Below are 131,629 nucleotides of genomic sequence, written 5' to 3'. Positions count from 1 at the left end.
TATCCATTCATTAGACAGTAAATTTGATGTTGCTACACCTGTCACATGTAAAGAACATGCAAATGTTATGATCAGTATTCTTGCGATTCATGGACTTATGGGTGAAAGTAGTGGCATTGATACTAATGAGGAGAGATGGAGGGAGAATTCAGTTTAACCAATATTTATGACAGTTTTCCATTAATTTGGGGTTCATTTTTATAGAAAGCAATACATTTTTATACTTAGCAGATGCCGTTGTAGGTCTAGTGGTAGCTGAAATTACGTGAAAAAACAGGTCAGATATATTTTGTTATACGTTTTAAAAAATCTACCACAAATACATTCCCATTCATCATTCAAAAACTCTTGTATACAAACCAAGCTTAACCTATAGCATGTTGTTACCAGTGTGACCATTTTTCACTGTAAAATTGCAAATGACAAGAATCAATTTTCTTGTAATCTTGCAATATTGTGCTTTCCTATATTGTATCCATTTTTTTGTTTATCTCTTCTTAAGTATTTATTCTAAGCAACAATGCAATACTGTTATTTCTTTTAATTATTTTCAGTTCCTTGCATAACCTCCAAGACATTGAATGCCATTGTTTGCTTATGATTCTGAAAAATAGAAAAAGACTCCATTGTTCAATATAATTGGACATATATTATTCCTATAATATGTGAAAGAGGAGTTATGTGACTTAATGTGCATTAATGTTTTATCGGTTGTCCCATCTTTATGTTTATTAACCTATGAAAGCAATAAAGACAATGTGAATTAAGCCACGTTTGGATGTGAATTATCCACGTTCACATGATGTGAAAGCCGTTCTCACCTGCTGTAACCGTCTGCTGGCCATTTTGGCTTCACATCAGTGTTTCCTATATTGCAACGGCTTTTTTGCAAGAAATCACAGCGTTTTATACACAAAACATTATTGTCATATTTTTGATATGGCTGAACACAATTAAAGTATGGGGCCAAAAAAGTAGCAGCTAACACGGATGATGACTTTGTATCAATGTCTGTGCTGAATGATCTTATGGGAGAACAAAATAACTTCTACGAGGAATTGTTAGAACAACAAGAAAGGTCTGACAAGTCATTAATTCAGATGATATTGGACTCAACTAATCTCAGTAAGGACGTTCATGAAAAATATATATATATGAAATATATGAAAAAAAAAGAATATGAAAAATAGCCACAGTCACAGTCAGAAATAAATTATCTAAAAACAGCATTCCAGTTAAATGCAATTAAATCAAGTTTTATTGTAAGTTAACATTATCCTGTCTAAAATTCATTAGAGGCAAGGTTTCACAAATAATCCTGGAAATCTGTCTTTTGGGGAAATACATTTTGGGGCGGTGACTCAGGCGGTGGTCGAAGTGCCCCTGAGCAAGACACCTAACCCCCAAATGTTCCTGACAAGCTGGTTGGTGCCTTGCATGGCAGCCAATCACCTTTGGTGTGTGAGTGTGTTTATGAATGGGTGAATGAGATAGGGTAAATTGTACAGAACTTTGGATAAAGGTGCGATATAAATGCCAACCATTTATATTTTTTTGTGAAATATATGAGAATTTGGGCGGCACGGATGGTGCAGTGGGTAGCACTGCCGCCTCACAGCAAGGAGGTCCTGGGTTCGAATCCCCGTCGGCCGGGGCCTCTCTGTGCGGAGTTTGCATGTTCTCCCCGTGTCTGCGCGGGTTTCCTCCGGGTACTCTGGTTTCCTCCCACAGTCCAAAGACATGCACATTAGGCTGATTGGAGAGTCTAAATTGCCCATAGGTATGAGTGTGTGAGTGAATGGTGTGTGTGCCCTGTGATGGACTGGCGACCTGTCCAGGGTGTATTCCTGCCTTTCGCCCAATGTATGCTGGGATAGGCTCCAGCCCCCCTGCGACCCTGTTCAGGATAAGCGGGTTCAGATAATGGATGGATGGATGGATGGATATGAGAATTTGTTGATTTCACTGAATCATTAATAAACCACACTACTTTACACATGTTGGAAAATAAACCGTAAGTCAATAACTATTATTTTATAGTTATTTTTGTGCACATTTATCCGAATCAGATGACACCAGTGGCGGCCATTTACCTGTGTGGGGCGCCATACACGTGTGCATACAGACACACAGACACACACCAGTGCTCAACTCTTCTATAATTACAAAGGAAAGACAAAGCAATGCCAATATTACAATAAATGATAATAGTCGTATATAGTCAACAATATTAACCATGGAGGCTTAATGAAGTATATCGGGTTCATATAAAATGCCTAATTGACACCTGATGTTGGTAGTATGTAATACAAATGCTTCCACGGAAAAAAAATTGCTTTAACTTCATATGACTCTCTCTTTAAACCTAAGGGATTTCACGGTGCAAAGAATTGTCTTAAATAAAAGCTTATCTACAACTCTGACCAAGAAATCTAATATATTGGACAACAAAACATAGATGTATGTCAATACACCAACAAACAAGGAATCACAAACCATTGTGAATTGTTCTCATTCCCAACACATTTTTCACAAGAACAGCTTAGTAAAACACAAAGAAGAATGTCATTATGTTGTAGCGGGCTAACACAGTGCTACTGCATAGTACAATGACTGCATAATTCACATACTGTCATTGTTCATGTTAATTATCTCGTAGAGAGCCTGTACCTTTAACTCACAAGGTTGTAAGTTAAGGCATCCCCCTGCACCTATTTTATAGCAACTCATAATAAGGAAAATGGAAGTTATAAATATAAGTGACAATGCATCACCACTGATAGGTATAGTACTCAATTCTTGTATTGAGTTTGATTCCTGTCTTTGGAATACACATTTCTGTTTCCCACCTCAGATAACAGCCTGAAAAAGGTTATTCAAAGCCATTCCTAATAGCGGGATTAAGATGCAACTGAATCCAGAGTGCATTGCCTGTATCTGTGACAACTGCTGTTCCTGTAAATAAACATAATTTTGTAGTGAAAAAGACTCCTTTTTTCTTACACCTTATCATGACATAAATAAACATGAAACATGAAGCAGTCTACCACGTCGGTCAAATATACATACTGATAAAATCATTTTCATTTAAAATATTTGTGTTATGTATTTGCATGTTATGTTGCTGTTACATTCCCAAGCACTAGACGGCAAGTTGCTATGTCTGTATTGTAGGGAAAATTCACAGAGCAGGAGACCCCCCCCAAAAAGTACAAATCAAAATCAGGCTCTGCACTAATGAACAAGCTGGTTCCTTCAACGCTCTCGAAAATGTATGCTAAGAGTGTATCAATATATATGTATACACAACATATAATCAATATATCATATGTATGCTGTTTTTATTAAATTGAATGAACCTAGAACCTTTTTATAAACAAGCTTATGAAAACGCAAGAAACCACAGTGTACACAGTGTACAAGAGAGCAAAGACTGCAAGATTAAAGAATTACGTTTAGTCACTTAGAAGAAAGTAGTGATTAGATGTGTAGTAATATATATTCCATGATTTCTTTGATGATTAATGTATATCTTCTATGATGTCACTGCTGTTCAGTTTATCTATACTTTCTGTGACTTACTTTTATTTTTCATTGATGTCTATCATATAATTTCTATGATTTTGATTTGACTGGTGCTCAGTACATCTGTATAGTCTTTATGACTTTTTACTGATGAATATTGTTGTTAGAAATGCATAGGTGACCCACATGTAATCCAAAGTTAAGTAAAATGATTAATATGAGGTGGAAATCACCAAAACTGATCTATAGGTCGTAGAAAGTTCTGGAAAACACTATATAGTGAATAGCACCGTGTTTCATATGTTTTTCATGTTAAAGATTTAAGTTTATTAGAAGACACAGTCTATAGCACAAGATGTATGTAAAAAGATCCTTCTTTGTTTTGGGAATCGAGGGGGAAATTCGCCACAATGGTTTCAGGACTGAAAAGTAAATATCTGCAACATAGCCAAGTCATATGATGGTTTTTAAGAAAGCTATTGGTTGTACTGAGATAAGGATTGTGCATAAAAAGAGAGTTTTGTCTATTATTCAAGGTTGGAAATCTAAGGATTTGAACTGGCTATTGTGCACGTGTGCTCCAATAAAGTCAAATTTTCTGCAGACTTTGCTGTCGTGGGATCTTTTCACTTCCTGGACTTGTTTTACAACTGATTGGAGATTGGACCTTGAGAGCTTCTGTTTCCTAGCAACAACATTTGGGGGCTCGTCCGGGATACGAAAGAAGATTTGCTGAAACTTCCGGTGCCTGGAAGACTGGGGAGGAGGATACTAGTTCCTTGAATGCCGTACAACCAATCAGAAGGTGAGAGTATTTAACTATTCATATTCCGAACTAGGGGATGCCCTTCTGACCTCTTCTCCCTGGCGCTGGAAGCAAAAAATCATCTCGTATAACTAACCTGGCAACTAATGCCGGAAATTGAAGGGGGAGATAGCGGCAAACAATCTCTGCAGAAAATGCGCGCAGCGAGCTATGAGTGAATTCATTGTGATATGGTGTTATAAAATTGTGTCGGATATATGTTTGAAGCAGAACTTGTGTTTAGTCTGAAGATGCATTGACAATTACGTATAGCGAACAGTGGTTGAATTCATAAAGTGTGTTGGCGAAATGTTTGTTTAGCAGAACTTGTATTAAGTCTAAAAATTATATCGATATGGTGAATTGAAGTTATATTGTTGCTACTAACAGTGTTAAGTTGTTAAATGTCATAGAGCGTCAGAGACTTGGAAGGAAAGAAGCCCAAGAAGGGCCTCCTGCAAGAATCTCTGATAAAAAGTGTGTCGTCTAAAGGTATGATGCCTAGAATGCCTGTGCTTTGAGCAGATTTTGTAAGAGAAAATACTGGTATGCTGTGCTGAGGCCTAGAATGTTGGTACTTTGAGCAAATATAACGGTGTATTGAGACAACTGAGTTAAAAATTTTAAAAATAATTTTTTACATATACAATCATAAAAGAAAGGTGTAGAAAGCAATAAAAATAGAATAAGGTAAATAAATAAAAATAATAAATATATATATATATATATAAATATATATATCTAAATACCATAAAAGTGAATATATACATAATAAAATAGATAATTATAAGGACCACATATAATAATGGATGAGGGAAAGAAAACAGCAGGAGGTGGAAGAGAGAGTACAAGAGCTTAAAAAGGAATATGAAGAGGCGGAAAATATGAAAACATTGATTTTAAAAAAATGGGAAGAGTATGATAGCTACCACAGTAAGTTAGTGAAAACAGCAAATGAGATAAGGAGCACTGAGGGAAAAAAGAGAGCAGGTAAAGGTCGTCAATCAACTGAGCAGGGGCAGGAAAATTATGAATGGGAGAAACTCCCATATAAAACATGGGAGGCATTGGAGTGGGCGGGGCCAAAAAATACCAAAGACACAAAATCTCAGGATAAGTATAAATCAAGCCTAACAAAAGGCGCAGCAAATAGAAAATCAATCGGTCAAGTAAAATATAATGAGGATGAGCGGGTCATCCAAACAGAGGGAAGTGGCAGTGAGTACAGTAGTGGTGAGTTAGGGGAAGAAGAGGGAGGCCTTGGGAGGGAAGATTGCGGAGAAGGGGGGTCAAAACAGGAAGTAAAATCAGCACACATACAGGGGGATATAGCTGGGCGATACACTAGTAGAACAAGAACAATACAGAAGCCCAGGCGGTATCGTGAGGAGGAGGAAACCCCCACCATGGTGGGGCCATTATTGGTTAGAGATAATATACCCCGATACATTCCCTGGTCCACCCAGGACATGCAAAATATAATAACAAATCTCCCTGAGTTGCAGAATGGAGCGAGCCACTGGATCAGGGTGCTGGAGGAGGAGACAACGGGCCGGATCCTGGCGGTGGGGGACCTGAAGGCTCTCCTGGGGAAGGTCGTGGGGATGGAAACAATGCTGGACATATTCGAGCAGGCCGGCTTTGTCAGAGACCAAGTGCAAACCCCCGCAGTGGATGGGGGGCCATTTGATAACGTGCGGGGGACTGTCTGGACTGCACTACGAGCGCTGTATCCTGCGCGACCTGATATCACAACCTTAACGGGACCACCATTAAAGAGTGATGAACTGCCGGCAACGTACATTCACCTGCAGTTGCGTAGGTGGAGGCAGATAACTGAACGGAATATACAATTGGACCCCATAATGACTACCCTCTTCCGTAAAGCCATACGGGAGGGGATGCCTTCAGAAGTGGGGCGCCGCCTCGATGAGGTGGTGGGACTGAACACCATGACCCACAGAGAGTTTGTGGAGCATGTGGTACACGCTGTAGAGAGACAGCGGAAAGAGGGGAAAAAGCTGGAGGATCAAGCTAAAGACATCCAAAGAAAACTGCTGCAGTTGCAGCTGGAGGAACTTAAAGCCAAAGAAAAAAAGACCAGAGAGGCAAAAGAGCTGGAAAAAGAGAAAGAGGCAAAAAAAGTGGCTTCTGTGAAAATACAGAACATGGACAATGGTTTCTTTGACATTGAGGCACCCCTCACACCTGAACCATGGAGTAGCCCGATGGCACCCCCGTCAACGGTGGTCTACAACTTCTCCGGCATCCCTCATCCAGTGGCCATGCAAGGTAATATGCAAGGGGGGGGGGGGGGGGGGGGGCACAAATGGGTGGGAACCAAATGAAGGGAGGGCCAGGGAATGATGGGCAGCCCAATCAGTGGAGAGGTCAGCAGAATCAGAACAGTAACATGTCGAATAGAAATTGGAACCAACCAGGTTTCCCTAACCAGCAGAGACGAGGTCCCATAGTATGTTATGGATGTGGTCAGGAGGGCCACATAAGAAGACAGTGCCCAAACACACAAAACTCAAGCCCAGCTAATCAGGGGAACTGGGCCCCCAGTCAGCCCCAGCAACTGCAGGGCTATCCCAACTTGGCTCCACCCCCTCAGGTGCAAGCCCCATATTACAGTCAGCCCCAGCAACTGCAGGGCTATCCCAACTTGGCTCCGCCTCCTCAAGTGCAAACCCCATATCAGGCCAGGGGGCCTGTAAATTACCGAGGTTCCCACTAGGGGTGCCCAGAGAACCCAGGCAGAGTAGGACAACATGTACTGATAACAACGGGTTCAGAACAAGAACCTATGATAAATGTACAAATCGGAGGAAAAGTTGTCCCTATGATGATAGATACTGGTGCAACATGCACTTGCATTTAGAAAGAATATGCCTCACATCTGCCACTGTCGGGGGAAAGGTCCTTACACACCGGACGCGATGCGAATTTGCGAGACTATTTTTTTTACAAAAGATTCGCCTAAGTTTCAGAACGAAAAAAACATGGATTCAACTTCATCCAGTGATGACGATGTGGTCCTCTACCTCCTCACTCGACAGAAGAAGAGGAGATTTTGGGTACATCCTGTATTACAAAGTCGAGAAAGAGAAGGAGAGTTCCATTGCCTCATAGAGGAGCTGAAGCTCTACATTTTTACATTTACATTTTAGTCATTTGGCAGACGCTTTTAATCCAAAGCGACTTACAAGTGCATAGGTTCTACCATAAGTCAGAGCATCACATCCAGAAACTAGCAAAATACACAGGAAATGCTGTTCTAAACATAGTTGTCATCAGAAGTGCATTTTTTTTATTTATTTTTTTATTTATTTTTTGGGGGGGGGGTGTTATTAGACAAGGATAGGGATATCAGAAAGGAGGGGCAGGGGAAATCAGGAGGGAGGACTAAGGTAGAGTTTGAAAAGGTGGGTTTTGAGTCTGCGTCGAAATAGGGGGAGGGATTCTGCTGTTCTGACAGTGGTAGGCAAGTCATTCCACCACTGAGGAACCAGAACGGAAAACAGGCGTGAACGTGCAGCTCGACCGCCAGGTGCACATAGAGAGGGAACCGTAAGGCGACCAGAGCTGGCAGACCGGAGTGGTCTAGCTGGGGAGTAGGGAGTGATCAGGGATTGTATGTAAGGTGGGGCAGTCCCCTTAGCAGCCTGAAATGCCAACACTAGGGCCTTGAAACGGATGCGTGTGGCAATGGGAAGCCAGTGGAGGCCAATGAGAAGCGGGGTGACATGAGCCGACCTGGGCTGACTGGTGATCAGGCGGGCTGCAGCATTCTGGACCAGCTGGAGGGGCTTGATGGCACACGCTGGGAGACCGGCTAGGAGGGAGTTGCAGTAATCCAGGCGGGAAATGACGAGCGCCTGGACTAGGAGCTGGGTGGCTTTCTCAGTCAGGAGATGACGGATACGGCGTATATTATACAGAAAGAACCTGCAGGTTCTGGCAGTGGAGGATACTTGTGGAGCCAGGGTGAGGCAGTTATCAAGAGTCACCCCAAGATTCTTTGCCGTACGGGAGGAGGAAACTACAAAGTCCTCAACAGTCAATGAGAGGTCGATTGACGGAGAGGACTTAGCAGGGATGTAGAGAAGCTCAGTTTTGGCAAGGTTGAGCTTCAGGTGATGGGAAGTCATCCACGCAGAGATATCAGCCAAGCAGGCAGAGATCCGTGTGGTGATTTGGGTGTCGGGGGGGAAGGAAATGAAGAGTTGGGTGTCATCAGCGTAAGAATGATAAGAAAAGCCGTGGGAAGAGATAACAGAACCAAGAGACATGGTGTATAGCGAGAAGAGGAGAGGCCCAAGAACCGAGCCCTGCGGGACTCCAGTTCGTAGAGGTTGAGGGTCGGAGACTGCACCCCTCCAAGTCACTTGGTAGGAGCGACCAGAGAGGTAGGAGGAAAACCAAGCGAGTGCAGAACCTGTGACACCCATCCCAGACAGCGATGAGAGCAGAATCTCATGGTTGACTGTATCGAAGGCGGCTGACAGGTCGAGGAAGATGAGGACAGAGGAGAGGGATTTTGCTTTAGCAGAGTGGAGTGCCTCAGTGACCGCGAGCAGGGCGGTTTCAGTGGAGTGGCCACTCTTGAAGCCAGACTGGTTGGGATCATGGAGATTGTTCTGGAGAAAATAAGTGGACAGTTGGGAGCAGACCGCCCGTTCCAGAGTTTTAGCGAGAAAGGGAAGAAGAGAGACAGGCCGGTAGTTGTTCAGGGCAGAGGGGTCAAGAGTAGGTTTTTTGAGGAGGGGAGTGACTCTGGCCCTCTTCAGGGAAGAGGGCATGGTGCCGGAAGAGAGGGAGGTGTTGATTAGAGAGGAGAGAAAAGGGAGAATGTCATCAGATATAGATTGTAGGAGGGGAGAGGGGATGGGGTCAAGAGGACAGGTGGTTGGGCGGTGGGAAGTAAGGAGTTTCAGTGTGTCGGCGTCAGAGAGGGGAGAAAAGGAGGTTAGGGAGTTGGGGAGGGTAGGAGGGTCAGCAGGGGTGGAGGGTTGGGAGAAGGAATTGCGAATAGCATCGACCTTCTTTTCAAAGAAGGAGACAAAGTCATCAGGTGTGAGTGATGAGGGGGGTGGGGGGGGAGGGGGGGCCAGAAGAGAGGAGAAAGTTGAAAACAGTTTGCGGGGATTAGAGGCGGCAGCGTTAATTTTCGAGTGAAAGAAGGAAGATTTAGCTAGAGAGACAGAGGAATGGAAAGATGATAAGAGGGCATGGAAGGAAGCTATATCACTGGGGAGACAGGACCTTTTCCATTTTCTCTCCGCCGCCCGCAGTTCGGTTCGGACAGCTCGTAGAGCATCAGAAAGCCAAGGACTGGGGGGGGAGGCCCGAGCTAGTTTGGTGGTGAGGGGACACAGAGAATCAAAGGAAGATGAGAGGGAGGACATGAGAGTTGTAGCCGCATCATCGGGAGACAGTCGAGAGAAAGACTCCGCAGATGGTAGGGAGGAGAGGATTGTAGATGAGAGGGTGGAGGAAGACAGGTGGCGTAGGTTCCGTCGACAGGTGACAGTGGACGGTGGGAGAGATGGATGGGTGTTAGAGGAGAGTGGAAGAGAGAAAGAGATGAAGGAGTGGTCAGATATATGGAGTGGTGTTACAGAGAGGTTGGTTGTTGTGCAGCTCCTTGTGAAGATGAGGTCAAGAAGGTTGCCTGCTTTGTGGGTGGGAGGGGAAAGAGTGAGGGTAAGGTCAAAAGAAGAGAGGAGGGAGAGAAAGGTAGACTGGGTGGATTCTGAGTTGAGGTTGAAGTCACCCAGGAGGATCAGGGGGGTGTCATTGACAGGTGAGGAGCTGAGGAGGATGTCCATCTCATCCAAAAAGTTCCCCAGAGGACCCGGGGGGCGATAAACAACAATAACAAACAGTTTGCACGGCAGAGTAACAGAAATGAAACCACATGAAATTCAAAAGAGGAGAAGGAGAGGGATGAGGAGAAGACACTAGATCTCCATGAGGATGAGATTAGGAGACCTGTGCCACCTCCTCTGCCAGAGGATCTGGGTGTGTGGGAAAAAGAGAAGGCAGAGGAAAGGGCAGCCGGGGTGGCCGTGTTCTCTGGTGAGAGCCACGTTTCAGTTAAAGCAAGAAAGTCAAGGTTGAGGTGGGAGGCATAGGCAGATATGAAGTCTGCTTTCTGGACGGCGGACTGGCAGTTCCAGAGGCCACCAGCCACACAGAGATCAATACCAGGGGATCTGGGAGGAAAGATGAGGTTAGAGATATTCTGCCCATGTTGGCGGGAGGCGAACCTCCTACCTGACTGGGACCTGGGGAGAGGAGAGAGGACAGGGATGGGAAGGAAACACATGGAGGGAACTAGGGAGGACAAGGGGAATACTACACAGTGGAATGAGGGGAGGCAGCAAAAACAAAATCAAACATCAGGCTCTCGGACAGCCTGGATGGACACCCGTAGATAGACACCCTCGACTTTGTACACTGTGGCACCCCTGCTACTGCATGTTGCGCCACGTGGGTGGAGAACCCTGGAGGGGCCCGTGCAGGTCAACCGCGCAGACGTCACGCATTGGGAGAGGTGTGCGAAGGAGTATATCTGCCTAAAGAGGTGGTCGGGAGATCAGCACCTTGGAGAGAGATCCCTCTACCTGCAGTCCAGGACCCCGGACAGCACACGTGGGTGAGCAGAGTGGAAAATCACTGATTCAGCTGCAGCCTCTTTTCCTAATGAGCAGGGAAGGGGATTTAAGGCGCGGTCGAGGCTGCAGCCAGGTTCAGTCGGTGCCATTCCTGAGCGTGTGAGAGCGTGGAAAGCAGAGAGAGGAAGGACCTGCAACGCCCTGCCATACTGACCCTGAAGGAGACCCCACCTTTACGGACGGCCACACCAAAGACCTGGAACGGACGCCGGTCACGTGAGCCAGAGAGAATCCCTTCCTATTTACCCCCTGTCTTTGTGTTTCCCGCCAGCCCTGACGCGGCCGAAGAGGGGAGGAGGGAGGAGCCCTGGAAAATACCCCGGTCTGGGAAGAACCTTCGTTTATTTTTTGCCTAAACGGCCCCTTTTATTTCCCCCCTTTTTCCCCTACCCTTGCCCTGAGGGGGGGCGCTATCCCCGATACCCCGACAAAAAAAAACAGGAAAAAATAAAAAGAAATATTTTTTCTGACATCTGCGATCTCCTGTGTTGGTTTCTAGCTGTGCCCACCCTCGGCACCTCAGGATCCACCCCGAGGCACCACAACACCTGCGACTTCGCACGCCGAGGCAAGTAGCCGAGGCTGCCGCACACAGCTGCCGCTGGTGCGCTACACAACTGCTTAAATAACACTGACGCTGAATACAGAAAATGCAACCAACCCACTGCAGAACAATAATGCACACTGAAGTGAGTTCAGGTGTGCCAGTAATAATAGCCTGAGCAGGGTGCAAAGTATTGGCTCCTCCTACAACAAAAGCTGTGGCCTGCCAGCCAGTAAAACAATAGCCTAACTTAATAGCCTAGCTTACCTGAGAGAAACAAACACCTAACCCAGTTTCACTGAATCTAAATAAACACCACTTGTAATAGCTAACAAACAAACAAGTACACAACAGAACACTATAATGACAACTAAACTGAATTTAGAATCAGCAAGCAAACAAATAATACTTAACTAATTCAGGAGAAAATGCAACCAACCCACTGCAGAACAATAATGCACAGCCACCACACGGCCGGTTCCGGACATATTTTCGGATGTCGGTGGGACAGTTTGAGGTCCTTCTGGGGATGCTAGCGCCGCATATGACGAGGCAAAGCACCAACTACCGGGATCCTATCGACCCAGAGCAGCATCTGGCAGTCTGTCTGAGGTAAGTTGTTGTAGCCGAGCCTAAGCTACTATAGGTTCAGCTTCAGGTTAATTTAGTACCGTAAGTAAATTTGGTTTGTAGTGAACAAGTCATCCATCCTCCTGACACACTCCAGGGACGACACAGACAGCAGATAAACATAGCAAAAAACAAGAAATGTTGCCTCCATATCATCTATATAAAGTTCCTATTTAACCGATGGCCGCTGGAACAAAGCTGTTTTTATAGTGCTTTGTTCTGGGACAATAAACCTAAGCCGGAATTCACTGTACAAAGGGTGGGAAATGAGCCAGCTGTCCGTGTATAGTGTACGTTTTGAATACTGAATTAAAATATGGGCATGATAGAGTATGTCTACACTGCCACCTACTGGACTATTATAGCAGTCTAGCAGCAGACTGTGAGCCACATAATGTCAAATTATATACCACAAGAATGTAAACAATGTCAACAGAATGTAACAAAGCACACCATTTCTTATGAGTGATTGCACCAGGACATGAGGGCAATTTCAAAACAATGTTGGCATGCCTGCTTCTATACTGCAATCATAACATCTATGTCTACCTCTATATATAGAATGAGATTATAATTATTTATTTTTATTATTGACAGCGCAGTCAAAAATTATTTCAATTACTTCAAAACATCATAACCTAGGGTGGCACGGATGGTGCAGTGGGTAGCACTGCCGCCTCACAGCAAGGAGGTCCTGGGTTCAAATCCCCGTCGGCCGGGGCCTTTCTGTGCGGAGTTTGCATGTTCTCCCCGTGTCTGCGTGGGTTTCCTCCGGGTACTCTGGTTTCCTCCCACAGTCCAAAGACATGCATGTTAGGCTGATTGGAGAGTCTAAATTGCCCGTAGGTGTGAGTGTGTGAGTGAATGGTGTGTGTGCCCTGTGATGGACTGGCGACCCGTCCAGGGTGTATTCCTGCCTTTCGCCCAATGTATGCTGGGATAGGCTCCAGCCCCCCTGCGACCCTGTTCAGGATAAGCGGGTTCAGATAATGGATGGATGGATGGACATCATAACCTAATGGCACAAATGTGGATCAAATTGTTTTCCCTTCTCCCACCTCCCCCAGATTCCTCAGCACTGGGGATTCCTACATTACAATCGCCTGCAGTTTTCGTCTTGGTGTGTCAACCGTGGCCAATGTGGTGAAGGACACCTGTGATATCATCTGGGACAAAATGAGGGAAACCCACATGCCAGTCCCAACTGAGGAGCTCTGGAAGAACACCGCCAGGAGGTTCCAGGAGAAATGGAATTTCCCAAATTGCATCGGTGCACTTGATGGCAAGCACATTACGATTCAGGCTCCAGCTAATTCTGGCTCCCGTTTTTATAATTATAAGGGCACCTTCTCCGTAGTCCTCCTCGCTCTAGTGGATGCTGACTACCGGTTCCTGGCTGTTGACGTGGGAGGTTCCGGCAGCAACAGCGATGGAGGCATCTTCGCCAACTCCTCTCTGGGACAGGCCCTTCAAGCTGGTACCCTGAATGTACCAGCACCATGCCCACTCCCGTCAGCACCTGAACTGGGACCGCTGCCTTTTGTCATAGTGGCAGATGAGGCTTTCCCGCTGAAAATCTCCTCCGTCCCTATCCTGGGAAACGCCTGCCTACTGAGCAACAGGTTTTCAACTACCGCCTCTCCAGAGCCCGACGCATTGTAGAGAATGTGTTTGGCATTCTCAGCCAGTGCTGGAGAGTGTACCAACGCCGGCTGCAAGTCTCTCCTGACACAGCTGACAGTGTCATCAAAGCAACCTGCATCCTGACCAATTACCTCCGTGGTGCAGATGGGGACCACAGTGCTCATGTTGAGGATGACGGTGCTGATGATGTGGGCGGCAGCATGCTGGGTGCCATTAGGAGTCGAGGGAACAAAGCTTCTGCTGAGGCACTGAAGGTGCGGGATACGTTCCGCCCGTATTTCACCTCACCTGCTGGCCAAGTCCCATGGCAATATGACCATGTGCGTCGTGGTCTCCCTTAAGTGCTCCACTATGCACTTTTCCTTCCTTCCTTTCCATCTCTCCTCCTTCTCTTCTGCTCTCCTCCCTCGCTCCTTTTCAGCCGCTTCACCTTTAATCTCTCTGTTTTCTCAGGAGCGACACTTCCTCCTCTTCCACATCCCTGCCTCCGAACAAGCGGGGCTGTAACCCCAGACACACACACACACACACTATGCTCTTTTCAATAAATAAATCAATGTACAATAAATATACCCTTGTCTTGTTACATTATTGTTCATAGTATTGATCAAATATCTAGGTTTCAAAGGCATGGAATATGTAAGCTCAGCAGGTAAAAAATGACAAAAGGAGAAACAGTTACCTCAATGTTGCAGTGAAAGTAAAACATACTGGACAGGTAAATAATGTCATTTCGTTATATACTTTATTATTATATATTTATTTTATTACATGCACAAACATCACAGCTGTACATAATGAATCAACAGGTGGCGGCTGTGAATAGTATGGTCCAAGCTCTGCCTCATGGACCATCTCCTGGAACCTAATCTTGAGCCATGACTGCCTCTCTACAGGCAGGCGTCTCATGGCTGGAGCCAGGTTCATGAAGAACATGTGTATATCATCTCTCTCCTCATGCTCCCTGGCACGCTGCTCCACCCTTGCCTCTTTCCTCTCCAAATACTGCTCTATGAAATCTGTGCTCTTCCTTTTGGATTTCTTAGTAGACTGTGGAGCAGCGTGACAGGGAGCTGCAGTAGCAGTCATCCCCCCCTCACTCTCCTCTGACTGCTCTTGCCCTGCCTCCTCCTGCTCCTCGTCCTGCTCTGGGAGGTCCAGATTGCTGTATACCCTGTCAAATAATAAAAGTCATCCCATGTCAAATGAATGGACTCCCCCTACACCAATGTCCCTTATGAGATGTTATGCCCTATAGTAATATGTTATTTGTTAACTGGTTATCCACTCAATTGTCCTCCTTTTCCCTTGACTGTAGACCACAGCATAAACGTAGACCATAGCTACCTCCTGAAAGCTGTTGACTTCTCAAGGAAAGACATGGCTTCCATGTATTTCCACTTCCTCTTTTGCTTCCCTGCCTGGCCACTGGTTGTGTCTTTCTCCTCTCTTTTCTTCCGGATATATGTGTCCCTGAGGTTCTTCCATAGTTTCTTAGCATCTTCAACTAAAATCATCAACGGTATGTTAAATACGATATCAAAACATACCATGTCAGCCATCAAAAGTCAAATAATACCTGAAATACGACACAGGAGCACTCATATAAAGCCTATGTGTGCTCCAATATGTATGCTCCATTGTCTTATGTTACTTTGGTTAGTCTATTGCAGTGTCCGGGTAAAAAGCTACACACGGTGCCTCCCGTATTTTGACATTACGTTAGCCAAACCTGCTGACACTTTATCTTGCTACCAACTCTACTTCCAAAAGTAAACTACATAAGCTTACAATCCTGATAGCTGAGTTGTTCGGCGATGCTGCTCCACACGTTGTCCTTAACGTCATTATCTTTGTACTGTTGATGTTCCTTATCATATAACACGGGGTTTTGAGACACACAAACAATTAACTGGTCCGCCATTTTCTATTTTTATATGGTTTTGTAAACTAATCTGGAATCACTTGTGGCACTCTTTGCTGTACCGTGCGTAGTGTACATTGTCGTAACGTCGTTCCACGCAATGTGATTGGTTGATGCGTTTATTCGCAGCGCGAAACTTCAGAAGTTTCGCTCCTGGATGCGAAAAAAAACCCGTAGTTTTTTCGCGGCGAAATATTCGCGTCCGGTGTGTAAGGACTCATAGGAAACCAGCAGTTCTAAAAAATATTTTTTCGTGCGAATTATTCGCGCGAAAAATACGCGTCCGGTGTGTAAGGACCTGAAGTCATTCAAACAGTAGGGTTCTCAGGGAAAATTATGTTAAGCCCGACCACAAAACCGGTAACAATAAAAATCGGTACAAAAGAAGCTAAATTAGGGGTGGTGGTGTGTAAAAATTCCCCCGTAAGCCTTCTAGGACGAGATGCAATTTTTGCTTTAGGACTAAACTTAAATTGTGAGGGAGGGGGAATGGATTTAACAGGAATGTACTATATGGAAAGGGAAAACCACCCCATGACAAATGTATATGAGATAGGGGAGATTGAAACACAGGTAAACGACCACATATGGAACACTTGGAAACCATACGTTGAAGCCCAGATCCCGAATGCAACGGAGCCAGAGAAGGGTTTACATTGTACAATGAGAGTCGATCCCACACAGAGCTTAGAGCTAGAAAAGGAGTAGAATGAAGATAAAAGGAAGAGAGAATTTTTAGTGACAACTGCACTCCTGATAGGGCAGGAAGGAGCTGCTTTAAAAGTGTGCGAGACCTTATGGATTGAGAAATGATTTCAAGAGCAAAATGCAGCCAACATGCAAACACATAGCATTGAAAGTCAACCCAGGGTACCAGGCTAAGGACTTAGGTCCCATGGTTAAGAGAGCAGAATACCTCGACTTTAGGCCGACAGACAATCCCTTAATTTGGTGCACCGAAGATTGTGCAATCATCAAAATTATGGTAAGTACCTCAATGTGGGGAAAGCCCCAGTTGGTGAGGGTACCGGGGGAAGAGGGTACAACACGGGAAGAATCAGGGGGGGATCTGAATTTAGAGGAGCTTTTGGGCCAATTGCCAGCTCAGTTGTGGTCACAGCATGATACTGATGTGGGTAAAGTAAAATCAGCAAACCCGGTCGAAGTGTATTTAAAACCAGGATGTACCGGTCCTTTTACAGCACAATATCCTCTAAAAGAGGACGCCGTGGAGGGAGTGAGGACAACAATAGCAGGCCTGCTAAAATCCGGAGTACTCAGAACCACGTGTAGTCCGTGTAATACACCGATACTGCCAATGCGAAAAGCAGATGGGGAAAAATGGAGATTGGTACAGGACCTGAGAGCAGTTAACGATGTAGTGCAAGATATGACTGCAGTGGTACCTAACCCTCATACTTTACTAACCAACGTTCCTCACACCGCAAAATGGTTTACCGTGATAGACCTGTGTTCTGCCTTTTTCAGCATTCCATTGGCTGTACAAAGTCAAGAGCTGTTTGCCTTCACATTTGAGAATCAGCAGTATACCTACAACAGAATGCCACAGGGGTACAAACATGCACCACATGTATTTAACCAAGTGTTGAAAAATGATTTGCAAGGATTGAATATTGAAAGTGTGGTTTTGCAATATGTTGATATATCAGAGCATACTCTGAAAAAACGCAACCATTGAGAAAAATAATGAAAGAGGCAGGCCAAGAAAAATTGTCAAACAGATTAACATGGGATGCAGAGGCAGAGACTGCCTTTAATTGTATTAAGCAAGAATTAATGCAAGCACCTGCACTGGCGACACCTGATTATAAAAACCCATTTGACCTATATGTAACAACAAAAAGGGGATATATGACAGCGGTACTAATGCAAACAACACATGTGGGTAAAAGAAAACAAGCCGTGGCATATTACAGTGCAAAGTTGGATGGTGTTGCTTCTGCTTATCCTCCATGTTACCAGGATCTGGCAGGCATCTGGGAAGCCTATCAAAAAGCAGTTTCAGTCACCATGGGGTACCCGGTAAGAATATATATGTATCACAAAGTTGTAGAAATGTTAGACCAGGCGAAATTTGTGTTGACACCTGCCCGAATACACAAGTATCAAATGTTAGCTTTTTCAGACATCACGTTTGTCAAGTGTGATACAGTAAATCCAGCAGAATATGTCCCACTCCCAGGTGATGGGATACCTCATGAATGTGTCCTGGAGAGCAAAGAATTCATGAAATTACGAGAAGATCTAAAAACAGAACCACTGCAACAGGAGGGTAAAAGAATCGTGTTTGTGGACGGTTCAAGTTACTTAGATCACAGAGGAATACATTCGGGTTATGCAGTGGTTGAAAAGCGAGGTGCCAAGTGGGTGACCTTAGAAGCTGAGAGATGTCAACAACCCTGCTCAGCACAGCTGGCTGAGCTTAAGGCCCTAACCCGAGCATGTGAATTAATGGCAGGGCAAGACGCAGACATATATACTGACTCTGCGTATGCTCATGGGGTGTGCCATTTCTTTGGAGCAGTGTGGAAAGCCCAAGGTTTTCAAAAAACGAATGGCACTGATATACAGCATAAGGAACAGATTTTGGAGTTAATATTGGCAATGTTGAAACCAAAGCAGTTGGCAATAGTCAAATGTCAAGCTCACAAAAAGGGAAACAATTTTGTGATAACGGGCAATAACAATGCTGATGAGGCAGCAAGGCAAGCCTCAGGAAGTAAAGTTTCATTAGTTGCACCGACAATGATATTACATTCACAACCATCGCTAGCCGATATAAGGGAAGCACAACTGGAGGCGAATAATATGGAAAAAACAGACTGGCGAGGGGCTATGCAAGGCACGGATGGGTTATGGCGAAATGTGGAGGGATTGCTTGTGGTTCCGGTACCGCTACTAACCCAACTAATCAGTGAAGCGCATGGCCATGATCATTGTGCACGGGGACAGGTATTGAGGAATATTAAAAAGCAGGGATTGTGGTCACCTTACTTACAAAATCGAATTGATTATCAGTTGAGGTTGTGTGAAATATGTGCTCAAAATAACATACGGAAGCCATTTACAGCGCCAATTGGCCACATGCCAACACCAGAAGGGCCCTTTAAACACCTAATGATGGACTATGTAGACATGATACACAAGGTAAGAGGTAAGAGATACCTATTTGTAGTCATAGATCGGTTTAGCCGATGGGTGGAAGCCATTCCCTCCAAGAACCAAGGGTCAGGAACTGTGGTAAAATTTCTGGTGAATGAAGTAATACCAAGGTTTGGCATACCAGTGACAATAAGTTCGGACAATGGTCCTGCATTCATAGGACATGTATTGAGACAAGTTGCACAGACTTTAAAAATAAAGCAAAGGTATGGGTGTGTATACCATCCACAGTCACAGGGCATGGTGGAGAGAGTAAACGGGATTCTTAAAGCTAAGATTAGCAAAATATGTCACGATACTCACATGAATTGGGTAGATGCCCTACCTCTGGCATTAATGTGTTACAGGAGCCAGGAAAGCAGAATCACCCACCTTAGCCCTCATGAGATGATCATGGGTAGGAGAATGCCATCACCCCAATTAAGTGGGCAGTCAGAAGGCCCTCCTTTAGAGGAAATGGAGTTGGGCCTTCGACAGTATATGCATCAACTCTCTGCCATTCACCAAATTATATTTGAGCAGGAACAATCCAGAGAACCAGAACCAGCTGCAGAGGACTATCCAGTGCGCCCCGGGGACTGGGTGTACATCAGACGATTTCGACGAAAGTGGAACGACGTGCGACGAGAAGGTCCCTATCGAGTGACTCGAACTTCCCCAACTGCTCTCCAAGTCGCAGGTAGCCTTTATTGGTACCATTTGAATCACTGCACAAGGGCGCTAGATAGGGGAGTAGAAGAAGCGGAGGATAATCTCGAGGAAGAAGATGACCCGGGAGAGGGACCTAGTCAACTACCTCCTTTTCATATTAGTCCTCCAGAACAGCCTGAGGGGAGTGAGACTGATTACTTTGGGGAACTTGAGTTTGGGGAGCCTGAATCTGACGAGCCTGCACAAGATATGGCAGAAATGGGAGACGTTATTGATGAATTATTGGGCGGAGATGGTACAGAGGAACGAGACGCTGAGAGGAGATATAGTGGGGACCGCGGCAACATTGAAACAACTGATTTCTCATGTTTGGACTGGGACTAATGAAACAGGCTGGTTGGGGGCTGACAATGAGACGGTGGCTAAATTAATACAGGAAACTTTGGAGGAAATTAGGGTAATGCATGTTGAAGAGGAAAGGGAGAAGGATAAGGATTACCATAATAGAGAAACTGAAATTTATATAATGGCATCCCAAAACACACACCCAGAAGAAGGGGAAAACATTCAGTCTAAGACCATGGATGGTGCTATTATTGTAGGGATAGTATTGATAGTTTGTGCAATAATAGTAGTAGCACCCCTAGGAATAGCAGCAGGAATAAAATTTGCAAGACCAAAAGAGAAGGGAATTGAAATGACCATTATGATAATGTTGATAGTAGTAACCTTAATGATAGCAGGCACTTATTTGATTTTAAGTGGAATGAGTAATCAAAATAAACTTAAAGATGAAATTGGTAAACGTAAGCATAATACCTCTGAGATAACTGATAGAACTAAACGAGGGGTAAAGCTTAAAACAGCCAACACCCCATTGTGGGTACGGACGCAGTCAAATAGATGGTGGAAATGGGCTAACTACACTGCAAGAGTACACACCCCTGAATCATGCATGATTTGCGCAGAAGCAGAGCCAGTACTAACTCTAAGCCCAAACCCGAACAGCTATGTAAAATGTATGTATGAAAAACAGGCCAAAAGGGAAAGAAATAAGAGCATGTCAAATTATAAGTGTCCCATCCAATGTATAGAAGAATTGGGATCAAGTATAAAACAGGACGACAAAACTAGAGCGTGCAGAAAGTACAATCTAGTGCAAAGTATAGAGAAGAAAAAATTACAATTAACAGACGGGTCCTATGAATGTTATGAGGTCACCAATGGTAGAGTACAGGTAGGCACATTCCCAGGTGAATGTCAGATTAGATGGACATGTAATGGGACCAAGGAGCAGGGCCACCCTCAGTTAAATTACACTAATTTGCCATGGTTACTACAAGATACTGAAAATGCCATTATAAATTATACGCAAAATATAAACTCCACAGTGATAACGACTCCCAAATGCCAGAATATAATTAATGCAGATAAAAGGGTGGCTAATATGTTCTGGATGTGTGGGGAAGATATATATAGTCGCTTACCAATAGGTTGGATGGGAACATGTGCTCGCGTAATGCTGGCTCATTCAGTTGCAATTGGATACCCGGCCCAAGAAGGTCCAACCTCGAGTGGGCGCCAGAGAAGAAGTGATGAGGCTGAGTCAGAGATAACTATAGATGTAATTGGCCAACCAAGGGGGATCCCTAATCAATTTAAGGCCAGGAATGAGATATTAGCAGGATTTGAATCTATCATTCAATGGATAACTGTAAACAAAAATGTGGAGTGGATAAACTACATATACTATAATCAGCAAAGGTTTATGAACCACACCGACATGGCATTGTCAGCCCTAGGAGAACAGTTAGCGGCAACTAGGAAAATGGTTAGTCAAAATCGCTGGGTCTTGGACTGGATGCTGGCCGAAAAGGGGGGTGTCTGTGTAATGTTTGGAAAAGACTGCTGTACTTTTATCCCCAATAACACCTCCCCAGAAGGGACGTTTACACATGCAATGGACAGATTGAAGGCCCTAAAACATGAGGTGAACGAGAATGCTGGATATAGCCATGTTGTGGGAGACTGGCTGGAGCAGGCTATTGGACAGTGGGGAAGTTGGCTGGCCAAAATAGGTCTTGTAGTGGGGATAGCACTGGTGGTGGTGGTGCTGGTGGTGCTATCTTGTGTTCTCCCTCTTTTGAGATCTTCTTTCCACAGTGCTATAGGTATCCATCTGGTGTCATACAGGGGCAGTATCGCAGAGACCTGGCGCCAGACGTGCGAGTCCTGGTATCAGAGGCCGCAAGCACAATCCAGGGAGACGGAGGGAGCAGAGAGGGTGCCAACAGCTCCAGCAGTGCCCCCGCAAAACCAGTACGAGAACACCAAGCCGGTGCACCTGACAGAGGGAGGAACAACATCACCAACAGTGCCCCAGTCGAACCAGTACGAGATCTGCAAACCAGGGTACCCGCAGCGTGTGCCGATTGCATCCTTCGGGTGGCAGACGTATCCAGAGGCCACTGGATACTACGACGATTTTTACTGTTACGAATAACGTGTTAACCAATTTAATAGAAGTTTGTGATAATTTTAAGAGTGGGTTAATTAGAGTAATACATGCTGCTTTTTGATATGGCTATGGCCAGTAAGATTGTGCGAGATGCACTACGACAGAAAGCGTTGGAGGAACCTTGGGAGCAGCGTTACATTGAGGAGTCAAATGCATTTGGATGTTGCTATGGTAGCAAGGGATGTGCAGGAGCCCAATTTAGTATACATGGGGTGGGACATACCCGGCGTTGCCTGACACTGCGAATGACGGCAGCCAAGGCCAAGGTGGCGGCTGCCTTACCCTTCCCAGGTCAAACAGGTCAATGGATGATGCCAACCTTTTGGTTACTGTCCTACTATGATGGGCCCAATAATATACAACCAATCTGGGTTCATGTGAAAAAGCTTACGATACCCTGGTACACAGTGAAGAATGAACCGACAACGCAAACTGATATCATAATGTCAAGAATTCACTTCGTCTGCGAAGCTGAACTTGACATTCAGAAAGCACTGGCCCCACACGCTAGCTTCATTGCAACCATCAGAGAAGAATTCTGGTAATGTGGCAGGGGAGTAAAGTCCTCTGGTCCAGTAACCCCCTGGCATATCAAGTGTATTTAGACACACTGGGCCAACTGAGTAACTCCTGTCCAAGGCCCCCTCCCTGTGCGCTGGGCCCTGATTGTCCCGTTTGTCTGAGTCCTGCTGAAAGCATGGAGAGCATCCCGATGCCTCCCGACCCTGTGCAGAGACAGGCTACAGCTGCACCAGAGGGCAGGCAAGAGAGCCCGGTAGTCCCTATGCAGGTTGTGCATCCTATGCCTGCCCTGACGGCAGAAAGTGAAGCACCAGGGAACCCTCCGGACTCCACTGAGACTCCTGCCCCAAACCCCTACCCCTTCTCCCCTCAATCCCCTGATTCACTCGGAGCGCTCCTGAGTCCTCCCTCAAACCCCTACCTCTTCTCCCCCCAATCCCCTGAACCGATTGAGTCAGACAATGATTACACACCCACAGTGCCCTGAAAGGGGGGATATGTAGGGAAAATTCACAGAGCAGGAGACCCCCCCCCAAAAAGTACAAATCAAAATCAGGCTCTGCACTAATGAACAAGCTGGTTCCTTCAACGCTCTCGAAAATGTATGCTAAGAGTGTATCAATATATATGTATACACAACATATAATCAATATATCATATGTATGCTGTTTTTATTAAATTGAATGAACCTAGAACCTTTTTATAACCAAGCTTATGAAAACGCAAGAAACCACAGTGTACACTGTCGAAAAGAGAGCAAAGACTGCAAGATTAAAGAATTACGTTTAGTCACTTAGAAGAAAGTAGTGATTAGATGTGTAGTAATATATATTCCATGATTTCTTTGATGATTAATGTATATCTTCTATGATGTCACTGCTGTTCAGTTTATCTATACTTTCTATGACTTACTTTTATTTTTCATTGATGTCTATCATATAATTTCTATGATTTTGATTTGACTGGTGCTCAGTACATCTGTATACTCTTTATATATCTGTATAATCTTTTTACTGATGAATATTGTTGTTAGAAATGCATAGGTGACCCACATGTAATCCAAAGTTAAGTAAAATGATTAATATGAGGTGGAAATCACCAAAACTGATCTATAGGTCGTAGAAAGTTCTGGAAAACACTATATAGTGAATAGCACCGTGTTTCATATGTTTTTCATGTTAAAGATTTAAGTTTATTAGAAGACACAGCCTATAGCACAAGATGTATGTAAAAAGATCCTTCTTTGTTTTGGGAATCGAGGGGGAAATTCGCCACAATGGTTTCAGGACTGAAAAGTAAATATCTGCAACATAGCCAAGTCATATGATGGTTTTTAAGAAAGCTATTGGTTGTACTGAGATAAGGATTGTGCATAAAAAGAGAGTTTTGTCTATTATTCAAGGTTGGAAATCTGAGGATTTGAACTGGCTATTGTGCACGTGTGCTCCAATAAAGTCAAATTTTCTGCATACTTTGCTGTCGTGGGATCTTTTCACTTCCTGGACTTGTTTGGATTGGATTGATTGGAGATTGGACCTTGAGAGCTTCTGTTTCCTAGCAACGACAGTATGTGCGGTTGCTCACCCCAAGTAAAGCCATCTTCTAGCAACATACTCCAAGTGTCCAACCGTGTTATTAACTAGCTCCCCGGTAGGTATTTACAACCAGGCTATATATATAATATTATATTCGTTTTGTGTATTTCCATTATTTGCTAATAAACCAAAGAAGACCGATTCCTTTGAGGTCCTAACACTCATTACAGATATTTGATATTTGAATGCTTTGCAATAAATAATGAGACTAAGCATTTATGATTCAGTGATTTTGTACAGGCGTTGATAAAAACCACCTTCAACTGCACAAAGAGCATGACTCTCTTAGAGGTCATTTTCTTTTGATCTCTTAATAATTTAAACCAAAATGTTTTTAGTTGATTGGTTATATTACACAAAGTGGTTCAAGAGAATAAGTTTAGGTTCTTGACAACATTTCAGGAAAATAATTAATAAAAAATTAATAATGAATATCATGAAGGCATAGTGTAGGGAAGAATACATTTCCTGCTTCAATGTTCTCACCTAACACCTGAACCATACTGAATTAACAAGGGGGGGGTTAGGAACAAAGCCCAGCACCACCAGGGAGGAAGCCAGGGTGGTAGATGGGTGTGAAACAAGAGATTACTGTTTGCTTTGGTGACAATGACCATTTGGTTTCCTTCCACATCACACACACATGAAACACTGCCCATATCGTTTCCGTCCTCACATCACTACATAATAATGTGTATTCGTTTGCCTGTTACCTAATCAGGGACAGGTACCTGCATTTTATTTCAGCATTTTACTGGGCATAAAAGCTCCTTCCCACATAAGCTCCTTCCCACATAAGATGATTTTGTGATTGAACTGCCTTAATTTTACCTGATATGCTTCATACTGTAATTAAGACTATTTTTGCTGTATTAATAAATTGTTAAATTGATCTGGGCTGCATTTCCCGAAGCCTTCTTAAAGCTACGTCATTCATAAGTTATACCTTAAGCTCTACCTTAACGTTTCAGCGTGTTTCCCGAAACGTTCTTAGCTAAGTATACCTTCTGTAAGTGGTACTTTCGTAAGGTTGGTCTGGACCACACTTGGCTAAACCTTATCCATGTTGTCAGCTCACTCCACTAGTGGCCACCGCTATTACGACCACAAGCCTCTGAAATCAGCTGTTGCTCTTAGTTCCATCTCAGTATGTTAAGCAATGTGTACACCAATAATTTTACAGTTGTAGTTGGCTAATAATATTACTAAAATACCACATTACAAAGGATGCATGTTGCACTTTATTGAACATGTTGCCTAATTGCCTTTTAAATAATTTTTATAAACTCTCTCAATGGGCTGGAGCGATGTTTAACCATAGTTCTTTCTTAGTTTTGTTGGACACCGTAGTCCTAAAACTGGAAAATAATGTTTCTTTATTCAGCACCACGTCCACTAACAATATCTCAATTTTGTTTACTGTGAAGCTGTGGGACTGCTTTTTTCCACCATAGCTTATGTTGTTTTCGTGTTGGTGTGTTTTGCTTGTTGGTGCGCTTTTATTTAAAACGTCAGCTATTCAGAGAAAATAGTGAATTACACCAGTAATGTGATGGTGCTTCTGGCAAATCAAACCTGATTACAAAGTCATTCAAGGCACCATGACAAAGATATTAAAATAATGTAAATAAAACATGAAATGCCGAAGAAGGCGTATTGCTAGGTCACGTAGCGGGACGAGGTATGATACCACAGTGTGATATCACAAACCGTATATTATTTGGTGATAATTATATATACGGTTGTATAATTTCTTTTGTAAGTTTTTCATTCTTTGAATAAGTTCCCAGCAGTCGTGATGAATGCAATATTTTTAAGTATTCCTGCAGTGTTTTATTCATAAAGAACACTACTTTCTCTCATAACGCAGTCAAGCAGTCGCTGCATGGAGTGAATAATTGATCTTAGAGCAAGTCAATGGGCCTAGTAACGTCACACGTAGAAGCTAGCTTAAGTAAAAAAAACTGTGCAGCAACAGCACAAACATACACTTAAACAAAGGGACTGAAACTAATCTATAAACCTGTACAAAAAAAGGCATTTTACAATATTCCAATGTTCAAAGTTGGGGGGGCGGGGGCTATGAAGAACTGTAACTGTGTGTGTGTGTGTGTGTGTGTGTGCGCATGTGTGTGCGTTATTTCCCTCTCTCAGCTGACCATCTTTGTTTCTCCTTTTCATAAAAGGCAGTGGTCACTCCAGGTCATCTCCCTTGCCATGCCTTGTGCTTGGTATTGGGAAAATACCTTAGCTGGGCAGTATATAGCCTATACTTGCCAGGCATACCAAGGAAGCCTGCATGAATATGTGGGCTATCTGGGCCTTGTTTCAGTTCTTTGTGGCAGAACCTGCATAAACACCCTGTGAGGCTCTGGTCCTCTTTAATTTATTTTCTTGGACTTTTGTTGCCTCAATCTCTCTCAGGAAAAATGGTGTTGACACAAACTCAAAACTCATTTTGGGGTTTGCAAGATCCTCTCACCCTGCTCTGTCCACTTTGAAAAAAAAAATGAATGGAGGACCCATCATTTTCATAATGCGATTTAGGCTGGCTACATGTGAGGCATGTTTTGGTCCTCTTCTTTTGTGGTGGCTGTTGTTGCTGCTTTGGCAAGATGGTGAGAACCATGTTCTCCACAGCAGCTTCAGTCAGAGGCACAGATTGGTGGGTTGATAGTTGCGGGGTGCAGTGTCACCACTGGTATGCTGACTGAACTATCTGACATCAGACACTGCCATAGCTGCTCTGTTTCAGGCAGTGGTCTGAGCTGTGAGTGAGAGATTCACTTGTATCTCAGGCAAACTCGGGGCACTCTGTCTTCACAGTGTGTGGTGGCGCAGGCTTTTGTATCAGAGGAGGTGTTCTCATATGCACTCCCTGCAGATCCGCTGTATGCAGTGGAACAAGTCCAACTTCACAACAATGTGTTTGTTGAACTTGATGTTTGATGCACATTTGTTTGCACAATTGCCATTTGTGGCCGCTGCAGTTGTACCATCAGTGGTGTTCATCTGGCTTGGGATCCTGTATCCTGAATGCTGCACAAGAGTCCCTGATGGAAAAGAAATATAGAAAAAATAGGATATATGAAATAGGTATTGTGACCCTATAGAGCAGGCACACTTTTCATATATTGAAATAAAATGTCAGCACTGAAAGATATTTAATTTCATACCTGTCCATCCACTGGTAGCTGGCTTTTTGTTCTCCAGCAGTGCTGTATCTCTGTGCCAGTCCTTCATATAGCGGCTCCAGTGATGCCTCGCTCTCAATTGGACCATCACCCAGGAGAGGATCATCCTGTTCTCATTCATCACTGCATATGAGGAGGAGGAGATTAATATCTCCCTCTTGCCTCTGGAGTTTGTGTAGTAGGCAGTCTGTGAGGTAGAATCCTGATAAGGACACACCACACCATCCATGTGCACAGCTGTAGCCACCAAAGGGAGCAGCTTACCCCCCCTAATAAAGCCGGCGATGGTCTGATGCCCATGAACTCCGGCCTCGCCATCTTTGACATTTTCCACACTGTGGAGGTAGGCGAGGTGTGCCTGCTCATATTTCAGGTGTAGCATCGCCATGACTAGGTTTGCTATATCACCTGGAGACTTCCCAGTCCGTCTCAGCTCATGCATGATGGATTTGCATATAGCCTTTTTATAAGTGAGAGTGGCTCGGAATGGTTTCAGCTTCCAAATAAAAAAAGGATGGAGCTGGAAATGAAGTCTTATGAGCTCTGACTGCTGCTGTGAACAGTTCCAGTGAAGGAGCATAGCTTGGAGGGAGTGGAGGCGGAGGGGTAGAAGTTATTGCTGGCTGTATTACTGCTACAAAACACAAAGTATGGGGTTACTGACTTGAAACACAAAATTAACAAAGTATCTAAGAGCTGACACAATAAACTCTACAATCACTTTAGTTCTGTTTACGGAGAGAGGCTCACCTACATCCAGTTGTGTCTCTTGCTCATGTCTGGCAGGGGCTGGTGAATGCAAATAAGGACATATTGTCATGAGGGCTCATACAGGATAACAACATTAATATCAATATGACTGGTATTCAGTTATATTTACCACATAAGGGAGGAGAAGGAGCAGGTAATGTTGTGTCAGCAGAGACTTTGAGACAAAGGGTCATCAGTCAAACAATTGTAGTATAATTTCAACAATTGCAGTATATTCTCACAACGGAAGTAAGAAATAAAAAGTAAATACAATGAATGATCTTAATGGAGTATTTACTGTTGGGTAAGATTCAATGCCATACTTTGCACAACTGCTTCAGTTGGCTCCAAGAACACACACAAGTTCCACTGGGACTGGAATGGGGGTCTTCACTGGTGCTGAATTTACATTAGTGCCTTCTGTTCTTGACAAAGTGGCTGTGATTTTTGGAGGCTGAACTTGGTGCAGGAGAAGCTATTCAGGCAAAAATAAATATATTAGTTTATTATATGTTAGTATCTAATTTCAGCATAAACAACTAAAATGTGCACATGATGTAATGGCTATGAATATATTTACCACGCAAGGAAGAGGCATGCACATATACAGGACTGTCCCTGAACACTGTTGATGTGGAACTGCTCAGCACTGAAGGAAAAAGTCATATTGGAAAGAGTCAAGCTCACCATGATACCATTTATATACCTTTTTGTAAAGGCTGTATTTCAGAGATTAAAATTGAAACTCACCAATCCATTAAAATATGTTTGACACAGCAAGGTTCTTTCTTAATAGAACACGACAGGAAAATAAATAACACAGCCAGAACACGGCCAAAAAAAACAAGCCATAATGGTAATAGAATATTTGTTATAAAAGAATAGCCTCGTCATTACCAACAGGGGAGAACCTCTGCCTGTAGACTTAGTTGGTGCTCTGGTGACTCCAGCTGGTGCTGAACCTGAAGAAATAGACAAGACTTTGCTCAGAAGATATGCAAATCATAATTGTTCATGAGAAATAACCATATTTGATAGTTAAAAAATAGTTTGTACAAAACTCCTCATGGTCATCCATGACTGTTACAATAATGAAAAATTATATTACGCTTGTATCTTGGGCACCATTTGTCCATGTATTGAATGTGAGTGTATGATAACTTACAATTTGTAGTCCTGACTAGAGGGGGCTGGTGCCATAGCCACGTCCTGTTATTGTTGCAGCAGCAGGAATTGTTGCAGCTTGTGCATCTGGGTTCCAGGACCACATTTCCTTGCCAGGATAAAATAAGCATAGCCATCAGCCCTGCTTTCCCACACTTCTTTCCAGGTGCTGTTGGCCCACTGCCTGAAACCAACCAGGTGACAGTCGCAGGTGGTGCCTGTTTCACAGGTGACAGTCACAGGTGGTGCCCGTTTCTTTCCTTCATATACCAACAGGTCCTGGATTTCCTGGAAGCTGTGGGCATATTCCAGGAAAGACAATAGGCTGTTTTTTCTGTGCCCCTCTGCTGTAAAAATGCCAGCCTTGGTCTCTATGTCCACTCTTCTGCTTAAATATATTGTATACCTGACATCATTTTCTAAAAGCCACTTGAAGCTCTTGCCCTTATACTTTCCAAACAGTGTAGTCCCCTCCTCTGTGGAAGACTGCAGCATCCACATTCTGTCTAACCACCTCTTCTTTGATTGGCGCTGACCTGTCTTGCAAGGAGGGGTTATTTTGAATCACTCTTGCTGCTTCAGAAGGATCCTACCTTAAAAAGCCCAGGGCCCCCCCTTCTAAAACAAGCCTTCCTTGGGATGAAAGGACCTGTTGTCTGGGCCATCTGTACAAAAAAAGAAAAAAATGAGTACAGTAAATAATGACTTGGTATTAGCCGAACCTCGTATAGCAATACTTTTCATTGTATGATATGTTTGAAATCTTTGAAGCTGATTGCCAAGTTGTTACTAAGCAGTTGCAAGGATGATTTCTAAGAGGTTGCAACATGTCCATAGCAGCCAATAAAATAGGTGAGTTGAGGTACTATTTGAATAATGCCAGGCAATTGGTGCAATGAAAGTGTATCATTCTGCTAGAGCAACAGAAAGCTGCAGTTCAGCTGCCTGTGGGCAGAAGGCATTGTGACGTCAACATTCAGTCATTTATTCCAATGGGATTTTTTCCCCCTGAGGAAAATGTTTTTTTTTTCTCTCCAAATTTGGTAGCCAATTGTACCCCATCTAATCCAATTAGAGTTAGTGTTAGATACACCGTCCCTCGGTGGCCCGAAAGAGAGCAACACGCCTTCTTCAAGCCGTCTCGTCTCATGCTCGTAACCGTGATTCCGAGGCGCCCAAGGTGTTTCTGGTGCGGCGATCAGCTAACCCTGCCAAGTCCCTCCCTCTGGAGCAGCGAGCCAACTATGCCATTCCACGTGAGCCGGCCAAACTTTGCTTTTGGCAGGACCGGGAATCAAACCCAGGTGCTCGGTGTGCAACTGCAGCAAACTGCAACCGCAAGTCCACTGCATCTTATTGCACCACTGCGGCTCCCTGAAAATGAAATATGTTTAAAAGGAAGCTATACATAGTATGGATACCAAAAGTCAGAGCATAGACCACACGAGCTGAACCTGTGAATGTGTGATATGTATATGTACTATGACATCTGTAGGATGAAACAGGTGTACCAAAAGTGCCACTAATAATAATAATAATAATAATAATAATAACAGTAATAATAATAATGAGTTAGGTTAACTAGCTACCCCATCGTAGTAATCTCACTTCGTAGTAACGTTACATCCACAGCTGCTGTGAACAGTGTCCCGAGATACCATAAAAGTGCACGCGACTAATTATTCCCACTACTACTACCTAGCTACCAAATTCCCAATTCTTAAATGTTGTGACACTGTATCTTTCCATTTGCTCATCGCAAAGGTTAACAATAAATTACATTAACAATAAATAAACATTATGTTAATATCAGAGGAGGTAATTTACCTTAGTGAGGATGAAAAGTGGCGATCCTGATGATTTAAGTGCCAATCGATCGATTCCACCCTGGGTGTGTCAAAGTGTGCCTGAGCAAGACACCTAACCCCCAAATGCTCCTGACGAGCTGGTTGGTGCCTTGCATGACAGCCAATTGGCATTTGTGTGTATGAATGGGTGAATGAGAAGCATCAATTGTACAGCGCTTTGGATAAAGGTGCCAACCATTTACCATTAAAAGACAACTGGTACATGTCACATTCAACCACCATGTTAGTCCTTTAATCTGGGCTGGTGTAGGTTTTTAACAGTGCAATTTTCAATCACTATGGTAACAGGATATACAGTTTGAAAGTGTTAAAACGCTAAAGCGTCAGACCTTGATGCAGGCATCAAATATAATGAATATTTCTGAGGAAGACAGTGAAAACACCTTTGGCTCCACAATAGAGGGCAATTCATACTTTTAACAGGACAGGAGTCGGAGCAAATACTGATGTACTACAGAAAATCTTATCAGAAATACAGAAAAAGATATATCTTGATGAAAATGAAATAATTTAAATTAAACTAATAAAAAACCTATCGAGCAATATAAAACAAGTCTAAAAGGATTAATCTGTGTAATACAATCTGTCCCATATAAATAATGTTTCACATAAGTGTAGGGTCCTCGCACGGGCCACCAAATAAGGTAGGGATTTTACTCTCTACGAAACCGGAGCACAAATTAATGTTATGTAGCATTATAACTGCAAAAAGTAATCAGTCTCATAAAATTACTGTTATCAGAAATATCTAATCACAAATTTAGTATTTTAATTAATAATTAAAATAACCAATATTAATGATTAAACATACTGATAACCTGAAGGTTGGAAGTTCTTCGAAAGACTGCTTTAACTCGGCTCTCATGTCTATGTGACGGCAAAACAGACACCGGGTTTAATAAAATATATTTATTAATTACAAACACAGAACAGATAAACTAACAGGAAGTTAGTAGGGTAAGTTAGTAGGGTGCGTGTGTCCCTTGAACAAAGGAAAGTTAGTTATTGTTAGCTGTGAGAAGACTACTTGCGTAGTTTACTCTATATATGCGCAAAAGACGGCGAATCAATTCACATACATATACAAATATATATATATATATATATATAGCTAACAAAATACATTCCAATGGTAAGACAGCAAATATGGAAACACAGATTCTGAGACGGGTGCGTGGGGGTTGGACCCAAAATGCACGACTCAGAAACAATAGTAAGATAAAGTCCCGTTAGGGCTTTATTCGGGACGAGTCCCAGGAGCGTAGTCAATACAAACAAAGTCCATACACGAAGATCCAGCCAAACAAATACAAAACGAACAAAAAGCACGGTGCCGAGGGAAGAGGCAATCTCGTAGTCGGTAGGCGTGCGGGGAGGTCCGGTAGCAGGAAAGCAGTCAGCGGGGCAGATGAACAGGCGGACGGCAGGCAGAGGCGTAGTCGTGGGCGAAGCGGGAGTCGAAACCATGAAACAATCAGCGGGGCAAAAGTACATAAACGGTAGGCGGGGACGTAGTCGAAAAACAAAACGAAGGTCACAAAACAGAAATCAATGGTCGATGGTCAGTAACAGGCGTGGATCGTAACGTGTAATCAAGACAGTAAGTAATGCTCAAGAGTTGCGTGAAAAGACAGAGGCAGACAATAGTAAGAGCGTAGCAAGGAAATGGAAAACAGGTGCGATGGATGACAAGTTTAACAAGGAGATTAGTAATCGTTAGTAATAAACCTATCCTGCCCTAGCATTAGTAAATTAGTAAATGACATGCACGAGAAACATAAGGTAACATGAACACATGATTAGTCTTGTTAGTTTCTACCCAATCCTGATCTAGCGTTAGTAGTTTTAGTAAATAGACAAATAGAACATTAGGGGAGTGAAGGACAGAACGAGAGAGAGAGAGAGAGAGAGAGAGAGAAGGCGGAACGCAAGGTTTGCGGAAAAACATGTAAAAGTGTATGCATAACAACGACCAGTTAACTTAACAATAAACATGCATCGAAACATAACACAAAGCGGAACTAAGACGACAATCACTCAACATAACCAGGTAATATAATCGTACGAAAACATAACTAGACAAGACAAGAAAATAAATCGTAACGAGACATAACTAAACATGACAAGAAAATAAATCGTAACGAAACATAACTAAACAACATGACGAACCTAGACAACATAATACATGATAAAACACTACGTGACTAAGACAACATGAATAAACATAAATCAACATAAAACATGGTGAGACAGACCTGAAACGTGACAGGACCCCCCCCTTAACGACCGCCTCCTGGCGGTCCTTGGAATTTATCAGGGTGGTCACGATGGAAGTCTCTGATGAGCGATTTGTCCAGAATGAGACTGGGAGCGACCCAGGAACGCTCCTCAGGGCCATAGCCCTCCCAGTCAACCAAGTATTGCACACCACGGCCCCTCTTACGAATGCTCAAGAGTTTGTTAACAGTAAAAGCAGGGTGGTTGTCAATAATGCGGGGGGGAGGTGGTGGGGGATCCGGGGGACATATGGGGTGAGAGGATACAGGCTTAATACAGGAAACGTGGAATGTGGGGTGAATTTTAAGTGAAGCAGGGAGTGACAGTTTAACAGAGGATGGGTTGATGATTTTGTGGATCTTAAAGGGACCAATAAAGCGGGGTTGCAGTTTGTGGGAAGTGGCTTGGAGGGGAATGTCCTTAGTGGACAGCCAGACGGAGTCACCTGGTTTGTAGGCCGGGGCTGGAGTGCGGTGGCGATCAGCAAAACGCCGATTACGGTCTGCCGTGCTTAGAAGCGCGGCCTTGGCATCCCTCCAAACCTTGGCGCACCGTTTCATGTGGATGGCGAGGGAGGGAACAGCGATCTCGGCTTCTTGGTCAGGGAACAGTGGAGGTTGGTAGCCCAGGGAGACCTCAAAAGGTGATTTTCCGGTGGCAGCGCAGGGTAAGGTGTTGTGTGCGTATTCCACCCAGGTAAGCATCTTGCTCCAGCCGGCTGGATTCTTTGCCGATACGCAGCGTAGAGCGGCCCCCAGATCCTGATTGGCCCTCTCCGTTTGGCCATTGGACTGAGGGTGGTAGCCCGAAGAGAGGCTAGCTGTGGCCCCGAGGGCCACGCAGAATGCCTTCCAAACTTGGGAGATGAATTGGGGGCCGCGGTCAGAAACGATGTCCGAGGGAAGTCCGTGAATGCGGAATACTTCTCTCACCAGAACCTCTGCGGTCTCTTGGGCGGTGGGCAATCCAGCCAGGGGGATGAAGTGTGCCGCTTTGCTGAATCGGTCCACCACAGTGAGGATGGTGGTGTTACCTTCGGAAGGGGGAAGTCCGGTAACAAAGTCCACGCCGATGTGGCTCCAGGGTCGGCTGGGCACAGGCAGAGGTTGGAGTAAGCCAGCAGGGGCTTGGTGGGAGGCCTTGCTTCTGGCACAGGTGGTACAGGCCTTGATGAAGCGTCTGGTGTCGGGGATCATGGTACTCCACCAGAATTTCCGCTTCAGCACCGCCAAGGTGCGGGTAAAGCCGGGATGGCAGGAAAGGAGGGATGAATGGGCCCATTGCAGCACCTGTGTCCGAGCGGCTGAGGGGACGTATAGGCGTAATCCGGGGTTGGACCTGGGATCGGGCTCTTCCCGTAGAGCCCTCTGGATTACCGCCTCGATCTTCCATGTGACGGATCCGATGGTGCAGGAGGTAGGAAGGATGTTTTCGGGGATCTCACGCTCAGAACAGGTGTTGAATTGACGGGACAGGGCATCGGGCTTAACGTTCTTCGAACCTGGACGGTAGGTGAGAGAGAAGTTGAACCTCCCGAAGAACAGAGCCCATCTTGCCTGTCGAGAATTCAGCCTTTTGGCTGTCTGGAGGTATGCCAGGTTCTTGTGGTCAGTCCAAACGATGAACGGCTTCTCGGCCCCCTCCAGCCAATGTCTCCACTCCTCCAGCGCCAGTTTGACTGCCAGCAGCTCACGGTTTCCAACGTCGTAGTTCCTCTCCGCCGGGGACAGCTTCTTGGAGAAGAAGGCGCAGGGGTGTAGTCGGTTGTCAGCGGCCGCCACCTGAGAGAGCACTGCTCCCACCCCTGTGTCGGAAGCGTCCGTCTCGACCACAAACTGGCGGGTGGGGTCGGGGTGTACCAGGATGGGAGCGGAAGCGAACAGTCTCTTGACCTTGGTGAAGGCCGTCTCAGCTTCGGGGCTCCACCGGAATGGCACCGCTGGGGACGTGAGCTTGGTTAGGGGAGAGACCACTTGACTATAGGAACGGATGAACCTACGGTAGAAATTGGCGAATCCCAAGAAGCGCTGGAGTTGCTTGCGTGAGGTGGGTGTGGGCCAGTCGGTGACCGCCAGAATCTTCTTGGGATCCGCCCTGATCTGTCCCCTCTCCAGGATAAACCCAAGGAACTCAACTGTGTCGGAGTGGAAGACGCACTTCTCTGCCTTGACAAACAATTTGTTCTCTAGAAGCCTTTGTAGAACTTGCCTGACGTGGTTTTCATGATCCTTGGCATTAGTGGAGTAGATCAAGATGTCATCCAGGTAGACGAACACATGGCGACCCAACAAGTCCCGAAGAACGTCATTCACCAGGGCCTGGAACACAGCAGGAGCATTGGTGAGGCCGAATGGCATGACCAGGTATTTAAAGTGTCCGAGAGAGGTATTGAAGGCGGTCTTCCATTCATCGCCCTCGCGGATCCGGACCAGGTGGTACGCGTTGCGAAGATCCAGCTTGGTGAAGATGGTGGCCTCGTGAAGTGGGTGGAACACGGAGTCCATCAGGGGCAGAGGATACTTGTTCCTCACCGTGATGTTGTTCAGCTCCCTGTAGTCGATGCACGGGCGTAGGGAGCCATCCTTCTTCTGGACGAAGAAGAATCCCGCACCGACGGGAGAGGAAGAAGGGCGAATTAGTCCGTTAGCCAGGCAGTCACGGATGTATGTCTCCATAGCCTCCCTTTCAGGTCTGGAGACGTTGTAAAGGCGACTTGAGGGAAGTGACGAACCAGGAAGGAGCTCGATGGCGCAGTCGTAGGGTCGATGAGGCGGCAGAGACTGAGCTTGAATCTTGGAGAATACTGCGCCCAGGTCATGGTAAGGTGTGGGAACCCTTTCCAGGGAGGGCTTGGGAGTCTGTGGTGGAGCTGGTGCTCCCTCAGCTGGTGGTGGAGCGGAACGCAAGCAGGACAGATGACATCTAGAATCCCAGGCTTGAACTTGATTGGAACTCCAGTTGATCGTGGGGTTGTGTTTCTGGAGCCAGGGTAATCCCAAGATGAGTTGGTCATTGGGGGACTGGATGACGCGGAACTGGATCATCTCTCGATGGTTCCCAGAAATGACCAGTTGACAGGGAATGGTAATGTACGTCATGCGGCAGAAAGTCCTTCCATCCAGCGACCGCGCATTCTCAGGGTGGGGTAGAGGGAGGGTGGGAATGTTCAGTTCGGACACCAACACTTCGTCGATGAGATTGGCGTCCGCTCCAGAATCCACCAACGCGTTAATCCGGGTTGTTCTGTCGGGAAGAATCAACAGCGTGGTGAGCGTGGGACGATGGTTCTCTCTGTCAACACCCTCATGCCTGTCGACTGCTCTCACCTCTACTGGTCGCCTGGTCCTGAAGGAGCACCGAGCCTGGGTGTGACCCGGCCTCCCACAGTAGAAACACGAACCGGTGGTTCTGCGGCGTGCTCGTTCCTCGGTCGAGACCCTGGTACCGGCCCGGGACCGGTCCATGGGTTCTGGTCCCTCCAACTGCAGCTCCTCACGTTGAGGACTTGGGCCCTGCCTGGGGTACGGGTTGCCGGGAAGGATCGGTCTCTCCGACCGGCGTTGTCTGGCGCGGTTGTCCAGGCGGATTGTGGTGCGCACGAGTTGGTCGAGCTGGGTGATGGGGTCCAGTCGCGCCAACTCGTCCTGGAGCGTCTCGCTCAGGCTGGCCAGGAAGAGATTCGCCAAGGCTGCATCGTTCCAACTAGTAGCTGCTGCGAGGGTGCGGAAGTCGATGGAGTGGTCTGCCGCGGTCTTCCGTCCCTGGCGCAGAGCAATCAGTCTCTGGGATGGCTCCTGGTCACTGGATGCGTGTTGGAACACCTTACGAATCTCGTCGGCGAAGGCTGGGTAACGGGGAGGGAAAGATCCCCCGGACCACACCGCCGTAGCCCAATCCAACGCCCTCCCCTTGAGTAGTCCCATCACATAGCCAATCCGACGGTCGTCGCTGTTGTAGGTCTGGGGCTGTTGTCTGAATACAAACTCGCACTGGAGTAGGAACGCCTTGCACCTCTCAGGTTCTCCACCGAACCTCTCCGGGGGGGGTTGTTGGGGCTCCCGGAATTGCCAGGCTCCCGAGGGGTTGACCGCCGGGGAAGTGGGTGGGTGGGTGGGTTCCTCCCGTGGTTGTGGCAGGACCGCAACGGCGAGCCTCCTCATCTCTGCACACAGTTCACAAATCTCTAGGTGAAGCTCGGAGATTCCTTGTGAATGCTGCCGGACGATGGCTCCTTGTTCCTGGAGGGCGTGGAACATGGCAGTTGAGTCAGCAGGGTCCATGGTGGCGAAATTGTTCTGAGACGGGTGCGTGGGGGTTGGACCCAAAATGCACGACTCAGAAACAATAGTAAGATAAAGTCCCGTTAGGGCTTTATTCGGGACGAGTCCCAGGAGCGTAGTCAATACAAACAAAGTCCATACACGAAGATCCAGCCAAACAAATACAAAACGAACAAAAAGCACGGTGCCGAGGGAAGAGGCAATCTCGTAGTCGGTAGGCGTGCGGGGATGTCCGGTAGCAGGAGAGCAGTCAGCGGGGCAGATGAACAGGCGGACGGCAGGCAGAGGCGTAGTCGTGGGCGAAGCGGGAGTCGAAACCATGAAACAATCAGCGGGGCAAAAGTACATAAACGGTAGGCGGGGACGTAGTCGAAAAACAAAACGAAGGTCACAAAACAGAAATCAATGGTCGATGGTCAGTAACAGGCGTGGATCGTAACGTGTAATCAAGACAGTAAGTAATGCTCAAGAGTTGCGTGAAAAGACAGAGGCAGACAATAGTAAGAGCGTAGCAAGGAAATGGAAAACAGGTGCGATGGATGACAAGTTTAACAAGGAGATTAGTAATCGTTAGTAATAAACCTATCCTGCCCTAGCATTAGTAAATTAGTAAATGACATGCACGAGAAACATAAGGTAACATGAACACATGATTAGTCTTGTTAGTTTCTACCCAATCCTGATCTAGCGTTAGTAGTTTTAGTAAATAGACAAATAGAACATTAGGGGAGTGAAGGACAGAACGAGAGAGAGAGAGAGAGAGAGAGAAGGCGGAACGCAAGGTTTGCGGAAAAACATGTAAAAGTGTATGCATAACAACGACCAGTTAACTTAACAATAAACATGCATCGAAACATAACACAAAGCGGAACTAAGACGACAATCACTCAACATAACCAGGTAATATAATCGTACGAAAACATAACTAGACAAGACAAGAAAATAAATCGTAACGAGACATAACTAAACATGACAAGAAAATAAATCGTAACGAAACATAACTAAACAACATGACGAACCTAGACAACATAATACATGATAAAACACTACGTGACTAAGACAACATGAATAAACATAAATCAACATAAAACATGGTGAGACAGACCTGAAACGTGACAGATTCACAAAAACAGTTAAGACTAAACTAAACACTGGCTATGCCTGAATGTTGGTTGTCTTACTGAGTCCATAGGCATTGGATCCAAAAGACGTGCTGTCCTTATAGGAGCCGCGATGGTGCTGTGAATGATGTCCTGGAGAGGTGCACAGAGCTGGGATGTTCCCGTGGGCTGCGCGTTGTTGTCTGGTCCGTTCGGTTCTGGAAAGATGTGTCCGCTGGTTCTTTTTCCGTGTGTAAAAGTTGGTTGCTGTTGTTCGTTGGTGAGCTTTGCAGGCGTAAACTGATGTAGCGTTCCGCCTACACCAGTTTCCACTCGCTATAGGCCACTAAGTTACCGCGAGGTAACTGGGTGTGTCCGTAGGCCTGGTAGAGTGCTGTGCAGCATTCAGCCTCTGTCCGAGTCTCGGAGCAGATGAGCTGAAGCGAATGGCCAAAAAGGGTGCATCGAAAAGAAGGAATGGGAAGAAGGGAGAAGAAAAGGAGAAGAGAAGAAAAAAGGGATCCCGAGAACATGTCTTGCTCTTATACGGGAAAGTTTATTGCTCCCGCCATTACGGTATTAGCTGAACCAAGCTAGACGTCATGCGGGGTGGACGTCGCGGAATTGTCCTGTGGGATTGTGGGAAATGTGGATCCTAAGGAAGGAATTAGGCTTTGGCATGAATTAATGAATTCATTAATCTAATCCTTAAGGGAGTGGGGTCAAAGGACCAAATGCGACCGAGTTGGGTTCTAAAAGATACCCACAAGATGACCACTAATATTTTTCTGGGGGGCATCCCTAGAGACAAGGCATACACCACAGAGGAGGAAGGGAAAAAACAATAACTCCCCAGCAATAAATAACTCCCCAGCAATTAGGCAACCGATAAAATAACCTTTCAAAACCTTTTATCTGACTTGAGCACGGAAATAACAAACGGCAGGGAAACTCAACCTCACACCCTACTGATTACGGCAGAAGTAAATGATGAGGTAAGTAATGACTAGGTAGGCGAACAATGCCCGGGGGAACACTATGCTGGCTCCCAACTGCGCTATAGTCTACCTAGGACCGGGAACGGCAAAGTGATAAAGACAAACACAACATCCCGTCTCGAAACACCCCAAGCAAAGCTACTAGCCCTAATACTAGCATACACGAGAAACATCAATAGTATAATTCAACTGACAAAACAGGATTAGATATACAAACAGCGACTGGGTTCTCAGACACTGACCCCTCAGATATCAGCAGTTCGCAAGCTCTTCACTGAGAGGGGTGACAACACCAACGACCGTGTATTTAGAACTAAATGCATAAAATATTAAAAACATGCAGTACGAAAAATCATTAAAATCATTAATACTCTAATTTCCCTGACGAAACAGGATTATGGCTGCAACTAATGATTATTTTGTTGTCAATTAATCTGTCGATTGTTTTATTGATTAGTCGATTCACCTAAACCAGAGTTCGACAACCCATAGCTCAGGAGACGCATGCGGCTCTTCAGCCCCTCTGCAGTGGCTCCCTCTAGCTTTGACAAAAAATAACATGGAAATAAATAACAGTAATTTTTTTTTTGTCAATCTTTCAGTCATCTTGGAGTTCAAGGTGATACTGTGAACTGAAAAAATATATTTTTTAAATATCTTGTCAACTGAAACATGCGGCACATCCTACTACGTCTACGGCCCGGCACCTTTCTCTGCAGTTGGCTAATCTTCAGTTTCCGACCCCCGCCCTCAATAAGCTAACCATGGCTAAATCCAAAAAAGAAAAGAGAGATTAATTCTGCGTGGACAGATTAATTTGCTTTCACTGCCAACAATGCTGGCTTAACTGTATGCTTGATCGGTGGCGAGAAATTTGCAAACAACAAAAAATGTAATGTTGAAAGACATTTCCAGAACAAGCATACAGCATTTGCTGAAAAGTACCAAGCAGGAGATGAGCGAATAAGAGCGATTTCACAAACATCACAAGTCAGCAAATTGAGGACATCAATTCAGCTCCATACTGAATCAGCTGTGATGAGTGAAGTGATGTAAACAATATTGAGCAGACAGCGCTGCTATGCAGATATGAGAACTCCGATGGGCCGCAGGAAGAAATCATTGAGTTGATACCGCTAAAAGGTGAAACACGGGGGAAGGACATTTGTGAGGCTGTTGTGAATTATTTAAAAGCTAAAGAAATAAACACCACCCACATGGTGTCAGTGGCTACTGATGGGGCACCTAGTATGAGAGGAGCACAGAAGGGGTTTGTCACTTTACTTCAGAAGTCACTGGATCGAAGGCTACTGATGTTTCACTGCATCTTGCACAAGAAGCACTGTACGCTCAAACATTTCCCCCCGAATGTATGAAGGTGATGAACCTTGTTATTCAGATAGTGAACAAAATAATGGCAAAAGGGTTAAATCACCGATAATTCTGTTCATTGCCAGATGAAGTCGCCAGCACATATTCAGATTTCCTGCTGCGTAACAAAGTCCGGTGGTTGTCCAGGGGAGAGGTGCTGAAACGGTTTGGAGCTTGTCTGGAACACGTGAAAACCTTCCTGGAAAGCAAAGGCCTCACCTATCCCGAACTGGAAGATCCAGATTGGCTGGAAAAGTTGCACTTCATGGTGGATATGACAAGTCACTTAAACATGCTGAACAAAAGTCTTCAGGGAAAGGGAAGCACGGCCCTGCAGATGCTGGAGGATGTTTTGGCGTCTGAGCGCCAATCTGGATCTTCCAGTTTGGCATAGGTGAGGCCTTTGCTTTCCAGGTAACAGTGCTTGCCAGAGATGTACAGAGAGGTACGCTTTTTCACATCCCCTCCCTCAAAGAAGTTCAAAGAAGAATATAATCACATAAATTGTGAATATTTACAACTTGCGATCATCGTTATGCAAACTGCATTTGGGAAAAGATTCAGCAAATTCAGAAAAAAAAAAAACACATTATCCTTCCCTGTCACACCCCTGGACAACCCATCGACCCATCTCTGCTGAACATGTCCGCATTCACAGGGGTAAGTCCCCCCGATCTTGAAATTGAACTGCCCGACATAGATGATAAAGACTTATGGGTGTCCAAGTTCAAAAGCCTGACAGCTGATCTCGAAGATGTCGCCCATAAGAAGGCTATTCTTGCTCAAAAGCACAAATGGAGCGATACTGAAAACCTTCCCAAACCCGATGTTGTGTCTAGGAAACGACAGAGTCCAAATCTTCAATTTGTCGAAAAACATCTTCGCGAGGGAAAAGACGACACCACGGCAGCAAGATCTTCAGGAAAATCAGACTTTATTAGCACACGTGCATAAAGCCAGAACAGTTCTCCAGAACTGAACCCCGACTGTCATTTGTACACCCATTTTATACACAGTTACTCCACCTACAACTCCTCCTCAAACCTCATTCTGGCAAATCACCCACACTGTTCTTATCGTAACTCCTCCCAAAGCTCCTCCCACAACGTCATTGTGGCAAATCACCAACGGTCCTTATGCTCTGCCAACTCTGTACAAAGTTCAGGGTGTTCTGCCAACTACGAACAAAGTTCAGGACTCCTCCTGTCCTCACTTCACCCCGCACCTGCTCTTGGCAAACTACCAGACCTCATAAAGTTCTGGATGCCCCCCCTCTAACACACACGTCATCCATACACGTCACTCTGTATCTTTCGCTTTTATAAGACGAACTAAGAAGCAGTAATCATTGAAAATATACAGACATACTAAACATTTCATTAATATTCACTTCTAATATACTTTTCTAATATACAGACATACTAAACATTTGATTAATTATTCTCTTCTAAGGGAGTAAATGTACGTTTCATTCTTTGCATTCTTTGCTCTCATTTCAACAGTTTTCACTGTGGTTTCTTGCGTTTTCATAAGCTCAGCTATAATTAATGTTCTAGGTTCATTTGATTTGATAACGAGCAGCGTACATGGGATATAGTGATTATAAGTCACTTGCATATAGATACACTTCTGGCATAAAACATCGAGAGTCCCAGAGAAATCAGCTGTACAGTCATATCTCGCTCTGCCGTGTCCTTGACAGTTCGAGACGCCTCCCCCCCAGCTGGCTGGCTCACTGTGTAATTCTAGCACAATTTAGCAGTTAATCAGTTTGAAACTATACAGGGTACATATCATACTTTAATATGGATATATTGATACACTTTTAGCATATCGTTGAGAGTTTTGGAGGAACCAGCCTGCTCACTAAGGTGGAGTCTGATTTTGACTTGTGATTGTTTATCATGCTTTTAAGAGGGAGATCTTTTGTTCTGTGAATTTTCCCCTACACCGACACTTGTGTTTAAAATATGGAATGCCATTCCCGACACTTATATGAACATGAAAATGCATTTGGAGTCCTGTCCATCTTTGGATCAACATACTTACGTGAGCAGGCTTTCTTAAGCTGTTACGTTCGGTCAGAGACCCAAGCACTGACCAAAGGATAATCAGAAACGTGGTTTATTGAGTCCAGAGTCAAAGCCAGTAGGTCCAACACACAACAGTTCCAAATCGAGTTGCCAAAAGAATAGTGATAAACAGTCCAAGATCAAAACCAAAAATCAGAAGTGCGACAGTACAAAAAGGAAACAGGAAGTTGAAAATACAAAATGAATGTCAAAAACCAAAACTAAAAAAAAAAAAAAAAAGGGCAAACATTCAGACACAGAATAATCTAATAATAATAAAAATAATAGTAATCTATAAATAAACAGAAGACCAGATAAGATGAAAAATAATAAATTACAAGAATTAAACAGATAAACTAACAGACTCAGGAACATAACACAAGCATGAACTACATAAACTGAAGGTTGGGCAAAAGTGTGTCTCAGGACTCTCATACAAAACAGGCTTACTAGGAATCAGCAACTGCAATGATGATCAACGTTCTGACAATGGTTACATTACATTACATTCATGGCATTTGGCTGACGCTCTTATCCAGAACGATGTACTGTTGATTAGACTAAGCAGGAGACAATCCGCCCCTGGGCCCAACGGCTGTGCAGATCTTATTCTGGCTACACCAGAGATTGAACCACCGACCTTGCGGGTCCCAGTCATGTACCTTAACCACTATGCTACAGGCCGCCCAGAAGAGGATGACAGCACACAGAAATGGACTTTAAGCTATTAAGTTGGAGCTATATGTTTAATTTATTCCAAAGTAGGCTACTTTTTGTTTTATTCATTTTCCACGAATATGGAGAGGACTCAAATAGGCCTGCATAGTTCACTTGGTCCAGCTGCGCCTGCCCATTCAGAAATGGTTAGTATTGCGTGCTCGCATTCCTCATGCGCCTCTCCTCGGTGTTGCTGGCCTTGGTGCTGCTTCTCCTCGCCGGGCTCTCTCCAAAGTGCTGACCTATTAAATACGAGATCGGGAAATAAACGTTGTTAATTACTTTCCCTAGCTCTTGGCGTCGGCGCACGGGTCGTTCCACTCCCGTGGTGTACCGATCCCTGATCGGGCCGCCACAATAGTATAACTATATATAAAACTTTATCAGCGGTGTTATCTTCATTTTAAGGGTCAAATATGTTTTGCTGCTCCAGACAAATTTTATTTTGTGGGAGAGGGGGCAAAAATGGCTCTTTGATAGTAAAGGTTGCTGACCCCTGATCTAAACTATTAATTTGCTGGGGGGTACAATGAGTTCAATATGCAGTTGAACATTTCAAAATGTATTGACATGTTTTTGAAACATGGGTAGTTGCCTCTGACACCACCAGCTGAAGACCCAGAGTTGACCGTCTATGAACTCAAATCATCCACAAGGATTTGTTTTTTACTCTGAGGAAGTGTGAGAAAAAAGTAACAGTGTCAGAATTAGTTTGCAGTTGCACTTGTATTTCTTGTTTAGAACAGTACTTCATCTGTATTTTACTAGTTATGGATGTGATGCTTTAACTTGCGGAAGAACCTATGCACTTGTAAATTGCTTTGGATTAAAAGCGTCTGCCAAATGACTAAAATGTAAATGTAAAGATGTAAATGTATTCACCAGATGTTCACCTAGGCTCATCTGACTATGCAGGAGACTTATAAATGCGGCAATTAAAGCTCCTACTGCACCAAGGGTTATTCAAAACAGACCCCTGGACAGTCGATGAGTCCCGCAAGGCTTTTCAATTAGAGGGGCGGTCTCCAATGACCATGCATTTAGTCCTGGTGAAAATGAGACAGGTGCGTTGGGGGTTGGACCCAAAATGCACAACTCAGACAAGAGTCCCGTCAGGGGTTTATTCAGGGAATGTCCAGTGAGCGTAGTCGAAAAACAAGCAAAGTTCATACTCATAAAAATCCAGCCAAAACCAAAGTACAGTGCCGAGGGAGAAGGCAGTCTCGAAATCGGTAAACCATGCAAAAAGTCCAGTAATGCAGTCGGACGGCAGGCAGGCTCGGAGTCGAAGGCAGTGCAAGAGTCAAGACTGAAGTCCGCTCCGCAGGGCAAAAGCACAAAGACAGGCAAAGTTTGAGGTACAGGCAGGCAATGGTCAACAAAACAGAATTCAATAACAACGGTCAATAAACAGGCCTGGTTGACAATGGCTTGGAAAACCTCTCAAAAGTGCACCGAAAACTGGGGGCAACAATTTTGCAAAGACATGACATGGAAGTGAGCTATATATGCAGGTGTAGACAGGTGCAGACAATTAGCTTGAGAGCAGCATGCAAATGGAAATCAGGTTTGGAGGATTGACAAGTTAACAAGATAATTAGTAATCGTTAGTAATAAACCTATCCTGCCCTAGCTTTAGTAAATTAGTAAATGACGTGCACAAGAAACATAAGGTAACATGAACACATGGTTAGAATGTTACCCAATCCTGATCTAAAGTTACTAGATTAGTTAGTAGATTAGTACGAAGACAAGGGAAATTGAAACAATTAGGGAAGCGTGAGTAACAGAAAGGGAGAGAAAGCAAAAAAGTGATGCTAAACAATGAACAGAACAACATAACATGAAACAACATAAATCGTGACATAATAAGTTTGCAAACTGTGACATGAATAAACTACATAATGTGACATGACAATAAAATAACTAAGACAATGACTAAACATGAAACATGACGTGACAAGCATGAAATGTGACAGAAAACCCACACTAATAGCAAACATAGAGTAATACTGACACAACTACAATATGTTTCTCGGCTCCACCACCAGTGCAGGAGACCTAAGAGGAAGCGAGATAAATACACAAACAGCCACAGATCTCCTGTATAGAACTCCGGCCCTGCACGAAGAAGGAATAAGAATAAGAATCTCCTGCATGATTCTTATGTGGAAGAAATCTAAATACACAATCCGCCATGGAGATCTTCCAACACAGATCCCCAGACCATCGGGGGTGTGCAAGACTCGAAAAGGATGTTACCTCTGACAGTGGTGTTTTGAGCCTTAGTGCTATACACACACAACAACAAACATAAACAATGACAATGAAAACAATGAGTATGGAAAGTGACCAAAAGAAACACCTCGCTATAACAAAGTAAACACAATGTGGCTGTCAAACTTAGAAACAGCACGCCACAGGAAATGGACACACAAGTGCCAAGAATAACTTCCACATACAGATCAGGGAAACATTGACTTATCCCTTACGCTTGATCAAAGCTGAAAAGAGTCTAAACCAGCCTTACAGAGGGCCTCAGTACTCCTAGTTCCACACTAACTTGACCTAATGCTCGTTCTTCCCAACAGGTAGCTTTCATCCAATGTGGAAATGAGAGCAAGTGTACAAAAAAGGGTGCAATAAACACAAAGCCCCAAAGTGAAAGTGTGACAGACTGTCCTCACTACCCTAAGGTATCGAAAGGTTACTGCGGGTCCAGCTCCCATACCCTCTCGCCACAATAGGTAAATGAGAACCATCAGTCACAAACCTCACATAATGCACACATGCATTGTCAGTGAAGTGTTTATGAATTGTCTGTTTTTTGCTTTAATTCTGCAAACTATTCTGCTCCTGTGTTTATGATAAGTTCCATTGAACAGTTTTTGTCCACTGTGAGGGAGTATGAGCATGGTAGACAGGCCAGTAGTCTGTCTTGTCCAGATGGACAGGGCCTGGTGGCATGGGGGCAAGTCTCTTTTACATTTCTTTCCTCAACACTCAGTGAAGGCCTTCCCCCTTGCTGCAAACCTTTTGTTGATTGCAGAAGGTTTTCCTCCTCAGTTGTAAATTCCAATAAGCTGAGTTGTTCTTTCTTTGCGATGCTTCAACCAGAATCCCTTCTATAGAGCAGCTATGCTTCCACCATTGTGACATCCATCATATGGAATAAAAGTTGGTGGTACCACTTCTTCGACCTTACTTACACTCCACCCATGCTTCTGTTGAATATGAATATAACATTTGGATGTTCAAATTGAACCATTTCTTTGCGCTTCTTGCCCTTTGAACCATAGCAGGTGGGTTGGCTGCAGTACATGCGCTCAACAGGGTCACTGAATGATTGTACATGATACCATTGCAGTCAGCAAGTACAAATCTCTTGTATCCCAAACATTTTGGTTTCTGCGGGACTGTTTCAGCTTGCTTTTGCATTACATTACATTACATTATTGGCATTTGGCAGACGCTCTTATCCAGAGCGACGTACAACAAAGTGCATACCCATAACCAGGGATAAGTTCGCTGAAAGACCCTAGAGGGAAGTACAATTTCAACTGCTACCTGTACAACAAAGATAAGGACAAGGGCCATTTTATTTTATTTATTTATTAATTTTTTTGAACAAACAAACAAACAAACAGAGCAAAAGTGACCAAAGTTAAGTATCCAAACACTGCTTACCTAGCCAACTAAAAATACCGATACACAAAGCAAGTCACAGAGACAACAATTAAGGTTCACAGGGAGGTAGGGAGGGATGGGGAGAGGTGCTGCTTGAAGAGGTGTGTCTTCAGCTTGCGCTTGAAGGTGGGGAGAGATTCTATAGTTCTGACCTCAACGGGGAGTTCGTTCCACCACCGTGGAGCCAGAACAGACAGTAGACGTGAGCGTGAGGTGGAGGTTCTGAGAGGGGGAGGTGTCAAGCGGCCTGTGGAGGCTGAACGAAGAGGTCTGGCAGGGGTGTAGGGTCTGATGATTTTTTGTAGATAAGCTGGGGAAGACCCTTTAACTGCTTGGAAGGCTAGCACCAATGTTTTGAATTTGATGCGAGCCATGACAGGCAGCCAGTGGAGGGAAGTAAGCAGGGGGGTGACGTGTGAGTATTTGGGAAGGTTGAAGACCAGACGAACTGCTGCATTCTGGATGAGTTGGAGGGGTCTGATGGCGGACGCTGGGAGGCCAGCCAAGAGGGAATTGCAGTAGTCCAGGCGGGACAGAACCATCGCTTGGACCAGGAGCTGGGTCGAGTAGGGGGTGAGAAAGGGGCGGATTCTCCGTATGTTGTATAGGAAGAACCTGCAAGACCGGGTCACCGCCGCAATGTTCTCGGAAAGGGACAGTCTGCTGTCCATCACCACGCCGAAGTTCCTTGCACTGGGTGACGGCGTGAGTGTGGTATCCCCGAGGGAAATGGAGAGATCCAGATGGGGAGAGGTATTAGCAGGGATGAATATCATTTCAGTTTTACCTGGGTTGAGCTTTAGATGGTGGTTGTCCATCCAGCTCTGGATGTCCCTCAGGCAAGCAGAGATACGGGCTGAAACCTGCGTATCAGATGGCGGGAACGAGACGAAGAGTTGGGTATCGTCCACGTAGCAGTGGTAGGATAGCCCATGTGCAGTGATCACAGGGCCAAGGGAGCGAGTGTAAAGAGAAAAAAGAAGCGGGCCAAGGACTGAGCCTTGGGGAACTCAGCCCAGGCAACCTGGAAGGAGCGACCAGAGAGGTAGGACTCAATCCAGTCCAGGGCTGTGCCACAGATGCCCGTTGCTGACAGGGCAGACAGGAGGATGGAGTGATCCACAGTGTCGAAGGCAGCAGAGAGATCTAGAAGAATCAGGACAGAGGAGAGGGAGGCTGCTCGTGCGGCATGGAGTGACTCACTGACGGAGAGGAGCGCAGTCTCTGTCGAGTGGCCCGATCTGAAGCCAGACTGATGGGGGTCTAGCAGGCTGTTGTTAGAAAAGAAGGAAGAAAGTTGAGTAGAAGCAGCTCGTTCTATAGTTTTAGAAAGGAAAGGAAGAAGAGATACCGGGCGGTAGTTCTGGATGATGGAGGGATCCAGGGTAGGCTTTTTTAGCAGCGGAGTGATGTAGGCCCTCTTGGAGGATGCCGGAAAACAGCCGGAAGACAGGGAGGAGTTGACAAGGGAGGTGACAAATGGGAGAATGTCAGGTGTGATAGATTGGAGAAGAGAAGAGGGGATAGGGTCAAGGGCACAGGTTGTAGGGCGGTGGCAGAGCAGGAGTTGAGAAACATCAGAGTCTGTAAGGGGGGAGAAAGTGGAAAAGGAAGGGATGGGCCTAGAGGGGGGGAAGGGCACAGTGAGGGGGGCGGTGGTTGTAAAGGATCTGCGGATGACTGTGACCTTCTCATTGAAGAAATCAGCAAAGTCATCAGCAGCGAAGGAGGACTGAGGAGGAGGAGGCGGTGCGTTGAGGAGAGAGGAGAAAATAGAGAAAAGTTTCCGGGGGTTAGAAGCGGAGTTCTGAATTTGTGTTTGATAGTATTTTGCTTTGGCGGCAGTGACATCGGAACAGAATGCCGCCAGGAGAGACTGGTAAGTCATGAGGTCTGAAGCGTCTCTGGATTTCCCCCACTTCCTTTCCGCTGCGCGGAGGCTGGCCCTGGAGGTACGGAGGGTGTCAGATATCCAAGGACTGGGAGGGGATGTGCGAGGTGGCTTTGAGACAGGGGGACAGAGAGAGTCAAAGGCGGAGGAGAGAGATGAAAGGAGGGTGGCAGATGCAGAGTCAGCGGGGAGTTTGGAGAAGGATTCGAGAGGGGGGAGTGAGGCGGTGACGGTGCTGGCAAAGGAAGAGGGTGAGAGGGAGCGGAGGTTACGGCGGGCTGAGGAAGTGTGGGTGGGAGGAGGGGGAGGAGGATGGGGAGGAAGAGGGAGGGAGAATGAGATGAAGTGGTGATCGGATGTATGCAGAGGGGTAACCGTGAAATCGGAGCATGAGCAGTTCCTCACAAAGACAAGGTCTAGGACATTGCCCGCCTTGTGGGTTGGAGGAGAGTGTTGCAGGGAGAGGCCGAAGGAGTGGATTAGCGGTAGGAAGGCAGCAGACTGGGAGGCTTCTAGGTGGATGTTGAAGTCTCCAAGGAGAATCAGTGGGGTGCCATCCTCAGGGAAGGAGCTGAGAAGGGTGTCTAGCTCATCAAGGAAGTTTCCCAGGGGCCCTGGAGGATGGTAGAAAACTGCAATGAAAAGGTTAGTAGGGTAGGATACTGCAACAGAATGGAATTCAAAAGTGGATATGGACAGGTCAGAGAGGGGGAGAACAGAGAATTTCCACGAGGGGGAAATTAAAAGACCAGTACCACCGCCACGGCCGGAAGGCCGGGGAGTGTGCGAGAAGGAGAAGGAGGATGAGAGGGCAGCAGGAGTGGCGGTGTTTGCCTTTGAAGGGGACAATTTGTTCATCAAGGGATAGCACCTCATCCATTGGGACAGCATTGAAGTTCTCCTGAAGAGATTTCAGCACAGGCCATATTTTGAATAGCTTGTCATGCCTGGGTTGGCCAAATGGAATCTGGTCATCTTTGTTGTTCAGATGTACAGTCACCGAGAACTCTATTAGGAACATTTTTACTTTATTACACCTAATTATTCATGCGATCATCTAATCAGCCAATTGTGTGGCAGCAGTGCAATGCATACAACCATGTAGATACAGGTCAGGAGCGTCAGTTAATGTTCACATCAACCATCAAAATGGGGAAAAAATGTGATCTATGACTGCCTGTGGAATGATTGTTGGTGGTAGACAGGGTGGTTTGAGTATCTCAGAAACTGCTGATTTCCTGGGATTTTCACACAGACTAGTCTCTAGAGTTTGCAAAGAATGGTGCACAAGACACACACAAAAAAAAACAGTGAGCAGCAGTTCTCCAGTCAGAAACACCTTGTTAATGAGAGACGAAAGAGAATGGCCAGGTGGTCACAGGAAGGTGACAGTAACGCAAATAACCACACTTTACAAAAGTGGTATGCAGAAGAGCATCTCTGAACACACAAGGCATCATAACTCTAAGTGGATAGGTTACAGCAGTAGAAGTCTAATAAATACCTAATATCGCTGAATGGTCTCCCAGAAATTCACTCCCATTGTATTTGCAATGCAATCAAACTGGTGAGGTGGGGAGGCGAGCCCGAGCGACGTGGCTCAGGCAGTAAGAGCAGTCGTCTGGCAGTCGGAGGGTTGCCAGTTCGATCCCCTGCCCGGGCTGTGTCGAATGTCCCTTAGCAAGACACCTAACCCCCAAATGCTCCTGACGAGCTGGTTGGCGCCTTGCATGGCAGCCAATCGCCGTCGGTGTGTGAGTGTGTGTATGAATGGGTGAATGAGAAGCATCAATTGTACAGCGCTTTGGATGAAGGCGCTATATAAATGCCAACCATTTACCATTTACATACATGTCTGTGGTAGGCCAAACACCGACATAGTATATTGGGATATGCCAAAGATTCACTCGATCTTCTTGGAGGTAACATTTAGTGGCTTATTTATGTCACACTGAGTTGCTCTATGTAACTATGTTTTCAATGGCATCTGGGTTTCAAAAGGTTGTTGAAGTATTCTACAGGTTGTTTGACCTCTCTAGCTTCAGGGAGGCTGGTCTTCCATTGGGTAACAGAGGGTATACTTTTTTTCATGTCAGGATCTTAGCCTTTGCAAATTAAGGTTAGTTAATGACCTGTTCATCATCCTCATTTACTTCTTCATTTGCCTCTGCTTGATCTGGAGATATCAATACATTGATTATAGTAATGATTAAAATGCATATCAAAATGTACATTCATTATATAGTGCAAGTACTCTCCAAGGAATCGGCACCTTAACGTGGTGGAGGGGTTTGTGTGTCCCGGTGATCCTGGGAGCTATGTTGTCGAGGGCATTAGCATTAGCCCCCAGTAGGGTCTCCCAAGGCAAATTGGTCCCGGGGGAGGGGCCAGACTAAGAGCGATTCAAAGACTCCATGACACGGCCTCACAGATACCCAGCGACCTCACCCGGAAAAGGGAAACCGGGGCCCCCTTCTGGAGCCAGACCCGGGAGGGGAGCCTGTCGGCGAGCGTCTGGTGACCGGGCCTTATCCCACGGGGCCCGGCCGGGCACAGCCTGAACTGGTAACATGGGGTCACTGCCCTGTGGGCTCACCACCTGCAGGGGTCAGCATCAGAGTCGGGTGCTTTGCCCAACGGGCAGTAGGCGAAGACGGGGATCCGGGCGTGCTGATCCTCGGCTGGTTCTGGGGACATGGAACAACCACGTGTCGCTCGGGGGAAAGCTCTGACTGTCGTTCGGCAGTTCAGAGTATCCGGCCTTCTTGGAGTCACCGGGCAGCATCCTGGAAAGGGTGCTGCCTGGAAACTCCATACTTCTGCTGCGTGACTTCAACGCTCACATGGGCAAAGATGGAGAAACCTGGAAGGGGGTGATTGGGAGGAATGGCCTGCCTGATCTTAACCCAAGCAGTGTCTTGTTATTGGATTTCTGTGCTGGTCATGGATTGTCCATAACGAACACCATGTTCGAGCATAGGGTAGCTCATAAGTGTACTTGGTACCAGAGCACCTTAGGCCAAAGATCGATGATCGATGAAGCTCCTCAGTGGCAAGTCACCAGGTGTGAATGAGATTCGCCCTGAGATGCTGAAGGCTCTGGGCATTGTTGGGCTGTCTTGGCTGACATGCCTCTTCACTGTCGCATGGAGGTCAGGGACAGTACCTGCAGAGTGGCAGACCGGGGTGGTGGTCCCCATTTTCAAGAAGGGGGACCCGGGGTGTGCTCCAATTATCGAGGTATCACACTCCTCAGCCTCCCCGGGAAAGTTTACTCTGGGGTGCTGGAAAGGAGGCTCCGACCGACGGTTGAACCTCGGATTCAGGAGGAGTAATGTGGCTTCCTTCCTGGTTGTGAAACAGTGGACCAGCTCTTTACCTTGGCGGGGTTGCTGGCGGGGTCATGGGAGTTTGCCCATCCAGTCCACATGTGCTTTGTGGATTTGGAGAAGGCTTTCGACCGTGTCCCCTGGGGAACCCTGTGGGGGGTACTGTGGGAGTATGGGGTACTGAGCCGTTGTTACGAGCCATCCGGTCCCTGTATAACCAAAGTGAGAGCTGTGTCCGCATCCTCGGTACAAAGCCAAGCATGTTTCCAGTGGGTGTGGGACTCCGCCAAGGTTGCCCCTTGTCACCGGTCCTTTTTGTGATATTCATGGACAAGATTTCAAGGCGCAGCCGAGGTGAGGAGAGTGTCCGGTTTGGTGACCTCAGAATTGCGTCTCTGCTTTTTGCCGTCAACGTGGTTCTGCTGGCTTCATTTGACTGTGACCTTCAGCACGCACTGGAGCAGTTTGCAGCCAAGTGTGAAGCGGCAGGGATGAGAGTCAGCACCTCCAAGTCCAAGGCCATTGTTCTCTGCCGGAAAACGGTGGATTGCTCCCTCCGGGTTGGGAACGAGTCATTGCCCCAAGTGAAGGAGTTCAAGTATCTCGGGGTCTTGTTCACGAGTGAGGGTAGAAGGGAGCGTGAGATTGACAGGCGGATCGGTGCAGCGTCAGCAGTAATGCGGGCATTGCACGGGACCGATGTGGTGAAGAGGGAGCTGAGCCGGAAGGCTCATTACTTGCCTCCCTAACTGGAACCCTAGCTCATACTTCCTTTTGGTTGTCCTTAGTTTTAATTTGTCGTACATATTGATTTATCATGCTCTGTACAGCTTCTCCAATTTGGCTATACAGTCATCTAATCTATATTTGTCATCATTAAGGTAAATATTTCACATTTCTGAAAATTTTGACTCACATATGGAAGTTGCATTATGGGTAGTTGTGTCTGCAATGTCCAAAGCAGAATGCATAATGTCTGACCAAATGGGAATCACAGGGAGAAAACCTTTAACCCTCAATTGCATGGTGTTTCATTTCAGGGTAAAATACTGTTTTTCACACACCTTTCCTAAGAGGGTGTGAGTAAAGGTAACCAATAGTGTACTTATAAATAATATTTTATCATCTGTTTATTGATTTAGCTATTGAGTCTCACCCATTCATGGTATAGATTAAACCCAAGAACTATGTTTAAAGTGAGAGATAATGTCATAATGGTTGGCAAAAGCTGAAAAAGACAGGAAATTCAACCTGTCTTTCTAGAAATTAATCAACTCTTTAAGTCCTGTGTTCCTCTGAAAAGAATCTATTTGGTTGAATCCTCAGCAGCCTGTTCAATGGTACATGTTGTTTGAAGTAGACCACCATAGTTATAGTACCCATAGCAGGTATTAATGCATTGTGTGTTGGAAGCCTTGTCAGTGCATTATTGTTTGGGCATGTCACAGTGTGTTTTCCCTGTTAAAATAAAGTTTAAATCAATTTTGATTGGGAAATAAGCAGCATAATCACTGCTAGAAGCAGCAAATACATCCGTCTCCAGTGAGGCAAAAATGGCAAAATACTCCTCACATCCCTGACCCTGGATCAGTTTTTCAGGCATATGCATAGATGGAGCAAAGATAAGTATGTTTAAGTAATGTGTGTGTATGTATTTTTTCATATAATATAATACTGTGGTTTCTTTTCCTCTCACCGGGATATTCAAAAACATGCTCCTAAAATCTAACTGTAGTTGTCCCGTATGTCTTATTTATAAAATATATGCAGTGTAACAAAATTATACAGAACAGAAGGAAGTTTTGAAACCCAAAATTCAGAGAGCTCATACGTCAAGCATGTGAGAACAGGACCATAATCAAATCTGTGGTTTCTTCATGGAATGTGTTTCAGTAGAATGTAAACAGGTCCCATGTTATGAACATAGTGTGATTATCAATGGCAGCGGTGTGGCAACATTGGGGTGGGAATAGTGTCGGTGGCGTGAGGGCCTTTTTTTGCTTGAGCCCCTTCCACCCAAAATGTGCACTTGTAAAGGTGTCCTGTAAGGCCATCTCAATTGTTCCACCTTCAATGTATACCACATTTGTAAAGGTTTCCAGTTACAAAGAGATTAGAATGACTGAGACTTGTTAGTTGGCTGGGCCAGTGCGGTGGCCAGTCATTTTAGCATGGTGGCCATGGCCCCCCCAGGCCACCCCTTGGGGACGCGTTTGCATCTGCCTCACAGTTTGACATTTTGTGCATTCTGAGATGCTTTTCTGCTTAGCACAATTGTACAGAGTGGTTATCTGAGTTACAAGTTCGAACCAGTCTGGCAATTCTCTGTTGACCTCTCTCATCAACAATGTGTTTCTGTCTGCAGGACTGCCGCTCACTGGATGTTTTTTGTTTTTTGCACTATTCTGAGGAAACACTAGAGACTGAAAATCCCAGGAGATCAGCAGTTACAGAAATACTCAAACCAGCCCGACTGGCACCAACAATCATGCCACAGTCGGACTCACCAAGATCACATTTTCTCCCGTTCTGATGGTTGATGTGAACATTAACTGAAGCTCCAGACCCATATCTGCATGATTTTATGCATTGCACTTCTGTTACACGATTGGCTAATTACATAATCACATGAATAAGTAGGTGTAAAGTGGATACAATTTTTTTAATATGAAAATACTAGGTAATTACGTCGCCTATAAAACATTTAATTCTTCAGTTTTGAATAAACATCCGTTTAATCTCGAAATCCATTCGTTTATTCTCGAAATCCTTCGTTAATACTTATTTGCACATCATTTCACGCGTTTTAATATACTACTTTTATTTTGACATATCCGTGGACATTTCTCCGCGAAATTGTGGGCTAGCTTCACACTGCTGCGATGATCACACCAGGTTTTCTACTCATTCATTGGTTACTGTCCGCTGAGCCCATGACTGTGTGGCCAATAATCAGCGTCAGTCGAACTGACGTTGTCTTTTGAGTGAAGAGGATTTTGTTATGAGATCTAGCACGGGCTTCCTCATACAACGTGATGTCGTTTGAATGAAAAAATACAGATCTGTTGCTTATAAAGAATTCTGCTGTAGGTAACTATAACTAGAAGACAGTCTAATAGTCGGAGCAAAATAAACGGAAGCATGGACATTCTTAAATCACTTGGTCATCCAGAGGAAATATTAAACCTTTTCAGATTTAAAATGGGCGGCTGTCGTTCTGTCATGCCCAAATTGGACTATGTAAGTAGGTCTACGATGAAATGCTTTCTGTATTTTCCACAGAGATCTCTCTTAGAATTCTGGTTTCTGAAATGGGGTAGTGTAAAGGTAGTTATAGGAATCATGTTTATTAATCGTGTGTTTCTACAACACATATGCAGTCATTTTCTGTATAGTTTTTGTATTCATCGTGAAGTGTAACGGCGAAATTGCAAAGAACTTGGGCTAGCTAGTTTTCGTAGGCTAGTTACTTTGGCAACTACGTTGTGCGTGACAGAAGTGTCGCGGTAACGTTGTGTTGCAGCTTGTGTTAGCTAGAACACAATACGATTATATTTTGTCGTTCTTTTTCATCGCAAAATGGTAGGCTATATGTTTGCAATTCTATTCTTATTTGTGTATATTTTACAAAGACATTTATTACAAATAAATTAAATTTAAATACACATAAAGGTTCTAGAATACGCATCTATATAATTTCATGGATTTACGTTATATAATGAGCTTTGTGGGTTCAGTCTAGGAAACTACGTTGTGCGCATGTTTGACTAGTTGATCCCCGAGTGCTGCTTTTAAATACCTAGCCTGTTTGACAACACATATGTTACAACATTTTCGAGAGACATGGCAAGTTGCGTTTATATTATTTTTTTGATCACGAATACCCACCTTCATCAGCCTGCACATTTAAATTGCGTTCAGAAAGTTTGGTTATTTCCATACCATATAGGTAAAGCTTATGAATGCGTTAACATTAAATAAAGAACGTGGAATAACATTTTCCACAATGGAATTTTGTTTTAACCGTTAGCGTTCAGTGCGGGCTTTGCATAGTGTTGAAGGAACTGCATTACTGTTCACCATCACCGGCTGTAGGTTCATGACATCTCGAAAGTCGGTAGTTTCCCGCTTCTAAGTAGGAAATGTCCTATTGAACGGCTATAAATGTTGTCATTCCGGAGTACCCCGAGTTTGCGAGATGAGCACAAACGCGTCACAGCTAAACAAAGTATCAAAGCTGAACATGCGTTTTGGGGTGACATACCATCCATTGTTCCGAGCATGCACGAACGTCATACAAGTGTCACGAATTACACCATTTATCCGAGTAACCATCCGACACGAGCAGAGAACGCAGCTTAAGGATCCTACGATAGTGGACAACGTCATGGATAGCGGCCTTTACGTAGTTTGCGCTCATAGAGCATATCCAGTATCATTCAGTTCAGTGGATGCGCTCCATATGGTTTCATGACAGGAAAGCACGCCGCTAACCTGACGTATACCTGAAGTATGCCTGTACCGCGTACAGTATGTCTGTGATGTGAGGGCAAAGCAATTGAGCTACCCATGAAAGTTAACGAAGAATATCAGAGATGTTTTAATCAAATGTTCTTACATTAAACTCGTCAATATGTAAAATTGTTTTGAGTGTACTTCTTGCTGATCAAATATGGTGACACAACTGAAATCTCAGGTGTCTTTCTTAATATGCTTGGCTAACTTTGCAGAAATTAATAGTAGGGGTAAAGGCAAAACAAAATAAGAAAACACATTTTTAACTTTTTATAATTTAATCAATATCAGATCGTATTTTGAAGAACTAAAATAATGTGATTGAAGACCATGATTAATTAATTGGATCAGGTGTCTTAGAGCTGGGCAAAAACAAAAATGTGCACACACATGCTGATGTGTGTGCACAGTTTTGTTTTTGCCCAGCTCTAAGACACCTGATCCAATTAATTAATCAGGGCCTTTTCACATATGATTGGGTATCCCTTGTTTCCCTAAGCTAGTTTGTTACCTGTGGACAGTAAGTCATTTGGATAAGAAACCCCATATCAATAAAATGAACATTTATTGTTCTAATAACATCAGTGGCATTCAATAATTATTAAAAACAGTAGTATTTCTGTCAATGAACATGTCGAAAATGGGATGCACACTATGGATTTTCACTATGAACAAATCAGTTTTAATAGGCCTATATTACAATAAAATTTGAAATTCCAACATGTAAATTATGACATGTGGACATGTAAACGCAAAAACGAACTTATAAAAATAACATCTGGCAGACGACCCCCTCGTTAGACCAACCAGAGTTTCCCCAGGACTCAATTTGGGAGCCGTTTTGTCTTCGACCCACAAGAGGGTGCTATTGTACCGTGTAAAATGGCGGACCAGGGATTGATATTCGCCCAGGATCTCGTAGTTTCTCGCAGTGGTTACCGGGGGTATTGCAGTTTATTAAACCTCTGCCAAATACTATTTTGGACAATACATTTTAAAATGTATTCACACCGAGCAAATTACTGTCAAGTGACCGTTTATTTGTGATAGCGCAGAAGAAGATTTTTTTCCGATTCCTATTCGTCCATTCCAGAAAACTGTTTATGTTTGGCACCAGTGCGCATGCTCTGGTGTCAAAAAACCCCAAACGAGTCAAGCCAAGCATGGCAGCCTCCATTAATAGGCTTCATGCGCCATTGAGCAGCTCTCATAGGAATCTATGAAAGCGGTAAGCGGAAGCTGTCTCCAGGTCTTATATATCTCGCTGGTGTCAGATCACCCCAGTTTACCCCGTAAAGTGTAGATAAAGTTCAGTGGTTAAGGGGGTGGCTGGAGAATGGAAAGTAGGCGAGGCCAAAAGGTTGTTTTCAACTCGCATGTGTGACATGCACAACGAGCGAACAGCGTTAGCACATACATCCCAACTTTTATAAATGACAGGATAAAAAAAAACATTTAGTAGTTTTGCCTGTGGATAGGGTCTCCACATGGCCGGACCTTGTTGCAAGAGTACGGTGTACTTTTTAGTGTTGAAACGCAGTCTCTCCGTCCCTCCCCGAAGCTCCGTAACTACTGTGCGACCTACGCTGTCCATCGGAAGGCTGAGCGAGCGGGGTGTCCAGGAAGGGTGTTGGGCCGCTCGTCCGAATGCACTCAGAACGGCTGGTTCTTACCGACACCCCGTTTTTCTGTGTTTCTCCTGTCAGGAATCCATGAGCGAGAGTCTGCGAACATGTTATGTTTATTTGAATCAGACAAGCCGGAGTTTCGCAGCTGTAATTCAGGCACTGGACGGACAGTTACGGTAAGCTAGCCTACGTTAGCGTTTTCTGTATTGCCTTGTTTAATTGTTTTTGTAATAACAGCTGGAATTAACAAAGCAAGTTACGTGTAATATGAATTCCAGGCAACGTTAGATTCTGTTGCGAAGTTTTTATTTATATATAGTGCTAGTAACAGCAAGTCACACATTTGAAGGGTCCAGTCGTTTTGAGTGTAATATAGATACTTTTATCGTTGACCTTGAATTAACATTATTATAACCTACAATGGGTGTGACGTCGTGTAGTCATTGTAACACATTGACTTTAAAAGTCAAAGGTCGTGTATGGATACGCAAAATAAAGTATTTGTATGTTGTTGCTGAACTTGATGTATGACCTCACTACAGGTCCATACACCAAACTTATACTTTATGAGCTTACCTAAATGATAACAGCCAGGTTACGGAAAAGCAGCAGTTTTCAAGCACAAATAATTACTCGTGAAATCTCCGTGAATTATCTGATCCGTGAATTATCTGATCTTCAAATAATTATTATTTGTGGAAAAAAGAACAGAAGGAAGAAGGACTGTGAATGGTAACCCAAAATATGTGACCTGGTCTTGTTTTTCAGATGCTCTTTATTAGATGCTCTAATATTGATTTTTAATGATTTGATATGACATTAAACTCACAAAGACATTTTATAATGGCCTCCCATTGATCCTCTGTTTCAGTCATGCAGTGTGTATTTTCTACCTGGTCCTGCGGGCTCTAGACACAGTGGAGGATGACATGAGCATACCATTGCAGAAGAAGGTGCCCTTGCTGCACAACTTCCACAACTTCTTGTATGATCCAGAGTGGAACTTCACAGAGAGTCAGGAGAAGGACCGGCAAGTGCTGGAGGACTTCCCCACGGTCAGTGACCCATAGCCACAGACCAAGACTGCATTTGGGATTTAAAACTGAAATGGTGTTTTGTTGTATGTCCAGTTGCAGAGCGCTGCTATTATGGTTGATGAACTGGTGATTGTGTACAGCAGGCATCATCAAATCCTTGAAGGATGAGAACTGCTGTTTTCCACCCTCCCTTTACCTGGGAGTCAGGTGTGAAGACATTCTGGCCAGTCAGTAGCAAACAGTAGCTGAGAAGTTTCTTGGGGTCTGAATAAAAAAACCCAGCAGATCCTGTGGCTCTCCAGAAACAGGATTGAATTTCACTGGTTTACAGTGTAATACCAATTCTGAAAACATTATACATCTTCTGTTAGTGACCACAGAATATCACCCCCTGGCAAACCCACAGAATAAAAGAAAATGTTACAGAACACAGTTTTTGCTCAAGGCAAATTATCTGAATGCCCTTTTGTTCAACTCTTTTGCTGACAGCAATGTTGGATTGTGCATGACGAGTGTTTTGTCTCTGCAAAAGGTTACTTGCATGAACTGCTTGCTTCTGATGCATATCATAACAGACATCTAATTTTAGTGATCAAATGCTTAATCCCTTCACGCAAGCCCCTGTGGCCATGGCACTGGTGCCATGAGACAGCTCAACTCAGACATTCAGTGCTCATGTAATGAAACTAAGAAAGAAAGTGACAAACCATGCGTTCCACTTTCACTACTAAGTGAAACACAAAAATTAAATACAAGCAGTGAAAATACAGCAGTGAATAACGCTGCTTTAAATAATGTCATTAATTCTTGTGCAATTATACCACATCATTCTTCGATCAATATCTGCAAATAAGTTTGGAATATAAACAAGCTTACCATGTGGTGATGTCCTGTTCAAGATTGAGTGGTTATTGAGTGCTGAACAATCTTAAAAAATAAACTTTTAAATGTTAAGTAGGGATAGGTATTTAGATCGGCCATGCATTGCACCATGATAAAAAATTCTGTTCATTCTGTTTGATTGCAAAGTCATTTACCTAGTTGTGGACAGTATAACCTTTCTGACAGCCTATAGAATATACAATTGTAACATTAGAACTGAAACTACGGGCTTAACCCCCAGTTTCAGTAGTCATCTAACATTACACACTAATGCACAGGCATACAGTGCACTTTGGAAGTATTTGGACAGTGTCACATTTGTTGTTGTTTTAACTCTGCTCCAGCACACTGAATTTGAACCAAAACAATGACTATGAAGCAAACATTTTGCTTTAATTTGATGGCTTTTTACATCCATGTTGGGTAAACGGTGTAGAAATTGTAGCCATTTTTATACATCGTCCCCCCAATTTTAGGGGACCAAAAGTAATTGGACAGTTGGCTTCTCAACTGTCGCGTCCTTAGTGGAGGTATTAGATAGCTTTCGGTGTCTAGTCTTGATTCTAGGCTTTTGATTGCCTTTGGAATCCGTTATTGGAGTCACTGCCAGTCAAGGAAGCAACTATGTGCAGAGTCAAAAGAACATACATTAATTGTTACTGTCCAAATACTTTGGGACTGCACTGTCTATGAATTGTTTAAGACCTTTTATCAACACATCATGTGTTACCCATGGTCATTTTCTACATGCCTTTTTTAAATTGATGGCCATGTTGTTTCTTTCCTCTATAAAAAAGCCACTGAAAGATCAGTTTTCTTCATACCAAAAGTGCCTATTTATCATCCTTTATATAATTGTGTATCTGGCTTCTAAACCGTACTGGGTATAGTTACAATCCTACTACTGCAGTTGCATTAATAAAATTGAGGGTTTGAGTGTTTATTCAAGTACATTCAAATGACATAGCCAAATATTGATTGGAATTTTGGATTGATTGGATTCTAAATGCTTGTGGAGTACTATAAGGGTTAACACTCATTTATGTAAAAATATTGGTGTTGCATACAGCAATCAGTATTATATTGTCTATCCTAATTGAAGTGGGAAGATTCTACATAAATCATCAATTAAAGGAGCACTGTGTAGGCCTTTTTAAAATCACCGCCGGCATAGCCGTTTCCTAAATATGGGGCAAAACTTATAGGAAACACAGGCTGGAGATTCAAGCCTAACACGTCCAGTGACTTTAAGTCTCAAACATTGTTGGCCTGTATATTTTATTTAGTTATAGTTAGCATAAAACTAGACTGTAGGGATAACTGTTGTTAGTTGTGGTGAAATGCATATTGTGTGGATGTAGTATTTTCCGCAGTGGAGGCACCACACTATTTATTAATTTGCTATTCACGACTGAGTAGGCTAACCGCTCATGATTTCCTGGTGTATTTACTACATAATGCTTACTATTTACACTCTAGCCTAAATCAGAAACACTTCCTACTGGTAGATAGGAAGACCAGCCCAACTCATCCCCAACTGCTGGGAACCCAGGGTCCTGTTAAATACCACTGAACATTGTACCCCAGTTTCACATCAGATATAAAAGCAAGCACATCCTAGGTACTGCTTACTTGACTACAGGTCAAAGCCCACGGTTGTCACGAGGGGGTTGCATAAGAAATCCTGCATTGTAGGCATATGCCTTTAATGGTTGATTTGGATAAAGAAACGCACATTGAGAAACTTCTTTATTTCCTCTTTCATATTCCTCATATATTCTTTCTTTTCTTCTTCCTCATTCTTAGTCCTTTCTTCCTTGTTCCACTTTCTTGTTGCCACATGCATGTGATTGATCACAGCAAAGTGTTCTGACTCACCACACTGCATACTTCAAACACAGTGCGGACTGATGCTTTTATAGAAGGAGGTTTTTCATTTAATCAACATTCCCTGCCACTTCACATCAGTATTTTGATTCATTCCTTCTTATTCAGTGCATACCTTGCATCTGAGACACAGAAAATGTATTCAGACACTCACTTTTTTCTGTCACAGATTTCCACTGAGTTCCGGAATCTGGGCCAGGAATATCAGGAGGTGATATCCGATATCTGCCACCGCATGGGAGTGGGAATGGCGGAGTTCCTAGAAAAGAAAGTAGGGTCAATGAAGGAGTGGGACAAGGTAATGGATGCATTCATTAATTTAGCCTGTTAAAGCTGACACCCATTTGGATGGTAAACTGTCAGCCTTAAACTTAGCCTGCTGTAGCACACTGCTTTACACAAGTTGGAAAATAAAGCTCATGTCAATGATAGTATTCTTTTTATGTTTACAATATTTTTGTGTATATTTATGTGCCAAAATTCTGGACCTTGCTGTATATTGAGTGTGAACACATTTCCTTAAAATGGACTTTGTGGTTGTGCGGTGTGATCTCCAGATGCCCGATAACTTGGAAACCCGATGAATATTCTTCAGTTTGTTGTTTTTTGTGTTCTCCACAGCTGTGTTTTTTCATTGTTCTGATGAGCGTGTGGTCTTATTATGTGGTTCACAGTACTGCCACTATGTGGCTGGGCTGGTGGGCATTGGACTGTCCCGGCTGTTTTCGGCCTCCCAGCTGGAGGACCCTGAGGTCGGGCAGGACCACGAGTTGGCCAACTCCATGGGCCTCTTTCTGCAAAAGACCAATATTATCCGAGACTACCTGGAAGACCAACGGGATGGACGGGCCTTCTGGCCAAAGGAGGTATGTCTCACAACCCAAATGTTGCAGAATGTGCCCAAATACTGCTCTAATAATCCAAATTCCTTACTTATTCCTCCTAAACATTCCACTAAAATATGTTTCTGAAAACATTTGAGGTGAGAAATAAGCATATGCCACATGTCTTAATTGAAATATGCCACATTCAGAATGAAGTCTTATTCGGGGTATTCAATCAGAAAATACTGTTTGCATGACATTACCTGTATTTTATTGGGAATATTGTCTCTGAATAATACTGGAATATGACGTGCATGTAAACGTAGCCTAGTCATTGTCACTGATTTGAAAATATTTGTTATGCTCCGAATGGGGACTGGTTCATTGTTCTGAACTGTTTTGCTTTTGATGGGCTTAAAGCTTACAGTTAAGTCTGGCATGCGATTATGGAATCTTATTAATCCTGAATGGTTTGCTACATGATGTCCATGCTTTAGGCTTGGAACCAGTTTGCTAACCACCTGGAAGATTTTGCGAAGCCACAGCACCTAGACTCCGCCCTCGCCTGCCTGAACCTGCTTGTGACCGATGCCCTCCATCATGTTCCAGACGTCATCAGCTACCTGACGCACCTCCGCAACCAGAGCGTCTTCAATTTCTGTGCCATCCCTCAGGTAACGGTTTTCTTCCAATTTGCCAACTTGTTAGTTGCATTGCTAATCTGCCCTAATAATCACTACCAACATATACAAATGTACAAATTAGCTAAGTCAAAATAAATCTGGAGGATTGCTTGCAGCATTATTTCTCTCTGCAGAATATTTTTTTGTAATGTTGCATTTTGTTTCCCCCTGTGTAGGTAATGGCGATAGCCACACTGTCTGCATGCTACAACAACCCGCAGGTTTTCCAAGGAGTGGTGAAGATCCGGAAGGGCCAAGCTGTAACACTCATGATGCAGGCGACCAACATTGGTGCTGTACGGACCATCATCTCTCAGTACAGCCAGGAGGTGGGTGTGAGCCACAATTATTGTGGTTGTTCTTAGAGTTGCAGTAGCTGGATGAATATTAGTATTATTGGCCTTTGTGTAATTGTTGAATCTGGTACTGGTAGTAAAATTGATGTTAATGTATAAATATCAGATTGCATATGGTCCTTCCCACTGCTGGATCTTTGCAACTGCTGGACTGCTTAGACTTCTTTTTTAGACTTCTACCTACAGTCATTCCACGGGCAGTCACTTAGATCACATTTTTCCCCATTCTGATGGTTGATGTAAACATTAACTGAAGCTCCTGACCTGTATCTACATGATTGTATGCATTGCACTGCTGCCACACAATTGGCTGATTAGATAATCGCACAAATAAGTAGGTGTAATAAAGTAAATAAAATGCTTGGTGAGTGTATATGATTGATTATATATTTTATTGATCCTGCTTAATCCCGTTTAATTTAAAAATTAAACAGGATTTCTCCAACTACATCATTAGAAGTAATTTATTCAACTTTCAGGAGCACTGTCTTATAAAGCATATTGTACTCTGTAATTGGGTATTTGTATTGTCCTTTACAGGCATACCAGTTTAAATTTCTGTGCTTCCTGAAGGTTTTCACTGGTATTTACTGTTGTCCTGTAATAATTTCACATTAGCCTCCTTTTAATACACTGCATTAAGTTTAACTGTCTGGAGACATTCTTTTATGTATTTTTTTTTTTTTTTTACTCATTTTTTATTCTGCAGCTTTGTATATTTGAATAGCACTTTGAACATAATGCATTAAGTGACTTATAAACATAGTTCTGTTATTGTTCATTATTATTCCATTCAATTCTATTATTATTTACTTCTTCAGATTCTACAGAAGGTGTCCCTCACAGACCCATCTCGGGACAAGACGCTGCTGATCCTGCATCTCATCCGTGAAAAGACTCAGTCTCAGGACATGCTCCTGTCCCGTGCGCACCACCTGTCACCTATCTACCTGTCCGCTGCCATGCTGCTAGCTGCCCTGAGCTGGCAGTATCTGAGCGCCACAACTGGGCAAGCTGCCGGTACTGCGGACATGCAGGGCCACTAGAGGGTGCCAGGAAACCCACAGACTAAAGGTGCTCATAAACCAAATACGGCAACCGCACAGGGTGACGCATCGTACCCCGAAATTCAATTTAATGGGTGGTAATGTGGGTGGGTTCCGTCTGATAGATGGCTCCATGAGATCAATACGAAGAGGGACATCTACCACAGAACACTGTCGGCATCTGATTGGATAGCAGTACTTTCATTTGGTTTGGTAAAAAGGAAAAATATGGCGGACTGTTAACTTTATAACTTTTACTTGTTCCTCCTAAACAGTCCACTAAATATGTTTCTGAAAACATTTGAGTTGAGAAATAAGCAATACAGTTGAAGAATCTTGATATTTTATTTCAAACACCGAGGTTGAAAGTTTGATCCTAGTTTTGTGAGCCCGGTGAGCTGTGCTGGACACGATTGATTTGCATGGGCAGACACTATATGCAAAAGTCACTATATCACTATACAGGTCAAACATACACAGCACTCGCCGGACTATGAACATCACGTACCGCAAGGCTCTCCATAGACAATGAATGGAATGTGTTGCGTGCTGAATTTGGTTTGTGAGCACCTTAAGAGGGTCCTCAGGAAACTGCCGCCTGTGAAGCTCTCTGCTTCATCAGTCTGAAAGCTGTTTTGTGATTTCATTGCACAGTGGGAATGGAAACAGAAGTGGGCATTGGTTGCATTCAAAGGTAGTGAGCATTGTGCACACATTTTTTCACAGCCTGCAACAGAGTGTAGTATTGACAAGTTTTGTATGATTGGTTGACTGAGAACATGTGTTCATTTGTAATTACCTAATTTCCTTCACTGAATAATTGGTAAATTATTCAATGTCATTCAGTGTGTCTGTGACTTCTATACTGGACATATGTGATACCTGGTGTATATAACAACCTATTCTGGAATGAAATGACATGCAGTTTTCTTGAAAGCACAATAGGCATAAATGCTTGGAAGCTCATGGAAGGCATGGCAGCCATTCTCAGAAATTAATGCGCCACCTTGGGAAGAAAGCATAAAACTGCTTTAATATGCTTTAATATAAGCAAGTCAATATCAGCTTGATTATGGTGTCAGATTGAGGGACTTGTGGTGAATAGCAGTTTGCAATTGTCTCCTTTGCTTTCGCTAATAGTCTTCCTTCCTCACTTAATACAAATAAGCCCTTCATCATTTTCTGGTAAAATCTATTATTAGCACTGCTATGTCGTACAGTGAAAGGCTCCATATCTGGGAATATGAGAAGGCAAAGCCCAGGAGAATAATTTGGTTGTTTGCACCAAACATTTATAAATCGGCCTTTGAAAGGGCTATTGTACAGTACTTGATGCATAGAATGTCTGGCTAAGCATGTACCTGGGAGTTACTTTTTTTAAATGTGTAGCAAGTCCTTCCAGAAAATATAAAATAAAAAAAGTAGAGAAATACATGTTCAAGACAAGATAAGAAATTATCAACTGATCATGTCCCTGCCCTTGGTGTCCTTTAAATGTTGAAATCCATAGATAAGAGAAAAACGGCTTCCTGTATCAGGGTCTCTTTCTTTTTCTGTAGCAGGTGTTTATCAGGATGCTCTTTGAGTGTTTCAGTAGCATTACCCTTGTACATTATTTAATGATGCTCTTTTAATTAAATTCTTTAAAATGCTCTGACACTATACCAAGCTGTATGCACTGTCTGCATCATACACAGATTTGTGAATTTTAATGTGGTTATAACGCCAGCATTTTTATTCATAAAGGCTCAAATGTTTCAGAGAAGCCATCCATATCTTTTAAAGGCTATTAAGGACCTCAGTGAAAACAAAACACACACACACACACACACACACACAAAAAAAACATTTATGAATAACCTTCCACATACATGACTCATGCAGTGGTGATGGGAAGTGTTATACACTGATGTGTATGACACTTCTCATGCAAGAGAGCCGAAAAATCACAGGTAGTTAAATGTTAATTAAACATGAACAGCACATTTTGCTTGACAATATTACTAGGATAGCGGATTAATATAGACTGAAATGGTTCCTGTGCTTGCTGGTGGTAAACCAAAAAAAGACAGTCACTGCCCCATTTGCTGATCTAAGCTGGATGATCTTGCCACATTTCATATAATTCTTGATAATTGTTCCTTTTTCTGTACACATGTTCAATTCACAGCTCAGCTGCCCTGTCTGGAGGGGGTGTAAAAACCTTGATTTTATGGAGACCTATTTAATTAGCCAAACAATCAGGTGTAGGAAATTCCATTCCTACAGTCTGTGTATACAGGTTTTCTTTGTCACCATTTACCCAGGCCAAATTAACTCATTTACACTGGTTTAACCAGATATTTAACAACAAACATATGTCTTATGGTGGGACACATGGACAGTATTTAGCTGTCATGCATTTATCAAGGAATGCAGCTAAATATTACTAAATGATTGGGCTAATTAGGGCTGTCCTCTTAACTAATTCCTCAATGTGGTCTGCATTCATCAGGGATATCAAACTCCAGTCCTTGAGGGTTGGAGTGTCTACAGATATTTGTGGTTTCCTTTCCATCAGCAGCCAATTAAGGCCGTAATGTGTGTGTGGACTATTTAGGCAATGAAAGGCCTAAATTCATTGGTGCTGAAGAGCACCAAAAACCAGCAGACACTGCGGCCCTCCAGGAGTTTGATACTGCTGTCCTATATGATACACAAATTCTAGTTTTAACAACAACAAAAAAGTATGAATACACACATTGCCACAATATAAGCAAGAAAATCCAAATATACCCACTACTTAGTTGGAAAACTGGTTTGAAACTGCTTTGTGGCCGCTTTAGAAAATATCTGCCTACCCAGTGCTATCACGTGAGAGTCATCAGGACAGTACACACATGATTAGTCATGTGACCTGTGGTTTATGTAGAGAATCGAAAGGCGCTGTGACACTGTTTGGAAAGTACTATAAAACCAGCCGAAGAAGGCGCACAATAATTCCGTCTACCTGGGACGTGTCGAGTCTACAGAGGGGAATCGGTGGTCAACGCGGCAGTCCCAGAGTATATGTTTAAGGTACCGTGATTGAAGATGAACCTTCTGGTTAGGAAGATTGCTTGAACGTTATCTGATATAGCCAAGTTAACCAAACGTGTCATTGAATGCTAGGAGTGGCTCATTTGCTGAAATCAAGTTGGATTAGCTAGCCTAAGCAAGTTTTGCTAGTCTTAACTAAATCGAAACCGTTCAGTTGGCTGGCTAGCTATGTTTTTACTTTCCACCTGCTTTGCTATCGTTTTGACGATTTATTTAAGGAGCCTATGGCTGATTCGTTTAGTTGGTGTTTGAAAACGAGCCACTAACCATGAAATTCGGAGTGTGGTTGGTTCAACGGTGTTCGTGTTAACGAAACGTAACCTAAAGTCTGTAGTTTAACTTGATGACTTGTGGCATATTGCGCGACTATACTGTCCTAACTTAAGTTGTAGAAAAGCTGTAACGTTAGTTACTTTATGAAAAAGTAAGGGTTGGGTTATTTCGAAGTGAATGATTTTTTCCATCTTTCCTAACGCCGGTAGCTGATCAATTCATGCAAGTCATCGTCTGGTGTTTGGCATCTCTTAACCGTTCGTTGGGGGTGTGCATTGGAAACTGCTTCGACATGCTAATGTTATACTGTATGTAGAGAATACTATTGAATTATATTTCGGTCTTGAATGTCGGTCAACTTCCTCGTGACTGGCTTGCGCAATGCATGGAACTTAGTGATGGGAATTGTCGAATCTAGATCAGCTTAGTGAGCCGCGTCTTGTGGCTTCGTTCAAAAGATTGTTTCATTTGGCTCACTCTTTAGTTCAATTGTACTTCCGGAAAGCACACGAGTCTCATATTAGTTCCTAAGTTCTTCGTTCGCAGCATTTAGCTGTATTTGTTCGCAGCGTAAACACGGTGGCTTGCTAGCCTAAATAATGCATCAGCTGTGAATAGCATTGATAAACGTTTGACCTTCCGCAGCTTCATTTCAGGTTTCGTAGAAAATGTAGGCTGCGACTTTGCTAGGCGTATTTAAGATGATACAATTACATTGTATATAATGTGAAATTGGCTTTCTAAAGCCTGTAGTTCCAGTCTGCAGGGGCGGACACGCCTACATAAACGTCAATCGCTCTAGGCTGAACCCCCAGATTTGGAAAGTTTCTATGGGTTTCCATTGAAAATGAAGTTGTCGTTTACCAGTCTAAATGAGCACAATGTGGCTATAATTTTAATATACGACTATTTTCAAAATTGACTTCATTACCAGGAAGCCCGTGGCTAACAGCTAATGGCGTTAGCCTATACAATTCATTTTTCATGGTTATGGATCATGATGTCATTGACGTGAGATTTCATAAGATCGAAGACTGTGCCTGGGAGTAATATCCTCGGGCTATAGAGTTGGATCAATTTACTATGTAACCGCGTAAGGAGTCCTGCTCCGTTTATTTTTGCGATTAAAGCGCTTTGCGGACTGTTCATTAAAATACAAAAATGACTTGTCTACGATGGTTCCCTATTCAGGACAATGGCATGCGCTGTTCTCGGAACGTTCCGTCTACATGACTGGCGCGTTACCGACTGTGTAAGTAGCTTCTGGACAGTCACAACGTTTCTGTCTTTGGTTAAGGAGATGGAGTGGGCCGGTCTCAGTGCATGGGGAGGGAGCCGAACAAATTAGACTTGGGGGTCAAAAAAGATGGATTCGTTCAAACTGATTTATTTGTTTTGGATTAATTGGTTAATTATTTTTTATTCTTTGATGGTATGATTCTTAGGGGGGCGATGTTGTGGCATGAAGAGGGTTATTTTGCCAACCATAGCATGGAGCAGCACTTTGAATTAAGTTGAAACTATTTTTTGAAGCTGCATTTTCACTTCCGGTTTCCTTGTCAGTGACTGAATTAGATTCTGCTTATTGTGGCCAGTTCAGCAGAAAGCATAGGCACTTCTCAAATTGTCAGGTGCTGTCTAAAATGGTGGTGACAAGTGAGGTAGGTGAGGGGGGGTTGTACACTGGAAGCAGATGACACTAAAAACTGAAGTTCATTGATATGGCAAATGGTGTTCCAAAGATTCTTTAGACGACAGTAACGGAATGGAATGTTGCAAAATGGGCAGACTGCTGACATGAACCCCCAAATGGTGAGCACATGAGGAGTGGGTGGCCCCTCAGTGGCCAGAAAGTGTTCAGTGGGGAATCTCAGGAAATCTGTATTGAAAATGCAAGTGGACTTTAAAAAGGCAAGTGTGATATTAAGACGTTTCAGTGTGCTTGTGTAACGGGGCTTGCTTGTTTCAGAGTCATCTGTGAATATGCTGGTGGACTGCTCGTAGAAAAACGCTTCGGGTATGACAAAATGCCTGTTTCACTTCTGCTGTGTATAAGCAACGCATCTGGTGGAATTCAGGTGTTGCATTAGCCTCAGTTCATTACGTCGATAGATTTCAAAATGAAGATTAAATGTCTCCAAGCTGCATATGGGGCTAAACATTGCCCGTGACCTGAGGGAATTAATTTCTCACCAACTGTTATGTTTCAGTTAAGTACTAAAAGTTCAAGGGAATGTCCTGTTAGATGTGTATGTGTGCAATAAATGCATGCTATGAGTAATTGTTATAGTAATAGTATGATTTTTGCCATGCACAAGCAGCCCTAATATGGATCTGTCTCAGTACATTGGTCACTAGTATTGTGTGTCCACCATGGTGACGACAGGGCCGTTGTGTAACTTCAGTCTTGATTTGACCTGCAGCTAGCAACCAGGAACAGTTCACGCACTGAACAGAGTGCCGGGCATCTAGCCTGTAATGGTCATTATGTAATGCATTTCCTGTTTAAATATTTATTGTTTAGTCATCATGAAATAGTTTGACTGTGCTAGTCCAGACGAGACGTGGGCTAATGCGCCATTTTGCTTTCCTTCATTACTACCTTACAGTATGTTTACATTAATGTCGCTAAATGACAATCTTACTACTTGTATTCATTAAATGGCTACCAAAATAATTGTATACCCTGATTCATAAAAGCAGAATCTAGGCTACTCTCTGCTGCCAGTATTGAACTTAACTGAGTTTTATATTCGCGTATCGGTTCCCAAATTAGTTGGCTAGCTTGTTTAAAAAAAAAAAAAAATAAAAAAAAAAAATACAGAATGTGTGTGTGCCTGTTTTCCGCAACTTGTATTTTATGGTAAAAAAATGGCCACTCAAGTGTAGTGAGGTTAGCTCAGCTACTTCGCCATGGCTTGGAGCAGATTACCACAACAACACTCCCTGATGTAACTCTCAATCAAAATAACATTGCTCTTGGCAAGATGCAATTTTGTCTAGCTGACCGGTAACTCATTCATTTGGCAATTCTTTGGATGAACAAGAGGCTTGGGTTCAAATCCCACCTTGGACTCTGGCAAATCTAACTTGTTACGCAAGCATCATCTTTATCAGCAGGTGAAACTTTAATTTTATTAGGCTTTATTAAAACTGCCACAGTACAGTGGATTTGTTGGGATTGTACTGTGTTGGTCATAATCATGTGAAATTGGCAAATTCATTAGAATGCCCTATCCAGTGCAAATGTTGTGTTCAAAGTTGCTTGGATGGAGTAATCTGCTCAATGAAGGTAATGGGTCACATTCGCGATGAGGTAAACTACTAGTTGTAAGGGATTGCTTGGCCAGCTTCTGCCATCTCCTCGTCAACAGTAAATGCTGCCGTTACACTTTTTTGCAGCAGTGTTGTGCTGTTTTGGTCTACAACTTTGTCTACGTTTCTGTTAAAAGCGTAGCTTAGCTGTATTGGGAACACCCTGGTCCAATTCGTTTTCTGCGTCATGAATATCTGAGCAGTCTAGGGTAAGTGGAAACCTGAACGTGCTTTATTCAGTAATGCATTTCTCTGCCTTGATCAATTTAAATAAGCTTGGGACATTGACTGCGGGCTTTCTAAGACCAGTAAAATGTAGACTCCAATCGGACGGGTGCCTCTTGGTGCATCTCGCTCAGCGCTACTCGATTCCTGTGGGCCGCAGTGTCTGCAGGTATTTGCGCCTACCATGCACTACACCTGATTTCACCAATTGACTTCAGGTGGTGTAGCACACGGTTGGTGCGAATGCCTGCAGACACTGGCATTTTGGTTCTCTTGCTTGGGGTGGTCCTGAATTCTCACCATAGCCTTGTCATGAGGTTTATTAATTTTATATAATGGTGTATTCTGTTTTAAATTGAAGGTTTGTGTTGGGCATAATCCCTTCCCTTTTGATATGGGTGAATGTAGGTTCATTATCTGACTCATTTTGGCTTTGTCTTCCAGAATGTGCCGGTTTGCCTTGCTCTGCATGCTCTCGGCCCTGTCAGTCAGTTGGGCCAGACCACGCCTCTCTCCCCTGTCCCATGAAATGGTCAACTATATCAACAAGATCAATACCACATGGACGGTAAGTCTGCAGCAACCTATCCCCCCCCCCCCCCCCCCATCTGCCGTATGTTCCTTCCCAGTGCACTTGTGCAGCTCTTTGCTAATCTCGCAAAGCTTGTGGAACATTAGTCAAGCGGAATGGCAGGTCTACACTCAGGCTTTCCAGTATAATTCAAAACCTACTGTAGCAGTAGTATCCTGTGTAAGATTTCTGGTCTGCCTGCTGTTTTGTCCTGCTTGCACTGCATAGGTTTTGCACATGAGCCATTGTTTATAGACCAACCTATGGCAAAATGGTGCTGTCACTTAGGCAAATGTCTCTTTTTTTTATTTTTATTTTTATTTTTTATCAGTGTTTGCATGTAGTGCTGTGGCCAATTGCTAGTTTGCTCTTCACCCCCAATTTGCATTATGCATGAAGTCTGCATTTAACAGGCTCTTATCTAGAGCAACTTGCACAGATTCTATTTTCAGTCCCCTTACAGCTGGATACATTTAATTTTTAAACTGATATTTCACGTCAATATACAAAGGGATGCATTTTGAGCCTGCCCCAATGTATTTGTGGCATTAATTCTAGCAACATCCACTCTCTCTGTGGACTAGCAGCATCACCGTTCCTCCTGGTTGTCTGGCTCATTCGCTCCCATTCATTTGTTAACTTACCAGATGAGTAATTTTAAACTAAACTAACTAGGGAGGATAATAGAGCGATAAGGGAATGAAAAGGGTCTCCCTTTATCACTGAATAGAAACTGCTACTGCGTAGAAATTTGCGTGTACTGTATTGCAGGTTTGAAATTATTTAGAATTTCACTGCATAGGTTAATGGCATTCCTTAGGATTCTAGGTTTTCCACCAGCATAATGTAGATGCAATGTCAGCTCCTGATTTATTTCATTAAAAAATTAGTATATTAATAAAGCAACATGCAACATGATTCTAATTTCAACACTAACTTCCCTGCTGGAAAACCTAGCTTGAGCAGTTTTCTTCTCATTGGCCTCCACTGGCTTCCTATTGCCGCACGCATCCGTTTCAAGGCCCTAGTGTTGGCATTTCAGGCTGCTAAGGGGACTGCCCCACCTTACATACAATCCCTGATCACTCCCTACTCCCCCGCTAGACTACTCCGGTCTGCCAGCTCTGGTCGCCTTATGGTTCCCTCTCTACGTGCACCTGGCGGTCGAGCTGCACGTTCACGCCTGTTTTCCGTTCTGGTTCCTCAGTAGTGGAATGACTTGCCTACCACGGTCAGAACAGCAGAATCCCTCCCCCTATTTCGACGCAGACTCAAAACCCACCTTTTCAAACTCTACCTTAGTCCTCCCTCCTGATTTCCCCTGCCCCTACTTTCTGATATCCCTATTCTTGTCTAACCCCTCCCCCCCCCCCCCCCCCCCCAAAAAAAAATAAAAAAATAAAAATGCACTTATGATAACTGTTTAGAACAGCATTTCATGTGTATTTTGCTAGTTTCTGGATGTGATGCTTTGACTTATGGTAGAACCTATGCACTTGTAAATCGCTTTGGATTAAAAGCGTCTGCCAAATGACTAAAATGTAAAATGTTTTGCAACTGCTGTTAGCTGGTTGGCCAGTTAAACCAGCTCCATACTCAACATGGTTTGACCAGCTCAAGATGTTTTGAAATGGCTGGCATTTCACATTTGTCATAGCTTGAGTTTTACACCAGGGTTTTTTTACAAAGTTGCAAATTCAGATTAAGCCTAGTCCTCGATAGGGGTGTTAAACGTTTAGACGTTTAACCAAAGCTGAGTTGTAAATGTTTACAACCTATCATTTTCTGAAGCTGAAAAGGTCTCTATCAAACCCACATTCACGTCCAGGTGTATTGTGGTTTACATTCTAAGCTTGCAGTCGACAAGCTAGTTCTAGCAATCGTTGGCCATTTTCAGGGGGTTAAGAATGCAAAGACTGCAGGGAATTTAATGCTACAAATTTTAATCTGTGGCTGTTGGTTCACTCGTCTATGGCGTTTGATTCATATAGGATCTGTGTTTATTCAGTGACGCGCAAATTCAACCTACCGTCAAACTGGACGTAGCCTTCCTGAAGCCTGAATCTGCATTTAAAATAAATGACGTAAAAAAAAATCATTGGACAAATGTTGCTCGCAATATTACTAAGTAGGCAAGCTGAAAATCACGATGGCTATAATTGCTTGGAAGCACTATTAATCCAACAATTTTCGAACTTGAGACTGCTTATTGATGCGATCATGATCCACCTTTTATTTTTATTTTTAAAAATTTGTTCTATCTAATGTTGGCCAGAGCTTTGTCCTTAGACCTGTAGCCTGTCATTATCAGTTGGATTGAAAGCAAATATTCCCTGCTTTCAGTGAAAAATGGACCACGTTCATCTCACCACTACAATTGCCCTGCGTCATATAAAATCAAATGCATTGGTAAAGTTTACAGTTGCATACAAATATGAAATTGTTTCTCCTGTCTTGGCATAAAAAAATCTGTAGATCAATCACCTATGGTAAAATGGAATCGGTGTTCTGATTCAGGCAAATCTCGCATGACCATGGAATTGAGTGCACAACCCTGTCTAACAAAGTTTTCAACTGCAGCAGATTTGCGCATTTAATGCCAATCGAGTCATTAAGACTCATGATGACCAACATGCCTGGACATGCTGTAAGATGCAGGGATTTAACCAGACTGCCAAATTAGTTTTACATGTACCTAGTAGGGGTGTTAGAAAAAATCAATTCACCTCAATATCGCGATACTTCGTGCCGTGATTTTAAATCGATCCTCTAAAGTGCAATATCGATATTTTATTAATTAAAAAAAAAAAAAAAAAAAATTTCATAATATTTAATGTGGCCGCTACTGATGGCATTTCGGTTAGCCATTAGACTATGCTTTTTTAAGATCTCGCGAGCGCACAGGCCTCGTCGTGACTGTTTGAAACTCATGCGTTTCGCCATTTGGTTGCTGAAACTATGCTATGGCTGAAGCTCAGCAAATCAAACCGGCTCCCGCAGCATTCAGTTTGTTTTTGCATCACTGTGTTTTATGCTATGGATTTTTCTGAAAGTAGGCCAGATTTTTTCTGATGGAAAATAGGGATGGAAAATCGCAATATCGCCTTGCCTACAGTATCGCAATATATCGCAATATTGTATCGTCACCCCTATATCGGGATACGTATCGTATCGCCAGCTTCATGCCAATACACACCCCTAGTACCTAGTGTAGTGCAACCTCCGTTACAGCAATTGGGCTGACAATGTTATTTAAATTGAACTAAGAAGGCGCAAAATAAAGTTTGAAAATGCAATTGTGTTTGTCAGTGCTGCAGTTTAAATAAATAAAATGTATATACGACCCCTAGCAATCGTAAGCAGTATCAGTTGCACGGTACGGATTTGTCACATCCCTGCTCCTTGACTAAATTCAATTGGAGGTTCTCCATACAAAGATGCATTTAGTCCATGATTAAGCTTAATCTCTTATCCAGCCCTGAGTTTGTCATTGACCCTCGTCTTATTGCAGGCCTCTGGTAATGTTTACTTTGTCACATGGTCTTTCTTTCCTGTAGGCTGGACACAACTTCCATGATGTTGACTACAGCTATGTGAAGCGGCTATGTGGGACTCTGCTGAAGGGACCCACACTCCCAGTCATGTGAGTCTCCCCTTTGTGCAGCACTTGTAGTGTTAGCATTGCTTATGTTAAGGATTGGAGCCATTTTAATCTAACGTTAAAAGGGAATGGTGTCTTTTGGACAGTCGTGGTCTTTGGCTGATTTTGCGTGGAGGTTGTATGGTCACAATCTGGCTCCTGCTCCCCCTGCAAAATGAGTTTTATTTTATTGGTTTCACAAACTTGTCTTGGGACTGGCACTGCAAATTTGCTAATGTGAAACTTTACTGTCTCCAGGGTTCAGTATGCTGGAGATGTCAATCTGCCTGATAACTTTGACCCGAGGGAGCAGTGGCCCAACTGCCCCACCATCAAGGAGGTCCGGGACCAGGGCTCCTGCGGCTCCTGCTGGGTACGGCTTGAACTCCTGCTGCTAGGGGCTGGGAGCCTGACCTGGGGGACCTGGGTTCAGTCCTCTTGCTCTATTGCATATTGTAGCTTGACCGCATGCCTTTGCAGTGTTCTGGAGAGGCTAGGCTCAAACTGTATTTACAAAAGTGTCCCAAATTACCTGAATTCACCCTCCTTTTTGAAGGATTGTGGTGCAAAAGTATGCTGGGTACAATGCAATCTTGTACTTTGAATGTCCTTCATGATGGGCTTTCCATAAATTACATTCCTTTCCTATTACTAGAACCATGTGCATGCTATTGAGCAGACTAGATGGGTGTTTATGAATGTCCTACAGGAATATTAAGGAAACTTAACTTGAATGTAAATGTAATGGCTCCTTACTGTATTGTTTGGGGTGGGGGTGGGGGGCCTTTGGCATAGCCAAGTAATTAGTGACTTAAGTGCTTGTTCCCCTTCCCATGCTGTGTTGCTGACTTGATACTGTTTGGGCAGGCTTTTGGTGCAGCAGAGGCCATCTCTGACCGCCTGTGCGTCCACAGCAGCGGTAAGGTCAGTGTGGAGATCTCCGCTGAGGACCTGCTGACCTGCTGCTCTGACTGTGGCATGGGGTGAGCTTTGTCTTTTAGTCATGTATAGACCTCTACAATGCTGCAGGTGTCCTTGTCCCTCCCAGGTCCCCAGTCCTCTGGTGTTTGGATTGTGTGCTGCTCTTGCATTGGCTTCCTCAAAATGAAGCAGCCATTTGTAAAGGCCGTCTTGAAGAACTGCCCATACGGGGAAAAAAAATAAATAAATAATAATAATGCTGTTTATCCACAAAATGAAGATGTTAAAGTTCTGAAATTGGCTTCAGTCAATCTTGCAGACTGATGTCTTGTGAGCTTAAATTGGTGTACAAAAGAAACTTTTAAACGAATTGCTGCTTGCAAACAAATAAATGAGGTTGTAAGTTATAGGCCGAGGTTAGTTAATGGGTTAGTTCATGTCCAGTCTAGTAGATATTAGATTTTGGCATGCAAGAATTGCGGTAAATTTATTTTGCCTAATTGTATGGTCAGGTTTCGGAAGGCTGCTTGAGCAATCATGTTAATTCCGACTTTGCTTACTGTTCATTTAAAAAAGAAAGTGTGTGTGTGTGTGTCCCTGGGTATGCACTTTGTCGTACGTCGCTCTGGATAAGAGCGTCTGCCAAATGCCAATAATGTAATGTAATATACATATATACACACACAATTCTAATATTATTGCTCGTTTGATCTAAACCACTGTTTGTATTCATGTTTAGTCACTGTTTGTTTTCCTTAAAGCACTCTCCTTTAAATGTAATGTCAGGAAGGGCTCGCCATTTTTGCAGTAAGATTTGATAATTGCATAGTTTATCATTAATCTCCCCCATCACCAGTACGAAGGCTATAGCAAGTAGGCCTACTGAAGCCAGAGTAAAAGAGGAAGTCGGACACATTGCTAGTACCAATGCATGGTACATGAGCCCTTCGTTGTAAAGCATTTTCATTGTCTTCATTGTTTTCATTCATGTTGCATTGGTCAAGTTCCAGTGAGAATGTACCTCCCACTACAGCACCCCCAATTAATGTTCCCATGGCCCTGATTATGTTACCCTTGCATGCGAAGTCTACTTGTCAGTCTCTAAATGCAGGTTAAAATGATAGTTTGAGTGTATACTATTATCCTACCCTGATCGCTCATTCGGTATGTGACAAATCATTAGTTTTTGTAAACCATTACCATCCCAAAGACAACTTTCAATTCCCTGCAGTGTTTGCATTCTTGGCCCCCAATCTGCAAGCTACTGTAGCTTGTAGATTGCGGTTTACATTATAAACTACCAATCTGCCTGGTGGTGAACATGTATTTATTAAACTCTGCTTACCATTTCAGCTTTAGAAATGATACGTTAGCAATTAATTTTTGTAAACGTCACGTTCACACACAGATTGCCTAGATGTGCAAGCCTTTAATGTTTAAGATGCACATAACACCAGTGACAGTGATTGTGCATTCTTTAGAGTGAATGTATAAAAATTGAAATGCAGCATCCTGTCATTTGTGGATTGAGTTGAAGGCTACGTTCTGCGTGCCAAATGAATTGCATTTCGAGACTTATCTTGTTAGTTGGTGGGACTGGAAACCAATGTGGTATGCTGCTTTTGTCCATCCGTTTCATGGTTTTATGTGTTGTGCTCTTCTGCATATCACTGTTGTAAAGCATGGTTATTGGTTATTTGTTACTTGCACCTTCCTGTCCGCTTGAACCAGTTTAGTCCTCTAACCTCATTAACAAGGCGATTTCACAGACCTTAACATGGTTGCTTCTCTAGGTGCAATGGAGGATACCCCGCTGCTGCCTGGGAGTACTGGACCAGCCAGGGACTGGTGTCTGGTGGGCTGTATGACTCTCATATTGGTAAGTGCTTTCTACACACCACATGAGGACTGAAATAATGCCTTGTGGCCATTTAAATGTAATTCTCTAGTGTTGGGCAATGTTTGACTTTACAGCTGGTGTGGTCCTGGGTTCATGACCATTTTCTGGGCTGCCACCCATGCACACACTCCCTTTTGTCCCCTAAACCATGTGATTTACTTGTTGTCCGTATCCTTGTGGGGGACTGCATTGGTACTGGGTTTGCGCAATGCATCAAAGTCTGTTACTTTAGCCTTGCGCCTCTGTGGCTCGCATGATTTTGGGTTCTAGTTCAGTGGTTTCCGATTAGGTAATTAACATTGCTGACCTGTAACTTCCTTTCAGGCTGTCCTGTTACTAAAGCCATTTGCTGTACTAGAATATTGGCGTTTCTAAAACTTAGAGTATGGAATAACCTTATGCTACTGAATGTGGCCTATTTTATGCAAAGATTATCCCTGGTGACAAAGTTCAGCAGTTTGATTCAAGATGAAATTGTTTTACATCATTCATGTTCCGCTCCTGAGCCAGGCCCACCAAACATTAGAAATTAGGTTTTCAAAATAAGTGATTGAGTCAACTTAAGATGTCAAACTTGTTCACAACATTATCTAAAATAGACCATTTGGAGAAGTTTTGGCACACCAAAATGACACTGCCCCATCTTGGGAAAACACTTGCAGAATATCACTGCCTTTAGATATCTACGGAACCTGCATTTTTAGAATTGTCTTCCTTAATCCTTTTTGTGCTGAACATTTTTGGTTTTAGGGTGCCGGCCATATTCTATTGCTCCATGTGAACATCATGTGAATGGGACACGCCCACCCTGCACTGGTGAAGGTGGTGACACACCCAAATGTGTGCCTCAGTGTGAGGATGGGTACACCCCTTCCTACAAGCAGGACAAACACTATGGTGAGTGGCTGCACTTGGACAGGGGTGAAAGCTCTGCATACAATAAGCAGATTTACTGTTTTCTGAGCTCCATTGTATTTGAGATTAAACAATGAATCTTCCTGGATCCCATAATTGGTGCTAGTTGGCTCTGAAATGCTAATCTGCTTTTTTTTTTTTTTTTTTTTTTTTTTTTTCTCCTGCAGGAAAGCGTTCCTACCGTGTTCCCTCTGAACAGCGGCAGATAATGGCTGAACTGTACAAGAACGGCCCGGCAGAGGCTGCCTTCACTGTCTATGATGACTTCCTGTTGTACAAGACTGGTGAGCTTGCATAAGTGTTAAACCATTGGGAAGGTTCTTGTATTGCCTTATGTTTACCACACACACAAGACCCAGGGAGGTCTCAAGCAGGCATCTAAGGGGCGAGGGGTCTATACATAAACAATTTTTTATTTTTTATATATTTTTTTCTCTCTGCAGGTGTCTATCAACATGTCACTGGATCACCCCTAGGTGGCCATGCCATCAAAATCCTGGGCTGGGGGGAGGAAAATGGTACCCCCTACTGGCTGGCTACTAACTCCTGGAACACTGACTGGGGTGACAATGGTAAGCATTGGTTCCTTCTGATGGCCAGCTAATTTTGTTTTATTTTATTGCAAATTCATCAACTTTGGGGTGGGCCACAGAAGAATACAGACAATGGGGTAATGATGCACAAAACGAATGTGTCAGTGCAGTGAGAATTTGAGTGGCCTGTCCTTTACATCCTTTAATTTCAGGCTTCTTCAAAATCCTGCGTGGGGAAGACCACTGTGGCATTGAGTCAGAGATTGTCGCAGGAATCCCCAAGAACTAAAGAATCTTCAAAGTGGTTCTCTCTGCCTCTGTAAACCTCGCTTTTATCGAGAGGGACATTTGATCACTTGATGCCCTGCATTCTAAAACTAGTATCGGACTTCCATAGCTGAGCTATGTGCTGACCACTTCCTGCTGCTAGATCACTTCTGAATATTGGGTTTAATATTGCAGCTTATTTAGATTTTATAAGAGTGTTAGATTGGGGCTACTCGCATGTCCTTGAGTGAAATGGAGGGGTACTTCTGACTGTAGCAAGCTCTGGGCATACCTTGAGAGCTGTACATTCAGTCAAAATTGACTACAAAGGAGCTCCCCTGAGCCCACCCCCCCCCCCCCCCCCCCCCAGTCATGCCATGACCACAATCGCCAAGCCAGTAGCTTACATTTTAGAACAATTTACTACTAGAGATCTGTTTTTAAAATGTTTTCTTTACTTGTGTAGTTTTCTTATTGCGGATGACATTGTACTGTTTGGTTTTTTTCCAAAGGTGAAATAATAAATTGAAATTAAGTCATTTCTATATTAAATGTGCTTTTCTGCCTTGCCATGATCTGCTCAAATACCTTGACAAAAAGCTGATCAGTAAAATAAACCCCTAAATGTGAAGCCTTTTGTAAAATCTGCTCTGTCCATGCAAATTCCATACCTCGTGCTCAAAATGGTTAGTTTCCCTTTCTTCTGGTTTCAAAAGCCCAGTTTGTGTGTGGTCAGTATAGCCTACTGTGTTCATTTATTTTTATGCGCAAAATCTACAGTAACCTCTTAGTAAATGATGGCAGCAATATAGAACTACCCAGTGGCTACATTCATTGTAATATATTGACCAAGTTCTGATATTATGGCACAGGGAAATGAACTAGAATGGAAACCGACTGAAATGTTAATAAAATATGGTCTGATTAATATGTGAATCTTATAGGAAATGCCACAAATGCACTTTTGTAGACCTGAAACTTTGAGCTTTGTGAACTGAAAATAAGGCCGATTGCTGAACTGAAGTTGGTAATGGTTTTGTGTAAGCTAGTAGTTAAGATTAATTTGGAACAGCCAAAATCAATTAACTCCTCAAATTTAATTTGGTGTGGTTGGACATTGCCATGGTTATTGGAGGAGGGGGGATTTTAGAATTTGTACAGTCTTGTAAAGCTGAGGAGCTGACTGCAACTGCTAATGTAATAGGGGGGTCAGATGCATTTGTTATACTGGTAAACGCTATGCTAGTGCATTCAATCATAGATTGCAACAGTGACAACTTTAAGCATTAAATTATCTGCCCATATGGTTCTGCAACCACAAAATTACAAGGCTCTGTATCGTCAGTAAATGATCAACACTGCTTCTTTATTTCTTTTTTTTGTTTTTATAAAGCCTTTAGAACCAGAAGGTAAGATTTGTGTACCAAACAGGACGAAGATGACGTTTGCCAGTATACTGGCAATTACTCCATTTACCAGGAACATTGATAACTTTCTTTATGCTCCTATTCTCCAAATAGTACCTTTCAAATCTGACAAACGCGACAGAGCCTGCCGTCGTTCCGTAGCGTTCTAAAATGTTCGCCGAACAGGTGACTAGTGTGCTGCACAACACTGTATGTTTTGTCTTAAGTTTTCACTCTAGCTAACCAATTATATGATGAGCAAGCAACTTATCTGTCTATGAAACAAACTGCCTATATAACTTAATATATGATGGTGTACCACAAATGATGCAACTGCAACTTAGTTTGAACACGTAAAGAGATCAAAGGAATGTGTAGCTGCCCAAATTGCACTCCAGACAACATTACATTACATGGCATTTAGCAGACGCTAATTAAAACACAAGAACAAGTGCAAAGAGGACCTGAGAGGACAGTATAGTTCCGAGTCCTAGTGTAAACATGCAGAAAATCAGAACCCGTTAAGAGTACAATCAACTTTCAAACTAGCATACCACAATTGCAGCTAGAATACAAAAAATACCTATACAAGTAATATCTATACATAAGTGCCATTACAGTCTAAGGTTAATCATGGTGGTGAGTTGGGGAGGGAAAGGTGTAGCCTGAAGAGATGGGTCTTCAGTCTGCGCTTGAAGGAGGTCAGAGACTCTGCCGTTCTGACATCCACCGGGAGGTCATTCCACCACCGTGGGACCAGGACAGACAGCAGTCGTGAGCGTGAGGTGCAGGTGTGGCGAGGAGGAGGCGCCAGACGGCACGAAGTGGCAGAACGGAGCGGTCTTGTTGGTGTATAAGTCTTGATAAGGGATTGAATATATACAGGGGCTGATTGTTTAACTGCCTGGTATGCGAGCACCAAAGTTTTAAATTTGATGCGAGCCATTGTAGGGGAAAATTCACAGAACGAAAGATCTCCCTCCTAAAAGCATGATAACCAATCACAAGTCAAAATCAGACTCCGCCTTAGTGAGCAGGCTGGTTCCTCCAAAACTCTCGACGATGTGTGCTAAAAGTTTATCAATATATCTGTATTAAAGTATGATATGTACCCTGTATAGTTTCAAACTGATTAACTGCTAAATTGTGCTCGGATTACACGGTGAGCCCAGCCAGCTGGCGGGGGGCCCCGTCTTGAACTGTGTAGACCAAACTGTCAAGGACACGGGCAGAGCAAGATATGACTATACAGCTGATTTCTCCGGGACTCTCGATGTTTTATGCCAGGAGTGTATCTATTTGACCTAGAACATTAATTATAGCTGAGCTTATGAAAACGCAAGAAACCACAGTGAAAACTGTTGAAATGAGAGCAAAGAATGCTACGTACATTTATTCCCTTAGAAGAGAATAATTAATCAAATGTTTAGTATGTCTGTATATTAGAAAAGTATATTAGAAGTGAATATTAATGAAATGTTTAGTTTGTCTGTATATTTTCAATGATTACTGCTGCTTAGTTTGTCTTATAAAAGCGAAAGATACAGACTGACGTGTATGGATGACGTGTTAGAGGGAGGGCATCCAGAACTTTATGAGGTCTGGTAGTTTGCCAAGAGCAGGTGCGGGGTGAAGTGAGGACACGTAGTTGGCAGAATGCCCTGAACTTTGTACAGAGTTGGCAGAGCATAAGGACCGTTGGCAATTTGCCACAATGACATTGTGGGAGGAGCGTTGGGAGGAGTTACGATAAGAAAAGTGTGGGTGATTTGCCAGAATGAGGTTTGAGGAGGAGTTGTAGGTGGAGTAACTGTGTATAAAATGGGTGTACAAATGCCAGTCGGGGTTCAGTTCTGGAGAGCTGATCCGGCTTTATGCATGTCTGCTAATAAAGTCTGATTTTCCTGAAGATCTTGCTGCCTGGTGTCGTCTTTTCCCTCGCGAAGATGTTTTTCGACAAATTGAAGATTTGGACTCTGTCGTTTCCTAGACACGACACCATAACAGGCAGCCAGTGGAGGTTGCGGAGCAGGGGGGTGACATGTGAATGTCTGGGAACATTGAATACCAGACAGGCTGCAGCATTCTGGATCAGTTGTAGAAGCTGTAGAAGCTATCATTGAAACTCTGTATAGTATTGCTTATTATCCAAGCGAAGACTACGTATCTAGTTATAAAACAATACCAGTTCGCTATCGGTAGCAGCAAGCAAATTAGCCATAGTTAGCTTGACAAATTTACGAATATCCACCTGAGACACAACGCTTGTGCAACAATGCTCGCAACGCTCGCTACTATGTTCGTAATGCCTCCGGTGGATATTTGTAAATTTGTTGAGCTAACTATGGCTAATTTGCTTGTTGCTACCGATAGCGAACTGGTATTGTTTTATAACTAGATACGTAGAATTTTAATATCTTAATATTCCCCAAGAAGTAGCTAATTAAGTGGCTACTTCTCCCCACAGGGAGGCGACGAATTCAGCTGGCCAGGATATCACACACCTGCTGTTATTGCGCATCTGCTGGTTGATCAAACCTCATCAATTAGGCCTGTAGAGCTGTAGGCTACATGAGGTATCATCTTCTATTTCAGGTCTGTGCAAATCCAACTTTGGGGCAGTGCTGACATTACTTGCCTTTGGGCACACGTACTGATTTGCACACTCCAGAATCAATAACAGAGATTGAGATGAGCAGTGCAGTCTGACATGACTGGGCATACCAAATTGGGGAGAAAAATTGGTAAGAGACAAGCACATTTTTTTCTCAAGTTAATGGTTTAATAGCAAACATTTCAAGAAAAGCACAACATTTACATCACAACGGTAGGAGACTATAGCTAATTCTGGTTTCCAACTGAATTAAATATTGACTGAAAACTGCTTGTGTCAAAAATATAGTGTACTGAAAATAAAAACAACAGTTGCTTCATTTAGAAAAATGCTGGTATATCCTGTAAATCACAAAACTGCATTAAAATGATGTCCTGCCCGCATTTCTTTATTCTTGCTGACATTATATCAAGGTACATAAATATCAAGGTCATATTCCATATGGAATAAATCTAACACTCATCACTACCAAGTGAGCCGGAAGAACATAGACTTTTTTCTTCATCTGAAATGTTGGAGATTAGGCGCGTTCCCCACGGATGCGGCGAGCCAGCTGGATGTCTTTTGGCATTATGGTGACACGTTTGGCATGGATGGCGCACAGGTTGGTGTCTTCAAATAAGCCTACCAAGTATGCCTCGCTGGCCTCCTACAGCACAGAATGTTTTATAGAAAAATAACATCAAAGAACATTCACATTCATAATTCCATGCTCTCTGTACTGTAAAGCGTCATAATAAGAAAATATGATTGGTCAGTGCACGTGACTTTGGTTGAGCTCTCCATCCTCCTGTCTTAAAACATAATGCACTTTTTTTCCCATTTTTTGGAACCGATGAAAAGGTATAGTCAGGGCTGGAAAATACGGTTGCCTGATCGCCTGAGGGTAGTGGTGTAGACGAATGGTGAGTAAAAAAAAAAAAAAAAAAAAAGAGAGCACTAGCCCGTTGGGGGAGTGGCAATTACAAACGGACTACAAACTGCAAAACATGCTAAATTTGCTTATTCATCTCTCATGTTTCCAACTGTTTCTTTTTCATGGCTAATTCAGTCAACCCAATTCGTCTGTTGACATTCTGGGATAAAGATAATTTTCAGTATCAAAAAGCGAGTTCACAATTTAGCCAGACTTGTTTCCGTGGCAAAAGAGATGGAGAACATGGATATAAGCCACACGATGAAATCACACAAAAACAGAAATGAATGCGCCATTTGTAAGAACGTCTCCAGAAACATTATTGTAAAAAGAGCGTTTAGAAAGGGGTGTGTTTCCAGAGACCGACAAGATCCCCTGACTGCTTGAACCTGGATGACGCCAATTGGTGTCATAAGGCACTCTCCATCGCACAACACTCTATTTCTGAGCCTTGGACCGTTTTATTTGCTTTTTTGTTATGCAGCGAGTGGAGACTTTGAAAATAAAACCTGAGTTGCATTTGAAAACCACATTTCGCGAAATGTCATGCGCCACCGGAGTATAAAACTCAGATTATACTACATTAAATTAAATTATTGGCGGACGCTCTTATCCACAGCGACGTACAGTTGATTAGACTAAGCAGGAGACAATCCTCCCCTGGAGCAATGCAGGGTTGAGGGCATTGCTCAAGGGCCCAACGGCTGTGCGGATCTTATTGTGGCTACACCGGGATTAGAACCACCGACCTTGTATGTCCCAGTCTTTTACCTTAACCACTACGCTACATGCCGCCCCCTGATGCCTCTGTATTATCAATAAGAAAGGCACTTCAAGCCATATTTCATTCCATTAACAGAGATTATGTTTCTGGAAGTGAAAGTAAATGCATTATTTCTGCAGATCTCCATATATTGGATGCAATTGCAGGACAACGTGAATGTGACAAGAATATCGCGATTCAAATAGGTTACATTTGTTTTCACTGTTTTTGTAATAAAATGTGAAAGAAGTTTAATTGGGATATAGGCCTAAGTAAGTTTATTTTTTCATGCTCAGGTTGACATTACTGTGGAATTGCCCAAATACTAATGTATACTAATATATTAATTCAGGTCCATTAATTGACATTTTTGTCAAATACCCAACCCATCAACAAGTCACAGAGTTTTTGGTGAGGTGTAACAGTCTCAGTCTGCATATTGAAAATGTTTCATTACGCAGGCAAAATAAATGTTTTATGAAAGCCTAACAAACTATACACTTTTGGAAACTATCAATGTTGGAAATGTTATTAGCTAAAATGCTTCTCAGTCGTTACTTCAATACCATACCAATCTAGGATCTAGGTTCTAGGTTCAGCTGAAGTAATACTGTATATATAATATATATTTTTATTTTTTATTTTCCCCCCCAAAGTTACCAGCGCAGTGGTAAAGAATATACCACCATAGCACAATGGACTGGTGAACTGTAAAGACAGACACAGACATGGAGGGAATCATTTGCCTCCAGTAATTAATTGAAAATTGCAAAACGGTAAAGAAGTACCAATAATTCTGGAGCTCACTGTATTTGCCTCTGCAGGAAAGATCTCTCAATTAAACATTTGTATACTTGCCTGCAGGGCCCCTATGGCAGCCCCCTGGAACCGTAGGTCAGTCTTGAAGTCCTGGGCAATCTCACGCACCAGGCGCTGGAATGGAAGCTTGCGGATCAGCAGCTCAGTGGACTTTTGGTAGCGCCTGATCTCACGCAGGGCCACTGTACCAGGTCTGTGGGAGGATAGGAATGGAACCACAACATTACTGGTAGCTTTCAGGAACATTAAACAAGCACTGTAATCAGATACATTTATTTTATCACAGTATCTCATAGAACTTCAGCATTTTTCACCATTTGTAAACAATCCTGACTCTGGACATGACAATTTGGGGGTCATTGTCCTTTGTCAGATTGTCCTTTGTCACAGTTTTTGAGTGTTCTCTCATTCACACATTGCCAGTGTTATTAATAACAAAACTATATAATTATAGATTTTGGTAAGAATTCTCATTGCCTAGTTTGAAGACAAGAAAATAATATGCACCTGTAGCGATGGGGTTTCTTCACCCCGCCTGTGGAGGGAGCACTCTTGCGGGCAGCTTTAGTAGCCAACTGCTTCCTTGGTGCCTTCCCACCAGTGGACTTGCGGGCAGTCTGCTTTGTACGTGCCATGACCTTCTACACTGGGGACACCGCATGGAAATAAAAGCATTTTTTTAAATTAGAGGATATTCATTCACTTTATTCAGATGATGGGAAACAGAGGGTTACAGGCAGAGATGGAACCACTGTACAGAAAGTCCTATGGCACGGAATTAAACCTTCAGCCACAGGGGGGCGATTTATATGAGTTTAGAGTCTGCCTCCTTCTGGGTCTACTGATTCTGTATTACATGAGCAAAAATTGAATTTAATGTCTTCATCTGCAAAGCACATGCTCCATACAGTTTTATAAGTGATTTACACATCTTAAAAAAATACTTTTATATATACAATTATACATAAATTGATTTCTTCATGTTGTTTTACGCAGTTGCAGAGATTTGTGGCTTTTCTAACTGTCAGGGGTGGGAATTTGTGTTGAACTGCCGGTTGTATAACTGCCAAGTTGACTGAGGAGACTTCAGGTGAGTTTTATGAATTAATTGTGCTTCACATTAACATGGGATTCACACACATCCCAGACCTAAACTGGGGAACAGATTCAACTGCCAAGTTGACTGAGGAGACTTCAGGTGAGTTTTATGAATTAATTGTGCTTCACATTAACATGGGATTCACACACATCCCAGACCTAAACTGGGGAACAGATTCACTGTAGGGTTCATGGGAGAGGCCGTTCATGTTGCATAATCATTTCGTAAACTTTGCTATCTTTTGCCAAACTCAATAATAAAAATGCAAAGGACCATTTAACCAAACTAAAATCCATCTGTAGATGACCACAAAGTAAAATTCAAATGTAATTTGAGATTCAAACAATATATGAAGGACAAGCCAACTCATTGGGGTTTTAAGTTACGGGTTATTACTGCACTGCGATGGACTGGCGACCTGTCCAGGGTGTATTCCTGCCTTTCGCCCATGTATGCTGGGATAGGCTCCAGCCCCCCTGCGACCCTGTTCAGGATAAGCAGGTTCAGATAATGGATGGATGGATGGATGGGTTATTACTGCATCTGATTCAGGTTTTGGACTTAAATGTTTACATGGGAAGTCATAACATAATATAATTAGGAGAACAGACCACAGCCCAGCAATTCTCGCCTTTTCCTACCACTAAACAGTACCTCATGCTGTAGTTTATCTAAAAGCTAGAAAAAAGCTACAAATACTTCCTAATGTCTGTGTGGAATTTAATAAATTACATGTATGCCCCCTTCTTCTGCTAACTGAACTCAACATGAAGAATCTCCTGTAGTTCACTTTGTTAATCCCTTTAATCAAATCAAGTCTCCTTTTACTAAAGTTGAAGAGATTAGGCACCTTGAATCTAGTATGTGCGTACGAGCCTTTCAACACTGACCCTTTTGAACACTCAAGAGTTGTTCTGGTAGAAATAATTGCAAGCTATATAGGAGCGAGACCGCAAACTAAGGGGGCACTTCTGTCATCAGTTCCATAAATATATGCAGACCTCAGCCCATAGAATGGGGATGATGGCATGATACACAAGAGGCTTATTTGTTTAAACAACATATTCAGAATGAGCATCATCAAGGTAATGTTTTGGCATATTTAACTCAGAATGTCATTCGGCAATTTAGTGTTATGGAACAAGAACCTGTGGTATATTGTGGATATTGTAGATTGGACATTTAAACAGCTGATTCATATCCACAGACGATCGCAGGTGAATCAGATTCTCCGATTCATAACGTGCATCAGTAACGTTAGCTAATGTTGCTATCAGCATAGCCTACCGTTAATTCATACACTGGCTGCCACTGAGGCTTGATCTTGATATTGATAAACTTGTCATCACAAAAGCTTAAATGTATGATGAAGAATATTTGTTTTATATTGAATATCATTACATAAATACTGAGACAGCTAAGCAGTTTGGTGTTTATCAGGGCTGCCAACTTTGGTCAACTGGCTGGAGTGATATTTGTATGACATGGGCATCTTTAGAATGAATTACTGGAACCCTTGATAAAAATGAAGAAGCAAGATTATATTTAGTAAACAACACTAATACTAAGTAATATTTATTTTTGAAAACGACAATTATTGGCAACCCTGGTTTAATATGTGGTGACAGGAGATGACATATTTAAAGGGGCATTAAGGCCAAAGAGAGGGGCAACAACATAAGTTTCACCACATGCAGTAGTGTGTAATTCCAATGGAGGAAAGAAGGGTGAAACTGATGTAGGACTAGATGCCATGCATTTTTACATATGGCAGGTGGTCTTTATTTTTTCTTTAAATATGAAAAATGATGCAGGTCCTGGATAATCTGGATAGACATGATCATAAACACCAGTGCGTACCAAGATATTTAAATAACAAAACAATGCCATCTTCAAGCGCAGACTGAAGACGCACCTCTTCAAGCTGCACCTCTCCCTGTCCCTCCCTACTGCCCTGTAAACCTTAATTGTTGTCTTTACCTGTGATATTTACTTGTGCCTTAGGAGGTTTTGTTTGGCTAGGTAAGCATTGTTTGGCTTGGTAAGTGGTTTGTTCATACATTTGCGTGTTGCGGTATAATTTAAAAATAAAATAAAATAAAAATAAAAAATAAAAAATCCAGATGATCAAATAGGCCCTGGTCCTTATCTTTGGTGTGCAGGTAGCAGTTGGAATTGTACTTCCCTCTAGGGTCTTTCAGCTCACTTATCCCTGGTTATGGGTATGCACTTTGCACTTTGTTGTACGTCGCTCTGGATAAGAGCGTCTGCCAAATGCCATTAATGTAATGTAATGTAAAACAGTTGTAAACTGAAAACTGTGAGCATATAAAAAAGTAGGTTTATCAAACAAGCATATTTCACCTGGAAAAAGTGTTTCATGGCAGGATGATTTAAGCACAATTGGACTCCAAGACGGACAGAAATTTGTGACTGTTTAAGGAGAAAGTTATCCAGCTATAACCAACAATATCAGGGATTGACATTTGCAATGAAGATTGTAAATAGTATTTACATTGTATTTGATGTGTTCTAATGTTGTAATATAGTATATTTTAGGGATGCAACGGTACAGTGGGCCCACAGATTGGCTTTTGGGCCAGTAACGGTACGGGTTCAGTATCTTTATATTTAGGAAAAAAATAAAAACACATCACCCTTTAAACAATTAACTCTTTATTTTGCCTATGAACAAATAAAACTTTCCATTTGAAAAATGGCAGTATGACTGACTAGGCCTGGTTTGTGTCTCTGCTCTATGAAATCAAGGGGAGAAAAACATTAAAATTAAGTGCTTCTTAGCTTTGACAACCTTTGCTTTGCCTTCTCTATTTTTAATAAACAGGGTACATATTTCTATAGGCAATATTAAATGTAAAATTAACAAAGTGCAAAATCAAATTGGTAGCCAATATGAGATATCTATTCCTTTATGTCGAGGTTCTTGTGTAAAAAGTTGAGCATGTCAACATTCTCTGAAGCAAGACAAGAAAGGCTTGCACTGACAATGTACCCTGCTGTAGAGAAAACTCAGGCACTGCAAGTTTATCAACATGGGGGAACTTTTAATTGGTTTGTTTTCCAACACACAAAAGGTCAGCATTCACATGAAGGCAATCTGCTGCCTTGCCTCCTCAGTAATTATGGAAAAGGGCTTGGTCTACTCCTCTGCTTTGAAAAGCAACACTGGTTGGTCTGGTTGGGCTTGGTCCGCCCCCCAAACAACTCTGACATGGCAGTCTTCTTTTGAGAAGGGGATAATGAGGATGGATTTTCGTCCTCTATGGATGGCCCTGCTTGCACTGCAAGACAAAATGGCAAGCATGAAAAACAATACAATACAACAAAACAAAACAATATCATGAAAAATCATTTCAAAATAGATAAAATTATCTAAAATAGACTCTAGCACAGCAGGCTTCATCTAGGAAAGGTGAAGCTTAAACCTTGGATCAAGAGCTGTAGCTCTGTGAAGGTAATTTAGAAGATCCGGGTCTGTGTATCACTCTCTCCAAGTCCAGAGCGATGGCTACCTTGGCCTTCCTGATTTTAGAGTCATTGTCTTGTTTCATGACATTATTTTCAAGGGGTAGAGTAGCTGAATGAGTTCTTCTGTCAGCTTCAGTTCACTGTCAGTCAGCATGGCTATGGCTATGTCTTCGTCTGACTTCTTCACAGCCTTGTCCATAGCAGAGAATTCTGTCCCACATAATGTTCCAGCATGTCATGTATGGTATTACAACGGGTTGCGACATCATGGATTAATTTGTGCTTTAGTATATATAGCATCTCTTGCCTGACTGTCAAAACTTGGTGAGCGGTGGTGCTTTTATGAAAGAAAAGTCCAGAGTCGGTAACCACCAAATAGAGCCGTAAACCTTTGGCTATGAATACTCCCACTGCATTTGTTATTTGTTTTTCTGAACTTGTCACAAATTGGAAGGCAACAGTGAACGATTGTTGTGCTCTCGCCAACAAGTGGACTCTCCTTGCTCCACCTGCAAGGGATATAGTGGGGTGTTGGCTACATAAATGAGTCATCACGTTAGAAGTGTTTCCACTTCCACAGTGGCAAGGCAATGTTGCAGACTGTACTTTGTTTGTTTACGGTCTTCTTACCCTCGTCATCGTATTGGTATTTGCTGAATCCAAAAAGTTCCTGCACAGCGGATTTGAAAGTCGGCCATGCCTCTTCAAATTTGCTTCTGTCTCGTTGAAGCTGAGAGAATATTTGTTTTTAGTTTCCCCTCTCTTCTCCAGCTTGTATTTGCATACAGAGCGCTGATAGGCTCCAGGGAAATTCTGATAGGCTGCAGAGATGTTCTGTATATCTGAATGTACAATGTGCATGTAGTCTGCTGCACAATAAGCAAGTTTAGCTAATTATAGGAAAATTACAGGCATATTGTAATACTATGGTACCGTAGGGGGCGTACTGAATGGTTCAGCAACATACCATGTACCGTCGCATCCCTAATATACAGTATATATACCCCGATCAGCCACAACATTAAAACCACCTAGCTAATATTGTGTAGGTCCCTCTCGTGCCGCCAAAACAGCTCTGACCTGTCGAGGCATGGACTCCACAAGACCTCTGAGTGTGTCATGTGGTATCTGGCATGAAGATGTTAGCAGCAGGTCCCTTTAGGATTGGACTTGTTTATCCAGCACATCCCAGATGCTCGATCGAATTGAGATCCAAGAACTCTTTGTCTTGTTCCTCAAACCATTCCTGAACATTTTTTGCAGTGTGGCAGGGCGGATTATCCTGCTGAAAGAGCCCACTGCCATCATGGAATACCATTGCCCTGAAGGGGTGCACTTGGTCTGCAACAATTTTTAGGCAGGAGGAACATGTCAAAGTAACATCCACATGAATGCCAAGACCCAAGGTTTCCCAGTAGAACATTGCCCAGAGCATCACATTGCCTCTTGCCTTCTTCCCATAGTGCATCCTGGTGCCATCTCTTCCCCAGATAAACAACACACCCAGCCATCCACATATAAAAGAAAAAGTGATTCATCAGAAGAGGCCACCTTCTTTCATTGCTCCATGGTCTGGTTCTGACAGTCACATGCTTTAGGCAGTGGACAGGTGTCAGGATGGGTATTCTGACTGGTCTGCGGCTACGCAGCCCCATACACAGCAAGCTGTGATGCACTGTGTGTTCTGACACCTTTCTATCATAGCCAGCCTTAACTTTTTCAGCAATTTGTGCTACATTAGCTCTTCTGTGGGATTCGGACCAGAGGGACTAGTCGTCTTCCTCAGGCGCATCAATGAACCTTGGGCGCCCATGAGCCTGTCACCAGTTGTCCTTCTTTGGACCACTTTTGGCAGGTACTAACCTGATTACCGGGAACACCCCACAAGACCTGCCATTTTGGAGATTGTCTAGCCATCACAATTTGGCCCTTGCCAAAGCCACTCAGATCCTTATGCTAGACTTTTTCCTGCTTTCAACACATCAACTTCAAGAACTGACTCTTCACTTGCTGCCTAATATATCCCACCTCTTGCCATTGTAACAAGATGATCAATGTTATTCACTTCACCTGTTAAATGCTGTGGCTGATCGGTGTATATATACAGTACTGTGCAAGTGTAGGGGAAAATTCACAAAACAAAAGATCTCCCTCCTAAAAGCATGATAAACAATCACAAGTCAAAATCAGACTCCACCTTAGTGAGCAGGCTGGTTCCTCCAAAACTCTTCGAGGATTTGTGCTAAAAGTGTATCAATATATACATATTAAAGTATGATATGTACCCTGTATAGTTTCAAACTGATTAACTGCTAAAGTGTGCTAGAATTACACCGCAGCCAGCTGGCGGGGGGGGGGGGGGGCTGTCTTGAACTGTGTAGACCAAACTGTCAAGGACACGGGCAGAGCAAGATATGACTGTACAGCTGATTTCTCCGGGACTCTTGATGTTTTATGCCAGAAGTGTATCTATTTGACCTAGAACATTAATTATAGCTGAGCTTATGAAACCGCAAGAAACCACAGTGAAAACTGTTGAAATGAGAGCAAAGAATGCTACGTTCATTTACTCCCTTAGAAGAGAATAATTAATCAAATGTTCAGTATGTCTGTATATTAGAAAAGTATATTAGAAGTGAATATTAATGAAATGTTTAGTTTGTCTGTATATTTTCAATGATTACTGCTGCTTAGTTCGTCTTATAAAAGCGAAAAATACAGAGTGACGTGTATGGATGACGTGTTAGAGGGAGGGCATCCAGAACATTATGAGGTCTGGTAGTTTGCCAAGAGCAGGTTCGGGGTGAAGTGAGGACAGGGGGAGTCCTGAACTTTGTTCGTAGTTGGCAGAACGCCCTGAACTTTGTACAGAGTTGGCAGAGCATAAGGACTGTTGGCAATTTGCCACAATGACGTTGTGGGAGGAGTTGTAGGTGGAGTAACTGTGTATAAAATGGGTGTAAAAATGACAGTCGGGGTTCAGTTCTGGAGAACTGTTCCGGCTTTATGCGCTGCTGCTAATAAAGTCAGATTTTCCTGAAGATCTTGCTGCCGTGGTGTCGTCTTTTCCCTCGTGAAGATGTTTTTTCGACAAATTGAAGATTTGGACTCTGTCATTTCCTAGACACGACACAAGTACTAGGCAGGTGTGAAAAAATGCTGTAAAGTAAGAATGCTTTCAAAAATAGAAATGTTAATAGTTTATTTTTATCAATTAACAAAATGCAAAGTGAGTGAACAGAAGAAAAATGTATCAATCAAATCAATATTTGCCTTCAAACCAGCACCAACTCTTCTAGGTACACTTGCACAAAGTCAGGGATTTTGTAGGCCAATAGTCAGGTGTGTGATTAACCAATTATACCAAACAGGAGCTAATAATCATCAATTTAATATGTAGGTTGGAACACAATCATTAACTGAAACAGGAACAGCTGTGTAGGAGGGTTAAAACTAGGTGAGGAACACCCACACTCTGCTTCCAAGGTGAGGTTGCTGAAGACAGTTTAATGTCAGAAGTCATACACCATGGCAAGACTGAGCACAGCAACAAGACACGAGGTAGTTATACTGCATCAGCATAGTTTCTCCCAGGCAGAAATTGCAAGGCAGGCAGGGGTTTCCGGATGTGTTGTCCAAGCTCTGTAGAAGAAGCATGAAGAAACGGGCAACATTGAGGACTGTAGATGCAGTGGTCGGCCAAGGAAACTTAGTGCAGCAGATGCTTACTCCCCTTTGCAATCGGAAGATGTCCAGCAGTGCCATCAGCTCAGAATTGGCAGAAACCAGTGGGACCCAGTTACCCCCATCTACTGTGAGGAGAAATCTGGTCAGAAGTGGTCTTCATGGAAGAATTGCGGCCAAAAAGCCATAGCCACTCAACTATGCACAAAAACACAGGAACTGGGTTGCAGAAAAATGGCAGCAGGTTCTCTGGACTGATGAGTCACGCCTGTGCTGTGTCAAAATGTCCCTGACCCTAACCCCTAAATGCTCCTGATAAGCTGGTTGGTGCCTTGCAAGGCAGCCAATCGGCGTTGGTGTGCGAGTGTGTGTATGAATGAGTGAACAAGAAGCATCAATTGTACAGCCCTTTGATAAAAGCGCTATGTAAACCATTTACCATGAGGGTGATAGTAATGATGTGCGGTGACTTTGACATTGTAGTAGTACAAAGGCCTGCTTTTACTACTGCTTTTAACAATATTGAAATTAGACAACGGCGCCCCCTACAAGTATTTTACACAATGCTCTAGGACGTACATCATCAGCATTGGGTACAATACTCCCTCACTGTTGTAGTGCACTGTGTTGCATTAACTGTAATGAAGAGCTGCTGATCGTAAACATGATTGTGATATTCATGTGTTTTATGACTTTGAGAGGATGATGGTGTACATGTTGCTAACTTTATATGTTGTATAGATTGTAAAGGGAAGCATTGGACTGAAGCGACAGTCATGCGGTGGCCTTTTTCAAAAGGTTCCCATACACCAAACATTATAGCGCAAGGCAGCAAACTGCTTTGTGTCACTGACGAAGCATTTGACCAACGATACATAGATTCCCTCGGCATTCTTACTATGAAGCTGAGTGCCGTGCCATGCCATCTGCATTAGGTTTTCAAAATGCCAAAAAGGGCTACTCTCCATACTTTTGGAACAGTCGCTAAGAGAGATGTTCACAAGTCATCAAATGCAAGTCCAAATCAAGTCTCAAATCTCTGAGCTAGAGTCCGAGTCAAGTCTCAAGTCTCTGAGCTAGAGTCCGAGTCAAGTCTCAAGTCTCCAGAAAGGTGCAGCCTAAACAACAGTATGACATATTTTGTATATGACATCAAGTGAGTGACAACTGAAGAAGCAGTACTATCAGGGGCAAGCAAAAAGATAGTGGCCATTTCATTTATTTATTCATGGATAATCTCCAATTAAATTTAGTCTAGGATGAGGCTTAATCAGCGTCTGCGACTCAAGAATTATAATTATATTTGTAGACTAAGTTACAAAGTGCTGAAATTTGAATCACATTACAATATTGGTTCATTAATATACTCTTACTTTTTCATTTTTAAATGAAAGGTAACTGTTAAGCATATACTTTAATCATTAAGATATTGGTTAGATATTGTTTTTGCAAGAAATCGGGAGCTATGATTTTGGGACTACATCTACATTATGCCATAGGAAAACCGTGAATCCTAAGGAATGCCATTGCACTACTGCATAGTAAAATTAGAAATCTTATGGTTCTCCAGCTTGCATAGCTTTTCAAGATCAACCATTTGAAGTTCAAGCCAACATCCCTACAACTTGGCAGTCAACAAAATAATAAAATATGCACTTCTGTTATGCTGATTAAACGGTGACACAAACATTATACTGAGTCTGAAACACGTCATTTGGCCAACACAACAATTTTACCAAGTTACATTAACGCAACAGTGAACAGCGGTGGGATCAGCTCCGGTGCAGGTAAACTGACTTACCTTTCCTTATGAGTTTTCAAATGTCTGTTGAAATTTGACATGGTTGCTCCCGCATGTTTTATTTTAATTCATTTTGTTTGGCTCGATGAGCCTGAATTATTTCAAATCAAAGGCCACAACATGCGGAACTTAGCGAGCTATGCTGCAAGAAATACAGCGTAGGGTGTCGCTATGGTGCTATGCTGCTTATGGTCATATCTTTTTTTTTTTACTTTTATTTAATTTTCTAACTTTATTTTGGGCCATCTTAGCAAAAAATGTCAACATTGTAAGTGAGATAATAGCCTAATTGCCAAATTAAAGATGTACATTCACATTGACATTGTGCAGTGTAACCTCACAGTTGCAGAAAGCTGTAGTTAAATCCCTGTGGTTTACATCCAGGCATGCTGGTCAATTGTGTGTAATTTTTTAAAATCGGTTAAAATGATAATTCTTCATGTTTTCATCCCTGTTCCCTATGGCATCTGCCTGATAAACTTGATTGGCATTAAATCTGTAAATATGCTGCTGTTAAGAACTTTGGTCACGCAATATTTGCCTGATATAATATGCTAACAGCGGGCCTATTTTACCATAGGTGGCTAATGATTTAACTTTTACGCCAATACAGGTCCCTTTATCTCTGAGATGAATGGCTGTAGAAAGATCTGGCATTGTACTCTTTGGCGTTTCTAACACACACAATTGGACTGTAATCACTAATATCCTGTGCAAAAATGCCACAGGCTGAATATTCATGTGGCCTATAAGTCAAAATGACTAATTAATAATAATAATAATAATAATAATAATAATAATAATAATAATAATAAATAACAATTAATGTAGATTTAGAGGGTTTTTTTATATTGTCCTGTGGGTTTGGAGATGAACTGAGAAAGATTTAATTCACTGCATAGATATTTTCGTCCAACTGAGGGAGGCCGATGCTATTCAAACTATTTTAATCATGTACATTTTAACACTGAGAGACAGAATATCACAAAATAATCCACAATAACAACATCATATAAATTTAATATCACATTTTCACATGAAATAAGTATTTGATCCATAGAAACAATAGGACTTAATACTTGGTGGAGAGACCTTTGTTGGCAAGCACAGAGCACAGAGGTCAGATGTTTGTTGTAGTTTTTCACCAGGTTTGCAACAGATCTTGGGAGGGATTTTGGTCCACTCCTCTTTGCAGATCCTCTCTAAATCCTTAAGGTTCCGAGGCTGTCGCTTGGCAACTCGAAGCTTCAGCTCCCTCCACAGATTTTCAATGGGATTTAGGTGTGGAGACTGGCTAGGCCACTCCAGGACCTTAATATGCTTCTTTTTGAGCCACTCCTTTGTTGCCTTGCCCGTATGTTTTGGGTCATTGTCATGTTGGAAGATCCATCCACGACCCATTTTCAGTGCTCTCACTGAGGGAAGGAGGTTGTCACCCAAAATTTCCTGGTACATTGCCCCATTCATCCTCCCCTCGATACGGTGAAGTCGTCCTGTCCCCTTAGCTGAGAAACACCCCCAAAGCATGAGGTTTCCACCTCCATGCTTCACAGTGGGGATGGTGTTCTTGGGGTTGTGCTTGTACTTCCTCCAAACATGGCGAGTCGAGTTGATGCCAAATAGCTCTATTTTGGTCTCATCTGACCACATCACCTTCTACCAAGCCTCCTCTGGATCATCCAGGTGTTCTTTGGCAAACTTCAGACGGGCCTGTACATGTAACTTCTTCAGCAGAGGAACCTTGCGCGCGCAGCAGGATTTTAATCCTTCACGGTGTAGTGTGTTACTGATGGTTCTCTTCGTGACTGTGGTCCCAACTACCTTCAGGTCATTTACAAGCTCCTCCTGTGTAGTACTGGGCTGATCCCTGACCTTTCTCATGATCATTGATATCCCACGAGGCGAAATCTTGCGTGGAGCCCCAGACCGAGGGAGATTGGCGGTGACTTTGTGTTTCTTCCATTTTCTAATAATTGCTCCAACAATTGTTAACTTCTCACCAAGCTGCTTGCTTATTTTCTTGTAGCCCATCCCAGCCTTGTGCAGGTCTACAATTTTGTCCCTGATGTCCTTAGACAGCTCCTTTGTCTTGGCCATGGTGGAAACGTTGGAATCTGATTGATTGTGTGGACAGGTGTCTTTTATACAGCTACATAACGATGTAACGAGTTGACACAGGTGTTTTGGGTTATGAGTTGAGATTAGGAGTGCTTCTTAATGGAAGACTAACTGGTCTGTGGGAGCCAGAATTATTGCTGATTGGTAGGGGATCAAATACTTATTTCGTGCAAAAATAAAATTTATATGATGTTGTTATTGTGGATTATTTTGTGGTATTCTGTCTCTCAATGTTAAAATGTACCTATAATTAAAATTCTACACAGTTCCATTCTTTGTAGGTTGGCAAACCTACAAAATCAGCAAGGGATCAAATAATTATTGCTCCCTCTGTAAGTAGATGCACTAATATCAGTAGATGCACTAATATAATATAAGATTACTTGCTGTTATACCAGCCTATATTTTTGATGAGGCACATGTCTAATACTTAAAACAGTAGTTATGAAGTGTACATTACTAAGAGCAGTGGGAGTGAGAGGTGCAGCCTGGACGGGTTGAGCATCCAAACTAACAACATTTCCAGGCACATTCTGCCTGGTTTCAGCTGTGCTGGCACCCTGGCACATATCAAATTAATTTGATCTCACAATAGCCTGTGATGCCACAATAGCCTCTGCCCTCTAGCTCAAATATACTCAGTAACCACTTTATTAGGTACACTAGCTTGTAAATGGAAATACTTAAACACCATAGCGTTAGCAGTAGTAGCAATAGTCCACGGATTTTCCACAATCACATTCCGTATTTTCTTGAGGAAATGCACATCTCTAATTTAATTTAACATTCTCCATAGCCTACCATACATGCATCAAGTAATTTTCCTATAGCCTATTTCATTTTTGCACAATTGTCGGTAACTTTTTCCAGATCAATATTCTTAGTCACTTCTCTCTTGATAAAGACAAGTGCAAGCTGTGAAAGACACTCCTCATTGTCCAGCGCAGGTATGTTTTCAATAGCTCTGCTTGCACACTGCTCACAGCAATTGTGAGATAAATGTGATACAATGTTGCAATATTTGTGAATGGTCTATTCATGTCATTAGCAACAAGGAAGGCTAAAACCTGACCGGTCACCGACTCATCATTTTGCTCCTCAAATAATCTTTTATATATGTCCCGAAAGGAACAGTATTCATCATCCACATCTGACACACAGACATCACCATAATAAGCTGCTAGCTTTTTTATATGTTGTACTGAATCTGAGGCAAAGAAATGCTTTAATATTTTGTTTGATGTTTTTCCATTATACACTCACCGTGCACTTAGGTACTTGGTATTTATTAGACTTATTTCTTAGACTTCTACTGCTGTACCCATCCCCTTAGAGTTACGATGTGTTATGTGTTCAGAGATGCTCTTCTGCCTACCACTGTTGTAATGTGTGGTTATTTGTGTTACTGTCACCTTCTTGTCAGCTTTGACCAGTCTGGCCATTTTCCTCTGACATCTCTCATTAACAAAGTGTTTCTGTCTGCAGAACTGCTGCTTACTGGATTTCCTTTAGTTTTTTGCACCAACAAAACTCTAGAGACTATTGTGCGTGAAAATCACAGGTTCTAAGATCCTCAAACCACCCTGTCTGCAACCAACAATCATTCCACGATCAAAGTCACTTAGATCATATTTCTTCCCCATTCTGATGGTTTATTAACTGAATCCTGACCCGTATCTACATGATTGTATGCATTGCACTGCTGCCACACAATTGGCTGATTAGATAATGACATTAATGTAGGTGTAATAAAGTAAAAATGTTCTTAATAAAGTGCTCTGTAAGTGTATATACATATAATTTTTTTTGTTTTCCCATTTAACTTACCAAAAGAACACAGAGATTACACAATTACAGGAAGTGGTCACTGAGCCACTGAGTGGTATGTTTACCAGTTTAAGTATTTTTTGGTAACCATTATCCAACTTGTGATGGTCAACTACCATCTGCGTCTTCTAAATAGACAGTCTTTGGCTTATGCTGATGGTTGACAAAGGGATTTTGCAAGTTTGTTACCACATTTTTATACATTAGTAAAACAGTGATGGAATGACACAATATAGTTCCTTTCTTTTATCTCTGAATTATCAAAGATAATTTACCTTTCAGCATCATCACAGGTTCATAAAGACAATTATCATTAAAACCACTGAATTATTTTATTTTGAAATCCTCAAAATTTCAAATAGATCAACATTTTTCATTTTCAATTTTCTAAGATTAAATCTAATATCTCATATCACAAGTCCATCCATCCATCCATTATCTGAACCCGCTTATCCTGAACAGGGTCACAGGGGGGCTGGAGCCTATCCCAGCATACATTGGGCGAAAGGCAGGAATACACCCTGGACAGGTCGCCAGTCCATCGCAGGGCACACACACCATTCACTCACACACTCATACACTCATACACTCATACCTACGGGCAATTTAGACTCTCCAATCAGCCTAACCTGCATGTCTTTGGACTGTGGGAGGAAACCGGAGTACCCGGAGGAAACCCACACAGACACGGGGAGAACATGCAAACTCCGCACAGAGAGGCCCCGGCCGACGGGGATTCAAACCCAGGACCTCCTTGCTGTGAGGCGGCAGTGCTACCCACTGCACCATCCGTGCCACCCATATCACAAGTCTGAAGTCTAAAATCCATTATTCCTTCAGACTGAGATTAACAAAATTGAAGTAAAATTGTATTGCCAATTTAAATTTGTTTGAAATTGTTTACAATAATTGTTATTAGCGCCAATAACTTTGGCACCTGTGAAATTACTAAATAAAAAACACTGAAACACGAGAGTAAATGTATTGAAATCAAAATATACAGTTTTCCCATAAGTTTGAACATAAAATACATCATTATCCATGTTGTTTAATATATGCAGCCTTTTTTCTCAATAAGGGTGCCAGAATTCTGGAGCCCACTGTATACCTTAATGTGGCTATATGGGGGTGTGAAGTTTATATATTTATAAACTTCACATCCTACTAGAGATATCCAATATTTCCCAAAGATTTAGAAGCCTCTCTCAATTACTTTCAAAAGTTATGCATGCATGAAAATAAAATCCTAGCCTAAATTATGTGGTTCAAATGATTGATCGAGTATTAAACACATACTTTATTATTTTTTTTAAAAGCAAGCGTGCAAGTATGTTTTTTTTTTTCAAGAACCCCACGTTTCCACTTGCACAGTCCAAATAAAACAACAGCAATACATTTTGATGGTGATATTGCAAAACTGTCATTGCTATAGCAAATTACACGTGAAATAGCTAGGTATTGTGCTCTTAAAAACAACATTATTATTATTATTATTATTATTATTATTATTATTATTATCTACAATCCCAAAAATAGTCTAACCCAAATGTCAACTCTATGAAGAGTAAATCGCATCACCGTAGGGAGCGCAACACAGTAATTAACTCTAATTGATTACGTAGCAAAAAAGAACGCCATTAATTGAACCGTCATTCAAAACTGGCCCGCTTAAGTCACTAGAATTAAATTTAAAATTATATCTGCATTATTATTCCCTTACAAATAATCCGACTTCATTTATTTACTTTAAATATTCGTGTAAAAATTACAATTCAGTTGTTTTTCTCCATGATTGCGCGGATTACAATTTCGACAATTGCAGGAATAAATGCCGACGACTACCACTCAAATTAAAAATAATTCATATAAGGTCCGCAAGATCACATTTCCAGAATTTCACATATCCAGATCCAGCTAGTTGGCAGGGATTCCTAAACACTGTAGCATAGTAGATAGGATAACGCAAAATGGTGAAGGTCTTGCATTACGTAGGATAGCATAAAACCGATAAGAGTTGAAATACCCCCACGTTAACATTACAAATATATATATATATATGTATATATTCAGTATCGGCAAATTGTTACTTTGAAGCTATGACTTATGCTATATGAATAATTAGCGCCATCAAGACAACGTGTTTTTTCATCCTTGCTGTCACAGGGACGGCAATTCCCACATTCACATTATGGGAACCAATACATGCTGCAATCAGTCATTCCTTTTCGCTTGCTACATTTTCCTTGCCAAATCACATTCCTGCCCGAAACTTCGTTCATCTGCATAGCTCACCACCAGGAATGGCATTCACCATAAACTACAAGGCATGTTCGATATCTTCATGACATTGCCGCATTTAACTAGCGCTATTATGTTTCATGTAAAACTTACCTTTCTGAAGCTTGTCAACAAAGCACTATTTGAGGAGCTTTGGTTACGGACACAATTGAAAGATGGCTGCCAGAGGGTTGTTCCACTAGTCGCCGCTAACACTATCACAGCCAATCACACGAAGTAGGGAAGAACTTTACAACTCTGTATACAAACAATTCTGGCATGCAGAGCCTCGCCCAACGCGACTTTCTAATACACATTTCACAATTTCTCATTCAGCAATAATGTCAATAATGTTTGTCGTCAAATGAGAGTAGCTACTACGAGCACACCTCCACGAAACCCTGTAATCCATGTAGTAAAGCAAAAACATTACAATTTAAGTTGATGTAGGGTATTTAGTGTTTTACCTTTGGGTTTCAGTGAACAGAACTTAAAAATCTGGAAAACATTGCAAAATGCTTCCCTTTTACAAATCCCGTGTTTACAACAGTCCAGGTCTTGTAAATGTAGGCTGAATTTATTTCTTCTTTTTAAATAATGTCGGAATCTGTAATATATTCCTACTTGATGGTGCAATGTTTAGGCAACATAAGATAGAAACTATGTGCGGGAAATGGAATAGAAAATATAACAAACACATGCAGTTTAGAAGCAGCAGAACTAAATAGCCTACCTGTCATGGCTAACTCTATTGCTATGAAGCTTGATGGTGTTAAGGTGTGTTGAAACATGAGTTTTACTTGACAGTAAAATAAGTAAGTAATCTTGCTTTAAAATTTGAATAAATGTGTCATGTTTAACTTTGTACAATTTAGTGGTCAGGTTCGCTTCTGTTCACCACGATTATTTAAAAGGTTTTTATTATTTAATTAATTGATTTAAAAGGCTTTTATGGGCAGGGGTGCCCACATTTTTGCATACGACTGTATACATTGTTTCGCCACTGTGGTTCCGCTTCCCCCACCAGATAAATATTCGACCAACGTTCAAACTGTAAATGTCCAATTTTATTTGGAAATGCAAAAATCCCAGAATTAGACTCAAAACCATACAATGGGAAAGGTCCCAATTGGAGAAAAAAAAGAAAAAAGTTGGGGGTTATTACTTGGGGGTGATTGGCTGTGTTATTGCTTCCAACACATGCAATACATGCCATGCTTCATAGGAGAAATGGAACAAGGGGTTTAATCTCTGCGCTTTACACATTTCTCCTCAGATTTCTCCTCATATTAGTTAGAAAATATTCAAACTTTTGTTTATATTTTTTTACAATTATTATAATGTCAGAAATTACCAGTTATCATACATATCTGGTGTTGTGCCAGCTATGTCCACTAGAGGGCCAGGAAGTATTGCCAAATACACCATTAACAAGTGTGGTTTCCCAATTTAACAAGATTTATTAACAGAACAATTAAATGTATGAAGCACAAACATGAAAATAATAGTCTCTATGCGCACACTATTACCTGTTGTTCTAGCCAGCTGTCCAACCTCGTGTGCCATCCATTAAAGGGGGTGTATCGTGAGCGATAGTTCCGGTATACTGCTCCCTATTAAATAGAACAGAGAAAGCTAAATATAAACACATAATGTTGAAGCCTGGATTCAAAATGTGTTCTTCATGGTTTAAATACACGGCTATATACTGAATACGATCGGATTTAAGTTCGTAAAAAGTCGCCGAGAACTCAGCCTCTCATAATGCTTTCCATTTCACAGTGATGAAATTTCTACACTTGGACCGTCCCAATGAAACCACAGTGTGGCTGTATTCATGTATTGTCCAAGCAATTTAAAAAATCTGACTTAAGTGGCATGATTCTGATGCCGTCTATGATGAAATCCACTAGCATAGCACTTAGCAGTATACCAGAAATGCCATTCAACGGGACTTCCACTTTACCTCCCTATAGTGCTATTAGCAGAGAGACTTGCATTTTACCAGATGATGAAATAATTATAACAATAGCCTAATAATAAGTTGGTAAAATCTAGTTTTCTTAGACGCTTAGTTGGCTAGTTGCTATAAGCACACGCCTGGTCAATCATTGAGTCCACGCTTCATACTGATGTTCTTTCTTTAGCAACGTCAGAAATCTTGGAACACCGTGAAAACTGAAATGTAAAATTCAATTGTTTCAATACGTATTCTCAATAATAACTCAATATCATATTCTCAATAATAACTCAGTATCACAAACATATTCAGTGTCTCTCAGATTTGGAACTTTCACATGACTGTCACAATTACATTACTATCACTCTTCCAAAGTAACCCCAATTCAAAGGCAATTTCAGTTGCCTACTCCTATTCACAGACATTTCTGCACCAACAGAAATGAGGTCAGTAGCTACAAGGATCGCGAGGTAAGTATAAGCTGAAACGAACGTGCACCAGCCTTCTGGTAGCTCATGCATCCCCAAGGTAAGTATTTACTAACGTCAACATACAGCGTAAAAGTTTCACACCACACATCATTTTGATTCATTGCTCTAACAAAAAAGGCCGATATAATGTGCAACAAAACATAATTTTCAATTTACTGTGTGTGCTTTTGACCAGCTGTAGAATTATGACGGTAAGCTTTCCCTCTCTCTCGTCTTCCGTATACCGCGCTTTGTGCTCTACCCGCCTCTATAGAATTAACATCCGGGTTACACCTACAAAGCAATTCATACGGCGTTATTTACACTCCCAACAAATTACCCTTTGATTTATAAAATATTATATTGGATGTACCACACACATTACTACAATAAATCAATGGTAATTTCAGAATACCCTTGAATTAATTTAGAGCACCTAACTTGAGGGACAGGGCTTTTCGCTGCTTTCTACTGGAATGACTCATTTCTAGATGTGACGTTTAACAACGGATGGTTCACTAACTTTCTCTCACCTATCTGTGTGGTAGCTTTTCGCACAAGTCCCCCATCATCCTTATATATGTCAAGAACCCGGGCAAGTTTCCATTTTCATAGCAAGGAACATCTTCTTTGATGATGACGATATCACCGACTTTCACATTTCGTCTTGGGGCATGCCATTTCTGCCTAAGAGTAATGCCGGCAAGATATTCTTATCTCCATCTGCACCAAAACTTTTCCGACAAATATTGCACCGCCTCCACCTTTTTCTGGCATATAAGTCCTCCTTAACAAATTTACCTGGTTGGGGCAACGGGACTGAGGATTTCATTGTGAGTAGTTGGTTGAGTGTTAGTGGCTCCAGGCTTGTGGGATTATTGATACTATTCACAGTGAGTGGCCGGCTATTTACAATTGATATAGCTTCATAAAAGAATGTCCTCAGAGAAGCATCATTCAATCTTCCAGCACTCTGTGCAAGGACTGAACCTAGTACACTCCTCACTGTCCTTATCTGCCTCTCCCAAACACCTCCTACATGACTTGCGTCAGAAGTCACACTGTTTTTCCGCCAGAAATGCGTCCACACTCTCTTTGTCCAGTTCCTTCAGAGTTCTTTCCAATTCATTTCTGGCTCCAACAAAAGTGGATCCCTGGGGCCTCATTTATAAACGTTGCGTATGCAAAAAAGAATGCGTACGCCACTTTCTAAGCAAACTTTGGCATTTATAAAAAACGAACTTGACGGGAAAATGTGCGGTCCTCCACGGAAACTCTGTGCCATGCGTACGCACATTAACTGGAGAAATTAGAAACTGCGACTCCGATGGCAATGGGATGAAACGCGAGAAATGGTGTGAAATTGATACTGTTGTGTCCTGTGCCTTTAATGCTCGTGACGTAACACCAGGAAAACGGGAAGTGAAACAGGATGTAAAAAGGTATAAAGATTTGCCGGGAGTTGTGGCTGGGTATGGCTGCTGTAAGGACGTGCTGTATTGTTGTATAAGTTGCTGTATAAGTTGTAAAGTGTTGTATTGTTGAATCTCGCTATACGGGTTCTCTCCCTTCCTAAGTGCAACACAACATTTGGCGACGAGAGAAGTCGAAAATGATACACAACAGATACCACTGTGTAAAATAAATCGAAATATTACCTCTCACGTATCATATATGAAGAGTTCATTTGCAAAAACGGATAAAAGCCTCTCTTACAACGAATAAACAAACAGCTGTTTGATTGATGTTCCCTGGTGTAACAGGTGAAAAATTGCCTGAGTCCGAGGTGGGATTTGAACCCCGGCCTCTCATTTGTCCAAATTATTTGTTGAACGAACGCGTTACCAGTCAGCTAAAGACGAACTCGCCTCTAGCCAAGGGCAACAACGTTCTTTTGAATTTGAGGGTTATGTCATCGGGGAGTGTTGTCGAGGTAATCTGCTACCAGCCTTCGCTGGCCAGCCATGTGTAGGTGTAGAGCTCTACGATGGTCACTACGGCTCGAATCCGCCCTTTGCCAAACCATGACATAAATAATGGAAACTATTTCCTTGTAGAATTGTCCCATAATCATGTTTGTTGTGTCATTATATCTCCAGCTCCATTTCACTATGGATAGGAAATCCTTTCTGCCATCATTCTACTTAATAGTTATCTCAAATACAATTAAGGTATTTGGCTCTGTCCCCCACTGTTCACTCTGAACAATATGGGATATGCAATTTGTTTTAAGTACATTGTTTTTAATGGCTGTTATTGTAACTCTGTAAATGTTTAAATTTTTTAATTTTATTGTTTCAAATTGTTAAAATTAGGGATACGTTACGGCCCCCTGCTCTGTGCTACTTATTCTGGCGTTACTTCACAGGTGCCTTGTTGGCGGAGCACCAGGTCATTTGCGCAATTGGAAGCACCTGTGACCAGATGTTAAAATGTACCTGACTCTTGTCTGAAGGAGGGAACTCTCTTCCCACGTACCTGTTGGTTCTTTTTGGGTTTGCATTAGACAACATTGCTTCAGCATACTTTTCACACATCCACTCACTCACACTACTGATGCAACTGACTTTCACACTACACATTTTTGTTAACTGGTTATTTCAAATAAATTTGACCTTGTTTTTTAAATGCGTCAGTGTGCGTCTCCCTCTTTGTCACGGCCAATGAGCCAGGTCGTGACAGATAATGAAGTACATCATTTAATATCTTCTAATCCTGACAAACTTTACATTCAAATGAATAATATCAAGCAGGAAATAAAATGAAAGGCAGGCAGCTGGTTGGATTGGGTAAAAGTTTTTATGGCAACTGAAGGAGAACAATATTTACAACTTGTCTACTATCCATGCACACAGATACAGACAATTGCCAAAATATCCACTCACTGAGAACTTTATTAGGAACACCTGTACACCTACTTAGTCATGCGATTACCTAATCGTGGCAGCAGTGCAATGCATAAAATCATGCAGATATGGGTCAGGAGCTCCAGTTCATGTTCATATCCACCAATAGTGATTTTGACTGTGGCATGATTGTTGGTGCAAGGTACGAGTATTCCTGTAACTGCTGATCTCCTGGGATTTTCATCCACAACAGTCTCTTGAGTTTACTCATAATGGTGCGAAAAACAAACAAACATTCAGTGATCGGCAGTTCTGCAGACGGAAATGGCTTGAGGATGAGTGAGGTAACGGAGAAGGTACAGACTGGTCTAAGCTGACAGGGAGGTGACAGTAATGCAAATAACTGCACATAACATCAGTGAACAGATCTCTGAACACACAATGCGTCAAACCTCTAAGTGGATAGACTACAGCAGCAGAAGACCTAATACATCTAATAAATACCCAATAAAGTGAGTGTATATTTTCAAATAGAACATGCAAAATATGTAACTGAGGTGAAGGGTATAGCTCATTAAAGTACAGAACCGTATAAACATATTTACACTTACACAATGAGGCAACATAAAAGTAGTACAGTAGTATGTATGTGAAAATAGCAGTGTATAACAATATGTGGAAAGTTCTACATTAGATGTAGAACTGACATTACATCACTACTGACATTAGATCAATGATTGCAATTTATTACATACACAAAAAAAGATTACAATGTTATATAGAGTGCCATCTGTAATGTTTAGGACAAAGACATTTTTTTATTTGGCTCTGTTCTCCACAATTTTAGATTTGTAATCAAAAATGCATATTCTCAGGAAATATTGAAGGGCATGTTTACAGACTTTGGTTTCACCATATTGAAATTACAGTGTGTTTTATATATAGTAACAATAAACATCATATTTTTCTCAGCTTTTTCTTGCCTTTGGTTTGTATTATTGTTGGCATTAAACATGAGGGCCAGAATGTCCAAATTCCAATGAATGTCAAGGAAGCCATTATGAGACTGAAAAATTAAAATAAAAAGTCTGTAATGTCTGCTTTGTTATGCCAAACCTTAGGTGTAACAAAATCAACTGTTTGGAACAGCATTAAGGAGAGAGAACATGTAATGGGGCATAGGGCATGGCAAGCCAAGTAAGACCTCTACAGCTGATAGCTGAAGAATTCTCATCATAATGAAGAAAAATCCCAAACATGTGTCCAACCGATCAGAAACACCCTTCAGGAGGCAGGCGTGGATGTGTCAGAGACTACTGTCCACAAAAGACCACAGTCATGTCTCAGTGGGTCACAGACTTCAACCAGTCATGCAGACAGAAAATATGCAGTAAACATGACTGTAATTTACATCACATAAATATGTCCCAAACATTATGGTGCCCTGAAATGCGGGATTATGTATAAAAAGTGCTGTCATGTCTACATGGTGAAACCAGAATGCATAAAAATACCCTTTAATAAAATATGAGAACTTGCACTTCGAATCGTTTGTTTATGAATATAAAATTGTGGTGTACTGAGCTAAATTAATGTTTTTATCCCAAGCATTACGGAGGGCATTGCATATTACAATTCTTATGAACATATAAACACAACAACAGCAACAAAAATATCAACGAAAAAAACTATATATTGTTGTTTGTAACAATATTAGCATGGTGGATATGCATAGGTATTAAAGGAGACTGGGCTTGGGACTGGGGCAGTTGGAATAGCCAGGGCAGGAGGGAAGGTGAAGGCTGGGTCTCCTGAGGTACTGGTATTGTTCCGATTTTGCCAAGGACTTCACAGACCTCTTCGGATGTACATCTGCGCCTACCTGGGAGAAAATATAGACGCCTCCACATGCTGATCACCTGGAGATATCAAAGTAACGTTAGTTATCAAATGTATGAAAGTAACCAAGAGACCTATACTAATTATACTGTGTGCCTAATTATACTGCAATGCCTGGCATTACAGTCATTGTTGTACTAAACAAAGAAAAAACAGAACAAAAAGTATATGTATTTACTGTACATTCATATAATTTAAGGTAACATGGGTGTAAATATTGTATAATATAATAATTGTGGAAACTGCTCTATTATTTAAGTACTTAGCTGGGCAACTACATAATATGGGCAAGTTAACAACAACAACAATAATAATAATAATATATTAATGGAAAATAAAGGAACATATACCAAGATGTCTGAATGACAGTAAGTTAGGCCAATGTCAATAAACAATTGCCAGTGAAATACGAGCAACAATAATACATTTTATGTCTAAACCTTCACGAATCAAACGTGTATACAAATTGTCAATACTATTAATGACGGTGATATTTTAAAACCGTAATGTGATAGCATGCTAATGTAGCTGGCTACGACGTTGAGAAGCAGACATGCAGAGACATTATCCCGTTTACCTGTAATTTTCCCACATAAAAAAACGAACAATTGGAACATTCAAAATAACAATAATACATCGGGAATACCTCAACAACATGAATATCATTCGAGGACCCGTTAATGCCAAAATAATTATCTAAATAAGACTTACCAAAAGGAGCCCATGGATAAGAACTTCCGTTGAAAATGAATGGGAAAAGTTAAGGAATCCGCGCTGTAAGGACGTCATTGGTTTTTCTCGGAACAGCGCCGCGATTTTCACTGCACATCCGTGCTTACTAGCGAACTAGCTGAGCTAACCATGTTACACTGGAATGCCCAAAAAATATGATTTAGGATGATAAATATAAACGGAGATGTTGTTGTAAAATAATCCCTCAAATATGTAGACGAATTGTTAAACAATACTTCATGTTATTAAATGTATTCTCATAAATAATATGGTGAACAGTCGGACAAATTACGCTGCACTGATGCCGTTTACAATGCGTCAGTCGGGCAGATACGAGTGCATAGTTTCATATATTGTTATCATATTCATATATTATGTTTTATAATGTGTTTATTGTTATGGATTTTTGTTCATTTTATCTCTTAATTTTGTAACTGTGTTTTCAATGGTGCTAGACAAATAACGTGTATTATTATCATTATTATTATTATTATTATTATTATTATTATTATTATTATCATCATCATCATCGTCATCATCACATTCGTTGTGCAGAACTGTTTGTCATTTACAATCAATCAGGATAATTCCCACACCTGTAGCTTTTCAGAGGCAATCAAATGGCTGAAATCCCTTTTCTTGGCCTTCTTTGAAGCGTTTGCCATTGTCGTCTTCGTGAAATGCATATTCATTAGGGGTGTTTCACTGCCTATTTATAGGCAACTGTGGGCGGGACATGAAGCTGGCAAAGGTGCGCTACATTTAGAGTTGATTGTGATTTATAAAGGAAAACTGGCATGGGACGTGCATATGCACTGTTTTATAAATCAGAATATTTTTGTGCGTACACACGTCCTGGGTTTCATGCTTACGCAACCTTTTGACGTGAATCCTACGCACAGTTTTATAAATGAGGCCCCTGGTCTAGTCTAATTTGTCTGCTCCTTAGATGGCTATGGAACACCGTTAGGCATTGATGAATGCATCAGTCCTCAAGTCCTCCAATATCTCGATGTAAATTGCTCTGGAGCAAAGGCCCATGAAAAGGAGACCATACGGTTTTTGTTCCTTGTGACTCTGCTTGATGTAAAAAGGACCAAAACAATCCATACCATAGTAGGAGAACAGTGGTGAGGGATCGATGCGATCGGTTGGTAGATCTGCCATTCGTTGCTTTTCTATGGGTCTAGGTTTCCTGCAGGTGACACACTGCCTTATGTATTTGGCTACTGCCCTGCTGCCACCAATAATCCAGTAACCATTTGCTCTGACTTCATTCAGGGTTCTTGTGGCAGTGCTTTCCTCAATCGTCCTCCTACTCTAAGTATACCATCATGGAGGACTGGATCAAGCTGGTAGAGTTTTTGCGTGGAAGCTTTCCAGATTTCTGGCTCAGGATGTGCAGCTCTTCTTTGAAAGCCTCTTGCTGCACGAGTTTGATGAGAGTAAATGCAGCTCTCCTTTTCTCTTCCACGTTTAGAGGTTCTGCCTTTTTTGTCCTCTTAGCCAGTTGATGAACGCGTGCAACAACGTTCACGGCAGTGGACCATTTTGAGAATCGTGACAGTCGCTCTAGAAAACAGTCCTGCCTTTCAGCCACTGTATTCAGCACTTGCGCTACCTTGACCTCAGGGTCTCCTACCAGCAGCTCTGAAGTTCCTTACTTGGTATATAATTCTCTTTCCCATAGGAACTTGGGTCCTGAGAACCAGTTTGAGTTGATTAGCTCTGCTACTTTGAGGCCCCTTGAGGCATGATCTGCTGGCATCTGAGAAGTGATGCAGTTCAGTTCTCAGGGGTGACAATGGCTCAGGTGGTAAGAGCAGTCGTCTGGGAGTCGGAGGGTTGCCAGTTCGAATCCCACCCTGGGTGTTTCAAAGTGTTCTTGAGCAAGACACCTAACCCCCAAATGCTCCTGACGAGCTGGTTGGTACCTTGCATAGCAGCCAATCGCTGTTGGTGTGTGAGTGTGTGTATGAATGGGTGAATGAGAAGCATCAATTGTACAGCACTTTGGATAAAGGCGCTATATAAATGCCAACCATTCATTCAACATCTTTTGAAGGTTTTCAAGTGAGAAACATCAAGGCATTTTAATCCTTTGAAGGTTCTCTAGATCGTCCACCCATCTCTCCCACCTTGGCTTTAACTCAACTGGAAGTGGGGTGGCCGGGGGGGTGTCTCCTTCTCACACAGAAGGAGGTGGCACTGGCTTGCTGATCTCCCCCTCATGGCAATTTCCCGTATCCCCCTACCTTTGAATACCACACTGTCTCGATTACTCACCCCATTAAACTTTATATTGTCGTTGTTTATCATCCTCCAGGTCCCCTGGGAAGTTTCCTTGATGAGCTTGACACTCTACTCAGCTCGTTCCCTGAGGATGGTGTCGTGAGCCACGGACCCCTTGCCGAGCTCAGACCTCACGTTCCCACGAGCAGTACCTCACAATGAGGTGTCTCGGGGACGAACTCAAGTACTCCGAACGTCCTGGAGCCCTGGTAAGTTCTACTGAACTTCCAGCCCAGTCTCGAAGTGAAGGGTGTGATGCAAATCTGGTAATCGATGTCCTGTATTCAATGTATTCCTCTAAAGACTCTTTATCACATATGATTATAGTAAGATATACTTTATTATAATCAATCAAAAGAATAGAGTTATACAGATTACAGTGTACATATCATCTTTTGCAGTTTGCTAATCACATGCAAGTTACATATACCCCTCTTAGCTCTTTCTAAATTACCTTTCCACCACGATGTTTAAAAATCAAGGTACACCCTTCCTATATCCATCCTCTTTGGCCTTAGCCTTATCCTATAGCTCCCCCTTCTTGACGTTTAAAAAGAAACTATTCCTATAATATTATATTTATCTAAATATGATAATTTCTCTACATTTTTCTACTTTATATAGTATCCTAATAAGAAATAAAAGATATATAAAAGTAAACTTATAATATGTTACTTTTCCTACTTCTACAAGTAATATAGATTATAATTACCACTCCAGCTTGGTTATAATTGTTCTGCGTGGATCTTTCTTCACCAGCTCGTAGATATCTTCTGAAGCCAAATTCTGGGATCCTGCTCTAAGGTCTAAAAACTTATCCCTTATATATCTTTTTTGTATACAAAAGTGTACCTTTTTTGATAAGAAATGTCCCCATTATGTCAAGCGGGAAGACATTTATCTTTTATATAACCTGTTTTTCAATGACCATATTAATTATTTCTGTTTTTCCAATTGTCATTTTCTCATACCTCCAAAGAACCGTCCCCAATATTTTATTTCATGGGCCCCTCTGGTTTGGGAATTTCCCCCATTTTAATATATGAGTGGAAAAACACTAGCCCTTATGTTGTTTTTAATGAACCTATTCATCACTGGTGTCTGTGTCAGTTTCATAATCTTTCCTTGACTTCCTCCAAACTTTGATTTCATGTAAGCCAGACGTTAAAGCCTGCCACCATCCCAACACCCTCTTTAGGTGCCCCTTTTTGTGGCGCCTTAAGGGATCTACAAAGGACATCCAGCCAATAGCTGAGTGTAAATCATCCGCCATTAATCATTAATTTTCTTTCGGTATTGACATCCCTTCCGTTTTCCTTATTTTTGTTTTTCTTTAGCCAGGCATTGTGCCCCTCCCCTGTAGGGTTGGGGTATTCTCAGTCAGAACTTTAACCTTGCTCCTTAAAACCCTAAATCTAAGTCCCCCGACTTCAGACTCCTCTACTGACAAGCATGGCTGCTCATTCTCTGAACCACATATTTTTCTTCTTACGGGCGTTCTTACTACCACCTCGATGGCGTGTGCGAGGGGTTAACAATGCATTCCTTTCTAACCCATCCCCCGTCAATCTCTCATCAGGGGGGCCTAGGGCCGGGTCCTCGACAATGGCACCCCACTGATCCTCCTGGGAGATCTCAACATCCACCTGGAAGCCTCCCAGTCTGCTGCTTTCCTACCACTACTTCACTCCTTTGACCTCTCCCTGCAGCACTCTCCCCCAAACCACAAGGCTGGAAACCTTCTAGACCTGATCCTTTGGGGAACTGCTCCTCTTCTAACCCCACTGTTACCCCTGTTAGCTCTCTTCCTTCTTCTCACAGACTAACCTGCTGGACCCCCACCAGTCCGGTTTCAGACCTGGCCACTTGACAGAGACCACACTCCTCTCCGTCAATGAGTCCCTTCAGGCTCCCTCTCCTCTGTCCTGATCCTCCTTGACCTCTCTGCTACCGGTTTCTGTTTCTTTTGTGGGAAGCTGGGACACACCCAAGTCCGGTGCACCCTCCGGTCCAAGAAATCTAGCTCATCTGTTGAGGTGAGAGAGCTCAACAGATATGAAGGGTCTGCCAGGAACGACCATCACCCCACGCTTACTGCCATGTTGATGCTTCCTGACAGGGCGATCCAGGTCAACGCGTTGGTGGATTCCGGAGCTGACGCGAACCTCATTGACGAAGTGATGGTCAGGGAACTGGACATTCCCACCCTCCCACTACCCCAACCCGAGAATGCTCGGTTGTTGGACGGAAAAACGTTTTGCCGAATGACCCACATCACCAAACCCATCCAGCTGATCATTTCTGGAAACCATCATGAGATGATTCAGTCCGCGTCATCCGGTCCCCTAATGACCAGCTCATTTTGGGATTACCCTGGCTCCAGAGACACAACCCCACCATTGACTGGAGTTCAAGCCAGATTCAAGCCTGGAGTCGTGAGTGTCACCAATCCTGCCTGTGATCCGCTCCTGCACCAGCTGAGGGTGCACCCAACCCACCGCAAGTCCCCAAGCCCTCCCTGGAGAAGGTGCCCTCCCCTTACCACGACCTAGGCACAGTCTTCTCCAAGACACAAGCACAGAGGCTTCCTCCTCATCGACTTTACGACTGCGCCATCGAGCTGCTACCCGGATCTACATTCCCCTCAAGCCGTCTCTACAACGTCTCCAGACCTGAAAGGGAGGCCATGGAGAAATACATCCGGGACTGCCTAGCCAATGGACTGATTCGCCCATCCTCCTCACCTGTGGGCGCCGGATTCTTCCCACAGGTTCATTGCGTCCCTGCGCCCAGGGAGCTTAACAACATTACTGTCAAGAACAAATACCCTCTGCCATTGATGGACTCCGCTTTTCATCCTCTACACGATGCCACTATCTTAACCAAGGTAGACCTACGCAACGCCTACCACCTGGTCCGTATTCGAGAGGGTGACGAGTGGAAGACCGCCTTCAATACCTCTCTCGGACACTTTGAATACCTAGTCATGCCATTCGGCCTCACTAACGCACCCACTGTGTTCCAGGCATTAGTTAACGATGTTCTTCGGGACTTACTGGGCCAACACATATTTGTTTACCTCAACGACATCCTGATCTACTCCACCAATGCCAAGGAACATGAGAATCACGTCAGGCAAGTTCTCCAGAGACTGTTGGAGAACAAACTGTTCATCAAGGCAGAGAAATTTAAATGGTAAATGGTTGGTCACCTTTATCCAAAGCGCTGTACAATTAATGCTTCTCATTCACCCATTCATACACACACTCACACACTCACACACTCACACACTCACACACTCACACACCAACGGTGATTGGCTGCCACGCAAGGCGCCAACCAGCTCGTCAGGAGCATTTAGCGGTTAGGTGTCTTGCGCAGGGAAACTTCGACACAGTCCGGGTGGGGGATCGAACCGGCAACCCTCCGACTGCCAGACGACTGCTCTTACTGCCTGAGCCATGTCGCCCCATGTGTTTTCCATACTGACACTGTGGAGTTCCTGGGTTTCATTTTGGAAAAGGGACAGATCAGGGTGGATCCCAAGAAGGTTCAGGCAGTCACTAACTGGCCCACACCTGTCTCTTGAAAACACCTCCAACGCTTCTTGGGATTCGCCAACTTTTACAGAAGATTTATCTGGTCCTACAGTCAGGTTGTCTCCCCCCTCTCCAAGCTTACATCCACCGCCATGCCATTCCATTGGGGTCCCGAAGCAGAGGGCGCATTTATCAAGATCAAGAGACTATTCTCCGCTCCCATCCTGGTGCACCCCGACCCCACCTGCCAGTTTGTTGTGGAGACGGATGCGCCTGACACTGGGGTGGGAGCCGTGCTGTCACAAGTCTCTGCTTCTGACAACCGGTTACACCGATGCGCTTTCTTCACCAAAAAGCTTTCACCAGCGGAGAGAAACTATGACATGGGGAACCGAGAACTCCTCGCTGTCAAACTGGCACAAGAGCAGTGGAAGCATTGGCTGGAGGGATCCGAGAAACTTTTGTCGTACCTCCAAATAGCAAAAAGACTCAACTCACGCCAAGCTAGATGGGCACTATTCTTTGGAAGATCGCACTCACCTACCGCCCAGGTTCCAAGAACGTTAAGCCAGATGCCCTGTCCTGACAATTTAACACCTGTCCTGAGTGTGAGGCGCCTGAGAACATCCTCCCAGGTTCCTGCACCGTCGCGTCAGTAACTTGGAAGATTGAGGCGGTGATCCAGAGGGCTGTACGGGAGGAGTCCGATCCCAGGTCCAATCCTGGAACATGCCTCTCGGACACAGGTGCTTCAATGAGCTCATTCGTCTCCCCTGTCCTGCCATCCCGGCTTTACCCGCACATTGGCGGTGCTTAAGCGGAAGTTCTGGTTGAGCACCATGATCCCCGCCACCAGGCACTTCATCAAGGCATGCACCACCTGTGCCAGAAGCAAGGCCTCCCACCAAGCCCCTGCTGGTCTACTCCAACCTCTGCCCATGCCAAGCCGACCCTGGAGCCACATTGGGGTGGACTTCGTTACCGGACTTCCCCCTTCCGAAGGTAACACCACCATCCTCACCGTGATGGACCGATTTAGTAAGGCAGCCCACTTCATCCCCCAACCTGGATTACCCACTGCCCAAGAGACTGCGGACGTACTAGTCAAGAAAGTGTTTCCGCATCCATGGAATCCCCTCAGACATTGTATCCGACCGTGGCCCACAATTAATTTCACAAGTGTGGAAAGCTTTCTGCCTGGCCCTCAGTGCCACGGGCAGCCTTTCATCCTCCAGTCCAATGGGCAAACCGAGAGGGCCAACCAGGATTTAGGAGCTGCCTTACGTTGTGTTTCTGCCTAGAATCCGGCCTCATGGAGCAAGATGCTCACCTGGGTTGAGTACATGCACAACACCCTGCCCTGCGCTGCCACCGAAAAGTCTCCCTTCAAGATCTCTCTAGGCTACCAACCTCCATTGTTTCCCGACCAAGAAGCTGAGATCGCTGTTCCCTCCCTTGCGACCCACATGAAACGCTGTGCCAAGATTTGGAGGGACGCCAAGGGCACGCTTTTACTCACGGCAGACCGTCATCGGCGCTTCGCTGATCGCCACCGCACACCAGCCCCAGCCTACAAACCAGGTGACTCCATCTGGCTGTCCACTAAGGACATTCCCCTCCAAGTTACCTCTCACAAACTCCAACCACGTTTCATTGGCCACTTTAAGATCCACAGCATTATCAACCCATCCTCTGTTAAGTTATCACTCCCAGCTTCACTTAAGATTCACCCCACTTTCCACGTTTCATGTATCAAGCCTGTATCCTCTCACCCGCTATGTCCCCCCGACTCTGCTCATGGCATCTCCTATCATTGTAATGCCGATGGCACCCAACTCTTTCTCTCCTTCCCCCCATTGTACACACAGGTCTCTCTTCGCCTGCCTGAGAGACATCCAAAGCTGGATGGGCAACCACCATCTAAAGCTCAACCCAGGTAAGACAGAGGTAATCTTCACCCCTGCTCTAACCTCTCCCTTCGATTTTTCCATCTCAGGAAAATACCACAGTGACTTCATCCCCTAGTGCAAGAAACCTTGGAGTGGTGATGGACAACAGGCTGTTCTTCTCCAAGAACATCACTACAGTGACCCGGGCATGCAGTTTCTTCCTGTACAACATCCGGAGAATCCAACCCTTCCTCACTACCTACTCCACTCAGCTCCTTGTCCAAGCAATGGTCCTGTCCCGCCTGGACTATTGCAATTCTCTGCTGGCTGGCCTTCTGCCATCAGACCCCTACAACCGATCCAGAATGCTGCAGCCTGCCTGGTATTCAATGTTCCCAGACATTCACATGTCACCCCCCTGCTCAGCAACCTCCACTGGCTGCCTGTTATGGCTCGCATCAAATTTAAAACTTTGGTGCTCACGTACCAGGCAGTTAAGGAATCGGCCCCTATATATATTCAATCGCTTATCAAGACATATACAACCAGCAAGAGCGCTCCATTCCGCCACTTCGTGCCGTCTGGCACCTCCCGCTCGCCACACCGGCACTTCTCGCTCATGACTGCTGTCTATCCTGGCCCCACGGTGGTGGAATGACCTCCCTGTGGATGTCAGAACGGCAGAGTCTCTGACCACTTTCAAACGCAGACTGAAGAGTCATCTCTTCAGGCTGCACCTTTCCCTCCCTACCTCACCACCATGATTAGCCTTGTATATGCCATAGACTATAATGGCACTCATATAGTTATATATAGATATTGTTGTGTTTTGTATTAGCTATTGTATTGTTGTACTCGGGGTATTCTAGCTGCCAACCATGGTATGCTAGTTTGTAAGTTGATGTATTCTTCAAAGGTTCCGATTGTATCTGTATGGTCACACTAGGACTCGGAACCGTACTGTCCTCTAGGGTCCTCTTCACACTTGTTCCTGTGTTTGATCTGCACTTCATTGTACGTCGCTCTGGATAAGAGCATCTGCTAAATGCCTTGTAATGTAATGTAATGTAATGGAAGTGGTTCGTCCCACCCCACAATCCATCAGCGGGGGGCATTTCATGAGCTATAGCTGCAAGGTGATTCCACTTATTAAGTCGCTGAATTCTCTTAGCTTAACATACTCCTTTGCACCAATCTTTGGCCACCCATTAAGCTTCTCTCTATACACACGCTGTACTACAAAGGAGTGGCCAAATCTGGCATTCAGCTTCTCCCATGCTGGCTGATAGGCTTCTTCATCTTTTCTGTAGAAGCTACCTTCCAAAACTGACCTTGCCTCTCCAACAGTGTACTTTTGCAAGTAGAACAGCTTATCTGCAGGATTTGAGCAGCGTCGATCTATAAGAGCTCTGAAGCTTGTGCTCCACTGTATGAACTTTAATGGGTCACCAGAGAATACAGCAGGTTCTGGAACTGGGAGTCAAGTAAGGATGACTGAATCATTTAGCACTTGTACTAAAGATGCTTCATTTTTTGGAGCATCCTGACATCCTGCGTGGCAGCCAACGGGACGAGGATCTATCACATCGCTGCATGCAGGGCTACATCTATAACTATTTCCCTTTGACTCTTCCTCCGTGTACACTTTAAGCTTGGCTTCCATAACCTCAAGATCTCTTTGTTGTTCAAGTCTTTTCAGCTGTTGACAATGTGCATCAATAGTGGCTTCCCTTCCAAATTCAACCTTCTTTGCAGCTAACTGAGCAGCTGTCTCGGTTCTCTTGGCTGATATGTTTGATATCTCTGAGGGAGGTTTGGAGCTGCTGGGTACAGTTGATCTGGAAGCTGCAGATCCATATACAGACCTAGCATAGTGCCTGTCAAGCAGCAAATGTAGCCTTGGCTTTTCAGCTTCAGCATCAAATTCCTCTCCTACTTCAGTTAGGCATACTCTCATTAGTTGTAATAGATCTGCTGTTACAGCTGAGCATGCATCAATCTTTCTCCAAACTTCCTGAGATGGTGATGACTGGTCTCGTAGATTATCATATTCTGCTTTAGCTATTGAATCAAGCTTCTCAACAGAATCCGCCATCTCACAGAAGTCACTGTCTGAGCATTCATGCTTACATGGATATCTCTTACATGGGTTTTCCATTTCTCATACACTGAGTAGAACTTCCCTTCTCTTTGAGCTGATTGTTGCTCTGTCAACTCCAGCATCTTTGGTGTCAAGCGTGTCTCACGAGAGGACTTCCTTCTTACATCTACCTTTGCTGCGGCTGAATTATGCTTGCTAAACTTGTGCCAGTGTCTAATTCCTCTAATAGGCCTACCTCTTGTTGTAGAGAATCAGTCAAAACACTTTAAGTGAGAAATCAAATTACAACACAAATATTGCAATATGTGACAGTATAACACTTTGCTTAAATCTCTATGATGACACTTTAGGCTTAACACTTTAAGCTAATCCCTTTACTTTCACCACTCTATTTACTTTTAACTTGTTGTGGGACTATCCATCAATTGCCTGAGGATGCATTTTAAGATTGCATAGTTTGACCTTAAGATAGCAGAACTGCACACTGAGACCTGAAGTCCTCTGCAGGAGTTGAAGCAGAGCTGCACGCTGGAACCTGTAGTCCACTGCAGGAATTGTAGGAGAGCTGCACACTGTAATCTGTAGTCCACTGCAGGAATTGTACCACCTCAGCAGGATGGAGATTAGGCTATGTTTTCACTATAACTACTTCAACTAACTGAAATGTAAAATTAAATAGTTTCAATGCATATTCTCAATAATAACTCAATATCATATTCTCAATAATAACTCAGTATCAAACATATTCAGTGTCTCAGATTTGGAACTTTCACATTACTGTCACAATTACATTACCATCACTCTTCCAAAGTAACCCCAATTACAATTTCAGTTGCCTACTCCTATTCACAGACATTTCTACACCAACATAAGCGTCTTGAGGTGAGTAGCTACAAGGATCCCGAGGTAAGTACAAGCTGAAACGAACATGCACCAGAATTCTGCAACTAGCTAGCTCATGCATCTAAGCATGTATGCATGTAAGCATTTACTAACGTCAACATACAGCGTAAACATTTCACACCACACATCTTTTCATTGTGATTCATTTGATTCATTGCTCTAACTAAAAAGGCCTTGTCATGAAAGAGGTCTGTTTCCGGAAGTAAAACAGTACCAAAATACAAAAATACCAAAAAAAGGACATTTGAATCATGGTTATGTTTTGTTTTCCTGGTGAAATCACACACAGAAATTAGCTTAGTTGTTGTAAGCAAGCTTCTTGTCGACGAACGAGCCATCTTTGTAAGCATTTAGAAGGGAACATGTTTTTTCAGAAAGACACGACCTTTCAATGTTATCTTTATGAGCACCTCCAATAAGCTACAGTGCATAATCGCGAACAATGAATATATAATATAATATTATTTTTTAATCTCTCCAGAGCATGGGAAGTCATGAAAAATTATAAAATTTAATGTTTCATTGTAGGGCGGCACGGATGGTGCCTCACAGCAAGGAGGTCCTGGGTTTGCATCCCAGTTGGCCGGGGCCTCTCTGTGTGGAGTTTGCATGTTCTCCCCGTGTTTGCTTGGGTTTCCTCCAGGTAATCCGGTTTCCTCCCACAGTCCAAAGACATGCAGGTTAGGCTGATTGGAAAGTGTAAATTGCCTGTAGGTATGAGTGTGTGAGTGAATGGTGTGTGTGCCCTGCGATGGACTGGCGACCCATCCAGGGTGTATTCCTGCCTTTCGCCCAATGTATGCTGGGATAGGCTCCAGCCCCCCTGCGACCCTGTTCAGGATAAGCGGGTTCAGATAATGGATGGATGGATTGTAGGGCGGCACGGATGGTGCCTCACAGCAAGGAGGTCCTGGGTTTGCATCCCAGTTGGCCGGGGCTTCTCTGTGCGGAGTTTGCATGTTCTCCCCGTGTTTGCTTGGGTTTCCTCCAGGTAATCCGGTTTCCTCCCACAGTCCAAAGACATGCAGGTTAGGCTGATTGGAAAGTGTAAATTGCCTGTAGGTATGAGTGTGTGAGTGAATGGTGTGTGTGGGTATAGCTTTTTCTTGAACAAGGGACACGCCTCAGCTTAAGTTTCACCTTAACACCAGCATTGAAATCTGAAAAGTGGGCCATACAAACATTAGCATTCCCTCTGACTCTGGCAGGGGTGGGGTAGACTAAAGCTAGGTTTTGAAACAGCTGTTAGCTGGTTGACCAGTTAGACAAGCTTGATACTCAGCATGGTTTGACCAGCTCAAGCTATGTTATGTGAAACAGCTGGGTAGCTGGTCATAGCTGGATTTTACACCAGGGACAGTTAATGTCAGCTAAGTTGTATAACAAACATTTGTTTACTTTAATGTTAAGTTAATGTTTATTCTGATGAGCTAATGTTAACAACATCCACATCTCTAAGATGCTAGTTTCAAATACATTGCAGTACGGACCAGATCAACCCGGCACAACATCAACCAGCTTGGCTGCATCGAGATAGCAAAGTATGCCTTTGAATTACACACCAGCTTTCTTGCATATTGCAGTATGCGCTGGGCAGATTTTTGTGGTAGAAAGTCATTGTGAATGAAGCAACTTGAATGTTAGCTGTAGCAACTGGCAAATGTGCTTTTAGAGCTAGAATAGCAGACTTAAATTAGTAAACAACAATTGATTAACTTTTATGTAACATGGCAGTGTCAATAGAATGTTGTATATCCTAAACATATTGCATCTAACAGATATATTGACCATGACAAGATGAATGAAGATTCACTGAGCACTTTATTCGGAACACTAGTACTAATACTGGGTAGGGCCTCCCTTCGCTCTCAAAACAGCCTCAATTATTTGTGGCATGGATTCCACAAGAAATTAAAAACATTCCTTTGACAATAAGTGTTGATAGTGGGAATTTGTCTGACCCACTATTCAGAAGCAAACTGAACAACAAAGGAGGGGAAATCACAAGTTTGTATTGGTAGGCCTATATTGCAAGGTTTAAGTCTTTGATGAGCCTGTCACTGAGGTTACCATAAGAGCGGAAGGAGCTGTATCCCCACTGAACTGTAATACCCACAAAGTCTCTGAGGTAGAATATCCATTCACTTCATCCATATTTCAGTGTATACAAAGAAAGAGCAAGCTCTGGTTATAACTTAGCCGACCCCCTTTCCAAAACGCCTATTCATTTGTAAACATCTAGTGCAGGTTGGAGCTGGTCCAGACTGCAATTTAATGTCCGTAATAATAAAACGTGTTCAGCACTAGTAGTGTTATAGAAACATGAATGTTGTTAACATTAGCTCATCGGTAAAAAATTAACTTAATGTTCATGTAGGGAGGGAAAAATGGAGCTTTAGAATGTAGACCGCTGTGTGTGCATGTGAACTCAACAATACACTTCTCACAGAAAACATAGTTTTTTACTTCGCAGCAGTGGTGATAAAACACTAACCCATACAATTCGCTTTTTAACAATACTTGGTCAGTTTGATTATGGTCAATAATAATGGCATATAATTTCTGTTGCACCATCCATAAACAGCAAAAGTCCCACTACAGGATCTCTTTATATTTAAAAACTGCTCAATTGGTTTCATAGAATACAACCAATACACAGAAATCTTGCCTACATTGAGATATATACAACAACAAAAAAGATTATGCTTGTTAAAAAGTTAATAGGTGTTGTGTAGCAAAGACAGTGTGAGTGCACACTGGCTTTCTAGTTAATGACAGGAGATATATGAAATGCATTTTAAATGACATTGGATGCACCATGATACACAGCTGCAGGGTGAAGTTGATCTAGTATCAGATTTTTTTGGCAACAATAAAATGTGAAACTGGGATTTTTACTCACAGATTGCAATATCTTATCAAGACGCGTTTCGTGAAAATGTGCCACTGCGGAACTCTTGCAGAACTGATTTTTTCTTTGCAAATATGGCATTTCTTCTGATAGTGCTGAAACAGAGGCAGTTTCCAGAATGTGTGGGCGTGATTATCCGTATGGAGTTAATTCAATAATTGAATGATATAGATTTCCATATCATGAAATATTATGTTCATGCAACCTTCTTGAGAGAACTCTTAGGTCGGTCACTACCAGGAGCATGACGTTATCAAAACTAATTTGGCCCATTATTGGCTACCTACAGCGAAGTGCACTTTAAATAGCCTCAACTCTCTGGGATTTAGTTCAGAAAAAGCACTGACAGCTCCATGTCGCCATCAACTTTCTTGGGCTTGTCAGACAAAGCAACGGAGTAAGCAAACCTTCCATCCAGATAAAGCAACAATGTATTGTGAAGACTGATTTAATTCAGTTTCCCGAGCCCCAACACAGGCGTCAAGTGAAACTGGTACTACTTGGTCTCCCAAAAGTGCAATTGGTATTAACAAATTCCCATCATCAAGGCACTGACTGAGAATGAATACACGTTTCTGTAGAAATGGGTAGGCTTCCACACTGTAAACATTGCCCAACAATGTATGAGATGCCAGTTACAGAGTAGACTATGCTATTATCAACTGTGGTTAACCTGGGAGGGAATTTATTTATCATGTAATGATGGCTCATTAACGCTACTCAGGCAAACAACCACATGTGCGCTGCTAGCTGAGAGTGTAACATTTGTCAGAGCTAGCAAAATGTCAGCAATTTGGCAATATTTTTCACTGGAAAATCCCACCAGTAAAACGCCGATGTGCACAGTATGCAAGGCTTTAATTTTGAGGGGTAGCACTAGTGTTGCCAATTTCAATACCAGCAATCTTATAAAGCATTTGAAGGCGCATCACGCGAAAGAGCATTATCAGCTCATCAAGGTAAAGGGGAAGAGTTGTAAACGTTTTTTTTATTTTTATTGCTAACTGATAATCATTTTTTTCTGAAGCTTCACAGAAGATTTATGTGTTTATTCGTTGACATGCAAATTCAAACTACTTGTAAACTGAACATCGCTATCTACATAAAAATAAATAATGCAATACATTATCATTAGGCTATTTATCCATCAGATATTGAAAGCGAGAACTCCCTGCTTTCAGCGAAAAATGGACCACACTAATCTCACCACCACGATTATCCCGTGCCATATTTTGACCAGTTGCATATGGTAAAATAGACCCGGTGTTGTCATATTATATCAGGCAAATATTGTGTGACCAAACTTCTTAACAGCAGCATATTTACAGATTTCATACCAATAAGGTCTATCAGGCAGAAGCCCTGTGGAAGAAGGATGAAAACATGAAGAATTATCATTTTAATCGATGCATTTTAAAAAATGAATCGCCTGGACGTAAACTACAGGGATTTAACTACAGCCTTCTGCAACTGTGAGGTTACACTACACAATGTCAGTGTAAATGTAAATCTTTCATTTGGCAATTAGGCTATTATCTGACTTACAATGTTGATATATAACTTAAGATGATCCAAAACAAAGTTTGAAAATTAAATTAAATTTGTCAGTACTCCCATTAAAAAATGATGAGACCCCTAGCGGTCATAAGCAGTATCAGTTACACGCGGTTAAACGTTCAAAAAATTGGATGGTAACCGTTCACAAAAACAATTTACAGGTATTGGATTGGTGCTCGGTATCGGCTGATACGCAAGTTCAGGTATTGGAATCGGTATCGGGAAGGAAAAAAAATGGTATCGGAACATCTCTACTTCAAAGATGATGTTGTATGTTTTGAATCATGAGCTGATCTCATCTTTCTCCACACTTTGGCCTTTCCGTCACTTTGGTAGAAGCTAATCATGTTCTCATCAGTCCATAAAACTTTATTCTAGAACTTTTGTGGCTCATCTCTGTATTTCTTTGCCAATTGTAATCTTGCCTTCTGATTCTAACTACTGATGAGTGGTTTGCATCTCATGGAATAGCCTCTCTGGTCTTCATGTTGGCCTTTTCTAACACAAATGCAGTTTTCACAGGCAAAACCCAAGGCTAAAACCAAGAGTAGACATTCAGAACTATTTATTGTTTAACCAATTAATCTTAACAGGACGCATCTGGGGAACACAAAACATCTGTCAGTCACATGTTCCAATACTTTTGCTCACCTAAAAATTGGGTGGTCTGATACAAAAGGTGAGATGGTCTAAGTTTTTTTTATAAAAATACCAGGAAATGATATTTGAATCTGTCATTTCATGTACACCATTATTGCTAAAAACAAAGGAAATTACCTTGCTGTTCCAATACTTTTGGAGGGGACTGTATGTTAGGCCTACTCCTCGTATATGTCACTGCGAACGTCATTAAATCTGCAGTAAACAGTGTCCTGGAATGTTCCATTAACAAAGCCTACAGTTAAAATAAAGGACAATGTTTGAAATTAAAATCAAAGATTTATTGCAAAAAATTGCATTATAATCAGATTTCACCCTTTTTTAAATGTCATATTTTTAATCAGATTTTCACCAGTTTTTCTCTTTTTTTCTCACACCAAAAATAAAACCCGAAAAATTCACAGATTTTTTAATAAAAAAGAAAGTCTGAAAATGATGAGCCTTTGGCCTATTTATAACCCATAAGACACTGAATTCAATGATGTATATTTTTTCATCAGTTTTGCAATCAATACAAAAACTGCATCCACTGGCAATTACATGGTGCACACTGGTTGTCTACTGCTGAGTTTCCAGCTTGAACAACTGTAAGTGTGATGACTGTGATGGTAATGTATTTTTTCAATCCTGTTTGTCACGTTGACAGATCCTTTTCTAGCGAAACCACTGGTACCCTGGGACATAGGCTCACAACAGCTCTGGAGTACTGTTCACATTTGCCACCTGGTGGTGGTTGTGCAGACTGTTACCGGGCAAAAATAATAATAGAAGTCAACTGGGAATTTCATGAAAGGCGCTACAACAATTATTAATAATCATTATTGACATTACATTAGACATGTTGGAAAATAAAGTTAATGTGCTTTACAAAGCCATGAGCCTTTTCCTATAATTTGTGAAAAGGTTAGCGAAAACATTTTGATGTTTGACCCTTCCTCCATGCAGAACTGATCCTTAGGCTTGCGCTTATGGGCTGCCCTCTTCAGTTCAGTTCAATGGGTCTGGAGACTGAGATGGTCATTGCAGTATATGGATATTGTTTTCACTTTAACCATTTCTGTGTGATTTTTGATATATGTTTAGGGTCATTATCGTCCTGGAAAATCTTAGCAGAGACAACCAGATTTTCCACCAATAGTTCCTGGTATTTTGTTGAATTCATTATGCCATTGATATTAAATAGTGCCCCTGGACCAGTGGTAGCAAAACTCAAAACATCAATTCCCACCTCCACATTAGACAGTAGGTGCTTCTCCTTGTATGCATTCCTCTTTTGCTGCCAAACATGTTGATGGTGTGCATGGCTAAAAAGTTCAATTTTGGTCTCATCTGATCATAGCACTCTCTTATGACTCTCAGTCATAATTCCAGTGACGTTTGACAAACTCCTGATGTATTTGTTCACTGTGCATCTTAAAGTTGTTTTTGAGACTTGGTGACCCCATGATGCAACCAATATAATTCATAATCCTTGGGTTATTTAGTGCCTCCCTCACCATCTTCCTCCCTGTGTTACTGGCAAGTTTGCAACCATTCCACATAGCTAAGTGCTATGTTTAACCATTCATGTCTTTTTGTACCCATTACTAGACTACCATCTGTCTCTTTTGAATTGGCAACTATTTGGCTTTTTCCATGGTGATGGATAACAAAGGGATTTTGCATGCTTGTTACCACATTTTTACTCTATTCAAATTGGAAGTGATGGTTTGACACAATATAGAAGATATTATATACAATACAGATATATAATAATTTATATCTAAGATTAAGTAAATTATGTAAAATTTAATTGGAAATTGAACTTTATTTGGTTTTATTAACAATAGTGGTAAAATAATAATTGTGGCACCTATGGTTTTTCACTTGGTAAAAAAACATTCTAACATAAATGTACTGAAATAAAATGATATTCCCATGTGTTATGTTATGGATATAACATATGGATTGGTATGTGTATTTATGATATGCAACCTTTTTTCTTCATTTTTATCAAGGGTGGCAATAATTCTAGACCCGACTACCTTGTTGAGAATGCAGAAATAATATAAAACCTATGACCCCTGGCCAAATACAGCAGAAAAATACACATTTGCAAAGGGAAACTGCAGTTATTGACTGTAAATAGCTTACCTTGGGGAAAAACTGTTTTGCAACATATTTTGAACATATTTCAGAAACTGTTGCTTGTAATTTTTCAATTCACTCAATTATTCAGGATACCTGAATGCAGTATGATACATGCCTGTTGATTTAATGTAGTAAGTCATGTTTACTACGCTGATCACAAACAGGAGTAGCCCAAACTCAACTCTGGTCTTCAACACTCCATGAATCAAGGATCTCAACAGTCTGACAGAAAAATCTTTACATTCTGCCATGTACACTTATGGGTGGATGAGCAATTATGGATTATATGCATTTACTACTTAAAGGTACTCATCAATCAAACCCACTATGGAGATGCCACCCTTAAACCAACACTTCCAAGAGAATGCCATTTTATGTATTTTCAAGACAATCAAAAAACTGGAGGAATGTTTAATCAATACTAAGCATTTTTTTCTGAAAATAACTTCTTGGCCTTGACCTCATTACACATTAATTAAACCTACATTAAACCTAATTCAGGTTTGATTGTGTGTTCAACAAATTTACTTGCAGCCAAACAAATCCAAAAAGATGTTTAAGGCACACCACTGTGCATGTTTCCCAAAAATTACAAAATATCTTGCCCTCTTTGAGGTTTTTTCATATCCTACTTAAAAGCTGACACGACTCAAGAAATGTAAAAAAAAATGTTCATACAATGAAACAATTGGATTCCATCCCTGAGGTGCCAGACAAAGCATTTTTACCACTGTATAAAAATATTTAATAAAAAAGGTACAATAAAACTAAAATATAAAATAGAAATAAAATAGATTTCATAAGGGCTGAGATGAATTTAGAAAATGTTGCTTCCAAGTTTGGCACATTTTAAATGCTCCTTTAAAATCAATTTCTCCAGTCAGTTTTTCAAAGACAGTTTATGGGCATCCAGTCTCTGTAAACTGTCACTTATTTGAATACTGGATCAAAGCAGTGGTGGGCAAGAGCCTGCACTGTTACAATGTATTGGCCCATACTCTCCCATCTCTTCCAAGGTCAATGAAACTGACCCTGGATATTTAAATCAGAATCTAACCCAATATGGTGATAAAAAAACTCCAACAGACCTATACTTCATAATGAAAATAATGATTGTTGAATGAAAGGGATGGCACACATGTCTCCCTCTAAGCCACAATTTTCAGGCCAAGCTTCACATGCTGAAGAGCTTATTCTCACTGCAAAGGTTTTGAGGGTGCAACCACCAGAGGGCATTGTAGGTCTGGTAATGGCCCTTGGAGTATGAAGCCACCCTTCCCCCACCTCCAGGCCAGCTACAGGATTGCCGCGCCCATCAGCCTCCTTGACGGAGGGGGGTTGGGGGACGGGCCTAATAGTGGAGGTTGAGGCTGCGAGTCCCTGGTATGTCGGGCTGTCCGTTCATCCAGATCTCCCGGATGATGCGCTCACGCTCCTCCAGCCTCTGGGCCCGCTCCAGCTCCTCCGCCGAGGTGAACACATTGGTGTGGAGTGTCCGCTCAAAGCGGC

General features: G+C 42.7%; 4 protein-coding genes across 6 annotated transcripts in view; 2 read left to right on the top strand and 2 right to left on the bottom strand.

Annotated features, from left to right (window-relative positions):
- Positions 1-55,921: 55,921 nt before the first annotated feature.
- On the top strand, positions 55,922-66,621 carry fdft1 (farnesyl-diphosphate farnesyltransferase 1). Of its 3 annotated transcripts, none has more exons than XM_061244146.1 (8): positions 55,922-56,162; positions 59,144-59,241; positions 59,937-60,120; positions 63,041-63,169; positions 63,546-63,737; positions 64,193-64,369; positions 64,555-64,707; positions 65,556-66,621. In XM_061244146.1, the coding sequence occupies exons 1-8, from the start codon at positions 56,064-56,066 to the stop codon at positions 65,778-65,780; spliced, it is 1,257 nt and encodes a 418-aa protein (XP_061100130.1). In that variant the 5' UTR covers positions 55,922-56,063; the 3' UTR covers positions 65,781-66,621. The 3 variants fall into 3 exon arrangements, with proteins under 3 accessions (XP_061100130.1, XP_061100131.1, XP_061100129.1); XM_061244147.1 differs by lacking the exon at positions 55,922-56,162 and adding an exon at positions 58,575-58,665; XM_061244145.1 differs by lacking the exon at positions 55,922-56,162 and having other exon boundaries at positions 58,711-59,241.
- Positions 66,622-68,670: 2,049 nt separating this feature from the next.
- Positions 68,671-82,049, top strand: LOC133128135 (cathepsin B-like). Its single transcript, XM_061241440.1, has 10 exons — positions 68,671-68,837; positions 73,116-73,239; positions 76,800-76,885; positions 77,141-77,255; positions 77,750-77,865; positions 79,597-79,682; positions 80,454-80,600; positions 80,786-80,902; positions 81,062-81,190; positions 81,364-82,049. Exons 2-10 carry the CDS (start codon positions 73,117-73,119, stop codon positions 81,438-81,440), a joined length of 996 nt encoding a protein of 331 aa, XP_061097424.1. The 5' UTR covers positions 68,671-68,837; position 73,116; the 3' UTR covers positions 81,441-82,049.
- Positions 82,050-85,584: 3,535 nt separating this feature from the next.
- Positions 85,585-104,371, bottom strand: LOC133129770 (histone H3.3A-like). Its single transcript, XM_061244054.1, has 4 exons — positions 104,346-104,371; positions 88,444-88,577; positions 87,976-88,129; positions 85,585-86,087 (listed from the first exon to the last, which is right to left on the bottom strand). Exons 2-4 carry the CDS (start codon positions 88,569-88,571, stop codon positions 85,959-85,961), a joined length of 411 nt encoding a protein of 136 aa, XP_061100038.1. The 5' UTR covers positions 88,572-88,577; positions 104,346-104,371; the 3' UTR covers positions 85,585-85,958.
- A 27,100-nt stretch (positions 104,372-131,471) lies between these two features.
- Positions 131,472-131,629, bottom strand: part of LOC133127884 (protein eva-1 homolog A) — a 3,302-nt gene continuing 3,144 nt past the window's right edge. The window contains exon 2 of the mRNA XM_061240985.1: positions 131,472-131,629. This exon is cut by the window's right edge and continues 234 nt beyond it. Coding sequence (XP_061096969.1) covers positions 131,472-131,629 — 158 coding nt within the window.

Source organism: Conger conger, chromosome 5 (assembly GCF_963514075.1).
Source record: "Conger conger chromosome 5, fConCon1.1, whole genome shotgun sequence".
Classification (NCBI taxonomy): Eukaryota; Metazoa; Chordata; class Actinopteri; order Anguilliformes; family Congridae; genus Conger; species Conger conger.
The sequence above is the reverse complement of the archived record's forward strand: the minus strand, read 5'-3'. Positions and strand labels throughout refer to the sequence as shown.

What these genes read in the sequence shown, in the direction of transcription:
- fdft1 (XM_061244145.1), top strand. Translation starts at nt 58,925, where the DNA reads ATGGCCGGACCTTGTTGCAAGAGTACGGTGTACTTTTTAGTGTTGAAA. An exon ending in CAATGAAGGAGTGGGACAAG is followed by an intron (nt 63,170 to 63,545) that starts GTAATGGATGCA and finishes TGTGGTTCACAG; the next exon opens with TACTGCCACTATGTGGCTGG. An exon ending in ATTTCTGTGCCATCCCTCAG is followed by an intron (nt 64,370 to 64,554) that starts GTAACGGTTTTC and finishes CCCCCTGTGTAG; the next exon opens with GTAATGGCGATAGCCACACT.
- LOC133128135 (XM_061241440.1), top strand. Translation starts at nt 73,117, where the DNA reads ATGTGCCGGTTTGCCTTGCTCTGCATGCTCTCGGCCCTGTCAGTCAGT. An exon ending in AGATCAATACCACATGGACG is followed by an intron (nt 73,240 to 76,799) that starts GTAAGTCTGCAG and finishes TCTTTCCTGTAG; the next exon opens with GCTGGACACAACTTCCATGA. An exon ending in CTTCCTGTTGTACAAGACTG is followed by an intron (nt 80,903 to 81,061) that starts GTGAGCTTGCAT and finishes TTCTCTCTGCAG; the next exon opens with GTGTCTATCAACATGTCACT.
- LOC133129770 (XM_061244054.1), bottom strand. Translation starts at nt 88,571, where the DNA reads ATGGCACGTACAAAGCAGACTGCCCGCAAGTCCACTGGTGGGAAGGCA. An exon ending in AAGAAACCCCATCGCTACAG is followed by an intron (nt 88,130 to 88,443) that starts GTGCATATTATT and finishes ATCCTCCCACAG; the next exon opens with ACCTGGTACAGTGGCCCTGC. An exon ending in CTGCCATAGGGGCCCTGCAG is followed by an intron (nt 86,088 to 87,975) that starts GCAAGTATACAA and finishes TCTGTGCTGTAG; the next exon opens with GAGGCCAGCGAGGCATACTT.